The sequence below is a fragment of the Lynx rufus genome, unplaced genomic scaffold (assembly GCF_022079265.1).
Source record: "Lynx rufus isolate CCGP_SWC_20201006 ecotype Redwood Valley unplaced genomic scaffold, mLynRuf1.p SCAF_1, whole genome shotgun sequence".
NCBI classification, from domain to species: Eukaryota; Metazoa; Chordata; class Mammalia; order Carnivora; family Felidae; genus Lynx; species Lynx rufus.
This window is the reverse complement of record NW_025814823.1, coordinates 8,118,493-8,262,671: the sequence shown is the minus strand read 5'-3', so window position 1 is coordinate 8,262,671 and position 144,179 is coordinate 8,118,493. Positions and strand designations below refer to the sequence as shown.

The window sequence follows — 144,179 nt, the reverse complement described above, 5'->3', positions numbered from 1 at the left end:
AGCCGGAAGACGAGAGGCAGACTTCCCAGTCTTCTGACAGAGTGTCCCCGTACTGGCCTTAACTCGCCCACCTTCCTCTTCCTTAGCATGGCTCATTGAGCACCGGCTGCGGTTTTTAAACACCACCACCAACACCTCCCTGCAGTGTAGATCACAGAGTTGGCTGCTGTTCTTGAAACCCGCTATGATGTACACTTGGCTGCAAGGCCCAGGAGTTTAAAGACTTCGTGTTTTCTTCTAAAATTTGATTAGCGTTTACAGCAGTTGATATCCTAAAACTCAGTGACTGGGTTTTGCCCCAACTATGCACCTTCTCTTCTTGTGTTCTCCCTGAAAGTCCATTTTTCCTCGAATCCGGACTGTTCAAATGATACAAATGGTACAAAAATCGTAATTTCTGGCCCTAGACCCAAGATAAATTCCCCTGGGCAATTATATTTGAAATGGCTAAAACAGCAATAAAATATAAATGGCCATGGTTGTCTTAATGCTATTTGAATTTCTAATGCATTATGAGTCTCCTGAGGACTTGACATTCATTTAGGGTTATAACTAAAATATATCGAAAGATGTGTTTTTTGCTTCCCTTTGCTTGTTTTATGTACTTACGGTGGAATACACTTCAATTATTATGGTAAAGCCTACTGAAAAATGTATGCATAAATTTTAACACAATCTACAGCATACAAAGAATCCTTCTCAGAGATTGTTATTTTGTGCCAGAGGGTCAAAAACCCTGATCATAGAAGACCTTGCAAGAGGCATTTTTAGGAGAAGAAGAATCCAGCATTTTACATTGGATCTCAGAAAGGCATTTCTCTGGAGACCAGAAAATATTAACCAAAAAAGTCAATCGTGATTATAAAATCTGCACAATGCTGGTACACAAATCACTTATACTCCTTCAGCTCGACCAGTTTGGTCCTTGAAAGTCCTTTTCTTCTTTTATGAAGCATTAATTTCTCCACAGATGGTTACTGAGCACGTATTTTTGCCACAGCACAATGGAGGACCACACGACATGGTCTCTTCTCTCATGGAATTTACACTGTAGGAAATTAAAGATTGTGCCAGGACTGTGGAGGAAATACATAGTACGGCATGACAGAATCTCAGAGGGGGTGGGGTGTCTACTGTGGATATGAGAGTGTCCTCCACTGGTCCCTTGCCCACTGAGCCTCAAGTTACAGGTCTCAGAAGAAAGGAAAAGCGAAAGGTCCCCAGGTGTAAAAGAGGTAACTGTACCTTTGTGTTCATAATTTTTTTCTAATTTCAGGGGTTCATTTCAAGCTTTAATTTTAGGGGGGGTTAGCCTTTATTTCCCAGAACTGAATTCTTGGAGAATATTAACAAGTTTATGGCAACATATAAATAATACATAACATATACATAACATATGTATGTTATATATACACATACATATATATAACATACATTATATGTGTTATATAATCTATATAACAGATTATATATGTTATATATACATATAACATACATTATATATGTTATATATATAATCTGTTATATGTATATATAACATACATTATATATGTTATATATACAATCTGTTATATGTATATATAACATATATATACACATATACATATGTGTGCACAACATACATGGGGTATACATACATGTGTGTACATATACATATATATGTTGTGATATATACATAATTATAGAGAGAGACAGAGATACAACTAAAAAGAGTCTGTGCCAATTTATACTTCTACTCTCAATGTACAAGAAAAGCTATTTCGGGGGCGCCTGGGTGGCGCAGTCGGTTAAGCGTCCGACTTCAGCCAGGTCACGATCTCGCGGTCCGTGAGTTCGAGCCCCGCATCGGGCTCTGGGCTGATGGCTCAGAGCCTGGAGCCTGTTTCCGATTCTGTGTCTCCCTCTCTCTCTGCCCCTCCCCCGTTCATGCTCTGTCTCTCTCTGTCCCAAAAATAAATAAAAACATTGAAAAAAAAATTAAAAAAAAAAAAAAAGAAAAGCTATTTCACTTTCTTTAATCTCCTTTAGAATATTCCCAATTTTGATAAATATAAATAGTATCTAATTTATTTATTTTCTTTATCATATTTTTAAATATAACTTTGGAAAATACAAAAGAATATATGGAATATGTGCATATGTTATAAAACAAAATAGCACACATGAACCCATAACCCAGCCAATAACTTGCGTGCGTACACAAGCAACTCCACTGTCCCCTTCCCTCAGTCTCACTGCACCCCCCAGGTAAACTGTATCCTGAATTTTAGATCTATTATTCTCTTGTCTTTCTTTTAAAATAATTGTTATCAAATCAGTGTATATTCCTGAATATTGTATCAGTGAATTTGGGTTTTTAGTTTTATAAAAATAGTATCATACTTAATGGGGTTCTCCAACTTTCTATCTTCACTTAACATTATGTTCTTAAGATTCATTTATGTTATGGCACATCATTGAGTTCATTCATTTTCACTGTTAATAATATTCCATTCTTTTCGATTGGATCATTTTCAGCTTTGTTATTATGATTTCATGTGAGCATATCATAAAAATCACTTCCTATATCAAAAACCATTCAAGATAATTCCAAATATTTTTCCAACGCAACAGTGGAGATACTGGCTGTCCCAGGATACTTTTCCACCAGCATTATATAAGATACCCTATTTATCCTCATTCTAACACTTAACATGGTCAAATTTCATTGTTGGCAAGATAGTGTTTGTAAACTAGTATCTAACTGTGTTTCTACATGGTATTTCCCTGATTACTAATCAGGCAGATTATTTCTTCTTACAGTTATGTACCTTACATATTTTCTCTTCTGTGAAATATCAGTTCACATCTTTTGCCCATTTTGCAATTGTATTTAATTATCTAACATATTTGTAGAAGTTCATTGCATATTCTGGGTATGAATCCTTTGTAGATTATTTTTTGTTAATTTTTATTTTTGAGGGAGATAGGGTCAGAGCATGAGCAAGGGAAGGGCAGAGAGAGGGGGAGACACAGAATTCAGAGCAGGCTCCAGGCTCTGAGCTGTGACGCGGGGCTCAAACTCATGAACCGTGAGATCATGACCTGAGCCGAGGTCAGCCGCTTAACCGACTGAGCCCCCCAGGTATCCCAACCCCTTCTCGATTATATGTATTACAAATATATTCTCCCAGTTAATGACTTGATTTTTATTTGCTTTATGGTATTTGTCGGAGAAGTCTTAATTGTAAAGTGGTCAAATTTATCAACTCTCTTTTCATGAGTTTCTGTGTCTTGTTTTAAAAATTCCAAGGTTAGAAAGATTTTCTTCTATATCTTGTTCTAAAATATTAAAGTTCTCTGCCTTTCACATTTTAAGTACTGGGATTGATTTTTGTATGGGATGAGAATCGAGTTTCAATTTTAGCCATGTGGATACTGAGCTGTTCAACAACTATTTATTAAATAGTTCCTTCTTCCCCCAATCATCTGCAATGCCACTTCTGTTATATATCAAAGTTCCACGAGTATGTGGGCTTCTCTCTAAAGTCCCTATTTTGTTCTACTGGTCAATTTGTCTTTCCCTATACCAACAGCCAATGCATCAATGTTACGGATTTATAATAAATTTTTCTATCAGCCAGAGCAAGTCCATCTACTTTATGCTTCTTAACTATTTTTGACCCTTTTCTCTTCCATGTAAATGTTAATACCAACCTCTCAATTTCAGTGGAAATCCCATTTAGCTTTTATTTGGACTGTGGAGAGAACAAGCGACTTCATGATAGTGAGTACTCCTCTCCAAAAACATGAACATCATTCCATTTTCTTGGGTGTTAATATCCTCCAGTAAGATCTTATGATATTCTGAAGGTAGATCTTACACATCTTTTATTAGAGTTATTCCTCATATTGCAGGTTGCCAATGGCCTCCATAAAATTTCATCCTCCTCTTCCTGGGCATAGAGCAACTCAACGATTCTATTCACTCCCAGGAGTAATGGTGCAGCTTCTAGGTAACTCCTCCTTAAGGAAACATTGCTTGCCCTGAATTCAGCTTTTCCTCACTCTTGACCGCAGCATTGATGTGGGAGTGGCCCATCTTTGACCATTCCGGTGAGTACAGGGCTCTTGGAAATGACCTGGCAACAAAGTGGAAGGAACCTAGGTCTCTTGGAGACCTGTTGAAGCAGAGCTGTCTGACCAGCCTGGACGAGCCAAGCTAGAAACTTCTCTCTTATTTAAGCCATGCTTTTGGGGGGTATTTATTATGGTGTGCTATTGGTTTATACACTGTTAGACTCTGTTTAGAACATTTTATTTAGGGGGCGCCGGGGTGGCTCAGTCAGTTGAGCGCCCAACTTTAGCTCAGGTCATGATCTCGCAGTTCATGGGTTCGAGCCCTGTGTCAGGGCTGCTGATAGCTCAGAGCTGAAGCCTGCTACGGATTCTGCATCTCCCTGTCTCTACCCCTTCCTTACTCACTTGCACTCTCTCTCAAAAATAAATAAATGTTAAAAAAAATTAGGATGCTTTATTTAGGATTTTTACATCTATCCTTAGAATGAAAATGAACAATAATTTCCCTTTATTCTAATGTTCTTTTCTTGTCTTGATGCCATAAAATGCATTAAAAATACTTCCACTCTTCCCATCCTCTGGAGGAGTTTACATCAGATGGAATGATCTGTTTCTGGAAAGTTTAGTTGAACTCATCTGGATCTCCTGTTGTTCTTGTTGGGAAGAATTTTTACTATGAGTAATTGGATTTCTTTAATATTTTTCTTATTGATGGGTAATAAGTACTATTTCAATGCAGTTTTAACTTCCATTTTTTATGCTACTAAAGAGATTTGTCATCTTTCCATAGTTTATTAATTATGGGGTTCCTATTTTGTGGGCTTCCAGTTTATTTCCTTTTCCTTCTATGATCATTTAGATTAATTTTACTTCCCCTCCCACTATGGATACAATACTATCCCCTACCCCAATGATGTTGGCGCTTGGCCATATGAGTTGCTTTGCCCAAGGGACTGTTGGCAGACATGACATAAGCAAAAAGCTCTGTGGCTCAGTCAGGAGAGCATGCAACGCTTGATCTCAGGATCATAAGTTCGAGCCCTATGTTGGGTGTAGAGATTACTAAAAATAAACAAACTTTCGAAAAAATAAAAATAAAGACGGGGAGAAATGTAAAACTAAAAAAGGGGCTTGGTGTTAATACAGAAGATTTTTTTTAAGTATATTTATTTAGTTTTGAGAAAGAGAGGGCAAGAGGGAGAGCATGAGCAGGGGGGCAGGGCGGAGAGAGAAGGAGACAAAGAATCCCAAGCAGGTGCCACACTGTCAGCAGCAGAACCCAACGTGGGGCTTGAACTCACAAACCTTGAGATCATGACTTGAGCCAAGGGAAATCATTTGTCTGAGAGTGATGACAGACCTTTGGAATAGACCTGTACCCAAACTGCATCCTGGAGACAAGCCCCATGAACTTGCACCCTGAAGCAGAGTCACCTAGCCCAGTCCAACCTAAACCAGTCAAATCAGAGTTGATTTAGGTGATAATAAATGCTATCGTTAGCCACTGAGTTTTAAGGGGATTTGTTATGCAGTATGATTAGAGGAATAGCGGACTGACACATCTATTTATCTATCAGGATGTTAGATAATTTATTATCAAATTTTATGAATTTCTTATCAATTTTTCTCACCAATTTTAATGTATATAATCTTTATATATAATTATAATTAATTTTATATAATTATTAGTTTATTGCTATAACTATTCCTCCTGTGCTAGAGTTTTTCTGGCATTTTTATTTATTTAGTTTATTTATTTAATTTGAGAGAGAGAGAGAGAGAGCGAGCACTTGCAAGCAGGGGAGGAACAGAGAGAGAGGGGGAGAGAGAGAATCCCAGGCAGGCTCCTTGCTGTCAGCAGGGAACCCAACATAGGGCTCTATCACACAGACCATGAGATCATGACCTGAGCTGAAATCAAGAGTCAAACACTTAACAGACTGAGCCACCCAGGCACCCCTGGTGTTTCTTTATTTTACATCAGGAAAATCTCATGTTTAGTTAATTTCGTACACCGTGTACAATTTTGTACATTTTCCTCTGCTAGCTTATGCTACTTTTGAACCTAAACAGTCTTTCCCAATTCTGAGATTTAATAAATAATCAACTCCATTTTCTGTTTTTCTAAAATTTAAGAGATATATAATTCTGAAATCTATCTGGAATGAGAGAAGTATATTAATAATTCGTGGATCCTTTTATTTTTTCCCCTGAGTTCAATGTAATGTGTCTGGGAGCCCCCAAAATTAATCCTATTTTTAATTGGAAAAATATTTAAATTGGAAACTCATTAAGATTATATAATAGTCACCCTTTTAGCTAACATGTTTGTTTTTGCTTTAAATTTTTAATTAAATTAGCATACCGATTTAACAACTCCCAATTATTCTGTGTTTAACCAAGCTGAAATTAGGCTTTCATTTGCTGTTCAATCCCTCTAGACAATTTTTTTTTAAATTTTTTTTTTCAACGTTTTTATTTATTTTGGGGACAGAGAGAGACAGAGCATGAACGGGGGAGGGGCAGAGAGAGAGGGAGACACAGAATCGGAAACAGGCTCCAGGCTCCGAGCCATCAGCCCAGAGCCCGACGCAGGGCTCGAACTCAGGACTGCGAGATCGTGACCCGGCTGAAGTCGGACGCTTAACCGACTGCGCCACCCAGGCGCCCCTAATCCCTCTAGACAATTTAAATGCACCACAGTGTTCTAGTTAGTCCGCATCTCTGTTCCTTATTAACCAAAATAATTTAACTGCTTCCAAAAAATTTTTACTAGTTCCAGTTCCTGGATTATTGTAGGATCCTCTTGTCTGTCCAAGCTGGAAGGGAAGGGTGCCCATTTCATTGTTAGAAGGACCGGAAAAATGCTGTGTGAATAGCAGTACCATAGTGAAGGTATCCTGGTGAGTGGATGTCTGTCCCTTGGTGACCGTGATTCTCCCAGATGGGAATCACTGCTCTCCCTGCAGTCCAATAGCAACGTGTTTGGAGGATCAGCATTGCAATGTACTTTTGTTTAAATGTTTGTTCATCCCATTTGACTGTGAGACCCCCCATTGGTCGTTACTCATTTCTAGTTTTCTAGCCCCTCCCTTGGTACTTGGCTCAGAGAAGATGCTCGGTAAATGTTGATTTTTTTTTAATTTTTTTTTAATGTTTATTTATTTTTGAGACAGAGAGAGACAGAGCATGAACGGGGGAGGGTCAGAGAGAGAGGGAGACACAGAATCCGAAGCAGGCTCCAGGCTCTGAGCTGTCGGCACAGAGCCCGACGCAAGGCTCGAACTCATCAACCAAAAGATCACGACCTGAGCCGAAGTCGGACGCTTAACCGACTGAGCCACCCAGGTGCCCCAAATGTTGGTTGATTGATCAACTGACTGGAAGTTTGCACTGCGTGACACTTGCGTGACAATGAGATGCCTATTTGATTAGCTTCTTTTCTCATTCCTTTCTCAGTTAGACCATGACTAGTATTTAATGCATTTACAATCTTGTACGAGCTCATTCTTTTATATCTCTCGCTCCAGGTAGTTACCGGAGGGCCCAAATACCACCGCATAAGAGACAGAAAAGTGGAAATAAATTAGATTATCCCCAATTCCTTAACTAAGTCATTCCAGCAATGTGATATATTGGAAAGAGCACTGAACTAGGGCTAAGGTGACTTGAGGACCCAAGGCCAGGTGTTCTCCTTGTGCCCAGCTCCGGAAGGATCACTTGATTCCTCAGGGCTACAATTTTGCCACCTGCAACTTATAATGTGCCATTGTATTACACAATCTTCCTAGTAGTTCTCTAAAAAACTAATCAGGATTAGAGTCGTTCGTTAGGCGGCCACATTGCATAGTGAAGTACTCGGGGCTTTGGAGTCACACAGCTCTGGCATTGATTCCAGACTGTCAGTTACCAGATTAACAAATCTTGGGTAAGTTATTTAACCTCAGTGATGCTCAGTTTTCTGTAGGAAGTATGACATCTCTCGTGCAAAGTTGCTGTGAAATTTAAATGGGATAAGTCAGATGAAGTTTGCGCCAGTTCACCCATGGTAGAGTCTAGATGGGCCTTCAATTGTGTTAACGACACCCGTCCTTCCACACAAGACACAGAGGATGCTCATCTTTTACCTTCCACTTATGCTCCACATCTCTCTCCGCCCCCCACACCCCAAAGACAACAGAGGTCCACTGATTTTAATGATGTTCTTTCCTATGGTTTTGGGACCACCATTGCCGAAAAGAGAGTCTATCTTAGAAGCACTGATTTAATGGTTAAAGATCAATTTCTTGATGTATTACAAACGTTAAAGAAATATTCCCTAGGTCCTCCCTATGTCCAATGAAATGAAAAATTGCCAGATATGCAGAGCTGGGAAGCTGGAGCGATGAGGTTCTTTAAATTCTGAACACAGGTGCTATTGATGTGTAGGCTCATTCCAATAATTTTTTCAATGGTAAGGAATGTTTCACACACAGTACGTAAGATTACATGATGGCACAATAAAACAGAATCACAAAATCTTCAAAATGTGGTTTACATCTCGTTCCTAGACCCTAAGGTTTTATGATAGCCCGTTTCAAAACAAAACTCACCTGCCGACAAAGCAATTCACTTGGGAATTGGCTATTCGAACCTGCAACAGCCTTCAAAAGCCCAGAAGAACATCGATGATCACTTAAACTGTTTTCTCAAAGGGGTTCTGAATTTCTTGGTTTGGGAGCATTTTCTTCGGATTTTGAGGCAGAGCTAATGCCTAGGCTGTCCAGCAGAGGGCAACAGGACCCGCAGGAAAGCACCCAGATGTCTACTGTGTTTTAAAACAAGGCCCTGGCCCAGGGGGAGGACACCCTATTCCCACCAAGAAGTGCGCCAGCGGCCGTTGCAAAATGAAAATAGGGGTCCCTTGTCCAAACGCCAAGAAGAAAGCTTTTCCCGTATTCTTCGATCTCTCTACCTGTCATGCTGCGTTTTGTTATTTAATATCACCTCCTTCTGGCCGAGGGACACCGGCAGGGTGGTGCAGGCCTCGGTGCCCCGACCTGTGACAGTGTGCACAGGGTTTGGCCTTCCTGTCACCCTGACGCAGACCCCACTGGCCTGTCAGACTCCACACGAACACCACAAACACAAAGAGAACACTGTTAAGCATTTCAAGATGACTACCACGGAGACTTAAAGCCAGGTGGCAGCCCCTTCAGATTGTCAGCCCTTTGGGACTGCACTGGCCGCATACCCATCCAGTGCACTCTCTGTGCTCTGAGTCCAGCCAATGCTAACAACCAGGGACCCCTAAATCCAGACTGTGCCGTTACCTGCACACTTTCCAGCTTCTGGAAGCACAGAGGCAACAGCTCCCCCATTATCCTTCCCCCAACAGAACAGAAACCCCACCACTGTCCAATCTCTCTGCCTCCTCATTCCAGCCGCATTGGTCTCTTCGATGTTCCTTGAACACCCCCACACTTACTCTCCCCTCAGGACCTTTCCCCTTAACTTCCGCTTCCCTGGACTGCTCTTGTCCCAGACTGGGGACGCTCTCCCCCTTCATTCAGAACTCAGTTCAGATGTCACCTTATCAGGAAGGCCTTCCCCAGCTAAAAGAGTAATCCCACTTACCCCCCAACCTGAGGTGGGCCTGACCCTTTAACCAGCTTTATTTTTCCTCAGCACTATCACCTGCACCTGATGTATTATATATTATCTGACTAGCATATCCACAGGAGCGGGATTTTTGTGGGATTCTCGGTCCATGACTGTATCCCCAGCTCTCAGAACAGTGCCTCATGCGTATAAACACTCCAATATTGAAAGGAAAATAAATCTCTTGACAACCCACTGTCTGATGGCCGCAGTGCCCACTGACGAGACAAAAGTCAAGACCAAACAGCAATGTGGGCAGGGCCCACAGGGTGCACCTGTCAGATCAGCAGAGGGGATGGGAAAGGAGATCTCTTCACCTGTATACAGATTTGCTCTGAAAGAAGGATGCAGACTTTGCGTCGTACCTTTACATTTTCCCATTGCCAAACCTGTGACATATTTCCAATACCCTTGGAGAGCGACTGCTTCATTCCGCTTACAGGTAAAATAAATAAGGCCCAGAGACGTAAACAGTCTTCCTGAAAGTTACACACCTCATAGTGGCAGAGCCAGATCTACAAGACCAGAACCCGAGATTCTTGACTTTCATCCCTGGGTTCTTTTCCAAGACCATGCTGTTCTGAGCATGTGGTCCCTGACCTGAGTTTTTCATTCTATCCCAGGGTCAGGAGGCTAGCCTCTCTGCCCCTAAGAACCCTTCTTAGTGGCCCACAGCACCTCGTGACTTGTTTGCAAGCCACACTCAGCTTGTTCGCAGAGAGAAGTCAGCTTTGCCTTGGATTCAGTTCAGGATCAATATGTCAACAATTCTTTATTAATAAGCCCAAGTATATGATGTTTGTAAGCAACTGCAAATCGAATGTCCAGAGGAAACACAGGGGAATGCATGATGTGTTGTGAAATATTGCAGCAGACAGGCATAGTCTAGGTTTTGTGATTCGGAGTGTTTGCTTCCTAAAAGAGCACTGATTTCCGGCCCCTGAGGAGTTCGTTGTTTAGCCCTGAGCAAATCACTGGTTCTAGACCCATCTACTTTAGCTAATTAGCCTCAGCTACATCTCACATGGGGGTTTCCTCTGTGGCGCACTTTAATATTCAGCAGGAGAATAGACACTCTTTATTCCTTTAATTGTGTTTTCCTAATTAAATCACAAACAGTAATTGCCTCTTACTCTTGAAAGGAAGACCTTAGATTTCATTATTGAGCGCCTATGTTCACATTTTATCTAAACTATTTTTAAAACCTTGGCACAACTGAGTAACCAAATAGACCTTACGCCACAGACATATTTTCCATAAATATAAAATTTCTTCTTTGATGGCAACCCTCACAACATGGCTGTGTTTATTCTCTCTCTCTCTCTCTCTCTCTCTCTCTCTCTCCCTCTCTGCCCCTCCCTGGCTTGCGTGCATGCTCTCTCAATAAACAAACAAACATCTAATAGTGTTTGATGTGTGGTTATTGTAAAAAGGGTGAGAATAGTACCCTTTAGTCTAACTAGATAAAATGAAATGTACCGTACCCTTATCTATGAACCACTATGTTTCTTGTTTCCTAATATTTATTTTTTATTTTTTTAAAGGTCTATTCATTTATTTTGAGAGAGAGAGAGAGAAAGAGAGCATAGGAAGGGCAGAGAGAGAGAGAGAGAGAGAGAGAGAGAGAATCCTAAGCAGCCTCCACACTGTCATTTCAGAACCCGACGTGGGGCTCAATGTCACAAACCATGAGATCATGACTTGAGCCAAAATCAAGAGTTGGATGCCTAACCGACTGAGCCACCCAGGCACCCCATTTCCTAATCTTTTTAAAATAGAAGAAATTTCAACTAGTCTTCTATACTTAAAGGAAGATGATGAGGATTAATTTAACATTCTTGGAATAAACAAAAATAGTATAGAATAAACTTTGACAAGTTACAGTACCATATTAATATTACAATGTAGCTGTCTCATAACATATTGGTAAAGATGATGAGATTTGTAGAATGTAGAATTTTAAAAGTGGAGGAGACCTCAAAGGTGATCTGGTTCAAATTCATTTTATTTTTTTTAAAGGTATTTTAATTTTTTTTTTATGTTTATTCATTTTTGAGGGAGAGAGAGAGACAGGGCAAGCAGAGGAGGGGCAGAGAGAGAGGGAGACACAGAACTTGAAGCAGACTCCAGGGTAGAGCCCGATGTGGGGCTCAAACTCAGGAACCGTGAGATCATGACCTGAGCTGAAGTAGGATGCTAAACCGACTGAGCCACCCAGGCGCCCCTCAAATTCGTTTTATTTATTTTATTTTTTTTTATTATTTTTTTATTTTTTTAGCGTTTATTTATTTTTGAGACAGAGAGAGACAAAGCATGAACGGGGGAGGGTCAGAGAGAGGGAGACACAGAATCTGAAACAGGCTCCAGGCTCTGAGCTGTCAGCACAGAGTCCGACGCGGGGCTCAAACTCACGGACCGCGAGATCATGACCTGGGCCGAAGTCGGCCGCCTAACCGACTGAGCCACCCAGGCGCCCCTCAAATTCGTTTTAAAGAAGGATAAGCAAAAATGCAGAAATAGAAGATTGTACCTATTTAAAGTTTTCCTCTGATAGACTAAGATTTTTTGCTGGGTTTTTTTTGTTTTTTCTTTTTTTTTTTTAGGTTTCAAGTTTTTATTTATATGCTAATGAGTTAGCACAGTGTAATGTTAGTTTCAGGTGTAGCACTCAGTCATTCATCATTTACATATAATAGCCAGTGTTCATCAGAACAGGTGCTCTCTTTTATATCCATCACCCACTTAAACCATCCCGTCAGTTTGTTCTTTAGAGTTAAGAGTATCTCTTACAGCTTGCCTGCCTTTCCTCTTTTTTCTTCCTTCCCCTATATTAATCTGTTTTGTTTCTTAAACTCCCCATGTGCATGAGATCATATGGCATTTGTCTTTCTCTGACCGACCTACTTAACGTTATATTTCTAGCTCCATCCACATCGTTGCAAATGGCAAGATTTCATTCTTTTTTATGGCTGAGTAATATTGCCTTGTGTGTGTTTTGTGTGTGTGTGTGTGTGTGTGTGTGTGTGTAAAATAAATGGTATAAATATATATATATACATCACATCTTCTTTATCCATTCGTCAGTCGATGGACATTTGGGCTCTTTCCATAGTTTGACTATTGTTGCTAATGCTATAAACATTGGGGTGCCATGTATCCCTTCGAATCTGTTCTTTTTGGATCCTTTGGGTAAACACCTAGCAGTGCAATTGTTGGGTCATAGAGTAGTTCTATTTTTAAGTTGCTAAGAAGCCTCCATACTGTTTTCCAGAGTGGCTGCACCAGTTTGCATTCCCAAAAGACGAAGATTTTATAATAAAGTATCATTTAAAAGGAAGTGAAACTAGCTATTTACCTCATTTGGAACACAAGAGTGAGACAACCAGCGTCTCTTAGGGGCTCCAGACTATTTACAGCAGCTTCTTTAATTATCCATGAGAGATAAGGCTTTCCAGGTCCTCTGCCATCCCGACTGTCCTGGATAAATTTGTAACTGTCAGTATCCTTCTCAAAATCCTAAATCCTCTGTCCCCTTTTCACCACCGTAGGGACTGTGGGTTTGGCGCCCCCTTGAGACCTAGGTGGATTTAATTAGTGTAAACCAAAAATACATCCATTTTTTGAATGCCTGTGTAACTGAAGGCCCTAGGCCTCGCCTGTGTAAACGCCTTTACAATCAGAGACCTCTGCTCTTTTTTTCTGCTCAGTGCTCAACTCTCCTTCTTCTACAACAGCACCCCGGTTTTCCCTTGGGGAGTTAACCACTCTCTCCATTGGAGAGAACCCTGCGGACTGTCAATCCAGACAGCCAGCCCTCCACTGGCCAAGAGGCCGGGCATGTGACTCAGGCTGGACCGGCTGGCCACCTCTCTGGCATTTTGACCCAGAAGGAGACACCAGCAGGAGCTGATTGTGACAGAATGGGATGCTGAAAAGACACTTCTCGTTTCCCACATTCTCCAGGTGCCTCTGGTTTGGGAGGTCCCAAACCTTGGTTCTTCTGCCTTTCCTATTCTACGAGGACCCCTATGTCTTCCCAGTAAAATCCTTCTTTTGGTTAAAACAAAGTTTCTGTTGTGATTAACCAAAATCTCTACCTGGCCTCCGGGCTATTGGCTGTTTTGTTTCCTTATATGTTTTCTGCCCTCATTCTCTTCTATCAGAGAAGGGTTTTTTTGTCTGTCCCCTTCATCGCCGGATCTCCAGAACCGAGAATTCTGTCCGTAACATGAGAAGCTCTCAACAAATAGATCCTGGATGCCTGACTGGTACACAATTCCCTAACTAATCCGTTTGTCGAACCCAAGTATCTTGGGATGATAAACTGAAAAAACAGTATCTTTTTTTTTTAGTCTATTTCTTTATTTTAAAAAAGGGGAGCTCCACATCAGGCTCTGAGCTGACAGGGTGGAGCCTGCTTGGGATCCTCTCTCTCTCTCTCTCTCTCTCTCTCTCTGCCCCTCCCTGGCTTGCGTGCATGCTCTCTCTCTCAATAAACAAACAAACAAACAAACAAACATTTAAAAAAAGAAAGGACGGAAAAAAGAATATTTAAGGCCCGGTCCTCACTAACTAAATGCAAGTCCCATTTTCTGCCAAATTAGCCTCAGAATCGAGCAGCAGGGCAAAGTGTGGAGCGGACCTTGTGACCCGGTGAGTGGATGGTTCAGCTCTCTCTCTGCTGTGGGGGAGCTGAGCCCTGAGGCAGGCTGCAGCTGTTGTGGCCAGAAGCACCCCCGGCTCCCAGCCGGACCAGCCAGGGAGAAAGTGGCTCAGCAGAAATGATCCCTATAGAAATGGCTTCGCGTGTCTGAACTTGCTTTGTAACCCACGCTGAATTCACGGTGGGCCCTACAGCCGGTCTTGGTTTAAGACGAATGAGGAGAAACAGTAAGAAAGGAAAGAGATGGGCTCATAGGATTGGTGTGGCCGGTGTTTGCAGACGACGAGAATCAGATGGATACTGAAGACACGGGCACAGTAAGAAGCTGCTCGCGGACTTCCCACGCCCGGATGTGATGCTAAACAAAATGTGAATGGGTAGTGCGGTGGATGCCTTTATAAGAAACTATAGAGACGACCCAGGGTACAAGCCCTGTATTAGAGAACGAGTGTCATTTGGCTCTTCTCCCTCGCGGAGGCCTTTCCCAGAGATGCTCACTGATAATGGCTAATGTGAAGTGAGTCTGTTGTGTACCAGACTCGGACTGTGCTGGGTAATTGGCATGCATTTTCTTGCGTGATTGCACCATCTCCTGCCCCTACCATCTCCCATTTTACGAGTGGGGAAAGGGAGGTTTGGAGTGGTGCCCAAGGCCACACAGCTAGCAAGATTTCAACCGGAGAGCAAGAGATACTAGTTCGGAGAAAGAGATTAAGGAGAGAGGCTGGTGAGTCCATGTACCAGCCCACATTATGGGCATGACGGAGAAATTTCTGGAAAAGATCAGGCAAGGAGAAAACCAGAGTGGGGTCTAACAGGATTCAAAGTGCCCAGCTTCAGTGGGGACCCAGATGTGTCCTGAGCCCTCCCAAGGGGCTGCTCCCCATTCACCACCTGGTTCCCTCTCTCCCAGTTGCTTCCAAATCATTCCCCCTCCACCCTCACCAATAACACCTGCCGTCCCTCTGTAGCAGATTGATCTGGCTGAGAAACTCACTGCCATGGTTTCTGCGGATGTCTCACTAAAAAAGAACAAGCAGTGTTTTTTTTCACCCTGTTCTCAGAAAGTAATCATGCCTTTGAGTCTTGGAAACTTGACTTTATTCTTAAAAAGCAGGAACAGGTCTTTGTAAGAACCTAAGTTTTGAGGAAGAGGGAGTATGACCCCTCCAGCCCCAGAAGAGCTGGATCCTCTAAAGAGAGGGTCTCAAAATGCCGTCCCCTGAAGTTCCCCAAGACCCCTTTAGTGGTTCCAGGAGATCAAAACTACTTTCACGATAATACAAGATTCTTTGCCTTTTTTACTTTCCTGTTCTCCCCAGTGTACATGGAATTGTCCAGAGGCCACCCCGTGTGTGATATCACAGCAGATCAAATGCAGAAACAGATGTGAGAATCCAGATATGAAAGTGACTTACAAAAAATGTAAAAAAAAAAAATTCTCATTCATTTTTTGGTTTGGAAAAATTAATTCTACCTGAAGAACGTTACTTAGTTCAACGTATACTGGGCTTAATAATACTTTTTGATGACTTAATAAAGATTTTGAACATTTCTCAGTTTTAATTTCTGGTAAATATTGACAGCCATACCCTCCCCCCCCCAAACAAAAGCTCTTTGGAGTGCTCAATAACTTGTGAACCACATGTGATGAATTCCAGGCGTGCTGGAAGCCTGAGACCTGTTTCCACACGTCCTAGATATGGCTGGACCCGCATCAGGGTGAATGGATATCTCTAGAGGCTGGAGTCTAAATCCACAAGGCTCAGCCGCACCAGGGAGGGTCCACTGTGGTTGAGCAGCCGTCAATGGAGACGCCCATTGGGCACCACGGGCACCATTGCAGCCCACCTGGGGAGCACGGCTGGGCTGGACAACCACATTGTGCAATGGAAGCACAATGTGTGATACAATGGCAGCCACCGCCCTATGACCAGGTAAACCCTGGGATTCTGTTAAAGGATTCAGTACAGGAGGGCACTAGGAGTCCCAGTAATCACCAACATCAACTGTGCCACCAACCAGGAAGTGGGGTCTTAGAGCCGGATTTGATTTGTCATCCAACATAAAAGCCATGTTTCGTGTTCCTGAACATCATGAAACAAATTTCTATCTGCTGCACACTTCCTTTCCACATTGCTGTTATCTTCCAAACTTCCTGTCTTGCTTCATCATTTACTGAAGGCTCCACAATCTGGCTCAGTCTTCCTTTCTATTTCTGGGCTAAGGAAATGAAACATTTTTGAGAATGACCTCAAAAACCTAAGTTTTCTATCGCTGGCCTCCTCTCAGCAGCAACCTTCTCCACAGTGGCCCTTCCATTCCCTCCCTCAGCCATGACCCGGATCTACTTGTCCCCTGGAATCCTAGCTCCACACCACCCTCCTTCTCCCAGCCGGATCATCCACTTACTTCCTCTGCATCAGTTCTTTCCCTTTGTCCAGCCCTCTAGTCTCTTCACCCTTCTCCCTCACCCCTAACTACCCATCCTGTCAACATTCCCTTCCCTCCCTAGCTTCTACCCAATGTTTCACCCTGTCCAACTTCTCTTGGCATTCTCAACAAGCTCACCTCATCGTCTTTCCATCATACCCACCTGATAAAACCTAAACCCTGGATTACTCCAACTATTGGCCTTCTTGATGCTCTTAAGTGCTGAGGAAGAAATCCACACCACCTCACAGACTGTATTAGATAAACTCATGGTGTCTGACCCAAACGGGACTCACAATCTTTCCAGCCAACTCTGCCAGGTTGCTTTAATTGATTCTCCTTCCCACTCTCCACACTGGTTACTTCAAGCCCCCTCCTCTTTCTTCAAACCACTACCCCCATCGCTGTCCTCTTCACTCTTGGGTGATGACCTGGCCCTCACTTTTCAGAGAAAATAAAAGATAGTAGAAAGGAATCTCGTAAACTTTCTGCACCACTCTCACAGACTTAGCGCCAATCATATCCACCTCCTTCCCTCCGTTACAGTAGAGATCTTCTGATGTTTAAGATCCCATCTCTTTCTTCACAGACATGTTTCCATCAGTTACCCACTCTCTGTCCTATATCTTCAGCCTCTGCCTCCACCAACACATAGATCCCCTCAATATCTGAAAATAAAGAGAAAGGAAACCTCTCCTAAGCTACACCCTCCTCCAGCCATTATACCATCTTTCTCTTTGTCTGCACTCCTTTTCTTCCTATATATTATACTCTTCAATAAATCATAATCTGGCTGAAAGCCAACAGATGCCTATGTTAATTGCAAGTCTTTCTTAAGTTTATTTATTTATTTTGAGACAGAGAGAGCATGAGCAGGGGAGGGGACAGAGAGAGAGAGAGAGAGAGAGAGAGAGAGAGAGAGAATCCCAAACAGGCTCCACACTGCCAGCACAGAGCCCGATGAGGGGACTGAACTCATGAACCATGAGATCACGGCCTGAGCCGAAATCAAGAGTTGGACGCTTAACCCACTGAGCCACCCAGGCGCCCCACAGGTCTTTCTTTTCAAGTAAGAGAAAGCTAATTGCCTTAGGTAGACAAGGATTCATTGAGGTAGAAATAGAGCAGGGAATCATCAGGTACCTAGATAACCAGGGTCAGAAGAAATGCAGAAACGGGGGCAGCCTTAGGGGGTGGGTAGTAACAACTATTCAACAGCCTGGTCAGGGCCCCGCTTTGGGAGCGAATGAACTTTGGCTCTGTCTCCCATTCTTGTACCTATGCTTAAAATCTGAAGTCCCAGGAGACTACTGAGAGTGCACACGATGGGGAAGGAAGTTTCCTAAAAGGAAATGCAGGTGTTATAATCAAAAGAAAGGTGAAAGAATAACGGGTGGAAAAAAATGGAAAGCAAATGCCCACCACAACTCTTTTCAGCTTTTCTAATTGACACCTTTGCCACAATGAACAACTGCTGGTTCATTATTAGGAAACTTTTTTTTTTTCTTGCTGATAAATACATTTTATTTTTATTTTTTTATATTAAATATAATTTATCGTCAAGTTGGTTTCCATACAACACCCAGTGTTCATCCCAACGGGAAATGCTAGAATGTAAGCTCCCTGAGGACAGCATCTCCAGCATCTCGGATAGGACTTCCTACATAGGATGTACGTAATAACTATTTGTTAAATGTTGACCACTCATCCTCTTGAAATCCTTTCTCCCTTGGCTTCCATATCTTGCTTTCCTGATTTCTCTCTGAGGTAGTCTCCTAGAACCGATGTACCAAATCACCACAAACTAGGTGACTTAAAACAACAGAAATTTATTTTCTCTTAGTCTGGAAGCCAGAAATCTGACATCAAGTTGTCAACAGGGCCACGCTCCCTCTGGGCTCTAGAGGAGAATCTATTCCTGGCCTCTTACAGCTTCTGGTGGCTCCAGGAATTCCATGGCTTGTGGCCACATCACTCACCTCTGTGCCCCCATCTTCACACCATTTTCTCTGCATTCTCCAATCTCCTTCTGCCTCCTTTCTAAGGACCCTTGCAATGGCATTTGGGGTTCAAGTAGATAGTCCAGAGTAATCTCAGCGCCCTTCTACCTCCGTGGCCATTCCTTAGCTTTGTTTGAAGGCTCCTTTGCCTGAACCTGAAATTTTGATTCTCCCCAGAATTCAGTTGAGCGGTGTTTTTTTTTCTTTTCCATTCCACACATTCTCCCTGGTATTTCACCTTTCCCCCAAGATCTCAATTACCAACTGTACCTTGATGATTTTTAAATCAACATCTTTAGCCCAGAAATTTTTCCTGAAAACTGAACCCATGCAACCAACTACTAGAAAACTCTGCTTGGATCTTGGATGTTTCGCAGAAACCCCAAGTGCAAACATCCAAGAGTGAGCCCATTGTCTTCCCCCAAATTTACCCTGCTCCTGTGTGCCTGTGTCAGTTAATGGCACCAGTTACGAGCAGAAGGAGCTTTCAGCCGCCGTGCCTCCCAGAACTCCTGATTCAGAGAATCTGTGTCCATAACAAAACGGTCATTATTTTAAGCCACTAAATTGAGGGTGGTTGGTTACACAACAATAGATAACTGAGACATCCTCCACTGTCTCCAAGGTAAAATCCAAACTTATTAATCTGTCCTTCATGACTCCCCACCTTCTCCAGCTTCACCTCTTGCCATTTCCCCGCAGCACTTCATCCTCCAAGTCTACCAACCACTGTGAGTTCTCTGAACAAGACTCGTTCCCCCACCCCCAGGCTTTGTGTGCTTATGGCCACACTGACTGGCGGACACATCCCCTCTCAGCCTCCACCTCTCTTCCACTTCCACACAGAGGCCAGGGTAGAAAACACTCCCATTCCCAGCCTTCTTTGCAGCCAGGGGCGGTCATTTGTGACCTTGTCTGACTCACGGAAGATGGGCCGTAGTCTGCTGGGAGCTTCTAGGAAAGCTTTTGCTTTCCTGATTGAAAGGATAGACGTTGCTAACGACATTCCCTCACCTGTTGTGTCTTTGACACAGAAATGATGCTAATGTGGCAACAGCGATCTTGTGACCGTAAGAAAAGGCTAAGAGAATAGCAGAGACACCTACAGATCATTAAGCTGCAGAACCAATGTCAGCAGCTGCCTACTCCCACTCCTTGAGATGTGACAGAAAATAAACGCCTACTGCTTCGAGCCAGCCTTAACCAGTACCTCTTCCTTGAAACCAAAATCGTTCCTAACCAACACAATGTGACTCCTTCTGCTTGGACACTCTACCCCCTTCCCCCTTTGTCCTTTGGACGCTTCCTGTCTAAGCCTAGATTTCGGCATTTCCAGGAAGACTTCCCTGACTGTCGAGCCCAGGCCTGATCACTGTCCCAGGAATTTCCTCACAGCATCCTATGTTTCCTTTGCTCTAGCATTTATCACATTTATTACTCTTTTTTGGTGTAGCCCACATCCCACTATGTTCTGGGCTGAATTGTGTCTTCCCACCCACCCAAATTTATATGTTGAAATCTTAAGCCCTAGAACCTCCGAATGTGACTCTATTTGCAGATAGGGCCTTTAAAGAGCTAATAAGGGTTAAAGGAAGTCATGTGGATGGGCCCTGATCCAATATGACTGGTGTCCTTAGAAGAAGGAGAAATTTGAACCCAGACACAGAAAGAGAAAAGAGGTTGTGAACACACCCCAAGAAAATGGCCATCTACGAGCCAAGAAAAGAGGCTTCAGAAGAAATCAAGCCTGCTGACACCTTGATCTTGGACTTCACAATCCAGAACGGGGAGGAAATTAATCTTTGCTGTTTAAACCACCCAGTCCATGATACTTTGTTAGGGCAGCCCTAGTAAACTAATAGACTAGCCAATATGGCAGCAATGAGACATCAAGGCAGTGATGGCCAGACATCAAGACAGCCTCCTGGTCTCTAAGATGCAAACAGCCATGTTATTATCCCGCCCTGTCCATGGGTCAGGAGTCCAAGCATGGCTTAGTAGAACCTTCTGGACTGCCTCTGGAGAAATCCATGTGGTGGGAAACTGCAAGCACCTCTAGGAACTGAAGATGGCCTCCGACCAAAAGCAAAGAAGAAGCCAGGACCCTCTGGTCTGTAACCACCAGGAAGTGAATTCTACCAATAACCATGAAAGCCTGGAATAGAACTCTGAGCTCTGGATCAGAACACAGCCTGGCTGGTTCCTTGATTACAACCTTAGGGAGCAGAAGGTTCTGTTAAGCCATCCTTGGACTCCTGACCCATGGAGAAGGCAGGGTCATAAATGAGTGTTACTTTAAGCTGCTGAGTCTGTGGTAATTTGTTACACAGCACAGAAAACTAATATGTGCCTGATGGGACGAGATTTCCATTTTCTGGTAGAGGAGATGGGGAGCAGGTGATACCCATATGACTCCATGCTAGGAATGTTCATTGGAAATTCAGGAATCACGCTGAGCCTGAGAGGAGAAAGGGGAAAGAGAAATATAATGCAACTCGCTACCACCCCCAAAATATGTTTTCCTTTCAAGGTGTGATGGGGTAAATAACAACTAGTATCGTGTAATTTGAGGAACACGAACAAGCGATTCGTCCAAAAATATTTGCCCCCCACCGACCTGTCCTGACATCTAAGATGTCCATCTGCAAGGGGAGGGGATCTTTATGTAATAAGAAGCTTTCGGAGTCCTGGTTTAAAACGCACAAGGCTGAGCGCCAGCCCACCTCTAAATCTCTCAGTCTACATTTTTACCAAGAACATCATCCGACAGGACCTCTGGGAACTATCCTTTGAGGACACTGCTTTGCACACCTTGAGGAGACACGTCCTGGAATGATGCGGTCAGTCTCCTGGACATGTCATTTGCCTGAACAGTCTTGAGGAGAAAGCCACCCTCCCTCCTGTGTCTCAGGGCCCGTCCAGGAGCTGCATCTGGCTCTACGTCCCCTACCGGGACTTGTTCCCAGGTTTTCAGGCTGCTGCCCAGCCCGGGACAGGCTGCGTCCACCCGGAACTATTCTCAGCCATGGTCTTGGTCTCCACACTGGACTCCTTATGCCTGGGAGCGCCCCGCCTGACACACACAGATCAGTCCCTCCAGCTCCATGAGCAGAAGCTTTGAGCGACAGGCTGCAGTTCTCAGGGTTCTAGAACCAGAGACATTGCCCCAGAGAAGGCCTGGGTGTCTGAGCCAGTAAGGAGAGTCCGTGAATGCCAGGAACTGGGAAAAACTCTCTGACTGCTCAGTTTGCCTCTGATAGGCCTGGCCCCCCCCACTGACCTGCTTTTATCACAGCCCCTCCTAGTGATTTACAATAGCACACCCCCCGGGAGGTCCCATGCAGCTGGTGCTGCCCTGAGTGGACAACCCAGGATGCCGAGGACATCAGAGGAGTGTTAGTGACTTATCCCACCCAGACTCACCTCCTTTGTCCTCACCTTCCCTGTTGTACCTGTATTTCAGGGGTCTGTCCAGTGTTTTCTGGAGACAGAGGCATTCCAACTGACAACTGTCTTTAGTATTTCAAACTAAACACAACGGAAATACCATCCATGCCATCTGGCAAAGCAAACCAGACTGGGCTGAGGATTATATTTGGCACCTGCTCACAAGTTTGTTCTATTTTTCATCCAGAAAACTTGAAACTGCTTCCTCCAAATATCATGACTTGGGATTAATCAGCACTTTGGGGAGAGTACAAAATTCTAACTGAAAGATATTTTTTTTTCTTGCTTTGAGTTATTTTGTGGAATAATAGGCATAGAGTCCTTAGGAAAATACCATTTGAAAACAGTGGTTGTGAGATGGGGGTATAGACTTAGCTTGATCTCCCCCTGACCCCAAAGATGAAATTAACTGTGTGCTAAGAGGAGAGGAAATTTTTTGCTTCTGAAAATTAATTTACATTTTGGACAAGTATTAATTTTGCTGATGATACGACCAAACCATATGGAAAACTTTGTGGTTCTGTTACTGATTTAAGAAAAAAATAATAGGGGCACCTGGGTGGCTGAGTCTATTGAGCGTCCAACTTTGGCTCAGGTCATGACCTCATGGTTCATGGGTTAGAGCCCCACGTGGGGCTTTGTGCTGACAGTGCAGAGCCTGCTTTGGATTCTCTGTCTCCCTCTCTCTCTGGCCCTCCCCTGCTTGAACTCTCTCCCTCTCAAAAATAAGTAAACATTAAAAATTTTTTAAAAGATAAATTTTTTAAAAGATATATTTTTTAAAAAGAAAAAAAAAAACCAATAATTTAAACCTTTGCATCTTATTTCTAGACCCAGAGAGTCTTCTATAGAAAATCGCACTCAAATCGAAAACTATACGTGACAGGTATAATTCTCATTTATCGCAAAATCCAAGTCTATGGAATATTCTGTACTAACAATAAAGGAAAGGGCGTCTTACGTTTTTGTTCTACTTTACAGTTCACGGAACCATTTTATGTATCCTCATGGTAATCCAGTGAGGCAAATAGTATTTGACAAATAAGGAACCAAACAAGTGAAAAAAACGCCTCAAATTTAGACCTCTCTCCTTGTCCCACATGCTTCCACTCTTTTATATCTATTCTTGGGCTCCTGGAAATGACCCTGAGGATAGTTTCATCTGGCCCTAACTTTATTTTGTTACCAGGAAGAAATAACAATTTTGAGACAAAGCACCACATTTATCTTCAGAAGGAGAATTCTTTTCTTTCACGTCTTTTTCAAAAAAAGTCATATAATTTACGACTAAGTTACCCTGTTTGTGTTGTTGTTGCTTTGTTTTGCTTTGGTCTCTTTTCCTTCCTCCCGAGCCTCCCCAACCCCTGCAGTCCACGGTACTCTGGAACAGAATGAACCATTGACACGTAAATGTCAGGCCACTAATGAGCAGTTCTAGTCAACAATTGCCCCGAAGTCATGAAACCTATTCACTAGTAAGGTTAACAGTATGTTTTATTGTCAAGTATCTAAAATATCACTGCCCATTCACTTCATGCCTGGTGGAGATTACCTGGAGTGTGGTTAAGTTCTTCCAGATTGAGAAGAACAGCCTTTGGCCCCACAGGGCCTAGTGAAGTACCTGGCACACAGTAGACACTCAATAAATGTGTGGCAAATCTAACTGGGCTGGGTTGCAAAGTCCTAGGCCCTGCCAGTCCAGGAATAACCAAGGAGACCAGATGAGGTATGACATATTGCCAAGTCAACCAGGCATCCCCAGCTGGTACTCCAACTTCGGCTGGTGCTCCTCACAGACCCCCAGTAAATTCTTTTGCCTAGGGTACCCCCACAACTGCCCTGCCCTACCCACTTCCCTCTTCTCCTGACTAGACTACGAGAAGATGGGAGGCCAGAGAGGGGATGGGAGTACCCAAAGAGGTTTCCACCACCATTAAAACGGCTCATCCTGGCCTGTCTGTGTCCAGAACTGGCCTTCTGGTATCCAGACCTGAATATTCTTGCAGTGATTGTCTATCATTTATAAATATCAACGTGCATACAACCACTTTATAGGAAAACAACATACTCAACTAAAATATTTCTATTTCTGGGGGCGCCTGGGTGGCGCAGTCGGTTAAGCGTCCGACTTCAGCCAGGTCACGATCTCGCGGTCCGTGGGTTCGAGCCCCGCGTCAGGCTCTGGGCTGATGGCTCAGAGCCTGGAGCCTGTTTCCGATTCTGTGTCTCCCTCTCTCTCTGCCCCTTCCCCGTTCATGCTCTGTCTCTCTCTGTCCCAAAAATAAATAAACGTTGAAAAAAAAAAAAAAAAATTTAAAAAAAAAAAAAAAAAAAAAAAATAAAATAAAATATTTCTATTTCTGGTCGATATTGAAACCTGAATTTTTATAGAGCTATAATCAATGGTTTACACTATAAACTAGGCAGGGACTCATTTTTTACTGACTGTAATCTATATACTTGCAACATAAGTCATCACAGAGTTTTATTATGTCGATGTACCATTGTTTGGTTAACATTTGCTATGCATTGGTTATTTTTTTTATATGAAATTTATTGTCAGATTGGTTTCCATAAAACACCCAGTGCTCATCCCAACAGGTGCCCTCCTTGCTATGCATTGGTTAATTAGGCTGCTTCAAGTTTTTACCACCATGAATTGTGCTATTATAGACATATTTGCATAAATTGCCTTTTTGTATTTTATTATTCCTTAGAATCTTTTTCTGCAGACTATATTCCTAGTAATAAGATTAACAGGACAAAGAACAAATGGGTACGCACACACACACAGACAGCCATGTTGTTTTACAGAAGGATGAGAACAAGTTGTTGGTTTGTACTTGGCAACTTTTTTTAGGCAAGACTTTAAAATATCTTGCTTTAAAAAAGTTGAGATCTTAGAATTTAGGGACTGAAATGGAAGACTTTTTAGAGGTCATTTAGACCAACTCCTCAAAGAGCACAAAGATGCCTTCTTCATCACAATTTTTTGTTGTCACAATCTGTTGTGATATTTAGTTTTGGTTGAGGTATATGAAGAAAATCCAGACTCACACAAATATGTAGTAATAAAATGATGAGTATTTTGATCATCTTTTCAGACAGTTATTGACATTTTCTTTGACACTACAGCAAAACATGACAAAGGATTAGTTACATTGTAGAGTTTGAAACTACTCAGTGAAATTTTCATACTGTTACATTAAAATCCATTAGTCTGTCTTACACTTTGAATGGCACTTTTACTCAGGCATGATTTTATAATATCATGCATTGGTCAGTTGGAAATTTTGGGTTCACTAGTAATAGAGATCCTTCAAATGTAGACATATTTATTAAATAATTTAAAAAATCACACTGGGGGGCGCCTGGTGGCTTAGTTAGTTGAGTGATTGACTCTTGATTTCGGCTCAGGTCATGATCCCAGGGTCTTGGGATTGAGACCTCTCTGTGCTGACAGTGTGGAGCCTGCTTGGGAATCTCTATCTCCCCCTCTCTCTGCCCCTCCCTTGCTCTCTCTCTCTCTCTCTGTCTCAAAATAAAATAAACTTTTAAAAAATCTCTAAAATCACATTGGCCCAGGGCCAGATGGCTTCACTAGAGGATTCCATCAAACATTTAAAGAAAAATTAACACCAGTCCTTCTCAAAAAAAAAAAAATAATAAAAAGGAGAGAATATTTCCAAACTAATTTTACGAGGCCAGCATTACCATAACAAGATCCAACAAAGATACTACAATAAGGAAACTACAGATCAGTATCTATGATGAATATTGATGCAAAAATCTTCAACAAAATACTAGCAAAACAAATTCAACACACATTGAAAAGATAATATACCATGACCAAGTGGGATTTATTCCTGGAATGCAAAGATGGTAAAATCAATCACTGTAACACACCACATTATCAGAATGAAGAACAAAAACCACACAAACATCTCAATTGATACAGAAAAAGCATATGACAAAATCCAACAGCCTTTCATGATAAAAACACTCAACAAACTCTGAAGAGAGGAAATTACCTCCACATAATAAATAACCTCCACATAATTCCATTCCATATATGGAAATCCCACAGGTAATGTCATACTCACTGGCAAAAAACTAAAAGCTTTCTCTCTAAGATCATGAACGAGGCAAAGATGCTCATTCTTGCTGCTTCTATTCAACACAATACTAGATGTCCTTGCCAAAGCAATTAGACAAGAAAAAGAAGTAAAAATCATCCAAGTTAGAAAGGAAAAAGTAAAATCATCTGTGTTTGCAAATAATATGACCTTAATATAGGAAACCCACAACACACCTGTTAAAAGTAATAAACAGGGGCACCTGTGTGGCTCAGTCAGTTAAGCATCTGACTTTGGCTCAGCTCATAATCTCATGGCTCGTGAGTTCGAGCCCTGCGTCGGTCTCTGTGCTGACAGCTCAAAGCCTGGAGCCTGCTTCGGATTCTGTGTCTCCCTCTCTCTCTGACCCTCCCCCTCTCATGCTCTGACTCTCTCTGTGTCTCTCAAAAATAAATAAACATTTAAAAAAAACTAATAAACAGATTCAGCAAAGTTGCAGGATACAAAATCAACATGCAAAAATTCCTTGGATTTCTATACACTAACATTTCTATACATTTGTACACACTAATGAACAACTCAAACAGAAATTAAGAAAACAATCCCACTTACAATAGCATCAAAAAGAATAAAACATGTATGAGTAAATTTAAACAAGGACATAAAAGACTCGTACACTAAAAAGTGAAAACAATACTGGAAGAAATTTAAAAAGACATGAATAAATGGAAATACATTCTATGTTCCTGGATTAGATAACTTAATATTGTTAAAATGTCTGTACTACCCAAAGCAATCTACAGTTCCATGCAATCCTTATCAAAATCTAAATGGTTTTTTTTTTTTGCAGAAATAGGAAAAAAATTCCTAAAATTCATATGGAATCTCAAAGGATCCCAAATAACAAAAACAATCTTGAGGGTAAAAAAAAAAAGCAGGAGGACTCATACTTCCTGATTTAAAAATATTACAAAGATACAGTAATCAAAATAGTATGGAGTTGACATAAAGACAGACATACAGACTAATAGAATAGAATAGAGAGCCCAGAAATAAGCCCACATATATCTGATCTTCAACAGTGCAGAAAGGATAGTTTCTTCAACAAATGATGTTGAGAAAATTGGACACTCACATGCCAAAAAATTAAAATAAATAAAGCTGGATCCTTAGCTTATATCATCCACAAAAATTAACTCAAGATTGATTAAGGAACTAAATATAAAATCTGAAACTAAAAAATTCCCAGAAGAAAACATAGGGTAAAGAAAACAAATTTAAAAAGCCTCATGACATTGGACTTGGATATGAAACCAAAAGCATGAGCAATAAAAGCAAAAAACCAAAACAAAACAAAAAACCAAAGGTAAATGGAACTACATCAAACTTTAAAGCTTCTGTGTGTCAAAAGCAGCAATCAACAATCAACAGAGTGAAAAGACAACTTGTTGAATGGGAGAAAAATATTTGCAAACCATGTATCTGACAAGGGGTTAACAACCAGAACACATAAAAGAACTCCTACAATTCAACAACATAAAAACAAGAGACCAAATTTTAAAATGTGCAAAGGACTTGAGTAGACATTTCTCCAAAGATAATACACAAATGGCCAACAAGCATATGAAAAAGTATTCAACATCACTCATCATCAGGAAAAGGCAAATCAAAACCACAATGAGATACCACCTCACATCCATTAGGATGGTCACTATCAAAAAAATAAATGGAAAATACGTGTTGGCCAAGAATGTGAAGACACTGGAACACTTGTTCATGCTGGCAGGAATGCAAAATGGTGCAACCACGATGTAAAATAGTATAGTGGCTCCTCAAGAAATTAAAAACAGAATTACCATGTGATCCAGCATTCCATTTCTGGGTATACCTCCAAAAAAATTGAAAATAAGATTTTGAAAAAATATATTCATTGCAGCACTATTCACACTACAAATACTGTCCGTTGTTTGCCTTGAGATGAAAGGCTCACTATCCCTTTTCAAGCATATGAAATATTCTGGGGCGCCTGGGTGGCTCAGTTGGTTGAGCATCTGACTCTTAATTTCGGATCACGTCATGATCCCAGGGCTGTGGAATCAAGCCCGTGCTCAGCATGGAGCCTACTTAAGATTCTCTTTCTCTCTCCCTCTGTCCCTCCCCTTCTCCCTGTCTCTGCCTCTGTCTCTGTCTCTCTCAAAGAAAAAAAAGAATATGAACTATTCTGGTATTCAATTAGACTGTTAAGCGTTCTTCAAATAACACTGGTGTCCCCCAGGGAAAAAAAGTAGCTGGTTGAGCTCATATCTCAAACAACTGAAGCACTTCACCATCACACTTCAGCGCACAGTAGAAAGGCTTTAAATGTACTTCTGTTTCATCACAGGGAATATTAAACAGACAGGTAGTCAAGGGCTGATGTTTAATAAATTTAACTTTTGCTGCTCTGCTGAGGACATCCTCAAGTGAAACGGGCATTTTTTGTGTCGGAAGTATATGGTTGTGAAGAATACAATGGCTACTAGTAAGGTTGGATGCTACTGCCTCATTTCAGAGAGTGAGCTGGTTAACCATTGGTCAGTGTTCTACGATATCATAACCATAGTCCTTTAGAATTTATAAAGTCAGTTTTTCCATGATTCCCATGTCATGCTGACCATAAGTAACACTCATCATCACCCATCATTAACAGATCAGAAACTAAGGGATACAGAGCTTGAGAAACTTCCCCCAAAGCCTTCAAGGTTATCATCTGGCAGTGTCCGTTCTTCTGACATAAAATCCCACGCTTGTTTTCACTGGGAAACATCACCTCTCACTGCCCCTGACTTGACCCCTCAGACCCATATACGGTGCAGAGTTGCGAAGTAAGCTAGTCTGCCTCGGGGTCTCCTCAGTTCTTTTCCCACCTTTCTTGACAGCGGGGGTGCTCACCCATCCAGACATTTGCCCCACCCCTCAGCCCACCTTCATCCTCCTCTCCTGCAGCCTCTTTTCCTCTGCCTCCGTCAAAACCAGAACAGTTCCATGCATGTGAGTTTTATAAAGCACGGTCTCATTAACCATCTCCTTTGAATTTTTTTTAAAAATGTTAAGTTTTTTAATTCCAGTAGAGTTCATTTGTTTCTCATCTCCTTTGGATTTTGATCTTCATACTACCGGCTGAAATAGTTTCTCCTTCCCACTTTCCACAAGGAAAACGATACCCTGAGGCCCGAGGTCACGTGCATTTGCCCAAGTTCACGTGGCTCAGCTGCCTGGCGTCTCCTTTCCTTAAGATCTTTCCTATCTCTAATAGACTAATTTATAAGGAGGTTTAAATGATGGGTAACTCCTTTATATGTTCCTTCCAAGAACATGTATTCATTTTAGAAAAGAGAGTTTTGTTTTGTTTTGTTTTGTTTTTAAAAAGAAAGAAAACAACATCTGTGTCTAAGAAATAACTCCCTGATCTTAACACTCTTACACACCCTTATCCTCTGCACCTCTCCGGGAGAGTAACTGCACAGACCACTTAAGCTGAGCCGTGGAGAAACAGAACTAATGATAAGCTTGCACGCGAAGGTGAAGCGTTTTTGCAAATTTAAATAAATAAACCTAAATATTTACACTTAAAAGTGACAGCATCATGCACTGCATAGCTTTCACCTCATGGTGACATCTGAACGAGGTGTGTGTCCTCCCAGGAGGCCCCCAGCCCCAAGAACAATAGAAGGTGTATGTGTGGTCGGATAGATGCAAACGCATTAACAAGAGCTGGTTGCACAGAATTTAACGATCACGTTCCCTTAATAACCACAGACCAATCTGTAGGATAACTAAATGCCCGATTCCTAGTAAACCACGAAGAGTTCAAAGAAAAAAAGCCTATGAGCCTAAACCTGGAAGGCCAGAGCCTTTGAAGTTCTTTTACAAGGCTATGGCCAGGGGAAGGAGTACTTTAAACTGAGGAAGCAGGAAGTACCTAGATAAAAAAGTTTGTGACATTTCCTAGGGGGGTGGTCTTTCTAGAAGCACTCTTCCAGGAAACCAGTCCTTTCCCACCTAGATGTTGAGGTTTCCGGAGAAAAAATAAATAACTTCTCCCTGTCGCAGCAAGGAGGGTCAGCCAGTCAGTAAAAAGCTAAAATAGAATTTGACCCACTAGATGTTATCAGCGCAAAGGAAGGGGAGGGGCGACTTTGAAGAAAGGGCATGGGGAGAGGAGGGAGTGCAGGCCAGCCATTTGGAGACCAAGAAGCAGATGGCAGGAATGAGGCAGGTGGCCAAGGGTATTTACTCATGCCCATGCGTGTTTCACCACTGGGCTCCGCTCTCCCGCGGAAAAGCACAGCTGGGCCCTGCACACACTGCAGGAGACGCCTCCTGGGGGCACGGGAGAGGACTTCCAGTTAAGCCACTGAGCACTGTGGCCCCAGCCCTCGAAGTCAAGCCATTCTCACACGATTCCATCTAGTTCAGAGCTGCACCGGAAGGACCGTGGCCAGAGTAGAGTGGTTTTGCGTGGACCACAGTGCCCCCTGGTGGAAGTGTGCTGGAACAGCAACCCTCTGGGCAGGCCCCTGTGGGCAGCAGGCTGGGCAAGGGGGGTGGGGGGTGGGGTACAGCTCCAACGCGGCTGCAAAGAGATGTGGCTTCCTTTCCAGGCACAATGTTTCCATCTTCCCAAACACCAAATTACTCAGTTAAAATACGCTAGCTGCAACTATATATACACTATGCTTCCTTTTTAAGATTACCTCCTCCTTCCCCTCGTGTTCAGCTAAAGCGGACTTCCCATGGCATTTAAGGGGTTCCACCCTTCCCCTGGATGTAGATCACTCGGACGTCTCTCTTTCTCCATATTTTACCCGTATGCTCCTTAGATAGATATCCGTTCCCCTTGAGTCCCCAGCTTGCCCCGCCTATTCCGATCCCAATAAACCCAGCTTGTCTGGTACCTTCTCTTCCCCGGCCCCCTTCTGACGAATCCTGCCAGGCCTGCGACAGAGGCAATGTCTCGCCGGGAAACCATCAAGCTTTCTTCGTGATTTTTATATTTGTCCGAAGCTTTGAATACGTTGCTGGTATTGCAAAGGGGCCCTGTCCAGTCACTAGCGAGGTCGCCCGTGGCCAGAGGGTCCATGCTGATCTTTCGCCAGCTCGGGGCTCTCTTCTAAACTCTAGGCAAATGGGTGCAGCCAGGCAATGGCTCAGCTCTTCCTCGAAAGTGAGAAGAACGAGTAAACGCCTTCCCACGTAGGAGTGTTGGTTTCTGAATATACCTGAGATTCAGCATTCTTCCTGAATAGACTTAGCGCTAGTATTTTGAGAGAAGTAAAATTAGTACTCACCTTCAACCAAGAAATTTGATTTTATGTTTGTGATAGTTAAGAGATAAAAAAAAATGCTATTTTCCTCCTAATAATTTTATTTCCATACCTGTAGATAGTTTTAGAGACCTTTTCCATAGAAGAAGTGAGACAAAGGTGGAGTTTCTCAGAGGTGTGAAGGAATGGTTAATAATGCCTGCCAAATTCGGAAACATTTGGAGGTTTCACAAAAGAAACCTTGCAATGTTCTTTTGATAACTGTAAAATAAAGTAGGAAACAGACCTTTATAAATACATAGGATAGAAAAACAAGCCACTGTAGTCTAAATACAAGATACAAGATAATTTTTTTAAACTTCCAGTGTAAAATATACCTCGGAACAACAACAACAAAAAATGTACTGAATTAACCCAAACAATTCTCGTCTTAGATGTCAGAGCCCTGCGACTTCTGGCAGAGGGTCAGGGCGTGCAGGAAAATGTTAGCATCTGCGAGATGGGTTATAAGGTGTGTGAGAGGACCAATGGCCGCCTCAAATGTATTTTGCCCCGAAAAATGTTTGTTTTTTGGAGAATTTCTGGAAACTACATTAGATCATTCTAAAAAATAATTCCTGGGCGTTGCCCTGTTGACAGCCAGCATAAACACTGCACCCCCTGCATCAAAGAAACTACCCCATCAAAGAAAAACTAGGCAATACCAGGAATTCAATCTTCTCAGGCTATTAAATAAATGCCACCAAAAGAAGAGGGAAGCGTAGAATGTTTGGGAAGGAGGTGGCAAATTTGTTTTTAATGCTGAGAATTAGAAAGAATTTTTAAAAATAACAATCATAGTAGTCAACTAACTAGTATTTATTGTGCATTTTGGATGTCCCAGAACCATTGGCAAGGACCTTTACCTGTACTGTTTCATTTTAGTCTCACAAAAGTGCTCTATGGTAGGTGCTACTTTTTTTTTATGTGTAATTTTTATTTCTTCTGAGAGAGAGAGAGAGAGAGAGAGAGAGCAAGCGGGAGAGGGGCAGAGAGAGACAGGGAGAAAGAACCCCCAGCAGCAGGGCTCGAACTCATGAACCATGAGAGCATGGCCTGAGCTGAAGTCAAGAGTCAGACACTTAACCAACTGTGCCACCCAGGTGCCCCTACGGTTGGTCCTACGATAGCCCCACTTGACAGCTGAGAAAACTGAAGCACAGAGAGGTCACTACCTTGTCTAAGACCACAGAGGTGGTCTCCACCACGGCCTGCACTCAGCTGGGCCACGTTACCTCCTTTCCGGGCCGTCGAGGGTGCTGGCGCTTGTAAGCACTTGCTAAGAAGCACTCTTAAGGTGTTAACTCATTTAATGCTCACAACACTAGCCAATGAAAGCTGCAAGGTTGTAATCCCATATTACAGATGGGGCACTAGGGCACAGAGAGGCCCAGTAAGCTGCCCAAGGCCACCCAGCTAGTTGAGGGCCACAGTGGAATTGAGACCCAGGCAATCTGAGCTCAGAAGCCCAAATCGTAATCACTTCCTAACACGACCTCTCGTGTAGAAAAAGAAATCGTGTTCAAAGAATTGCGTTTCGGAATTGCACCCCGTAGAAATCAGTCAACGACTGAAAGCACAGGAAGAATGCTTTCTTCGTTCACATTCATTTCAAACTCAGGAAGGACTGAAGAAAAATGTGGCCGGGAATGCCCACAAGATGACAAGGTTTTGCATTATCAGGTGAAAGATTCGGGGTGGGGGGGAGGCGGTCATGAAGTCGAAGAAGCACCAGGCCGTTGGTAAGAGAGAAACAAAGCAGGACCTGAGCTTCTGTGCCGACCGGCGCCCCCAAATTAATCACTGAGTGGAATAGAAACAGTAAAATAATCAGGTGGTAATACCTAATTCCTCCCACCACAAAAGAAAAAAAAAAAGAAATTTACTCCAGGGCACTTGGCTTCATCTTCCTTCGAGAGAAGAGTGTATCTGACCCTATGATTTACTACATGTGTCTGTCCCCCAACTAGCTGCATCCATTACAGATGTGACCTTGAGAGAGGTGTTGGAAGAATGAACAGGAGTGCATTGTAGACAGTGAAAGCTAATTTTTTTGAGAAACGAATATTCATGAAGTCCTGACAAGTCATCCCGGCTCTTGGCTGAACTGGGAGCCAGCTGTTGGTGCCAGCGATCGGAGCCAGTGATTCCGGGTGGCGGTTGTGAGAACGGTTTCCTTCAACTTGAAGGAACTGGCCCCTCCTTCCCACCTCCTATCTTACAACAGAAAATGAAGACCATCCCCAGAAGTTGCTTTGCTACAGTTGTGCACTTGTGGGTGATGTATTACACTATCAGCCGAATGCCAGTGGATCAATCAGGATAGAATGGGTTAGGCTACTGGAGCAATCACGTTCCCCCCTCCCAAATACACACAGACAGACAGACAGACACACACACACACACACACACACACACCCCTCAATGGCTTAGCACAGCAAAGGTCTATTTGTAGCTCATACTACATGTGCAGTATGGATTACAGGATGTGGTGATGGGGGTGTTCTTCTTAGTGTAACCATCCAGGGGCCCAGCCTGCTGGGTTGCTGGAGGATCCCTCCAGGGAAATGCTTCCGTGATACTAGCAGAATGGGAACAGAATTGTGCACAAACTCTTAATGTCGCCTCCTGGGAGTGGCATACAACCTCCACCCACATTTCACTGGCCAGCACAGGTCACGCGATGTGCCTAACTTTAAAAGAGATAACCAACTTACCACGGGCCCAGAAAGGGAGAGGACTGGACTGTTTATTTAGGTCTGGCCCACATGACCACCAGGTCCAGGTCAGAATCAGCACCTCGTGACTACCAAAAAGGGTCCCCTTGAACTTTGAGACCTCAGACTAAAGGCCTGTGATAGGTTCAATGGGTTGGTGCCTACACGGAACAGACTGGTAGTCGCCAATGAAGAGAGAGAGAGAGAGAGAGAGAGAGAGAGAGAGACAAGGACAACGGAAACATACTGTGCAGCTCTAGGTTGAAGAACTTGCAACTGAATCCTGGGGGTGCCGGAAGTTTGTGGGCCCTGAGGTCTCAGAGGGAGTGGCCGAGAGGGACTTCAGGCTGAGGAGAAAGTTGAATCTATTTTGCAAACAACCCTGTGACACTTAATAAAACATGATTCTTAATAATAATAGCAATAATAATAATAATAATAATAAAACGTGGTCCTTTATGAAAATAATCAGGTGAAAGGCAAAAACTAAGCCCTGGCAGAAGTTAGCATTTGGCTAACGAGGACTTAATGACTTTGGCGTCCATCTTTGACTTACTGAATTTCCCGCAGTCCTGGTGTTCTCTGTTCCAGAACGCTGGGGCAAAATGAACTTTCACTCCTGATAAAGTTTAACTAGCACTTTTTGTGAAATTAAACACCCGGCAGGCCCGGGAAGATGGGGAGAAAAATGAGAGCTCGTCACGAGAGGGACATACTCGTGACACCGTCCATCCCCGAAAGGAGGAAGTCGTCCGTCGGGCCTGGATTTCTGTCAACTGGGAACACGGTTGTCTCCGACGAGACTCTTGAGTTATGCACTATCTATGCCAATCTCTTTTGCCTTCTATAACCCCAGAGAAAGGATAAAGCACACTTTTAGACCTCAAAACGAGGATTCAGTCTGACTGGTGACAATGCCAAACAGGCTGACGGCTCAAAGGGTAAGGTGATTAGCTCCGGCCGACTTCCTGTGGCTCAGGGCTCTCTGCTCTGCGGCCAGGAGGAGTGCATGTTTGCTTCTCTCCTCGCTCTAATCTCTCTCACCACTCCCGTGCTCCTCAGACCTGCACTGTCAGCATCACCTCTGACCTTCTTCGAAATAGAGCCTCAGGACACCCTAAACCACAATCTGCATTTTAACAGTCCCCAGAGGAGACGTAGGCGCTTTGAAGTTTGAGAAGCTTTGTTCTGCAGAGTTTTAAACCATTCCTGAAAGAAGCCTTTGCTACTTACTGTTCTCGGTTGGTGGAACAGAAGAAAGAGGAGGGGCCGACTTTCCCCAGCCTGCCTTCTTTCCCATCTTGTTGTCAAATGGCCAAATTAACCCCGAACACTCAGTTAAGGATTCTCCTGCCTCAGAGCCTTTAAAAACCCGTGAAAGGCAAATACCATGGGAATTCACTTATATGCGGAGTCTTAAAAACAAAACAAGTGTATAAATAAGCAAACAAAAAGCAGAATCAGACCCATGAATACAGAGAACAAACGGATGGTTGCCAGAGGGAGACCGGGATGGGCAAAACCAGTGGGGAGGGGGGGTACAGGCTTCCACTTATGGAGTGAATAAGTCACGAGGATAAAGGCACAGCATAGAGAATATAGTTACTGAAGGCACAGCATAGAGAATATAGTTACTGATATTGTAATAACGTTACATGGTGACGGATGCTAGCTACGTTTGCAAGCACGGCATAATGTATACAGTTGTTCAATCGCTATGTTGTACAGCTGAAACCAATGTAACGTTGTGCATCAACTGTACTCAAATTAAAAGTATAGTTGTATTTGCGTGAGTAGAACAGCATGAACAGAACTGCCCTTAACTGTAGACAACTTCACCTCAGTATGCCCCCGTAGAAACGAAGAGTATAATTTTTCCCTTTAAATATTTGCCTCCATAAACAGCGTGCTTACTTCTCCCATTAGGCGCACACATCTGGCCATCTTATTTGGAACTTTATTCTCTCCCTCCACCAACATTTGCCAAGTACAAACAAGCATAAGTGACAGTTTACATAACACGTATTTCTATCTACAGGGATTCAATGGAATGTTGTCTTTTTTTTTTTTTTTATTGCATTGTTTGTTTTGCCTGAGACTAGCTGGGCAGTCTGGACTATGTCCTGCTTCACTGTTATACCCATCTGGTCTGGTCTCGTATCCATGTCTGAATGCTGAGAGACACCACCGGGAAAGAAAGCTCAAGTGGCCCATTCTCCACTTTTAAAAAAGTTATGAACTGCCACGCTTCACTTTAAAATATTAATGCTCGGTGCCAGCGCAGTTTAAATTGAAAATAAGGTTTTAGCGTGCTAAGGAAAATGTTGGCATGCGGTGCGTGTCCGTTACATCTCCACCTGCTTTGGGACTTTAAATGAAGCAAGAAAATAGATGCTGTGCTCAAACTCAAGAAGCCTGCATTTAAAAAGGTGTTTTGCCTGTCTTTGCCATTTGCTTCCAAAAGCAAGACTCCATTTTCTGCCCTCAAGAGACGAAGTTGGTCCGGTCGATGCACACGTGTATTTCAACATTATCGGTGGCGACCCAGAAACTGTGTTGCCTGGTGGATTTCCATGACATACTGTTCTCGAAAGCCTTTAAATAATCCCTAGTAAAACTGAGAGACTACTTGCGGGTGACAATAGGGCTGGAAGTGATATGACGTTTGTACGTGATGAGCCACTCATTTTTGTGAAATAAAGAATCTTGTGAAAAGAGGAATTATGACTCGTATTTACAACAACTTTTCGTAAACATCCCCAAATTCCAGGCACAAGACAAAAGGCATGACTCATAGCACAGTAGGCATTACACCCAGGGAAGTGGCCCTTGTGAAGATTGCTTCCCTAATGCCTGAGAATGGCTCTGAGGAGATCTGTAGGAAGCTGATAATAGGTACTTCGTCGAGCATCACCAGTCAAAATCTGCTTTTTGATCAAGAGCATTTCCTTAGCTAAAAATGTCCTGTTTCCAGACCTTAATGTGATTTTTTTTTTTAGTGGATTACCATTGAAAAGCCTGAAAACTGGAAAAAAAAAAACACCAATATGAATGATTATCATTCTTCCACTTGTGCCGTCACTGGAATCCCGGCGATGAGACGATCCCGATGGAGTTCTCCTGCATGCTGTGGTTTTCAGGGGGCTGGAGGGTGCTCTCCCTCTAAATCTCGCCTCAAGGGCTCGTCAGCTGGCCAAGACCTCACCTGCCGGAGGCGTTCCTGTGAATAAAGGCGACAGGTGCACACAGCACTTGGCCTCAGAAGTCACGTTCAGAGGCCCTACTCGGTGGAGGGGACGAGGAATGTGCATTTTTACAAGTGTTCCAGATGGTTCTGGGGAGGTGATCCTCCTATAAGTTTAGAGAAACACTGGATAAAACCTAGATAATTCTTCATCTTAAAAAAAATGTGTATCAAACCCCAGAATATAAGTGGTGATGAGAATGGGGAGAAACTGGAACCCTTGTTCACTGTGGGTGAAAATGTAAAATAGGACAATGGCTATGGAAAGCGGGAGGGTGGTTCCTCAAAAAGTTGAACGCAAAATTACCGTATGATCCAGCAATCCCACTTCTGGGTATAGACCCAAAGAATCGAAAGCAGGGTCTCAAAGAGATATTTGTATGCTCACGTTCATAGTGTTATTTGCAATAGCCAAGAGGTGGAATCAACCCAACTGTCCGCTGACGGGATGAACGGATAAACAAAAGATCACACACACACACAGACACACCAGAATTTTATTCAGCTTTAAAAAGTTTGGAAATTCTGACTCGTGTGACAACGTAGGGCATTGTGTTAAATGAAATAAGCCAGACACAAAAGGATAAATATTATAAGATGCTACTTTTATATAGGTACCTAGAGGAGTCGCAATCAGAGACAGGAAGTAGAACGGTGGTTGCCAGGAGCTAGAGGGGAGGGGGAAATCGGGAATCACTGTTTTCAGTTCTGCAGAACGGATGGTGGTGGTGATCGCACCACAATGTGGGTGTACTTATTACCACAACTGCACACTTACAAATGCTAAAGATGATAAGCTTAATGGTGTGTGTATTTTACCACAATTAAGTATTATAATTAAAAATATTCCAAGCCTCTGAGAGAGAAAGAACATTACGCAAATAATAAATCACTGGCTCTGTGAGTTTGTATTTCGGGTGGGTCAAAATGCACTTAAGGACTCCAGGATTTAGAGAGCATCAAGAAATTAGTACACGGCACAGCCAGGATCTGAATCCAGAGTCCCCTGGCCCCGAAACCCCCACGCCCATCCCCTCCGCCCCCTCTGGCTCATTTCTGTTTAGATGTAGAGGAGGATGAGAGTCATCTTTGGGGCCCAGGTCTGAGGCCTATGTTCGGATCACTGAAACACAGGGCAGAGGCTGCAAAAGTGGGGAATTGGGAGGAGAATATTATGGAGAAGAGGATTTGTTGGAAATGTTGGCCTGGCACTGGAGAGGGTGGGTTTGAGAACTGTTTTTGGGCTAATTAAAAGTAGAAACAGAAAGTAGATGAGCTCAGCAGAGATGAGGGGGGAAAAAAGCAGCACTGGGGAGAGAGAAGCCAAGAGTCAGAGCCAGAACCTGCAGAAATGACAGCACTGTGTTTAGGAAGCAGACCAGGAAGCAGGGTCCAGTGATGGGGAGAGAAAAGAGGTAGGGGGAGCCTCACGGCCAGATTCTTCCACGGCAAACCACAACTCCAGGGGCTAGTTGTGCAAACTGGTATTTGTGTACAGATATTACAGGCTCCACATGTATGGAATCTTCACGACGGCTATGCGAGGTCACATAGAGAAGTGCTGTTATTTTAATGTTATTTATTTATTTATTTATGAAATGTTTATTTTTGAGAGATAGTGAGAGAGACTGAGTGTGAGCGGGGGAGGGGCAGAGCGAGAGGGAGACCCAGAATCCGAAGCAGGCTCCAGGCTCCGAGCTGTCGGCACAGAGCCTGACGCGGGGCTCGAACTCACGGACCGCGAGATCATGACCTGAGCCGAAGTCAGACGCTTAACCAACTGAGCCACCCAGGTGCCCCCAGATTGTGCATTTTTTTTTTAATTTTTTTTTTCAACGTTTATTTATTTTTGGGACAGAGACAGACACAGCATGAACGGGGGAGGGGCAGAGAGAGAGGGAGACCCAGAATCCGAAGCAGGCTCCAGGCTCCGAGCTGTCGGCACAGAGCCTGACGCGGGGCTCGAACTCACGGACTGCGAGATCACGACCTGAGCCGAAGTCGGACGCTCAACCGACCGAGCCGCCCAGGTGCACCTGTTCTTTTCATTGTATAGACAAGCAAAGTGAACCACGACAACATTGGCCAGTTTCTCAAGGTCATAGGCCAACACCCAAGGCCAAATCTTCTAAGTTCAGAAGCCCTTTTCTTTGCATTATGAAGAGGCCGGGGCGCAACAGCCAGGTGCTGGTAATAATGGGGTGTGTCACTGGCAGGAACAAAAATGTTGATAAGGAAAACAAACTGGGGGCTCCTGGGTGGCTCAGTCCGTTAAGCATCCGACTTTGGCTCAGGTCATGATCTTGCGGTCCATGAGTTCGAGCCCCGCGTCGGGCTCTGTGCTGACGGCTCAGAGCCTGGAGCCTGCCTCAGATTCTGTGTCTCCCTCTGTCTCTGACCCTCCCCTGCTCGCGCTCTGTCTCTCTCTGTCTCTCAAAAATAAATAAACGTTGGGGCGCCTGGGTGGCGCAGTCAGTTAAGCATCCAACTTCAGCCAGGTCACGATCTCGCGGTCCGTGAGTTCGAGCCCCGCGTCGGGCTCTGGGCTGATGGCTCAGAGCCTGGAGCCTGTTTCCGATTCTGTGTCTCCCTCTCTCTCTGCCCCTCCCCCGTTCATGCTCTGTCTCTCTCTGTCCCAAAAATAAATAAACGTCGAAAAAAAAATTTTTTTTTTAAATAAATAAACGTTAAAAAAAGATTTTTTTTAAAAGAAAACAAACTGTAAGTCAATCTCCTTTGCACATCAACACACACCAACAATTCGCATTATGCACCTCTGCAAAAAATCTTTTTGTACGACAGGCTATAAACAGCTGCCACCGGTGTTGGTGACTTTTACTAATTCAGGTGAGCTGCACATGAGCACACTTGAATTACTTATCCTTCCACAATCACTGTATTCTCTATGGAAGTTAATTTGGAGGATCCCCAGTTATTCCGACTTACATGGACTCATCAACACGCAGTCATTCTGACGATAAACTGGTAACAGCACGGCCTCACTCAAGTTCGCTTTGGGCCAGTTTTTGTCTCCAGCCCTGTAACATGGCACGCGGCTGTGTTTCAACAGCAGACTCAAAATAAACGACGACAGGACAATGACTGTGAAGACGAAAAGCCAGAACTTGCGTCCCTTCAATTTCATTATTTTATATGACCACGCGGAAGTTTTCTTTGTGCTTAAAACGTGGAAGAGTGGGGCGCCTGGGTGGCGCAGTCGGTTAAGCGTCCGACGTCAGCCAGGTCACGATCTCGCGGTCCGTGAGTTCGAGCCCCACGTCGGGCTCTGGGCTGATGGCTCGGAGCCTGGAGCCTGTTTCCGATTCTGTGTCTCCCTCTCTCTCTGCCCCTCCCCCGTTCATGCTCTGTCTCTCTCTGTCCCCCCAAAAATAAATAAACGTTGAAAAAAAAAACGTGGAAGAGTGAAAAAGTGCAGTGCACTATTTTTGTCTGATACATGCACATTTTAGTTCAGAACGCAAAGAGTTTACTACAGTTGGGTATCTTTGAAATTAAAATATATTATTTTTAATAGAGAAGAACGATTGCTACTTATTATTGACCACTAGAGGAAGTAATTTTGTCCGGTAGAGAACACCAATGTTGGTGTCAAATGCTCCAAACCACCGCACTGCCCAAGCTAGACCGCAGCACCACCCTCCCACCCTCCCCATGCCTCCATGCCCAGGCCCCGAGGTGGAGGATGGTGGGGATGCCTGGCTGCACTGAAAGGTGGGGGCCGCGGTCAGGCTCCGCTTTTTTCCCCTCTGCTCCTCTATTCAGTCTGCAGAGACCCCCAGCAAGGAGGCCCTCTAGCTGTCGGGGCTCCCAGGCATCTGCCCCTGATACATCACCAGCCGCCTTTTACCAGAAGGACAGAGTGCAAAAGGCTTTGGGAAGTGAAAAATAGCTGCTTCTCTCAAACAGCCCAGAGATCCATATTCTGGGATGGTTAAAAATAACCCCAAGGTCCAGGGGGAGACGTGGATCTCAGAGAAGCATTTGTCCCAGGGAGCACACACAGACAGCAGTCCATTTCCTCAGATGTAGCTTAAAATAGTAATGGAACAAGCCAGCAGTTTTAAATTCATCACTGAAAATTTTCCATATGCGGGCCGCCTGGGTGGCTCAGTCAGTTAAGCATCCGACTTCAGCTCAGGTCATGATCTCGCAGTCCGTGAGTTCGAGCCCTGCATCGGGCTCATGCCCACAGCTCAGAGCCTGAAGCCTGCTTCGGATTCTGTGTCTCCTCCTCTCTCTGCCCCTCCCCCACTCACGCTCTGTCTCTCTCTCTCTCTCTCTCTCTTAAAAAATGAATAAATATTAAAAAAAAATTTTCATATGCTGTCACAAACACCTTTTTTGGTCTTAGACAAAATTGACACTTATGTTCCCATACTATACTTTGCTTAAGTTTTATAATTACCTATAACACACACACACACACACACACATAATGCACATACGCAAATACCCTTATATATACCCACTGATGTACATACATACATCCACATACACAATATTAATACTACATTGTTCAGATGTATATAAACACATATTTAATAACTATATATTTATATGTGCATATTAATCTGGTCTCGTGTATATCTACATACGTGTCTATTTATATCTATAAAATCAAGCAGATGATGGTTGGGAATAGTCTTTGGAAGAAAATCCGATATGTAAACGCAATGTATTTTTATTACACATCATTGGGTGAATATGCAGAAATGCAGAAAAGGATCCACTTTCTCCTAGAAGTTAAAAAGAGGTTTTTTAAAAAGTTCATTTTTAAATGGTTCATTTTTAAAAGGTTCATTTTCAAAAAAAATTAGAAGAAAATACTTCCTAGTAACAGAGGACATACAGACGAATATAAGTCATGAAAAAGAATGTATTTTGACATTATCATCAACTGAGTATTAAACTGTCAAAGGTATGGGGTAAATATAGACCAAGTAAAGATGCAAACACTGCCTAGTGACCACCGAGGGAATGTTCTAGGAGTGCACGTGGATCAGAAGTTTCTAGATAAGTTCCGCATCCCCAAGGACGGTTCTGAACCTGGTAATCCCTGACCAGTCAGCCAGTCGTGGGTTTGCAGGACAAATCTAGTTCAGACTTTGAATCCCAAAACAGGATTGGAGTTGCTTTAGGGGATCCTAGAGAGAGGGCAATTTAGTCTCTGTAGAATCTCTTTAGGTTTTTAAACTGATTTCATACCATAAATCCTAATTCAGCCCAAATCTGTGCTGGCTCCCATAAGATGCCCCCCAGTGGGCTTCTAGAACCTCCCCGATGCGCCAAAGCCTTGAACCTTGATCAAAGAAAACGGTAGTCGGTTCAGGCAGCCTGGTCTTGCCTAGTGAAAGTTCCAGAGTGTTGGCTTCAGAGCTATCTCACAATTCAGGTCAAGCCTCCCTGTGGTCTTTCATTGGACTTAGTACCAACCTCAGGATGCTTAATTCCTTCATGACATCTCATTGCAGATAATAGTCCCAGAGAGGGTAGGGAAAAGGCACACTGCTCTGCCAGCTCTCCACTGTGAGGCGACAGAAGCCAGGAGGTGGATCTGACAGTGGAATTCTGCTGCTCTCTCCCTAACTCTGGAAAGGTTTTCTTCCAAATCTTTGAGAGTTTCCTGTGCCTGTTAGGTAGGTTACGTATTTGGCTCAATGTGACTTTTTTCTTAGGCACATATACAGGACTCCTAGAGGAAGCGGTACAGACATAAATATACTAACTTCTTGTTGAGGCTATAGGTTCTGTGAACAATAACAGCTGCCAGTACGAACAGCACAACTGAGACAAGTTACCCTTTTTGTATTAATATTACAAACATAATCATTATGTTTACTCCGTATCTGCTTCCAAGGCGTTCAAAAGACTTTTCAGATGATTTGTAAGAGGTTCTCAACCCGCTGGCTCTACCAAGATTGTTTTGGGGGAACTTGGTCCAAGGCAGCTGGAGATTGAGTCTCCTTTCTACATCTTCCTCCAAAGTCACCGTCTTGCAAAACCAGGACCAATAAGCGGAAATCTTTAACTGGTGCCTGTCAGAGGCCACGTTGCCTTTAATGAACAGACAAAGAGAGATAAAGAGATTCCCACAGCTGGGGTTGCCCTTGGTAGCTGGGCCTACATTTTGCTTTGATTTCCAGAAGCAAGGCCTCCATCATCTGGTCCTCCCTAATGTGACTGATGGTCTCCTTTCTGGATATATCTCCCACGATAATGACAAGTTTTAGTCTGAATATAACTCATCTCTCCATCTGCCTTGTCATGGCTTTAGAGCCAGATTTTCTTCCCCTTTACTTCTTTCCTATTCCCCATGGTAGAGTGCTCTGCTGAGAACAGATGCTCAATAAAGAGTAAATTCTCAAATTCACCCCACTGTAATTGTTCATTTCTGTGATTTTGATGACCTGAAATCCTTTCTTGGTTTGTACAAGAAGGGTAGGCAGAGAGAAAGTGAAACTGTTTCAGGTCTCTGGGAGCTGGGGCAAAGAGCTAAGTTGGGCCTAAGAACAGCAAAATCAGGTACATGATGTGTAACTTTCACTTTTATTTGAGCCCCTGCACCCTTTGACTATTTAAGGAAGAGCTGTCAGGTGACAATGAATTAGTACAGGCAAGTCCTATAAAAGGAACCTTAGAGACCACCTAGTCATGCCATTTACCTCCACTGAATATCCTCCAGTGGTAGTCACTGTTAATTGTAGAAATCTATGCATTTTGAGGAAGCTTTACTTAAAGACTACATGTTCGGCCACAAAATAGGTCTCAATCAATTCAAGATTAAAATCATACCAAGCATCTTTTCTGACCACAATGGCTAAAACTAGAAATTAATTATAAGAAGAAAACTGAAAAAAAACACAAACATGCAGGGACAAACAACATGCTACTAAACAATCAATGAGTACATGAAGAAATCAAAGAGGAAATCAAAATATAATTCGAGACAAATGAAAATGGAAACACAACTTTCCAAAATCTGTGGGACACGACAAAGGCAGTTCTAAGAAGAAAGTTCAAAGTGGCACAGGCCTACCTCAAAAAAACAAGAAAAATCCAAATAAACAATTTAACCTTGCACCTAAAGGAACTACAAAAAGAACAAATAAAACCTAAAGTTAGTAGAAGGAAGGAAATAATAAAGATAAGAGCGGAAGTAAATGAAATAGAAACCAAAAACAAAACAAAAAAAAACAACAATAGAAAAGATCAATGAATCTAAAAGCTGGCTTTTTAAAAAGATAACCAAAATTGATAAACCTCTTGCCAGACTCATAAAGAGAGAGAGAGAGAGAGAGAGAACCCAAATAAATAAGATCAGAAATGAAAGGAAGAAGTTACCCACAGAAATACAAAGTATCTTAAGAGACTATGAATATTATGAATAATGTGTGCTAAAAAATTAGAAAACATAGAAGAAAGGGATAACTTCCTAAAAAATACCTTCTGACACTGAATCACAAAGAAACAGAAAATCTGAATAGATTGATTATATGTAACAAAATTGAACCTATTTTAATTTTTAAACTCTCCAAAAAGAAAAGTCCAGGACCAGAGAGCATCACAGGCAAGTTCTACCAAGTTTTTAAGAAGAGCTAACACCTATCTTTCTCAAGTTATTGCAAAAAATTGAAGAGGGAGGAACACTTTGAAACTCATTTTACAAGGCCAGCATTACCCTGATACTGAACCCAGACAGACACCACACAGAAGAAAATTATAGGCCAATATCCTTAATGAACACAGATGCAAAAATCCTCAACAAAATATTAGTGAAACAAATTCAACAATATATTAAAAGTATCATACACTATGATCTAGTGGGATCTATTCCAGGGAAGCAAGAATCTTGGTTCAACATCTGCAAATCAATCAACATGATATACCACATTAACAAAATAAAGACTAAAAATAATATGATCACTTCAATACATGCAGAAAAAGCATTTGACAAAATTTAACATCCATTTATGATAAAAACTCTCATCAAGGTAAATATAGAAGCAACATACCTCAACATAAGAAAGGCCAGATGTGACAAACCCACAGCTAACATCATACTCAACAGTGAAAAGTTGAAGTCTTTCCCTCTAAAATCAGTAACAACACAAGGACGTCCACTCTCACCACTTTCATTTAACATAGTATTGAAAGTCCTAGCCACAGCAATTAGGCAAGAAAAGGAAATACAAGTCATTGGAAAAGAAAAATTGGAAATTGGAAAAGAAAAAGTAAAATTGTCACTATTTGCAGATGGCATAATATTATATATAGAAAACCATAAGGATTTCACTTCAAAACTGTTAGAACTAATAAATAAATTCAATAAAATCACAAGATACAAAATTAATACACAGAAAGAGTAATTTTTCTATATGCTTATAATGAGCTATCAGAAAGAAAAATCAAGGCTATAATCCCATTTACAATTGCATCAAAAAGAATAAAACACCTAGGAATAAAGTTAATCAAGATGAAAGACCTGTACTCTAAAAACCATGAGACATTGATTAAAGAAATGGAAGATGACACAAATGAATGGAAAGACATTCCATGCTCATAGACTGGATGAATTAATATTATTAGAATGTCCATACTACCCAAAGAAATATACAGATTCAATGCAATCCCAATCAAAATTCCACTGGCATTTTTCATAGAACTAGAACAAAGAGTCCTAAAGTTTATGTAGAAACACAAAAGATCCCAAAAAACCAAAGTAATCTTGGGAAAGAAAAACAAAGCTGGAGGTATCATGCTCCCTGATTTAAAACTATACTTCAGAGTTATAGTCATCAAAACAGTATGGTACTGGCATGAAAATATACATATAGATCAATGGAACAGAATAGAGAGCCCTGACATAAACCCACATATATATGTCAGTTAATCTATAACAAGCTGCAAGAATATACAATGGGGAAAAGACGGCCCCTTCAATAAATGATGTTGGGAAAATAGGACGGCTACATGCAAAAGAACGAACCTGGACCAATATCTTACACAATATACAAAAATAAATTCAATGTGGATTAAAGACTCGATGTAAAACCTGAAACCATAAAACTCCTAGAAGAAACATAGGCAGTAAGCTCTTTGACATCAGTCTTAGCCATATTTTCAGGGGTCAGTCTCCTCAGGCAAGGGCAACAAAAGCTAAAATAAACAAATATTACATCAAACTACAAAGTTTTGCACAGCAGAGGAAACCATCAACAAAGTGAAAAGGCACACTACTAAATGGAAGAAGATATTTGCAAATTATACATCCAACAAGGGGCTCATGTTTAGAATATATTTTAAAACTTACACAACTCTTATCACAATGAGCACTAAATAATCTACAGATTATTGCTGAATCACTAGATTCTACACCTGAAGCTAATATAACACTGTATGTTAACTATACTGGAATTAAAATTTAAAACTTAATAAAAAAAAAAAAAACTAAGATGAGAAATCCATGGCCAATTATTGTGACATTTCTCCTCAGCCAAGTAACCGAGTAATAACAGAATGATGAACACCTACAGGGAAAGATGTCTCATAATTAACAAGCCACTCTGCCATATTAAAATAACAAAAGTATTTGGGATTTTCTAAATTGCCATAAAATAAACAGAAATAATTCTGACCAAAAAAAAAAAAAAAGGATACAACTTAATATCAAAAAAGCAAACAACCTGATTATTAGATGGGCAGCAGATATGAATAGACATGTTTTGCAAAGAAGATACAGATGGCCAACAGACACATGGAAAGATGCTCAACGTTACTAATAGTCAAGGAAATGCACATGGAAACCACAATGAGGTGTCACACCTGTCAGATTAGCTAGAACCAAAAAGACAAAAAATAACAAATATTGGTGAGCATGAGGAGAAAAGGGAACTCTTATGCACAGTTGGTGGGAAAATAAATTGGTGAGCCACTGTGGAAAACAGTATGGAGGTTCCTCAAAAAATTAAAAATAGACTACCAGCAATTCCACTCCTGGGTATTTATCCAAAGAAAACATAAACATCAATTTGAAGAGATCTATACACACCTGAGTTCACTTAAGATTTATGGCCAAGATTTGGAAGCAACCTAAGTGTCTGTCAACAGATGAATAGATAGGGGCACCTGGGTGGCTCAGTCAGTTATGCATCTGACTCTTGATTTCTGCTCAGGTCATGATCTCACAGTTTATGGGATAGAGACCCACGTCAGGCCCTGTGTTGACAGCATGGAGACTGCTTAGGATTCTTTCTCCTTCTCTCTCTGCCCCACCCCCACTTTCTTTCTTTCTTCCTTTCTTTTTTTCTTTCTTTCTTCCTTTCTTTCTATCTCTCTCTCTCCTTCTTTCTCTCTTTGTCTTCTTCTTTCTCAAAATAAATAAACTTTAAAAAATAGATGAATGAGGGGTGCCTGGGGGCTCAGTTGGTTGAGTGTCCAGCTTTGGCTCAGGTCATGATCTCACGGCTGGTGAGTTCAAGTCCCGCATCGGGCTCTGTGCTGACAGCTCAGAGCCTGGAGCCTGCTTCCGATTCTGTGTCTCCCTCTCTCTCTGACCCTCCCCCGTTCATGCTCTGTCTCTTCTCTGTCTCAAAAATAAATAAACGTTAAAAAAAATTTTTTTTAAATCTTGACAAAACTGGAAGAGGACTTCAACTCTCTCCATTTTGACGTCCATCTGTACCTTCTTTATTTTTTTTAAGTTTATTTATTTATTTTGAGAGAGACAGAGACAGAGTGAGCGGGGTAGGGGCAGAGAGAGACTCCCAAGCAGGATCATGCTGCCAGCCCAGAGCCCAACGTGCGGCTCGAATACACAAAATCGTGAGATCGTGACCTGAGCCAAAACCAAGAGTTGGATGTTTAACTGACTGAGCCACCCAGGCAACCCTGCACTTTGTGATTGATTAAGTTCTTTCCAGCTTCTCTCTTAACTCAGGAAATAGACCCTGGGAGCAAAGCATCCACGATGGGAACTGAAAATGCCCCCTCGAGCAATATGACTGCCCCCATGTGACTGACCCCAGGACAAGGACTAACCTGCCCTTCACTGCCCACCTACATGTACCCACTGTCCCACATTCTTCTTACATAAACCTGGAAGGATTTTCAGCACTTTGGAGACGTCTTCGAGACGTCAATGCACTGTCTTCCTGGTGTTGGCCTCACTGAAATAAATTCCTTTCTTGTTTCACCACCACTCATCTCTCTGCTTTTGGATTTTGTCAGTGGTGAGTGGCTGAACCTGGTCTGTTTGGGCCCCCCCCGAGCCAGGTGCTCTTCACCCCTGCACCCTGTTTGTAAGACAACAACAACTAGAACAGAAGCTCTAGGAGAGCCGGGCCCTTGTCTGTCCATCCTCCACACTGCTGCGTCCCTAAGTCCTGGCACAGTGTTTGTGCCCACTATATAGTAGGAGCTCAATAAATACTGGGGAGAAAAAAAGAAAATAAAAAGGTAGATAGAGAAAGAGACGCCAGGGATGGGCAATTAGAAAAAAGGCCACGTGAGAACACAGCAAGAAGACATCCATCCGTAAGCCATAAAAATGGGTCTCAGAAGAAACCAACGACCCCACTGGCACCCTGATCTTGGACTTCCAGCCTCCAGATAAGAAAAGAAATGTCCGTTGCTTAAGCCCCCCAGTTTGTTGTATTCTGTTAGGGCCGCCTAGACCCACTAGGCCAGCGTTGGGACTTGAGTTGTCCCCTAGGAAGGAACATCCTGTTGGGTGAGGCAGCTCCCTTCACTTGAGGCACTGATTTCCCAGGCAGGGTCTGAGCAGGCCGCCCAGCGGCCAGGGCTGGGTCCTGCAGGGTCTGAGCTGTACCCCACGGCATCCTCCACAGCGAAGCCCCGTGACAGTGCAACGACCCACGAGGGCCGGGATGGCTCTAAGGGAAATAGAGCAAGGCGGAGGACAGTATTAAATCAACTTGGTGACTTGCCATCAGATACAGGCTTTAAAATCTTAAATAAATCTGGATTGATAGAGCAGCGTGTCAGAATCTGAATCTTAAAGATCATCGTGCCGAACCACTTATCTAAACGATAGGGGCCAAGAGGCTCAGAGAAGTCGAGATTCTCTCAAGATCTAGAGGCAACGTGAAAACCAAGGTGGACCCAAGATCCCGGCTTCCTGATGTTTTCTAAGATATCCTGTCTAGCTAAAATTGGTTTTATAGCCACTACACCTACGTGGCTCTAAATATAATTTAAAGCTTCCAGCTTGAAAACAAAGCCAAACGTAAACCATACTGTGTGTAAACTTGGCAGGGTCACGGCTATGACTGTGTCCCAGTGAGGAAGCCTCCCAAGACCTCAGGACTCACGGCACAGTATGATCTGACCGACCCAAAACAGCAGAAAACATGGGGGTGAACCATTTTTTTGCTTCCAGGTGGGAACAGGATAGAACACATCTCTCTCCCCTTATTTCCTCCCCTCCCTCCTCCTCTCACTCCCCCCTCCTCCCCTCCTCCTTCCCTTTGTTCTCCCTCTCAATTCTGTCACGTTATCTGCACATCTTAAGTAATAGAATCTCATTGTTTAATCTAAGGGACCAGAGTTTTAGTCCAGAGATGATAAAGCTCAAGAGTTGAATGGCTATCAGCCCTCCATAATAAATGTTACTCTTCTTTTGTGCTGTCGTATTTGTGCCACATCTCCTTTACAAGTCAATTTTTTTTCTCCTATACAGCTTTTCCCAGAACAACTAAGAAATCCTTATTGAGGCAGTGCATCCCAAATCCTACTATTAAAGGCTTTGGGTTTCTTTTAGACGTCCTGACAGAATTTTCTCCAGAATGCCGTTAAGGTGTCCAGAGTGGGCTCAGTTGCCTGAAAGCAACAGAAACTCCTGACCCAAGTGACTGAAACAGTAATGAATGAATGTTCTCACACAAAACTAATGACAGGGGGGGAGTAACTCTCTCAATGAAAAGGGTATGTTGCTAGATGAGATACGAAGAGCAATGCTGGAAAAAAATGAAAGAACTGATAAGTTGGGGGCAAATGCTTGGGCCAACGTGGGGGCAAATGCTTGGGCCAACGTTGAGGCAAAGCCTGAATCCAGAGAAGGAATGCTCAGCCACTTTGCTCCAGGGCACAAGAACTTGGGTTCTGAGGCCTCCCCGAGGGAGAGGGAGAAATCAACGCCCAGGCAGGGGTCTTACTGGGGTGCTTCCTACGGCTGATACCCCCAAAAGTCCCCTGTCAAGGAAAGTGTGAACCAGAAACAAACTTTCCCATCCCCTACGATCCTAGGGGATCTCGGAGAAGGTTGCTGGGCACTGACTACAGAAAAGGAAAGAAAAAGAAGAAAGAGAAAGAAACTGTCCTGGAGGGGTCTTGACTGCAGCCCCATCCTTGCTGCCTGGGGCAGATTTGCAGGCCTAGTTCCCTTCTGGAATCTCAAGCCAGGAATTGGGTTTAAGGTGTCACTGACCAGTAGAGCCCCCGGGTATCTGGCAGAAGCAAATATAAATCCTCTATGGAGGAAGCACCTCTATCCCAACCTCCCAGAAGCCCTGGATACCATTTTTCTAAGGCCCACGGCCCCGGCACAGAGATAAATGGCAAATCGGCAAATAAGGTTCCGGGAGAAAAGGCCAGCAGAAGCAAGGAAGAGCAGACACAGACCTGCACAAACTTTTAGAAATCTATCAGATACAAATTGTAAACCAACTATACTGCTGAGTTTCAAGACATAAGCCAAGTCCACAGGAAAGGCTGTTCCACTGTTGCAGCTGAACTCCACAGTTGAGCACCTCAACAATTGTGTCAGGCGTCTTAATACTTCCTGTCTTTCTACCTTGGCCTCCAACCTGAGCAACCTGTTTGTCCTCCACCAGCTCTCCTCATGATCACAAGATGGCTGCAGCTGCTCCCGGTTTCACAACCACACAACTTCCAGAGGCAAAAAAGAGAGGGTATGTTTCCATGTACCTCTTTTTAAGACTGAATCTTCGCAGCTGGCTTCAAACACTTCATGGGCCAGGATTTCATCACACACGCATGACTAAGGGAATTACAGGAGAATTAACTGAATTAGATCAATAATGAGTCAGTTGCTGGGACGAGGGATGGTGGGTGGTTTTTGTCACCCTTGGGCTGATCATTAACATTTAATATGAGGGGCTCTTGGCTGGCTCAGTAAGTGAAGCACATGACTCTTGATCTCAGGGTCGTGAGTTCGAGACTCACACCGGATGCACAGATTACTTTTAAAAAAGTTGTGAAACATTTAAGATGATACTCTACTAGTTCTGTTTTCCAGATTCTGTGTTATGTTTTGTGAGGAAATGACACTTTGCATAATCTACTGCCAAGGCACGGAATTTGGTGACACGTTTCAATTCTGTATGAATCCACAGTAAGAAGGTATTGTCGGGTATTGAGTTTTGACAATTGAAAGGTTAAAACGTACATCTGAAAGCTGAGAAAGAGTTAAAAATCAACGTGCGGAAGTTAAAGAAAGGGAATGGGCACTTCGTGGCCTTTCTGGGGTTGCCAGGGTAGTACAGAGATTGACGTTTCAAAGGTGTAGCTCGTTAACCTTCTTGGGCCCCAGCTTGGCCAAAGGGAACAGTTACGGAGTTTCATGCAGAATGTCACTTCTCAGATGTCCGGGAGGATCACACGTCCCCAGGGCCCGCATCCACACTGACCCACTGAGCCTCCCCTGGCAACAGTCCTGTAAATATTAGAGTGACCACACATCCGGGTTCTTGCTGTGCACCTGTCGTCTGGCGTCCCTGTCACTCTAAGCAATGCCCGTGTTTGGAAGAGAAAATATATGGTCATCTTCCCCAGAATCATGACATTTTCTGCATCCTATAACTCTGTTTGCACATTATTCCTGATCCCCATCTCCACACAACTTCCTGCAGGCGGTGGGCACCTCCTTGGGGAAGCCAGGGTATGGAGATTAGACAGCCCCCGGGATCCTTGCCCCAAACTCAGCGCTACACTTACTTTTCTGGGCCCTGCTTTTAAAGTGTTATCATTTCTACTTTCGTTATCATTGCTTCCTCCGACAGACCCCTTTTATTACTACGGATAAATCTGCCTTGGAATTCAAAATGCCTGCCTGCACACCTCCCCCACACTCCTCTCCCTTTACTTCTATCTGCTATACATTATTAACCTATATATCAGACGTGCCAACCAGAAAAGTTCAGCTCCCCAGTGAAATAATAACTATTTTCCAGGGATTCTGACTTTGCGGGAAAGTTAAACTTGAACACTTCTAGTAACCCTTTCAACTCCAAAATGTTCTGGCCCTAAATGCCTAAAAGAACACAGGGCACTACCCCACAAGGTACCATATACAGCTACGGACTGAAGTGTGTTCCCCTCAAATTCGTACGTGAAGCCCTAACCCCCAATGTCACGAGTTGCGGATAGGGTCTTTAGGGGAGTAATTACAGTTAAAGTCATAGGGATGAGACCCTAATCCAATATGACTGGTGTCCTTGTAAAAAAGAGGAAGAAACATGAGCAATGTTGCCACTCAGGGGAAAGACCATGTGAGGACAGGGTGAGAACAGGGTGTCTACAAGCCACGCACAGGGGTCTCAGCAGAAACCAAACCTGCTGATACTTTGACCTTGACCTTGCAGCCTTCAGAACTGCGAGAAAACAGATGTCTGCCGTGCAAGCCTCCCAGTCTGTGGGATTTTGTTACAGCAGCCTGAGCAGACTGATATACACACAAAAGAAGGGTGAGATCTATTTCTTTCTTACTTACAGCTTACTATCCAGTCACGGTTCTCAGACATAGAAAAAAAAAAAAAAGTACAGCAAATACTTCAAGTGTTTTGTAATTTCCCTGGTGGATGACTTTCATCTCCTTTAAAGTATTCTTTAGCCCCTATCTTGGTCTGATCTATGCAAAACTGCTGTATGTCAATTTTGTGTCTTTGCATGCCGTCACTGTCAGTCAACTAAGTGCCTTGGGATTACATGGATAGCTCCCACTATGCTAACCTCGGACTCCCCCTGACTTTGGTTGTTTTCAACCCAAGTTAGTTAAAATATAGTGTAGTATTGGTTTCAGGAGTAGAATTTAGTGATTCATCACTTACATATAACACCCAGCCCTCGGCAATCAAAAAGAATGAAATCTTGCCATTTGCAACTACGTGGATGGAACGAGAAGGTATTATGCTAAGCGAAATTGGTCAGTCAGAGAAAGACAAATATATGACTTCACTCATATGAGGACTTTAAGACACAGAACAGAGGAACACAGGGAAGGGAAGCAAAAATCATGTAAAAACAGGAAGGGGCACAAAACATAAGAGACTCTTAAACATGGAGAACAAACAGAGGGTCACTGGAGGGGTTGTGGGAGGGGGGATGGGCTCAATGGGGAAGGGGCACTAAGGAATCTATTCCTGAAATCATTGTTGCACTATATGCTAACTAATTTGGATGTAAATTAAAAAAATAAAATTAAAATAAAAAAAATAACACCCAGTGCTCATCACAACAAACGCCCTCCTTAATGCCCATCATACATTTATCCCATCCCCGCTACCACCTCCCCTCCAGAAACTCTCAATTTGTTCTCTGTATTTAAGAGTCTCTTACGGTTTGTCTTCCTCTGTTTTTTTTTTTATCTTATTTTTCCTTCCCTTCCCTATTTTCATCTGTTTTGTCTTTTAAATTCCACATCATAAGTGAAATCCTATGATATTTGTCTTTCTCTAACTTATTTTGCTTAGCATCATATATAGATCACATCTTCTTTCTCCATTCATCAGTTGATGGGCATTTGGGCTCTTTCCATACTTTGGCTATTGTTGATATTGCTGCTATAAACATTGGGGTACTTGTGCCCCTTCAAATCAGCATTTTTTTTATCCTTTGGATAAACGCCTAGTAATGCAATTGCTGGGCCATAGGGTAGTTCTATTTTTTTTATTTTTTGAGGACCCTGCATACTGTTTCCCAGAGTGGCTATACCAGTTTGCCTTCCCACCAAGAGTGCAAAAGTGTTCCCCTTTCTCTGCATTCTTGCCAACATCTGTTGTTGCCTGAGTTGTTGATTTTAGCCATTCTGACTGGTGTGAGGTGGTATCTCATCGTGGATTTGATTTGTATTTCCCTGATGATGAGTGATGTTGAGCATCTTTTCATGTGTCTGTTAGCCATATGGATGTCTTCTTTGGAAAAGTGGGTCCATTCATGTCTTCTGCCCATTTCTTCACTGTATTATTTGTTTTTTGGGTGTTGAGTTTGGTAAGTTTTGTATAGATTTTGGATACTAGCCTTTTATCTGATATGTCATTTGCAAATATCTTTTCCCATTCCGTTGGTTGCCTTTTAGTTTTGTTGATTGTTTCCTTCGTCATGCAGAAGTTTTTATCTTAATGAGGTCCCAATAGTTCATTTTTGCTTTTGTTTCCATTGCCTCTGGAGACATGTCTAGTAAGAAGTTGCTGCAGCCAAGGTCAAAGAAGTTGCTGCCTGTTTTCACCTCTAGGATTTTGATGGCTTCCTGTCTTACATTTAAGTCTTTCCTCCATTTTGAATCTATTTTGTGTATGTTGCTGTCCAGTTCCCCCAGCACCATTTGCTGAAGAGATGGTCTTTTTTCCATTGCATACTCTTTCCTGCTTTGTTGAAGATTGGTTGGCCATATATTTTTAGGTCCATTTCTTGGTTCTGTTCCATTGATCTATGTGTCTTTTTTTGTGTTGGTACCATACTGTCTTGATGACTACAGCTTTGTAATACAGCTTAAAGTCTGGGATTGTGATGCCTCCAGCTTTGGTTTTCTTTTTCAAGATTTCTTTGGCTATTCAGGGTCTTTTGTGGCTCCATACGAATTTTAGAATTATTTGTTCTAGCTTGTGAAGAATATTGGTGTTATTTTGATAGGAACTGCATCAAATGTGTAGGTTGTTTGGGGTAGTATATTTATTTTAACAATATTTGTGCTTCCAATCCATGAACATGAAATGTTTTCCCATATCTTTGTGTCTTCTTCAATTTCTTTCACAAGCTTCCTATAGTTTTCAGTGTACAGACCTTTTGCTTCTTTGGTTAGGTTTATTCTGAGGTTTCTTATGGTTTGGGGTACGATTGCAAATGGGATCAATTCCTTGAGTTCTCTGTCTGCTGCTTCATTATTGGTGTATAGAAATGCAACTGATTTCTGTACATTGATCTTATATCCTGCAACTTTGCTGAATTCATGTATCAATTCAAGCAGTGTTTCAGTGGAGTCTCTTGGGTTTTCCACAGAGAATATAGGATTCCCCCTTAAAACCCTGTCCACATGAAATGACTCAATCCCTGTAAATCCTGCTCTGTGGGGGCTGCTAGGAGTCCTGCCCAGACCTCCTTCAAGTGTGAAGCCCTTGTTCCCCAGCTGCTGGCATGTTGGCAGTTCAGGCTTTCTCCTTCAGAAGAGAGCTTCCTCACTCAAGGTACATCCCACCCCAGGGGCAGCCTCAGCTCCCTTCTCCCTCTACTCCCATGGCCTTCCAATAGGCTAGGTACACATCCACGCAGACCCTTGCCTTAGATGGTCCCTTTGTGGGAATGTTCTCCAGCTACCCACATGCCAAACTTCCTCCCTTCCTCCAAGTCTCTGGTCCTATGTCTCTTCTCAGTGAGGCCTGCCCCCATCCACCTGCACAATCCTACAATCTGCCCCGCTCCACTCCACCCCAGTAGGCCCAGCTCTCCTTCCTGGCCTATTGTTTCCCCCCACTTCTAACCTACTATATATATTTCATGTTTGCTGTTCCCTCCAGTCGCAAGGCAAGGGTCTATTTTGTTCACAGATGTATTCCAAGCACATAGTGGGTACACAGGAAACCTTTGTCAAATTTGTTTGATAAACTTTTCATCAGCCTAAGTAGGGATATGACTTCACTCTTCATAGGATCCAACTCCCTGACATCAAAAAAAGCCATAATGAAGAAAATGCAGTCTTCTTTACACAATGGAGAACTTATGCTGCCTCAGACAATTCTGAGTCTCAGGGTCAAATGCCATAAAAGCAGTACCATAATACCTAGCATATTTGACAACTATGACAAGTCATTTTTTCATATTTTCTTAACTGTAAACAAAATTATTTTCAGTAATTACCAAAACTAATTTTATTTTTATACTTAATTATATTTTTTTTGCTTGATTCCTTTAGTTTTACAACAACTAGCTAAAGGTTTTTAAAGGAGTCAACATGGCAGAGAAGTAGGGGGACCCAAAGTTCCCTTATCCCTCAAACACAGCAGTACTGAGGCCAGAAGACTTGGAATTCCAGGAATCCGGGCTACAGAGTGACAGAAATGTCTCCAGGGGCCCACAGGGACAATGTGGCAAAGCCATAGGTGCATGATTGCAAACTGTGAGAGATAAAACAGACAGTGTAAGAATGGAGATGAGGGATCCCCTTCTTTGAAGAGACAAAAGGAAGAGAAAGAGAGGTTGTGAAAGCGAGGATTGTATTTGGACAAGAGAAAAACCACAGACCAGGGATCGAAAAAAAAATGGAAGAAGATCCAATCTCTCTCTGTGAGCCTTTCTCTGGACTGGGGCCATTACACTGTTCACGCACCTGGGGAGGAGGGGAGCCAGCACCTGGCTTGGCAGTTAGCTTCCAGGCGCAGTTGGAGAGAGCAATTCTCTCCCTTGAGTGCTGTGGGAAGAAGGCAAATTTCCTTAGTGGGACAAAGACCCCACTAAAAAGGAGAACTATAGACCAATTTCCCTGATGAACATGGATGCAAAAATTCTCAATGAGATACTAGCAAATCGAATTCAACAGTATATCAAAAGAATTATTCACCACGATCAAGTGGGATTCATTCCTGGGCTGCAGAGCTGGTTCAATATTCGCAAACCAGTCGATGTGATACATCACATTAAGAGAAGAAAGGTTAGGGGCGCCTGGGTGGCGCAGTCGGTTGAGCGTCCGACTTCAGCCAGGTCACGATCTCGCGGTCCGCGAGTTCGGGCCCCACGTCAGGCTCTGGGCTGATGGCTCAGAGCCTGGAGCCTGTTTCCGATTCTGTGTCTCCCTCTCTCTCTGCCCCTCCCCCATTCATGCTCTGTCTCTCTCTGTCCCAAAAATAAATAAACGTTGAAAAAAAAAATTAAAAAAAAAAAAAAAAAAGAGAAGAAAGGTTAAATACCATATTTATCTATTGACCATCCTGTCAATAGATGCAGAAAAAGCATTTAACAAAATACGGAATCCTTTCTTAATAAAAACCCTCAAGAAAGTCGGGATAGAAGGATCATACTTAAACATCATAAAAGCCATTTATGAAAAGCCCACAGCTAATATCATTCTCAATGGGGAAAAACTGAAAACCTTCCCCTGAGATCAGGAACACGACAGGGATTTCCATTCTCACCACTGTTGTTTAACATAGTGTTGGAAGTCCTAGCCTCAGCAATCAGACAACAAAATGAAATGAAAGGCATCCAAACTGGCAAAGAAGAAATCAAACTTTCACTTTTCGCAGATGACATGATACTCTACGTGAAAAACCCAAAAGACTCCTCCAAAAAACTGCTAGAACTGATACATGAATTCAGCAAAGTTGCAGGATACAAAATCAACGTACAGAAATCGGTTGCATTTCCATATACCAATAATGAAGCAGCAGGAAGAGAAACCAAGAAATCAATCCCATTTATAATTGCACCAAGAACCATAAAATACCTAGGAATAAGCTTAGCCAAAGATGTACAAGATCCGGATGCTGAAAACTATGGAAAACTTATGAAGGAAACTGAAGAAGACACAAAGAAATGGAAAAACATTCCATGCTCATGGATTGGAAGAAGAAACATTGTTAAAATGTCAATATTACCCAAAGCAATCCCAATCAAAATTTCACCAGCATTCTTCTCAAATCTAGAATAAACAATCCTAAAATTTGTATAGAACCACAAAAGACCCCGAATAGCCAAATATATGTTGAACAAGAAAACCAAAGCAGGCAGCATCACAATCCTGGACTTCAGCCTCTACTACAAAGCTGTAATCATTAAGACAGTATGGTACCTGCACAAGAACAGGCATATAGACCAATGGAATAGAATAGAGAACCCGGAACTGGACCCACAAATGTATAGCCTACTAATCTTTGACAAAGCAGGAAAGAGCATCCAATGGAAAAAAAGACAGTCTCTTTAGCAAATGGTGCTGGGATAACTGGATGGCAACATGCAGAAGAATAAAACTGAACCACTTTCTTATACCATTCACAAAAATAAACTCAAAATGGATGAAAGACTTAAATGTGAGACAGGAAACCATCAAAACCCTAGAGGAGAAAACAGGCAACAACCTCTTTGACCTCAGCCGCAGCAATTTCTTGCTCAACACATCTCTGAAGGCAAGAGAAATAAAAGCAAAAATGAACTATTGGGAACCTCATCAAGATAAAAAGCTTCTGCACTGCAAAGGAAAAAAATCAACAAAACTAAAAGGCAACTGATGGAATGGGAGAATATATTTGCAAATGACATATCGGATAAAGGATTAGCATCCAAAATCTATAAAGAACTTACCAAACCCAACACCCAAAAAACAAATAATCCAGTGAAGAAATGGGCAGAAAACATGAATAGACACTTTTCCAAAGAAAACATCCAGATGGCCAACAGACACATGAAAAGATGCTCAACGTCCCTCATCATCAGGGAAATACAAATCAAAACCACGTTGAGATACCACCTCACACTGGTAAGAGGGGCTAAAATTAACAACTCAGGAAAGAACAGATGCTGGCATCGATGTGGAGAAACGGGAACCTCTTGCACTGTTGGGGGGAATGCAAACTGGTGCAGCTGCTCTGGAAAACAGTGTTGAGGTTCCTCAAAAAATTAAAAATAGAACTACCTTATGACCCAGAAATTGCACTGCTAGGAATTTATCCAAAGGATACAGGAGTGCTGATTCACAGGGGCACATGTACCCCAATGTTTATAGCAGTGCTTTCAACAATAGCCAAATTATGGGAAGAGCCTAAATGTCCATCAACTGATGAATGGATAAACAAGATGTGGTTTATATATACAATGGAATACTACTTGACAATGAGAAAGAATGAAATCCTGCCATTTGCAATAACATGGATGGAACTGGAGGGTATTATGCTAAGTGAAATAAGTCAGTCAGAGAAAAACAGACATCATATGTTTTCACTCATATATGGAACTTGAGAAACTTAACAGAAGACCATGGGGAAAAGTAGTTTCAAACAGAGAGGGAGGCAAACCATAAGAGACTCTTAAATACTGAGAACAAACTGAGGGTTGATGGGGAAGAGGGGCAAGGGAGAGAGGAGATGGGTGTTGGGCATTGAGGAGGGCATTTGTTGGGATGACACTGGGTGTTGAGTGTGAGTGATCAATCATGGGAATCTACCCCCAAAACCAAGAGCACACTGTATACACTGTATGTTAGCTAACTTGACAATAAATTATGTATAAAAAAATAAAAAAATAAAAAATAAAACTAGCAAAAAAAAAAAAAAGGAATAAATTTCCATTTAAAGATAGATTTCAAACTCTGTAAATACACCATGGATGAACCAAACAAAAATATTAAGTCCAGCCCACATTCAGGAGAGAAGAAGTGGGCTCCACATGTCAAAGGGAGGCATATTGAAGAATTTGTGGACATAGTTTTACCACATACTGAAATTATTTAGAACTAACACACAGATTTGGGAGAGAAAAGTATTTTATCACTGATGTTGTTTAGAACCCCTGGCCCAAGTCGAGAACAAAAAGCAACCATCTTTTAGTCATTTTTATTATATCTTTACATCCTTCACATTGTACCCCCTGTCTACACTTGGGGCAGAAGACTCCCCCTTCACTGCTCTTGGGAAACCATGGGATAGAAGGAAAACATTGATGTAGAAGGTGTAGGACGTTATGGTTGAACCGCGTCCTCCAAAAAGGCATGTTGAAGTCCTAACTCCCAGTACCTCAGAATGTAACCTTATTTGGAAATAGGGTCACCGCGGAGGTCATGTTGGAGTAGGTGCCCCCCTAATCCAATACGGCTGGTGTCCTTATAAGAAGAAGAGGCACAGAAACACAGACACACAGGGAAAACACCCCTTGATGTTCTTGTAGTGATACGTCTGGAAGCCACAATGCCAAGGATTTCCAGTAAGCACCAGAAGCTAAGACAAAGGCACTCTCTGGAAGGAATCAACCCTGCTGACACCTTGATTTCAGACTTCTAGCTTCTAGAATTGTGAGGAAATAAATTTTTGTTGTTGTAAGTCATCCAGTTTGTAGTCCTTTGTTATGACAGCCCTAGGAAATTGACACATAGCTCTTCGGGAAAATCTGCACGGTCGCCATTTTGTCCCTTTGGCTACTTAGCATGTGAACACCATTCCTCTGAAACTGAAGAGAAGCTATTCCCTTTTCCCACCCCCAGCAATTACATCACAGACACCTCACCCAAGCACGGCAAGTCAGAGTCTCCCTGTGGAGATTTTGAATCTTGAAAGAGGGACTAGGCAACCAAATTGTGACTCTCGGCAGTGGCTCTGGCAGGTAGAGAAGTCCTGTAGCAAATGTGCCAAGACAGCTACACCAGCCTCAGTTCTCAGCAGGCCATTCCTATGCCAAGTTCTTGGTTATGTCTTTTCCATGACTCTCCAGCCTTTCTATTGATTCCATGAGCTACCTGATACCCCTCTAGAAAATTCCAACTCTGCTTAAGTGAACCCAGAGTCAACTTTGTAACCACAAACGCTAACTATTACACCCTAGAAGTTAGCTTTTAAGCCAGATGCCTGTTATCGTTTCGTTTCTTATATTTACCTATTTCTCTCCTACTGTAAACCTTCTGCATTCATCTATACATGCATTTACCCATCAAACATGTACTGGTTGCCTTTAATTGTCAGAGTACTAGGTGTCTGGAAAACATTGCCTATTAAGGATGACACATACCCTTAAAGAACCACAGCCTAGTCCAGGACAGAACAGTCAAGAAAACAGATGGTTATGACACAGAGTGGTAACTGCTATAATAAACAGAAAATGTACCTAACTGATATGCTATGGGAGAAGGGAAGGAAGGCTTCCTGTGGCCACTGATTCCAAAACTGTGTCCTGAAGGATACATTAGATGCCTAGGCAAGGTAGAACAGGGAAGGGGACAGACATTCCACTAGTGGAAGAAATTTAGCAGGTCAGAATATTAAGTTACTGAACCAGAGTTCGGTGTGTCTGTGCATAAAATTCTAGGTAGGGGTTGGTAAAAGTTGAAGCTATAAAAGAAGGAGGTCGAAGTCAATGCTGCATGTCTCACTTAGGGATTCAGACTTTATCCGGACAGCAACCTATAACCACCAAAGCAGGGAGAAAGCAGCCCGTTTTATGTCTGAGATTGATTTTTCCAGCAACAGTGCCAAGAATTAATTGGAATGGGGCAGGTACTGGAAGGTATGAAGACCAGATGTGAAAGTGTTAAGAGTCATCTGGGAGGTTTCAAAGAGGCAAAGGTCAGGACGGGGATGGTAGTAGATAGCAAAGATGGGAAGGATAGGACAGATGGGAGATGGATGGATGTATTCTGAATTCTCCGCTTGCAGGAAGGCGCTTCTAGAAGGACACAGGCCATCTGCCTTGTTCACTATGGTCCAACACAGTGTCTGGCACACAGAGGCACTGAGGACATTTTTATCTGTCTTTGAGCACAATGGTTCTTTTCTTGGCCACGTCCAGTCTACTGCAGGTCCCATCAGAGGCACTCTGTTTCTGTTACAGTGTTTTTTACCTCTAGCATTTCCTTTCACCGCTTTCTTAAAGTTTCCATCTTGCTGCTTACCTGACTCAACTGTTCTTGCAAGTTGTCTGTCCACTTTTCCCAAAATAGCCCTTAAAATATTTATCATAGCTATTTTAGTTGCTTGCCCCCTAATTCCCAAGTCTCTGCCATATCAGCACCTGGTGCTGATGCTACTCGGATTGTGGTTTTGCTTGCCTGTTACCTTGCGTTGCAATTTTTTGCTGGAAGCCAGACATGACATGTCAGGTAATAGGACCTGAGGTATGCGGCCCCTTAGTCTCAGCTTCTATTCTAATGTAACCAGGGTGTTGACCTGTCTTTAATCTCTGAAGGTGCAGGTGCCAGAGGCCTCAAGTAACTAGGGCCTGTGCCTTTCAGTTACAACCCGCTGCTATTTCACCGAGGTTTGCAGGTACTGCTAAAGTGTGGGCAAGGGGAAGTGTTCTGATGTGATCTTATCATTAAATATGTCTTTAAGTGGGCTTGTCTTCCTGGGCTATGACTTTCACAAGTGTTTATTAGCTCTTTTTCCCCCCTTCCCTCAGGTGAGACAGGAAGGCTGGAGGGGGCTGGAGGCAGGGAAATGCGCTTCCCCAGGTAGGACAGTCCTTTCCCTTAGCAAGTAGGCCTTTGTTACAAGAATGCTCCAGGCATATTTTTGAACGGTAAATATTCCCCTTCCTGTGCCAGAGCCACATGGGGATCACTCTGGGCTCTTCATCGTGAAAACCCTGGTGAGGTTCCTGGAGGTAAGACCCCAAAAAAGAAGGCAGACTCCAGGAGTTTCTTACCCTCAGGCTGGTCCACACTCAGCCTCCAGCGATTTATCAAAACTGTCATCTAAGTGTTCCCACCAGCGTGGGGCTGCAGCACCTTCTGGACAGGTAAGGAGATCTTGGCTGTGACTCTGGTCTGGCCTCTCTCTCCAGATCATGGGATGCAGCTCTGCCCTGGGACCTCAGTCTCTGATGGGTTCAAGGGAATGTATTGATTTTCAGCTTGTTCAGCTTTTTTTGCTCTGAGGACGGGATTAATGACCTGCAAGTTCTTTACACAGTGGAACCGAGATCAGAACTGCCTCAGTACATTCCTGTTGAATGAATAAAGCACAGTAAGCAGGTCTGAATGAACACTTCTGGAGAGAAGGTATCAGAGAGGAGTCAGGGAGGACACCAGGGTCTGGCTGGGGTGAGAAGTAAGATAGGGAACACAGTGGGATAGCAGATATTTGGGGAAGGACAATTAAAAAGAAAAAAAAATATTAATGGAGAGATCTGCTTAGTTATGTTTTGCATACTTGCAAATTTTGCTCTGATGACCTGAAGGTTTTCTTTATGGAGGGGCGGGGGGCGGGGGGAGGGGGATAGAAATAAAATAAACCATAATCCAATGGTTCAGGATTGCTGTGAACGTGGCGACACAAGTTATGTCTCCTTTCATTTAGTATATGTGCTGCCGAAGCGAGCACTCCTTTCATTTAAAGATACGCAGGGGTGCGGCTCCCATCAGTGTCAGCCACGGTGGTGTGAGTGCCCTGTTTTCATAACCTCAGGGAGTGCAAGGACCTGGAGGTCACAGTAGCAGCGACTGAGTGACATGGGAGCCACCTAGGAGTGGCAAGATAAGAGAGTACACTTTACCTTCCTGGGGCACCGGGATGGGTAAGAGACTCTCCTGCTTAAAACCCCTTCTTAAACCTCTTAACTGCCTTCTTACACTTCTCCTTAAAAACTCCATTCATTTTCTGTTACAAATAGTAATAATAATAATAATAATAATAATAATAATAATAATAATGGAAGAATTGACAGCCGGCATTACAAGGAGTATCCTTTCCCTATCTTTGTGAGCACAGCGCTATCAAAGAGCAAACACAGAAAGTGAAGAATAACACAATGATTCCTTCCTGCTTCTTTCGAAACTAGAGGGTTTGTATGTTCTTTGAGTCTCCACTGTTGTGTGACCCTGGTTTCAAAGAGGCTGGGCCACACAATCCAAAAGTTCATACTGGCTCCTCTGTTCATTTCAGAACAGTCATTTCTCCATTGTCAAGGCACCTGTCTAGAGAAAGAACTCTTGCTTGTCAGGAGTTGGCTTCCGTCCTGTCTTATCTTGGGCCACCTGGGACAGGCCACGGATGTCAGTTTGTCATGTGGTTGCTGACTCAACTTTGAAGCTTGTAGTGCCACTTGGAAAAGAATCAACCTTTGAGAAGTTCCAAGGGTTTCTTTCTTTTTTTTTTTTTTTACTCAAGCTTTGTAACAAATATAGATGATTTTGCATGTATTTTTTTATCATTTCCCTCTCCCATTTCTTTTTAGATAAGCACTTTTTCTGATTATAAATTAACATATGTTCATTGCTAAAAATATGGAGAATACAGAAAATTATACTGTCTATGGTATTCAATACTCAATAAAAATTCTTAGTAGTCCCATCACTCAAAGATAATTGCTATCAACATTTGTTATTTGGGGGGGGGGGGCTTTTTTCTCTGCATTCATACGTATACTCATACTTTTTTAAGAAAATTGCAATATACTTTTCATTCGCTCTTTGTCTCACTTAATGCCACAGTATGAAAAATTTTCCATGTAACTAAATATTCTGTGAAAACACAGTATAATAGCCTTTTATGTAATTAAATATTCTGTGAAAACACAGTACAATAGCCTTTCTCAATATGCAATTATATATGCACTATTCCTCTATTATTTTACTCATACAACAGTTATAGTTACATAGTGTTGTATATTGAGGACTTTTCAAATTATAAACAACCTTGTAAAAAATCCAAGTAGCTAAAGTTTTCTATTATTATTTTACCAATAGGACTTGTTGGGAAGACAATGTGGATCGAAAACATTAATGACTTTAGTGCATATTGTTAAATTACTTTTCTGAAAAAACTTTTGCCGGCTGACTTTTCACCGGCAGTATACTACAGCGTGTTCATTCCAAATAAATTTTATCTTAAAAACAAAACCTTTGCCTATTTTGAATGTGGAAGATGACACCTAAATCATTATCCGAATGCACGTTTATTTGATTACTAGTGAGACTGAACGTTTTTCCCTCTTTTTCTGGTAAAGAGTAACATTTCAGATAAAATTATAATTAGTTTTGAAGTTACACATTTTAGACTGGTGTTATGAATACAACCTTTTCATTTCTGCCATTATCACATAGTATGTTAGAAAACTGTTGGTAACCATTGTTTGCTAAATACTCTGGTACGTACATCTTTTAAGGGATTCAGCGAGAATGCACGTAGTCATAAACTTAGTCCCTTATAGGGACTATATATATATATATATATATATATATATATATATATATAGTTATTGTCTGTGGTTCACAAGGGCAGATTTTGTACACAATTCTATAACTTGGGAGCACTGGACAAAATCATCTCCTTTCATCCATTTAACAAAGATTTATTGAGTTCCAACCACTACTGTAGACATGGACAGTCTTGCTCGAGTCAGCCATGGTTTTGTGCTTACAATTCTAGTGCAGGGAAAAGATGACCCAAAAAAAGGGGGGGGGAACATACAAATAAATAAAATAATATAGAATGTGAAGTCTTAAACAAGAAGCTGTTGAGCTACAGAACAGCAGAAGAGAACACATTTGCTAGTTTGGCAAGATGCTCAGAAAAGATTTCTCTAAGGTGACGTTCAAGTTGACACCTAAAGGAAGCTAACACTAAAAGGAGAAGTGTGGCAACCCTGATGGTGGGAGGGAGTTCAGGGGTGAGTGGTGGATAGTAGCCGGGTTGTTTAGGGTCTTTCAGGCCACAGCAAGGAGGTTGACCTTTATTCAGAATACAATGGGGAAGCCACAGAAGGGTTTCAGGCAAGAGAATGACGTGATCCTACATCTATATGAAGATGATCATGCTTTGCTGTTGTTGGAGAATAAAGAGTAGAAGCAGAGCACCCAAGTAAGAAACTGTGGCAGGACTGCAGACAAGAGACTATGGTGGCCTGGGGTAAGGAACTGCACACGGAAGGAGGGGGACTAATCCTATAAACACGGTCTATATTGTGGAATCACATGTGCATGCATTTAACTGACTCTGCTTACTCCAAATCCTTCCGCTAACCAACCTCACTGTAAATGGGACGGAATCCTCTTAAGAAAGGAAGATGACTATTGTTCTCTGGAGTCACAAAAGGAAATGCCAACTTGAAGCCACGACCAGGTTCTTCTCTGTAATTTCTCAAACACAGTAGTATGTATGTCTTATTAAACAAGATTTCGATTCAAATCCAAACATCACTGAATACCCACCAAGTGTCAGACCCTGTTCTGGGAGCTTTCACATACATCCTATCTCACTTGCTGTGGTCGAAAATAAAGCCATACTTAAGTTACCACACAAATAGAGCAAATTTATGCTTCTATCCTGATTATGAGAGGTCCATTCACCATTCCCTGAGCCCTCCCTTCCTCGGAAAGTAAGACCCCTTCAGTGCTCACCTTACCCAAATGAGTCAATCTTGTTTATTTCTGTTATTCAGAAAAGAAATTGAGAAGTCTGATCTGACTGCCTAAGGTTCTCACTTCTGCTTTTGTGAGGCTCGTTCAGAAAACAGGAAGTCCAGCTCCCATGTCTAAAGGTTGGAGGCTTACCCCACTGCAGATAGTGGTGCACAGACTGGAGGGAGAGAGGTTACTGATGGTTACTCCACACTATAGGAGACTGGGTTCCCAATTACAACTCTAGTGACAAATATTTTCACGTACAGATAATCAACTATTTCTCTTAAGGAACCCCAAGGTCCAAGATGGTGGGTCAGGACAGGATGTAACATCATCACTTTGTGAGCAACTGACCTTCCCCTTAAGACCAGACGGGCCCTGGTGTTGACCTGGCTTACCAGCCCAGCCCTTTCACTCCACCACCACCATCACCACCACTGCCGTCATGATGGTGGATTTCTTCTTGAGGGCCATTATTGTATATTCCTGGCCACTTAACTTAGGTAGGACCATCCCAGCACACCAGAAGGGTTATAACCCATCAGAAGGGTTATAACCTTCCCTTTGGTTTGAAACCCTAAAGGGAAAGAGCCAGGATTTCTGATTTGCTAGGGAAATCCTTGGTCCCTTTGCAAGATTTACAAGAAGAGAATATCTGTTTGGGACATTTAAAACTATGCAGTGGCTTTTTTAAATACTCAGGTGGAAGTTCTGGGTGTCAAGTTCAAGAGTAGCAGGTGAGTTGAGATTTGGAAGTGATGGCTGCATTGGTAGTTGAATCACAGCGAGGATGTGATTGACTCCAGAGAGGAAGACAGCTGAGAAGGAACCTGAGGAATAGTACCATTTGGGAAGCAAGCCCACCGAGGAAGCGAAGGAGCTCTTCAAGTAGGAGAAAGATAGAGACATGTCATGGACCCCAAAGGGAGAAAACATTTCAAGGAGAAGGAATTTGTTCAACAGCGTTCAAGGTAACAGAGGTCAAGAAAGCCAGGGACTGAAGTCAGGTTATGAATTTCTCACACAGATAAAGGTCTGTTTTGGCATATTATTGATTAAGGTCATATGATCAGATTAACATTCCCTTTCAACAATTTGTGCTTGGAGTTGTATAATTAGACTCTTATCAGCACACTATTGACCATCACTTGCTAAGTAGTAATTGCTATAAGTAAGGTCTTTTCATCACATCTTACTCTGCTGATTTTATCAGAAGCAAAAAAGCCACTTTCCTCTTGACATCAATGAAATCTAGTAACTACTATATGGTGCTTTGTCTTTGCCACTTGACTATGGCACTGCCCCTGTACAGCATGGGTTCTTTTGAGTTCGGTATGTCTATTCACATGTCAGGTAATGATTCAGTTCCCTACACTTTTTCCTGGAATGCTCTGGAAACATTTTGAACACCATGATAGGATACTGTCTTCACTTAGCTTGGGCATCTCATTTATATATCTAGTCCACTTCGTTTCTTTTTAGTCTCATATATTAAAGTATTTCTACTCAGCACCAATGTGCCATAAACAGAAATACAAATACAGGTGATATCAAGTGGCAGTACAATTTCAGGATATGCTTACATGAGAATTTCTGGATCCTGAACTGAAACCATGAAAATTCAAAGTCCTCCTGGGGACCTGTTGACTCATGTTTCAGAAACACTGCCAGGGAGACTATGCCCAGTGGATGGGCACTCCTCTCTCATGCCTACCCTTTATTTTTGATTTCTGTCTTTAAGGGAAGAGGGTTTGAATTAGAACCTGTGAGGAGTAACAATAGCAGTGGGTGAATGACAATCTCTGGCCTGCGATGACATCCAGAGACTTCGGCTTAGAATCATTTTTACTCCTTTCATATATTTTTATCTTTTCCTAAAAAAAAAAAAAATGGATGTTTCTTTGCTAATTAACTGTGGCGTGTTAACTTTCTTTGTTGCATCGACAGCCCCTAGTACAGTGACAGATTCCAATTGATAGTTGGTTAAGGCCTCTTTAATACATACTCAAGCATTTAATATTATTTGGCAAGGGGAAGGTTGCATAATGAGTATTATCACATAGAGATACACAGCAGAGAGTAAATTAAAAAGGCCTGGCTTTCTCCAAGTGGAAGAGTAGGAACACCAAAGCATGCAAGTATATTGGATACTAACTGTTCTGCCCATAAGAAAGAGCATCTCTTAAATGCCTTTTCCTTTCTCTTGATCTTTGTGAGAAACCATGGCCTTGGCGACACGGAGGTCATTAGAGCTATTTGCTGAGATTTCTTCCTCTTTCTGAGCACATGAAATTTTTCATTTTCAATTTTTTCAATTTTTCATGTGGCCCTGTGGCTTGTTTTGGCCCGTCAAATGTGAGCAGAAGTGGTATGTATCATTTCTATGGGGGAACCTTTAAAAGCTGGTGTCAAATTCAGCACATTCTGTTTTCTCTGCTTTGATGCCAGTGATAGTAGTCAGATGATGGCTCCATTCGTCTGTGTCTGTGAGTGAAAATGATAGAGAGTAAAGCTCTCCAGTGACGCGATGGACAGGTAGATCAAGAGGTAAATAAACCTTTGCTGTTTTAAGATACTGAGATTTGGGGCATGACCTTGGCCTTCTTGATTTTACAGGGGCCAAGCACCTGAAGTGATCATTTTACTCCTATCTCAACAAGAGGGTCTAAGCCGGCTAAAACATTTAGAAAGTGGATGTACCTAGCACAAAAATAAATGTTATTGCGGCCCCTGGGTGGCTCAGTCAGTTGAGCATCCAACTCTTGATTTTGACTCAGGTCATGATCTCGCCACTTGTGGGAATGAGCCCTGCATCGGGTTCGGCGCTGACAGTGAGGAGCCTGCTTGGGATTCTCTGTCTTCCTCTCTCTATCTGCCCTTCCCCCATGCACATGCACACATTCTCTGTCTCAAAATAAATAAACTTAAAAAAATAGATGTTATTTTAGTGAGAATAAGATTATGCCATGCTTTACAATTCTCAAAAGCATTCTTCGTTAATTATTTCATTTCTTTTCCCTTGTGGTCTTGGGAAGTGGTCAGATCTCTCTACCTCTCCCTTCCAGACCAACACTCGTTGGTCAGTCGACTGCTCTCACTGCCCATCCCACTTCTAATGTGCCCCTAATTCAGCACTTGGTACAGTGTCCTGCCGTTTTAAAATAAGATCCGTCTTCCTAGGAAACTGTGTCCTGTTCATTTTTGTATACCTTCTTTCCAACCGACAGCCAAGCTCTACTGTTTCAGACGCATAACAAGTGCTTTAAAAATGCTCATTTGAAGAAGTTGAGAAGTAAGGTAAGTGGCAAGTCCAAAGTTATAAGTAGCACTCCAGTAGCAAAGTTATAAGTAGGATTCTAAGACTTCTGACTCAACATTCCATGATTTCACTATCATTTATTGAGCACTGAGGAAGAGAAAGCAGCTCAGACATCTGGGTACTGACCTTGATGTTGCTATGAGCTCCTCTGGACCATGGTCTGTGGAATAAAAACAATTTCACAGGATAACATCAGACAAGGCCATTCTTTGACCATGGTCGAGACAAAAACCAGACCGCTCCACAGTCTTGTTGGAACACAGAACATGAACATGGTCTAAACCACAAAAATGACAAAAAATGTCTACCGTAAGCTACTTCTTTATCAGTTATGGCTTTAACCTTCACTTATGTTCACTCCTTCTTACTAAGAATTAAGACACCCAATCATAGAATCACCCCTACTTCCTGACAGCATCCAATACAGTGGTGGGGGAGGGGGGCTTGCTTTCTTGAACCCTTCCCACACATCACTTATGCCCAAATCCCATGACAAATTCTAACACTTCTACTGAAATACCCCATTGCTCCCCATTTATGTATTCCTCCTCCTTACAAGAAGTCATAAACCTAACTTCAGGTGTGGTCCTGGCGGGCTTGTTGTAAGGCACTGGTACAGTCCCTCCTTTGTCCCAAGGCTATGCTGTATATACGTGTTGAGGGTTCATTAGAACAATCCTGTAGGGCTGTTATGCCCACTTGACAAAGAAAGGAGGTTCATAGGGATTAAATAATTTGCCCAAGGTCACACCGCCAGGAAGAGCCAGAGACCACATTTCAGACCCTTTGCCAGGAGCACCCTCTTTCCCTGCACGGGCGCCCCCTACCCCGTCCCCCTTTTCTGCGTTTCTTAGGGCACTTGCCCTGCCGACCCGGATGCTACAGGGAACTGCATCCCACACACGTTACTTTTGCAACAGATCTCCGTGTGCTTCTGCGAAAAACGATGTTCAGACCCAGAAATATTCTTCCACTGCAGAGCCCGAAAGCGAGGCCTCTGCGCTGCCCTACAAACAGCTCGGGCTGGCGGACGGCTGCGCGGCGCCAGGTTTAGCCTGGGGCCTCTGGGGGCGGGCTCACGGGAGCGACGTCGAGCGGACCAATCCCCGCGAGGGAGCCAGACACCGGGCCCAATCGCAGAAGAGCCAGGCAGGACAGGGATGGCCACGCCGGCGGCGACCCCGGCAGCCAGCGGCCCCGCCCTTTCGGCCAGCGGCGGGGCTCCGCGGGCGGGGGCTAAGCCTCTGTCTGGAGCCAACCGGCAGCGGGCCCGCAGACCCGCCCACCGACCCGCGGACAGGCTGCCGACCGCGCAGGGAGCAGCCGCCCGTGCTCCCTGGGGCCGAGTCCGCAGGGCCACCGAGGAGCCGAGCGGGGGCTGCGCAGTGACCTGTCGCCGTCGTCACTCTGGACGCCGGAGTGCGCTCGGTTGGTTTGCTTTAAAACGAGAGCTTGAGTTTCCCCGACAGGTGCATTTGGTCAAATTCAACGGAAATTCCCCTCCCCGTCCCAGCGCGGCGGCCGGCGCAGACCCGGCCCCCGACCCAGGCGGCGGTCAGTGTCCCCGGCGCGTCCCGGGCCGCCCCAGCCTCGGGAGCACTTGCTGCTCGGCAGGCGCCCGGAGAGCGCAGGGCACCCCCCCCCCCAAGAAGACAGCCCCCGGGGATTCCGGCCCCGAAAATGATCAGACCTGCGCCTAGCCTGGCAGGAAGACTGTAACCGTGGGGTGAGTTTAAACGAGAAAAAAAATCCCTTTACGATCGGGAGCTGCTTTTTAAAGGCCCCCTTCCTGTCCTTGTTAACGAGCAGCAAAATAACAATAACAAACAGTTGCGCAATTATCGCGTTCCCGGAGGAACCTCATTGTTTCCCTTTTGAAAACCGGTTGGCAGTATATACAATGTGGGGACTGTGGTGAGATGATTCCAAACGAAAATGGGTGACAACTTACTAAGATTATTTTAAGGCGGTTTGAGCCCTGAAAGGTCATACTTACTCTTAAAAATAGTTAAGTACGATAGTCACCGGTTTACTGCGTACCCTATTCCAAAGTGAAAATTAATCTCTTACGAACTGCTTACTGCTTTCTGTTCCCCAGTTACTCCACAAGACTCCTCTAACTTCCCCGTTCTTTTTAACAGAATTCAACTACCTACCCAGGCAATATGAAGATTTTCTTTGTAGAACCTGCCATTTGCCTGAGTGCATTTGCTATGACTTTGACTGCCCCACTGACAACACAGTATGTGTATAGGAGAATATGGGAAGAAACCAGCAACTACAGTTTTGTGTCGGATAGCAATATTTCTGAGTGTGGAAAAAATACAAGCAGCCCAATCTTTGCATTGCAGGAGGTAAGACATTAAAATATCCCTAAAATGTAATAAAAGGGGAATGTGTAAAGGCGTTTTTGATGAAAGAGGGCATTGCACTCTCTCAAGGGTCTCCCTGGATCTCTCAAGGGTCACCTTAAACGCTCTGAAATCCCAGGTCAAGAGCCTTTATTTAGTTCTCCTGTTTGAAGTTTCCTGACACCTTTAATCTGCCTCTTCTTCTTTTTTTTTTTTTAATTTTTTAATGTTTATTTTTGAGAGAGAGACACAGAGTATGAGCAGGGAAGGGCAGAGATACAGGGAGACACAGAATCCCAAGCAGGCTCCAGGCTCTGAACTGTCAGCACAGAGCTTGACCCCGGGCTGGAACCCATGATCTGTGAGATCATGACCTGAGCTGAAGTCAGTTACCCCAAACGACTGAGCCACCCAGGTGTCCCTAATCTGCCTCTTCTAAGTAAAAGCCCCTTCTTCTTCTGTGACATTGGTGCTTCTCCTTTCTTAGAAAATTTCAGCCTAGTCTCACCTCCCCAGGGGCTCTTTCCTCCTCCTCCCCCACCCCCATCCCAAAGCCTGAAAGTTGGACCACAGCCAACTGGAATGAGTACTCGATGGTCCCAGCGGCCGGGGGAAACAGTGTTTCTGCCTTTCCCTGGCTTGCTTCCTTCCACCACCCCTCCTTCCGCCTGTACATGACCCAGTTTTCAGTGACCCCATAAGTAGCCCATCACTGAAGACTGTGGACCTTGGGGCCAGTGTCCTTCATGGACTTGTAGGGGGCAGGGGGCAGCATTTGTCATTCATCATTTGGTGTTAGCAGATCAGCTTTGACTCCCAAGTGCCCAGGAGCAGCTGTGGGAGGCTATCTGCGGAGGGGAGCACTCACTTTGGTTCTGAGGACACTGAAAATGTTGAGGCAGATATTACAGAGCCTTACCTTCTCCCTCTCTGGCCTCCTCCCCCAATTTTTTATTTGTTTCAAACAGGAGGTACATCACCATCCTCCGGCTCCCTCAGTTTTTAGCAAAGTCTACCAATGTCCAGATGCGAAGGAGATAGCATTTAGATCTGGAATTGTTCCCCTCAGAAAGCCTCAAAAACAGACCGCAGTTCTACACCTTGAACTCTTCCCCTAGGGGATATTTTGTGATGGCAAAGAGTGGCACCGCCTCACCTCTCAAAGGATAAGAAGAGTTTGGAGGAATTCAAGTCACTTGCCTAGCCGGCTCTCAGATTTTCTCCTCAGGAGAAGGGGATTCAGGTGTGACTGGGAGAGGAGTCTGAGGCCTAGAAGAAATGGCCAAGGGCCCAGAAGGAAGGCTGTAGCGCTTCTGGAGGTGGCTCCCCAGGTGTCAGGTATAACCTTGCTGGGCTGAGGCCTGGCCTTTGGACACAGCTTCTGCCGTTCCTCATTTCCATGGGAGAAACTTTCTTGGAACTGATAATTGCTGGGAAGCCATGCAGACATCAGGGTTCTGGCCTAGAGTGGGGTCATAAAAATAGAAGGGCCAAGGGTCTCACCTGGTGGTTTTGTCTCCTGACTTTAAGAATGTTCCTATATATATATTATATATTTTATATATAATACATATAATAAATATATTATATAAATAAATATATATAAATACTTTATAAATGTTATAAATATATATTTATATTAATAAATATATGAATATATAATTATATATTTATATATTATATATATAAACTCCCAGGGAGTGAAAAGGTTCAGCAGGCTCATCAGTTTCTATATTGGATTCCATGCTTTCCTACAGCAGACACCTGGGAGCAGTGGGAGGGACAGAGGGGGAGAGGACTTGAATGTGTGGAAAAGTCTGCTGCCCTTGCCCTCCCAGAGTGAGGGGAGACAGGCCATGGTTCAGTCATCTTGGTGGCCTCTGTGACTGTGCAGGTGATGAGTACTGGCCGCCTCTGGCCTTACCCAGCTGCTGAGAGGCCCCCACTGCCCAGAGCAGTGGTCTCATTTTGAAAATTTCTGCCCAGTGTTTAATTGTTGTTTCATTAATTGTTTTTTAATTAGATTAATATTCAAGAAAACATAGTGCCCTAGATCCCTTCTCTTAAACTTGGTGCTCTAGAGCTACAGATGCTTTTTCTCAGATTGGGGAACTAGAAAGCATGACTGTCCCCACCCACAATTGGGACAGGGCAGGCAGGCCACTCGCTTTTTGCTCCTTAGGTCACAGGAGCATTTTTGCTTCCCAGGAGGCACCCCCATCTCCTTCAGCATTTCCCTCTGGCCCCTTTTCTGGATACTGTTCCTGCTCAATATAAGAATATTCTCTTACCTTTATTTTTATTTTTTTAATGTTTCTTTATTTTTGAGAGACACACGCAAAGTGCAAGTGAGGGAGGGGCAGAGAGAGGGAAACAGAGAATCCGAAGCAGGCTCCAGGCTCCAAGCTATTGGCACAGAGCCTGACGTGGGGCTCGAATTCACAAACGGTGAGATCGTGATCTGAGCTGAAGGCAGACACTTAACTGACTGAGCCACCCAAGCGCCCCTCTCTTACCTTTAAATCCAAGGACAAATGTTCCCTGTTTTAGGACCTTCCTTCTCAATTCCCAGCTCTGCTGGGGGTGGGTGCTGGGCACTTGCTGACTTAAAGAAATTTAGGGGTTTGAGAACTGTTCTTGTAACCGTAAAAATAAAATGTCATAGGACACACAGAGTCAGTCCTGAATAAAACAAAGGATTTTTTTCAGTTCAAATTTTTCTTTGCCACTCCCCCAAAAGACCAATTATTTGTAAGAAGAGTGCATAATACAATAGTGTATTGAACTTCTTACTGTGACACTATATTTATTTATCCTTCTAGGGGCGCCTGGGTGGCGCAGTCGGTTAAGCGTCCGACTTCAGCCAGGTCACGATCTCGCGGTCCGTGAGTTCGAGCCCCGCGTCAGGCTCTGGGCTGATGGCTCGGAGCCTGGAGCCTGTTTCTGATTCTGTGTCTCCCTCTCTCTCTGCCCCTCCCCCGTTCATGCTCTGTCTCTCTCTGTCCCAAAAATAAATAAAACGTTGAAAAAAAAAAAAATATTTATCCTTCTATATAACAAATACACAGACACAGACACATGTATTGGAATGCAAGATAATAATATGAATTTCAGGGTATAGATATAAGAATAAACTAAGCTATTTCACTTATGCTTAACATTTTGAAAGTCTATATGAATGAAAAGTCTTATTTTTCAACCTAGTAGGGTCAAATATATATAGACATATAAATATAAATACATATAAATATTCATCTAACCTATTTCCGAATCTTTGAGTTTTCTGAGTCTTGTGACTATAAGATGCACCTACATACTTCTCTTGAGCAAGATTAGTCTCTAAAGGGCCTCTTAAAATGGCAAGGCTGTGGGAAGGACACTCTTGGCTGAAGCAGAAGAGGTAGGGAATTCTAAGCATGTTTGTCGACTTGTGTGGAGGAAGGAATTTTGAAGCCCCTTGCCATCCTCTCCTTCCCAGGTTAAACGACTGGTTTTGAGGTGCTAAACTGGCCACTTTGGTCTCTTCTCTTCAAGTGCTGTCAAGACAGGGACCCTGCTAGTTGAGGGGGCAAGTTGGTGTCAACCAGATCGTGAAATTGTTCTTATTCAGTAATTTACTTATAACCCTTTTAATAACTAACACCGTCCCTTATTACCAGCAGATAGAGAATGTTTTCTACTCAATTGTAATTACTATATATACAACAGCCTATGGAATCGTGACTTTTTGAAAATTGATATTCCTTTCCTTAATGTAACTTACACTTGTCTCAGTACATTGTCCTTCTGTTCGGTCTTTTTTTTTTTTTTTTTTTTTTTTAGTTTTATTTCAAAGTTTATCCTGAGAGAGAGTGTGCGAGTGTGCGTGCACGAGTGAATGGGTGGGAGAGAGAGAGGACCCCAAGCAGGCTCCACGCTGTCGGTGCAGAGTCAGGCGCAGGGCTCGAACTCATGAACTGAACCGTGAGATCATAACCTGAGCTGAAGTCAAGAGTCGGATGCTTGAGCAGCCTGTTCAGTCTTGTATAAGACATAGCACTTTTTACTCTGATTTCTTCCATTTGCCCTTATCTAATTATGATTCTCCAGAGTTTAAAAGGAATAGATTGCAGATGAGGAGAGAAGTCTGCGTAAGAGGTTGGGTTAGAAAGAAGATCAGATATGGGGGAGGGGTGGGAATGGGAAGAGGAATCCCAAACTGGAATATCTTGTTGAGAAGCTGATTAAAAAATGATTGTTTGATTTACTTCTTTATTCGGTAAATATTTACTTGATGGCTTTTATAACCGTAGAGCCACAACGATGTGCGCAAGAAGCCTGCCCTAATAAAAATGAAACTACCAGAGTTGACTAAGCGTGAACGTATAATAGGGTCTCTCAGGTGTGCCTTATGTTGACATGCTGACTTTAAATCTCACACTCACAACAGCCTGCAAGATAGGGACTCTTCATACCCCCCTCTTGTCAGATGAAGCTATAGGGATAAATAATTTGGTCGGCATCACACGCAGCTAGCGCATCGCCTATTTTATCTGCTTATTCACTGGTACAACCAGTGTCTGTGGGGCACCCTGTGAAGCACTTGGTTGGAATCCATGATGATGTGGTAAAGAAGACCGCGTGCCCGCCCTCCCAGAGCTTAGTGGTAGTGGAGAGGGCACACGGTGAGCAGCTCCATTAAAGTAACCCACCCTGTGGGGGTGGGGCAAGTCTCTAAAGAAAACTATAGCCAGATAAGGGCATGGAGCCCTGGGTGGGGGTTGATGGGGTTGCTCTGGATGGCTCACAGAAGGCTTCTGAGGAAGTGACTTTTGAATTGAGGAAGTGAGCCGTGTGGTCATCGCAAAAGGAACAGCAGGTACAAAACAAGTGAATGAGCCTGGAGTGTCTGAGGAATGCATGTGGCTGAGGGGAGCCAAGAGGCAGACCTGAAATCAGAGAAGTCATGATATCACCGCCCACACCGTGGCAAGGAATTCGGATTTATTCCACTGTCAGGAAAGCCACCGAGGGATTTTGGGTAGAGGAGTAACGTGAGCTGGTTGGTGTGTTTTTAAAAATCACTCTAGGGGCGCCTGGGTGGCTCAGTTGGTTAAGTGACCGACTTCAGCTCAGGTCATGATCTTGCAGTTTGTGAGTTCGAGCCCCGCGTCGGGCTCTGTGCTGACAGCTCAGAGCCTGGAGCCTGTTTCAGATTCTGTGTCTCCCCCTATCTCTACCCCTCTCATGCTCTGTGTCTCTCTGTCTCTCAATAATAAATAAACGTTTAAAAAAAAAAAATCACTCTAATTGCTACGTAAAGAACAGGCTCCTTCTGAATCTAGATCGATCTGACTCTAGAGCTCTTAATCGCTACACAAAAAAGTGCAACTGAAGAATGATAATGGCCAGATGAGAAGGTTCAGCAGGAGAGATTACATCTGTTTGGGCATTTCAGGCAAATCCAAGTTGGACTTGACCAAGGCCTGTGCCTGTAACATGGCGTATTAGGGAAGGGGGTGGAGATCATGCTGAAGAGTGGGGCTGGACCACATCTGGGTGGCCTAACATAACAGACATGGAAAGCGTGAGCTTTCTCTAGCAGGCAGAGGGCTAATAAGCAGGTGAGAGACGTGCCACCAGTGTGTTTTGGCAAGCCGCTCCCACCATTAGGGTGTGTGATCCACAAAGTGACGAGGCTGGCTCATAGACCAAATTGAAGAGAGGGAAAGCAAGGTGCCCGGGGAGTCCTGGGGAGCACTAGGAGCCCTGTGCTCCCAGTGGCAGTGATGGGACCGGAAAGAGGCAGAGGTCACGAGAAGCACTGGGTGTTGGCAGGCATGGGTGAAGGGAAAGGCCAGAAACAAAGATGACTGGAGTTTTGAGTCTTAGTGACGACAACACTTCCTGGTAACGGGAAGTTGCTTGCATTATATGGATATATAAAAATAAACACAGGCTCACTCTTTTAAAAAATCATTAATTTCAGTACTTAATTCTTCTGTGTGGTTCATCAGTTGTTCTAGGGTGCTTTCTAAATATTACATGAATCCGTCTGTTTTTAAAAATGAGTTTAGTAATCCCTGTTATAAAAATGGCACATACTCTACATAAAACTTGGAAAATACAGAGAGAGGTGGCAAACAGAAATCACCCCAAATGCTCTCCATCAAACAACCAGTGCAGCGACTGTAACATCTTCCAGCATGTGTGTGCCCCCGGTTGTGTTGGCTTGGAGAAGCTGGATTTACCTTCCTCCTCAGTTCATGGCGTGCTACCATCCGTCTTCGTCAGTGCAAAGCTTCTCTTGGGGTTTTATCTTATTTTTTAGTAAGGAAAGAAAGAAACTGGAAGAAACTTATTTGTGGAGACACATGTGAAAAAAGCAACTGAGTGCCTCCTAAATAAAGGTCTATCGAGTATGACATTTACACGTGATATTCATTCCCTTTTAAGTAGACAGAAGGATCTGTCACGGGAAAGGGTGTTGCTCTTGCTTGACAACAGTGGTCATGATCTCCGTGCTAGCTGTTCACAGAAGAAAGAAATATCCTTATATGGCCAGTCCCAGATGTCTTGGGGTCTGTGGAGCCCCTATATAAGACAGACACGCCGCAATACCCAATTTTCTTTTTATGAGTGAAAGTCCCCACCACGGTACTTGAATATTATGACTGAGCTTTGATTCCTGTGTCACCTCTTGATATTTGCTTTGTGAACTGGATGAAGATTCAGGCTGTATCAAACCCATGCCGCAGAGATTCCTTATTGGCGACGTACTGGAAAAAAGAAAAGCACGCGCTGTGATATTTTCATGCATGTTGTCTATATCTCTGTAAACACATCCTCTTCTTTTTGTTTCTTTGCAGGAAGTTCAGAAGAAGGTGTCTCTCTTTAATCTGCAGATGGACATAAGTGGGCTAGTTCCTGGTCTAGTGTCCACGTTCATACTTCTGTCTCATAGTGACCATCGAGGACGGAAATTCCCTTTGATTTTGTCTTCCGCTGGTGCCCTTGCAACCAGTGTTTGGCTCTGTGTGCTCTCCTACTTTGCTTTTCCAGTCCAGCTTCTGATTGCATCCACCTTTATCGGTGCACTGTGTGGCAATTCTACCACATTTTTAGGGGCCTGTTTTGCCTACGTAGTTGATCAATGTGTAGAACAGAAACAAAGAACAATTCGAATAGCTATAATTGACTTCATACTTGGACTTGTCACTGGGTTAACGGGACTGTCTTCTGGCTATTTTATCAGAGAACTAGGTTTTGTGTGGTCCTTTTTCATTATTAGTATGGCTTTTGCTGTTAACTTGATTTATATTTTATTTTTTCTTGGCGATTCATTGAAAGAATCTTCATCTCCGAATGTTGCCATGTCATGTAGTGAAGGCTTTAAAAACCTATTTTACCGAACTTACATGCTTTTTAAAAATGCTTCTGGTAAGCGACGGTATTTTCTCTGTTTGTTACTTTTTACAATGATCACTTATTTTTTCGTGACAATTGGCATTTCCCCCATTTTTATCCTTTATGAATTGGATTCCCCACTCTGCTGGAATGAAGTCTTTATAGGTTATGGATCGGCTCTGGGTAGCATTACCTTTTTCAGCAGTTTCCTAGGAATATGGCTTTTTTCTTACTGTATGGAAGACATTCACATGGCCTTCATTGGAATCTTTACCACCATGGCAGGAATGGTTATGACTGCTTTTGCCAGAACGACATTAATGATGTTTTTAGGTAAGATACAAAATGTAGCCTTAGAACTAACCATGTATTTGATGTTTATATAAAATGAATTTAGTCTGCTGGGTGAGAAACTTTAAGTTTAACATTCTCTATTTAACGCATTCTAGTTCAATTAAGGCACTTTGCCAGGAAGTGAAAGCCAATTGGTTTAAAGAACACTAATGATTAACCACAATTTTCTAAATTTGCATACTTGCCAAAAAATTGTTTTGAGAAGCATTCTTCTTGTGAGTCAATTCTTCAATAGAGCTTTTTGCCAACTTGAATATTTCTTAAAGTGCTGCTAAGAAGACTACTTTCCATAAAACTTTTTAAAAATTATTTTTTAAGGTTTTATTTTTAAGTAATCTCCACATCCAACGTGGGGCTCACTCACAACCCCAAGATCAAGAGTCATACGCTCCACTGGCTGAGCCACCAGGCGCCCCATAAGAATTAAAGATCATTACATAAAATAAACTCAAAAGATTTATAAAGTTCACATTTGTTGAATATATTCAAGAAGAAAATTCTTTAAGACAAGGTTTTGCAAATTGGTCATTCCGTCAATTGGCTTTTGATAAATCATTTTTTGGCAAACTGGACTACTTCCTCGACTACCTACCCCACAGGTGGTTTCTGTAGGGCTTGAGTGAGATGCCGCCTTTGAAAGAGCTAAGGGATCTGTCAAGTGGGACCTTAGGAAAGGTCCGACTTCATCTTTTTCTACAAAGCCACTGCCAACCTCTTGCTACCTTGCAGGGAAGCAGGGTGACCAAAGAGAATCAGGTTTAATGTCCATCTGTATGGCACCAGGTGATCTTAAGCAAGTTACTTAAGTACTCAGGGCCTTCATTTATTCAAATGTAAAATGGGCACAGTAGCGCCTAATTCAGAGGGTTACAAGAATATTAGAAGAGATCACTGTAAAGCACTTAGCACAAGGCCTTGTATTCAGTAAATGTCGGTTCTCCCTGTCTCCCTTAGAATTGCCAAGGTCAAGTAAGTTGATATGTGTGTGAAAACTTTAACATCATCTGCAAAAATAATCTATTACTGTTTTGTCAAAGAACTAGAAATGCTACTATTAGGGGTCATAATTTAAGAGGAGAGGTGATCTGGGCTCATAAAATGATTCAACACAAAGATGAACAAGCAGAAAGATAACCAATTTCTCGATAAGTGAGTCAATATACTAAAAGCATGCTAACACTAAGAATGTCAAGTCTAAGGAAGCAAAACCAGAAAATACATGAAGAAAGCTAAGTCACAACTTGCTGAACGAGAGGTCACTGTAATAATCAGGGAAATAGCACATCAGTCCCAATCGCAGTTCTAATCCCAAGGACCTAAAACCTCCATGAACTCTTATTCTTACTCCCAGAATAACAAAGTAAAGTAACCTTTAGCTGACCCATCTATAGTGTATCTTAAGTCATGAGACAGAAGTCTACAACTAATTAATTCAGTCCTTAGGTGCAATGAGGTAGGATGCTTATAGAAAAGGACATAGTCAGAAAGAATTTCACATTTAAAACTGGCCATTCGTTTTCTGACTTGGCCAGTGATTTCCCACCATTTCTCTTACAGTCAGGTTGCCATTCCTTTTCACGATCGTGCCGCTCTCTGTTCTACGGTCCATGATATCAAAAGTGGTTCGTTCTACTGAACAAGGTGAGTTTAATTTGCTTAATGAATATAATGAGTTTACAATCTGTATCAACTGAAATCTATGGACAACCAATGTTTGATTCTTCCGAATATTCTACAACACTTTTTTTGTTCAGAACGCCTTTTGAATTAAGTGGTAAGTAAATTCTGTGTTCGGTAGAGGCTTATGTCCAGGCAGGGGTGCCCTGCCCAGGGTCTCCCGCTTTAGAAGGCTTGCATCTAGCCAGGCCTTGCCTCAAGAGCAGAGGAGTGCTCAGGGCCAGGCAGATGCCCACCCGGGAGCTCACAACACCTCCCCCTTCTAGACTATACTCTGTGTATCTGGGACCCATAATTCCCAGCCAAACAGTTTTGGGTTCATGTCTTTCAGTGCCTGGGTGGTCCTCTTCCTCAGACCCTTTCTCCTGAGGGTAGACCGTGTGTTCCCCTCTAGACCAAAGGGGTAGCCAAGCCATCACTCTTCATAGAACTAGCCCAACCTTGGCATTGCAGAGTGGGGTGTGTACAGCCATGTGTAAATGATCCTTTCTGAGCAGGATGGAGCAAGAGACAGAACACAACGTGGGAGGACTGCACCCTGCAGCTGGGGACTGAGGGCCAAGGGCCAGCTAGCTCGGCCAGTGCTGCCATGTTCCTCCACAGAACTCCAAAGAGTCTGAGAATTCGGAGTCTGTGTCTGACCTTCCAAATCATCGTGAAGGTATAGAAGGCATATTTCTCAGAGCGGGGAGTTGAAACATAGCTTACTGAACAGTCTGTTCATTAGAACTGTAACTCACAAATACTTACAATATAACATATAGGCTTCTAAGTGTATTCTTACACTGGACCCCACAAATGTTAGGGCTGGGCCTGAATTAGAATCCTAGCAAAAACAGGATCCCACTCAGCTGGTTCCATAGCGACTTTCATGAAGTCCAAGCAGTATGGCGGAGTGGGCAGTGGAGAAGGCACCCAGAGAAGGTGGCCGAAATAGGGAGCAGAGACAAGACACTACAAGCTTTCTCTCCACCTTCATCTCGTTGACCAAGTGCAACAGAAAGTCAGATTAGCAAGGAAATCCAAGTCATTCGATAGGAGTAAATCTATCAGCCTCCCAAGCACAGAGCAGGACACAGGAGATCAAACAGCTGAAGTGGGAGGGCAGAGAATAACCAATACAAAAGGACAAAAAAATTAAATTTCTAGTTAGAACTAGTTACTAGTTAGATATTAGGCATATCTGTACCATGTGAATATTATTAGATTTCGGAGATTTCTTTTGTTTCATGCCTCAGCCTGGTGCAGATATTCATATTAATTGTTGATGGACCATTCATATCTAGGCTACTGTATTTATGGCAGTTTAATCAACACTGGGGAAGACTGCTAATTCAGTGCCTTTAAAAATATATTTCTTGATTCTCTTCCACCCATGTCACTGTATATGCACACAGCTGTTTATAGATTATGTAATGATGATTGACTGGAAAACCACTTAGGAATATACAAATTTGTAACTGTAATATGTAAAAATATACCTGCTTCTTTGGGTTACAATGGTTTCTTAGGTATGACACCAAAAGCACAACAACAAAAGAAAAATAGACAAATTAGACTTTATCCAAATTAAGAGCTTTTGCACTTTAAAGGACACCATCCAGAGAGTGAAAAGACAAGCTACAGAGTGTGAGAATATATGAGTAAATCACATGTCTAATAAGGAACTTGGGAGGTGGGGGAGGAGAATGGATGAAATAGGTAAGGAGGATTAAGAATACACTTATCTGGATGGGCACTGAGTAGTATATGGAACCTACTGGATCACTGTATTGTACACCTGGGACTATTATAACACTGTGTGTTAACTACACTGGAATTAAAAAAAAAAAAACAACAACCAAAAGACAACCCAACTATATAGGCAACAGATTTGAATAGACATCTCTCCAAAAAGCTGTACAAATGGCCAAGAATTATATGAATAAATGCTCAACATCATTAGCCTTCAGGGAAATGCAAACCAAAACCACAGTGAGACCCACCGGGATGGCTGAAATGGAAAGATCACAACAAGAGATGGTCAGGATGTGGAGAACCTGGAACCCTCCTACACTGCTGGTGGGAACATAAAATGATGCACCCGTTTTGCCAAAACAGTTCGGTAGCTCCTCAGAAAGTTAAATAAAATTCCCTTAGAATTCCTAGAAATAGAATGGAATTGAAATCCCAAAAGAAATGAAAACATATGCCCACAAAAAATCCTGCACACAAATGTTCACAGCAGCATTATTTATAGTAGCCAAAAAGTAAAGACAAATGTAAACGTCCATGAACTGATGAATGGATAGATGCCATGTGGTATATCAGCCCATGTGGTATATCAGCCCAATGAAATATTATTTGGCAATAAAAATAAAGTACTGATGATACCCACTACCCCATGGATGAACCTTGAAATCATTATGGAAAATGAAGAAGCCCGACACAAAAGGTCACACATTGTCGTATAAATACTCCATTTATATGAAACGTTCAGAAAAGGCAAACCCATGGAGACAGAAATCAGGTAAGTGCTGTCCAGGGCTGGAGAGAAAGGGAGAGATTGCTAATGGGTACAGTTTCTTCTGGGGTGAGGCTGCACAGCTCTGTTAACTGTGCAGTTTAAAGGGGTGGGTTCTAGGGCGTATGAATTATACCTCGGTAGAGCTGTTCAGAAGAAAAAGAAACATCTACCTGCTTCACAACTTGGAGCTAAAAGAGACTTCTCAGGGTGTCTGGTTTGTTTTGGTTTTTATTTGGTGTAGTCTACTTTACAAAGGCTATTTAAAGTGACACTTTAAAATGTTTTGTCTTTTGGATTTTCACTAAGAAAGCCTTTTGCTGATGTCAGAGCTTCCCTACTGAGTATATTCTGGTCCTGCATTACTTTTTTAAAAACGGGATATTTTCGTGAAAATGTTAGGTGCTTTAAGGTAATCAGAGGAGAAAGGAAGTGCCACAGAGGTTTTCATGAGTCTCTCAGTATCCCCAGCATCTTGAATGAGAAAGGAGAGGAAACTGGATTGTTTCGGAATCTCTGTGCTCCATACAGCTGTGAAACTCCCAGCTAAAGCCACCCCGGACTACCTCTTGCCTTGCTGCTCCCTGCGCACTCTTTGTGATTACTTGGAACACCGGAAAAACACACTCGACTTTTGAAACCTACCGGATTAAGAAAAAGTATAGATACGAAACAATGGGCTGATTACTTAATCCAGTTTATCTCTGGTGACTGTGACACAAGTTGAACCGCTCGAGAAAGTTGAGCGACAGGTGAACCCTACTGTGTCACAGGATGGCTGTTTATGCCAGACACACGTACCACCTGGCCAGCTTTCTGTCAAGAATCGAGTTAGGTCATTGCAAAATAGGACTACATCTGTCCAGTCTGTCCTCCATGGCACTGTGTCTGGCTGTGGCAAGGGATCAGAAATATAAGAAGATAATCGCATAGACAGGTAGGAGACCTTCCTCCCAACTGAACTGACTCCGTGTTTTATCATAAGTCATGGAGGCAACAGGTCTGTGTACTACTTGCTGATTGGTAACTGGGCTCTTGAATGAAGCTTTTTTTCATTCATTCGACAAATACGGGTTAAACATCTTCCACGTGCCAGGACAGACAGGCCCTGGGACACAGCAGTAAACAGAGTAGATGTGCACTTGGCATGAACAGAGCTTTCGTTTTAGTCAAAAGAAGACATGTACGTGAAAACACAGTATTCTTCAGAGATATGTTTATGTTTTATGAACATGTGACCTGTCATTCGGTGAAGAATTAGAAGCAACGTACGAGAAGATGTATACCAGGGTAAAAAGTCTCAGTAGATAAAAACCCATACGCCACACGGTCTACAAGACCAAGACCACGGGGAAAATTAAAACATGGACAGTGTAAGCCATAATCTGGTTATGAAAGGTGACCCTCATGCTTGCCTTTTCCTTCTCACCAGTCCAATCAAATACAGTTATTTACATGATTTGCATTGTTTGTAGAAAAAATACATCACAACTTCTCATGGAAAAGTAAACTTGGCAAAGCAGGGAACAAGCACAACGGCTTAATGATAGAGTCTGCCAAAGCCACGCAGGGACTTCTACCGGGGACATCAAGAAGAGCGGAAAACCAGGACCAAGTTTTTCATCTGGTGATGCAAAATAGGGCAAAGAGGAAGACAAGTACATCGAGATGACCCGCCTGTCCTTTAGACGTTTAACTGCTCAGTCAGCGTGGTCTTGGATTGCAGACAGAACGAAACATTGGTAGAATGTGTGCCCCCTTTTCTTGGATTATGAACTTGGACTGACCACGCAGCCACCCCTACGCTCCTCGAACGATGCTCCAGGGCCTGCCCTAGACCAACCGTGGTAGGCGGGCAGGGGTGCCGGGCAGTGGCGGGATCCCCGCTCACTCAGTCTCGTGAGCCACCTCAGCGTGGAAGCCGTTTCAGGCAGGGAAGGCAGAAAAGACTCACTTCGCATCAAACCGTGGCCTAACTAGAGCACAGACAGTTACTTGAAGAGTCACACAAAGGAACCTTGTGGCTGCTCAGTTTGCCGGCACTTTGGAGGGAGGGATCCAGTCCACGCTGCAGAAAGCGTGTGCCATCATCTGTCTTTGTCTGCAGCTGTCACTTTTGCCAGATCTGAGAAGCAGATGAAAAGGATTGCTTTAACTCAAAAGGCTCCTCGGGTGGGACCTTTGCTGGTAGGAGCCACCTGCACATAGGAGGTGTGTCACAGATGTCCCCAGCTTGGGGACTGAGAGTGGGAAATAAGCTTGAACGTCAGGGCTATGTAGTTGTGGCTCTGCCTGCGGCTGTTCAGGGACAGGAGACTGTGGGTTTCAAATGTGTCAGATGTCGTTGCCTTTTACCTTTGCCCTACCGACATCGAACTATTGTGTTTTCACCTTCCGTCACATCAAGTCCAAGCGGACCTCATGATCTCAGTTTCTCCACCTGCAAAAATGGGTTACTGACTTCTCAAGGATTTGGAGGAAATAGCTTTCATTCGCCAAGCAGTGCCCCGTGTTTGTTTTTTCCAGTGAGTAAGTCTTCTCCCTTTGTTCTGTTCGTTGTTTTGTCACGAAGCCATTTCTTTTTCTCCTTCCACACCCTGACCCCAAACAGGTACCCTGTTTGCTTGCATTGCCTTCTTAGAAACGCTTGGTGGTGTCACTGCAGTTTCTACTTTTAATGGAATTTATTCAGCCACTGTCGCCTGGTACCCAGGCTTCACCTTTCTGCTGTCTGCCGTTCTATTACTAATTCCAGCCATCAGTCTATGGTAGGTAATTATTTTCAACCATTCTGTCAGAGGATAGCTGGATTAAATGAATTCCCTAACCTCACTAGTAAAATTACATAGATCTGTTAAAGTTGTTTAAAAAAAAAAATTCAACTGGGTAACTTTTAAAGATCTAATTGGCTCCACTGGTTGATTCACGAACCAGGCGGCATCCCATCTAACAAGTAGAGCGGGGCTCTGAGGAGCTGTGCTAACTGGAAGGTTTCATAGGAAAGAGGGTGGGTCGTGACATTATTAGCAGAGGAGAAGAAATAATTATTTCAGGCAGAGTCTCCTTCCCTTAGGGAGAAGGGCAGGGGTCTTATTAGGGTGGATGACCTCATCTTTCTCTGGGGGATAGAAAGGGCCCAAGTAGCAGGCTCACCGGTGCCGATCAGAGAACTCCTGGCTTGACTGGTGAAGACGAGCCTCTGGGGGAGGCTGGGAGTGTGGGTAAGTTACATGTGAAGTCCAGGTTTGATGAGCTGGCCTAATGGAAACCACGTGGGGCCTGTGGTTTTCTTTTGAACGAAGTTTTGCCTCAGAATGTACTTTTCTCAGTAACTTTTAGACATGAGGACATCTATTGATAATGTTGAAGACTTAAGAAGAAAGAGACAATGACAAGGCTCACCATTACTAAGAGAAAGAAAGATTGGGTCAGACTCTGAATAGCCACCCCCTGTCTCTTTAGATATGAACCGATTAAATCAGCATCCAAGAATATGCATGTGTATGCATATGTGTGTATGTATATATATTCATATTCAACTATGATTTCCTAGAGTATAATATCCCCTGGGGGGTCAAAGATTCCTACAAGAAGACAGACTTTAATATGGAGTCTTGGGCTGATGACAAGAGCAAATAGTGTGCACTGAATATCAAGAATTTTCTTTGAAGAATGTTGGCTTATTTAGTGACTCCCTTTTAAAAAAAACTGGTTTTTTTCAACGTTTATTTATTATTGAGAGACAGACACAGAGCGTGAGCAGGGGAGGGGCTGGGAGAGGGGGAGACACAGAATCCGAAGCAGGCTCCAGACTCCATGCTGTCAGCACAGAGCCCGACGCGGGGCTCGAACCCGACGGACTGTGAGATCATGACCTGAGCCGAAGTCAGTTGCCCAACCAGCTGAGCCACCCAGGCGCCCCTAATGACTCCCTTTTTAAATGTAAATATCCAAATACATACAAAGTACCAAATTCTATTTATGAATAGTACATAGAATAAAAAGACCAGAGTCATACACATAACAAGTATTTCTTTCTTCCTTTGCCTTTCAGTTAACAAAAAGTGTAATCTAACTAGACAAGCAGTTGCCGAAATGGCCAAGCAAAGAGAGTGAACACGTTCTATGGGGCCAGCGCACTGGGCCGAGAGCTCTTTGCCCTTTCCTTGCTGGGCTTTGCCCAGTCTACACAGCTGAGAGCACAGTGCAGTGACAGTGCAGTGACAGGGGTCAGTAGGAGGTGGAGCACAGCACATCTCTGCTTTCTCCTGAGCACTGGGGGGGGGGGGGGGGGGGGGCAGGAAAGTACCTACGTGCACAGGCCTTACCCATTCTACCAAGACTGTGACCTCCTTGAAGGGCTGCCCTACGTCTTAATCATAGTAGGACCTCATTACATAATGTCTCTCTATGTAATTTTCATACCTAGATCTGTGTAAGACAGACTACAGTACTATTTACAGTTCCTCTGTGATTCTGATGAAAAGTGATTTTTACTAGATATCTTTTTAAAAAGAGACTCCACCTGTTGAACCAGCAAAATTAAAAATACATGCTGTGCTATATAGTAAATGATGAGACAGTCTTACACATTGCTTGTAGGAGTGTTATTTGGCAGTATCATCTTTGGAAAGCAATTCATAAACATGTATCAAAATCTTTTTTAAGAAGTTTGTAGTATTTGACCCAGTGATTCCTTTTAGAAGCACATGCTAAGGAAATGATCAGTAATATCAAAAATTTAGGTACAGTTAACTCTGAACAGCACAGGTCTGAACTGCATGGATTCACTTACATGCAGATTTTTTTTCTATATATGCAGTACTATAATATACTTTCTCTTATGATTTTAATGCCATTTTCTTTTCTCTGGCTTTATTATAAAAATACAGCATATAATCCTTATGACATGCCAAATATGTGTTGATAGACTGTTTTATGTTACTGGTAAAGCTTCTGGTCAATGGTAGACTATTAGTAGTTAAGTTTTTAGGGAGTCAAAAGTTATATGCGCATTTCCAACTACATGGGACGTTCAAAGGTCAACTGATATAAAGTTTATTAAGACAAAAACATTTTTTAAATGACCAAACGAGAATGATTAAATAAATGATCGTGCATCCATACCATATCACGAAAAATAAAAAGAATTAGGGAGTAGAAAATGGGTAATTTGTATTCTTCATATATTCATACATATCTGTTAATGAACATATACACAGCTAGATAAAAGATAGTTATGCTTTCAATAATGCTTCTAATGTAAATGTAGATGGTCTCCTGAGATTTTTTAACCCTATACCGTTCAATATTTTTAAAAAGTTAAATGCTTATTTTTTATTAAAGTTTATTTATTTGAGAGAGGCAGAGACAGTGCAAGTGGGGGAGAGGCAGAGAGAGGGGGAGAGAATCCCAAGCAGGGTCTGCACTGCCAGCACCTGAGCCGAAACCAAGAGTCGGACTGAGCTACCCCAAGCACCCCCAAATTACATGTTTTTTAAGTTCCAGGTGTCTTCTTGTCCCAGCTTCAGTTATAGGTATTGGACATGAACTTCAGCCACACCTACAGTTATAACTACTTTTCTGTGGGCTATAGAAACTAAACAATGGGATGGATGGACATTTCAGGGATCTGGAAGAGAAAAGAACTGTAGATTGTTTATTATTTTCAGAATGCTATGCCTAGCAAGTCAGCTGGACTCAAAGTGCCAGTATGTTCCTTCTGTGTATAATTTGCACAATTTTTTGCAAGCCATATAACCAGGGGGAAGTTGGAATATAGATTATTTATTTATGTATTGCTTTGGTCACAATTGCAGAATGTCTTGTTTGCTTTTGCAGCATCGTCAAGTGCACCAGCTGGAACGAGGGAAGCTATGTACTTCTTACACAAGAGGAACCCAGTGAAGACACTTCAGACAGCTGATCGTGATTTAAAAAAAATAATTGGACACACACATTATATACTCAGACTTCCGAGGACTGTAAACTAGTTCCATAATCAATAGTTCATAAATAATCAATGCTACATGCCCTTTCTTCTCAACTGAACAGTGAGAGAAACGGCCCCTGGCTCTAGCTTCTTACAGTACCATGCACTTTGAGCACTTTATGAATATTCTGCAATGGAGTCCCATAGATAGAACAAATCTCAGAACACTTCCCACTTCTGGATTTGGGAAAGAAACGGAAACTTCACAGTCTAAAGGGATTAAGAAACTTAACACAATCAAAAGCAATAATCTCCCTGACATACTCCAGCCTCTCACCCTGGGACCAAGGAGAACTCTATACCTCAGTTTCTTCATCTGCAAAATGGGTTTCTGACCTCTCAAGGATTTTGAAGGCATCACTGTTCAAAATTATGATGAATCATTCTCTGATAGGAAAATAACGGTAGAAGTTTCAAACAATTCTAGTACAGTCACACCTCTGCTTGGATAATGCTTTGTTTTACAGAGCCCATCAAGGTGCTAGGGACCGTGAAAGTTTCTAAGAGATGCAAAAACCTTAAAATGGAAGCACTTTAGAGGAGACATATTTTCACTTTTCCTAATACGTGTCATCAGTGAGAGGTATGATAGTGTTTATATAGGTGACACAGGGGTGACTGGAAAAATACTGTAAATAAAATTTTTTATAAAGAAACGTAAACACTGAGCAAGCAGCCAATCATGAAGTAATGTTATAGAGCCAATATTCATTCCTTATTTTTATCCAGGGATATCCATATCTTACTGCCTTAAACTTATCCTGAGACCCACCCCGGTCCCTGAGAACACATTCTCTCATGCCTCCTATCTTTCTATACACTGTTCCATTTGCCTTTCCTCCTTTGAGACATTGGAACTTTCAACTGTCAGCCAAATCCTGTTTCCTCTGTGTAGCCTTCTTGACATTTCTTCCCTACTCCTATGCTCCCCCCGCCCCTGCAGGGCACCCACAGCACTGGGTGCATACTTCCATCCTCGCATTTTCCACCGTCTCCTAATGTTTGTTTTCCTTACTTGACAATGAGCACGTTGAGGACAGGGACAGTCTTTGATTCCTCATTATATCCTCAATAAATGTTTGTTGAACTAAATACAAAATTTTGCTTTTCCTTGTAAAAACAATTTGAAGTTACATATTTAAGTAGCCACTGATAGCATGCCACAGCCATTAAGCCAACCTTGCAAGTCAATTGAAAAAATATGCCAGCACTTTTTAAATTGGTTTATGGTATTTTCACTGGTCCTTCAATATCTCTGGGTTTTTTTTCATTGTTTTAAATGTTTATTTATTATTGAGAGAGAGAGAGAGAGCTCGCTCAAGCAGGGGAGGGGCAAAATCCGAAGCAGGCTCCAGGCTCCGAGCTGTCAGCACAGAGCCCGACACACAAGGATCAAACCCACGAACCGTGAGATCATGACCCGAGCCGAAGTCGGATGCCTAACCAACTCAGACACCCAGATGCCCCAGTATCTCTGATTTTCTAAGTTACAATACGTAATATCGCAAATGCCTTCAAGTACAACTAGATGATTGACTTCTCTGTGATCTCTTGAACACAGTCAGTTTTCCATTTGACAGCACTGCTTACAGCTTCTCCCTGTAGGGTAATCAACGACCGCTGGACTAGCGAATAGCACTCAGTGTAAAATATTAGAAATTTTTATTTCCAAGACCATTCGTTTTAAGTCTACCGAATGCCTTCTGGGCCAGAAGCCCACGTAAAAACTGGGAGATTTCCATAGTTACTTAGTTTTGTTTTTCTTCCTGTTCAATAATTTTCCCAAACCAAAAAGGACTTCATGGTTTACAAAGGGATCTTCTATATCAACTTACTGTATACTCCCTTAATAACCCTGCAAAATAGATACTCATTTTCCTCAGTACACTCAAGGAGGGTAAGTCTCGGAGAGACCTGACCATGGTTATTCGGCTCCCTCCAGGCATCAGCGTCACACACAGATGGACTTGGTGTGGTTCAGATTCTTCATGGCTAAGGTGCCCATGTTACAGACTGTAAACCCAGTATCAACACTTGTACAAGGTAGAGTATGAAGTACCTCCCAACTGTACCCGCCTAGACTGCCTACAGTACTGCCCTTTTTAATGGTAGACATAATGGCCTCTAAAGACCCTTGCAGCTCAGCTTTCCATGCTTTTACGATTTTCATCCAAAGTGAAGAGAGCACAAATGGTATTGTTTCGTACAGTTAAGACACGAAAAGATGGGTTTCATCTTTGAGCAAAAACTATTGGAGATCCAGTAAGTACATCAGGGCACTGGATTGAGATGGCTCAGGGTAAAAACAGCATGAAGGAGTTTAGCCATCTTTAAAGTATCTATCCTAAGATACAATTAGTAAATGTGATACGGAAGAGACTAGAAAAATGCACAAGCTGATGGGGTTACACAGTCGAGACAGAAGTGAGGGAAAAAATGTTACCGCTTAATCTCCCATAATGTGACCTAATTATCTGATTATCTGAAGAAAGAATATTGGTGGAATGATTTGTCTCTGTGGAGTCCATATAAAAGGAACAAAGAGGAAAGACATGTTCCTTTTTATCCAGCACGGTACAAGAGGGGCTAGATATACCCAGATCTAGAAGAAATGGATACTCTTATCGCTACACAGCGGGTATTTCTATGAGGCTGGACTATTCAATAAGATCATTTACATCCTGCATCGCAGAGCCTCAAGAAACCCCTTTTCTCCACTCCTACACTCACCAAATAATCCCTCAATGTCCAAAAATCCTGCTGACAAGAATAAGGTGTCCTAGGTTCAGTTCTCTTTTAATGAAATGCCTGCATATCAGAACCACCCAAGGAATTTTTTTTTTTAATCCCTGGAGATTCTGATCCAGTCAGTCTGGAGTGAGGTCTCAGAATCTGTTTTTTCTTTTTATAAATTGGTTCCCTATCATCCTCTGAAGGTGACCAATTCTTTTTTTTTAATTCTTTTTTTAATGTTTGTTTATTTTTGAGAGAGAGAGAGAGAAATAGAGTGTGAGTGGGGGAGAGGCAGAGAGAGAGGGAGGGAGACACAGAATCGGAAGCAGGCTCCAGGCTCTGAGCTGTCAGCACAGAGCCCGATGTGGGGCTCGAACTCACGAACCGTGAGATCGTGACCTGAGCCGAAGTCAGACGCTTAACCGGCTGAGCCACCCAGGCGCCCCTCAATCTGTTTTTAAAACTTTCCACGTGACTGATACACATCCAGATCTGGAAACTACTGGCCAAGTGAATTCTTCTCAGCCCTCTCCTAAATGCACATTAGAATAATCAGTGTGGGATGGGCAGTAAAATAAATACAAGTAAGCCTTTTCATGGGCCAGTGGTTTTCAGTCTTAGCTGCCATGGAGAATCACCTAGGGGGCTTTCAACATTGCCAATCTCCAGGCCAACTAAATCGGAAAATTTCTAGGAGGGGAGGGCGGACATTAGTATTTTTTCAAATCACCTAATGTTATCCAGGTGATTCCAGTATGTCTCGTATGTGGCCAAGGTTGAGAATCACTGCTTTCGATGAAGGGTCAGCAAACTCTTTTTATCAATGGCCAGAGAATAAGTATTTTAGGCTTTGTGGGTTATACAGTCTGTCACAATTACTCACCTGCCATCGAAGCACAAAGCAACCGTAGACCATATACTAACGAATGTGCACAGCGGTCCTCCAAAAAACAAAACAAGCAGCCAGCTGAATTTGGCAGGACTTTGCTGAAGCCCTGCTCTAGACAGAGAACACACACATTGTGGTTACTGGAGAGCTATGTCCTTCACTGTAAATATTGGCATTTTAAATCACAGAATGCATAAAATAATGTAAATATATAACTCTTGGTACAGTTCCTGACTCAGTGGGGGCTTGAAAAAGCAGTCTCATTTGATTAGCTCAACATAGTCCCGGGAGCCAGAATGATCTGGTTGTGCTCACAGGAATAAGTTTCTGGACCTACATGCCTTCAGATGGTTACTTAGGGACCGCTTTCTTGGGGATGATATACAGCTAGAATACGATCAAGATGGGACCTAGCCCAAATGGTTTCACTGCCAAATACTTAAGGAACAAATAAATCAACTCTGTACAAGTGTTTCCAGAAGACAGAAGCAAGGAACACTTCCCAACTCATTTTATGAAGTCAGCATTATCCTGATGCAAAACCAGACCAAGAAATTACAGATCTTCCTTGAGTTATACCCCAAGAAAGCCATCGTAAGTTGAAAGTATCCTAAGTCGAAAATCCTAACCTACCAAACATCACAGCTTACTTAGCCCAGCCCACTTAACTGGTCTCAGGGCTCTTATATTAACCTACAGTTGGACGAAGTCATCTAACACAAGGCCTGTTTTATAATAAAGTGTTGAATATCTCATGTAATGTACTGAATACTATACTGAAAGTGGAAAACAGAATGGTTGTCAGTGTGTCGGCTGTTTACTCTCACGGTCGCACAGCTACCTGGGGGCTGCCAATGCCCAGCATCGCGAGAGGATCCTACTACATATCGCAGCCTAGGGAAAGGTCAAAATTCCAAGTGCAGTTTCTATGGAACGTGTATCCCTTTCACACCATCATAAAGTCAAAAAATCAGAAGTCTAATATCCTAAGGTGGGGACTGTCTGTGCATGAAAAGTGAACTACTGTTAAATAAAGAAGACAAGTTAGGGGACACTCTTTATTTAACACTTCATGAAAATAGGACTCCATCTGGAGAATACCAAACTGGGCCAGAAGGCAGGAAGCTTTTACCAGAAAAAAGAGTAAGGAACACGGAAGTAAGTAGAAAGCTCAGAGATGGCTTGGCATTTGGGGACGGGTTGACTGGATATGCTGCATTTCTGGTCAAATGGGGCATTTACAGAGACACACTGCAACACTACAGACTAATATCTCTCATGAACATAACAAAGTCACAATAAAATATTAACAAATCAAGCAATATATGAAAAAGATAATACATCTGTCCAAGTGGAATTTATCTAGAGAACGCAAGTCTGGCTCAGCATCTGAAAATTACTTAATGCACGATACTAACAGATTAAGGGGGGGTGGGGGGGTGGGGAACACATGACTATCTCAATAGATACAAAAGAAAATTGTAACTAAATTCAAAATTCCGTTCATGATAAAAATTCTCAAAAAACTAGAATCAAGCTGATAAAGGGCATCTACCTACCAAAGAAACACACACACACACACACACACACAAAACTGTACAGCTAACACAATACATACCTAACAGTAAAAAGACTGGACACTTGTCCCATAAGATTGGGAATAGGGCAAGGATATCCATCAACTTTATGTACATTTTGCCTCAATAACCTTCAATTAAAAAGCCTATATTGATGCTGTGAAGCCAGCACTAATATATGCTTGAAGCCCTTGATAAAGGTATAATAGTTAGCTAGCTTATCTTGGGAAAGCCAGTTAGGTGGACCGTGAACAGATTTATACAAGCCAACCAAAAATCCCAAGGCTCCTGTCTCTCAAAAGTATTTGACTTCCTCCTTCTACACCTGCTGTGCTCAGAAGTGTGATCCCTGGATTACCATCATCACCTCAGAATTTGTGGGAAATGCAAATTCTCAGGCTTCAACTCAAACCTCCAGAATCACAAACTCTGGGGGGGTTGGGGGAGGCGTTGCAGTCTGTGTTTCTAAAAGCCCTCCCATGAGCCCCATGCACGAAAAAGTTTAAGAACCACTGCTGTATATAATACTAACAACCTCTGGCCTCTCGGCTTCATTTAGTGCGGGCCTGTGTTAAATGCAATTTTGCAAACAATTAAAACCACATCCATCTTCTTGAGTTAAATGTATCTAGAAGTATCTTGTATAAGGGGATCATACTAAGATTCGAAAAGCACATTCAACCTCTATTCTTTTGCACGTTCCTGAAATTCTTGGCATATAAAAATTAGCAGTCCTCAAATTCCTCCTCCACGCTAGATTTCTTTGGATTTGGCCTCCAGGGGGCATGCTAGGCTCTTAACACTAGCTCCGGGTTTGGGAATAGAGCACAGTGACAAGACAGTAAGGAATTGGTTTTCTCTGGTAAACTGACCCCCTCAGGTGAAAATGTCTTAAGAAAGAAACACCCTCTGTCTAAGTGAAGAAATTGCTTCCTTGCTAAATCACATTCCTACTTAATTCTTAGGGCTCTAATCAGTGCTCCGATTTTCATACATTAGATCTGGTAAGGCAGTGACTTCAACAACTGGGCCAATTCTGGAGCCTCACACTGGTTTTGCTACAGTACTATGCCTGTAAGACTACATTCTTTAGGCTTCGATAGGTTGGCTTGTGGATTTGAACTTGGTATTTACCTACTTTAAACTTTCCAGTACAGCCAGAAGCAGCCACTCCACCATCCTGACTTTTCCACATTCTGGTTGCCCAGAGCTTTGCTATGAATTGGGCATATGATTTCATGTGACCAGAGAACCACTGGAAAGACAGCTAGACTTCCTACCCAGATTCACTGCCTAACCTATCCCAGTCAGATAACTAACCCCTGCTTCCCACAAGTCTCTGGGGATGTGCTCCCCATAACACCAACTATCTGATGCCAATTTCCACAGCATTCAGAGATCCTGACCGGAAACAACAAAATGTACTGTTTATCTTAAGCACAGTGAATTTACTGGAATGATAGCGATGTGGGGAACAAAGGTAAAAGATAAAAATTAAGTTTCCTTACAACTTACAGCCCGTTGACAAGTCCTTGAGACCCAGAGTGACATTCCTCTGGGAGCTCAGTTGCCTCCTTGATGACACTTTGCTAAGGACAAAAGGCAATCTTAGCTTCACGTTATCCCAACCTCCAGGATCCTGTTACGTCTACTTTAACACATAAAAATTCCTTTGGAAACTTCCTTTCTCTCTACCCCCTCCACCCCCCCCGCAAATGTAAACAATCATCCTCCAAGCATATAGCCCACTGATACACATCTGAAGGGTGTCATGACTGAGTTTTTACTAAACAGTAATAAATTGCCTTTTCCTGACAAAAGCTAGTCTCCTCAGGATCCTGGAAACCTTGTTTCCAAAATACCTTGGAGACTTGTGCTATCCCTAACCCCATCCCAATCTGAAGGTATATAATCAGTCACTCTTCACAACCCCAGCGCAGCTTTCTGCCCACGGTCCTGTCCCCATGCTTTAATAAAACCACCTTTTTGCACCGAAGACATCTCAAGAATTCTTTCTTGGCCATTGGCTCCGAACCCCAACATTTTCTACATCAGTAGTAGCTTCAATAAAAAGCCAAAGAACAGGTAAGAAAATAATAGGGAGCCAATGGAGCTCCAGAGATAAAGCAGCAGGGACACAGCAATAATCATGCGGCACCAAAGGGCGTTATTTCTGCCAGTGATGAGCCACCTCACTGTCTTCCTCACGCCCTTGTTCTCTGGAGTCCAAGTCCAGGCAAGAGATTTGATTGGTTGACTCAGGTCACAGACCTGCCCCACGAGGCACCAGGAGCAGAGAGGCACGCCTTTACAGAATTCTACAGAGGCAGGTATGCATGATCTTCCCCCAAGGAAACACGTAATAGAGGAAAGGTGATTTGCCTAAAGAATTCTGAATGTTCAGAAAGTGAGAGTGGATCCCAGACAGCCAAAGTAAGACAAATGAATTCTACAAAGTGGAAGGTGAAATAAAGGGTATGGTGGGATAAAGCTAGTCTTGCCTGTCTTTGCCCAAAGCTAAACCCTGTTATAGAATATTTAAAAAACAAAAAAATCACCTTATTTTGAAAATGGCTAAAAGCAAAGTAAAGAAGAAAGCATATTTTCCCTGTCTTTTCTATATCAACTCTACACTCAGGTAACTAAATGGTAGATCACAGTAAGTTTCCTTCCAAGGGAGTAGTGCGGATAAAAAAGTGAAGAGGGAATGAATGACAGATTTAGAATTTTGCAACCCCTAATAAATAAATGAGCGCATGCATTGGGCGTCGGTGGCCACCAATAACACAAAATGAGAGCCCACTGGGCATTAGGTGTCTTTTTATGTCTTTTTATGGAACACTATTAATCGATCTCTTCCAAAATAATAGGCCTGAATGTGAGTAAATCTGTAGTTTCAACTAGCAATTTATAGGAAATGCAGAGGTGAGAAGAACATGTGAAACTGTATCACAAGGACACAAACAACAAAAGCTAGACTGTGAGAAGTTCTACAGAACAACTTGGTCTCTTTAACAAATAGCAAGTGAAAGAAAAGAGAAATAGATGGAGGTTGAACCCATGAATCAAAAGACAACTGCCACAAAACCAATCACAATGTGAGTTACTTGGATCCTGATTCAAACAAAACAGTTGCAAAAAAAGAAGTTTATAACACTTATTGGACTATCAGAAATCTGAATACTGACTAGACACTGAATTATAAGGAATTATTGTCCACTTAGGTATAATACTGCGGTTATGGTTAGCTTTATATAATGAAATAGTTCAGCATGGAATTGATGAACGAAATTTCTTTCCAAAAATATTGAGGGGGATAGTGGATAAAAAAATGTCAATGAAATAAGGCTGGTCATGAGTATATTATGGAACATGAGATTGTATGGTCTTTTTCTACCTACGTTCGGATGTCTGAAATTTTCAAGAAAAAAAGTTTAAAAAGAAGAACAATACAGCATTTCTTGTGCCTTATCAGTTCCTTTTATCTTCTCAAATTTTCCTAATGTACTGCCTACTTGGAAGCCACAGCGTATAATGGACCAAGACTATGGCTGCCCTTACTTGTCTTGATCTCATGACTTTCTCATGTGATCAGGCAAAACATCAAAACATCAGTAGTATTAAGTTCAGCAGTGTTTTCCCCTATGACTGACACAATATTTCTTTGGTCATAACTTCTCTAATAACTATGATTATGATAACTATGGTAACTAAAGTATCTCAAGTATATTCAAAATTCTGTGAAATAACATTAAATTAGGAATGCTAAAAATTAAATCCAGTACTTGAACCCCCATGGAATTTTCTTTTCAAATTAAAGGTCTATGTATTCACTAGAATGGTTAGGTTTAGGGCATCAGAGAGTGATGACAGAAAGGGATTATAAAATATAATACAATATAATCATATAAAATATAATACAGAAAACAAATAAAAAGAGTGGTCTAAGTCTTGGGTTAAAATCAATCCATCTCACCAAAAGTAAAACAGCCTAGGTGAAGTTGAAGCAGAATTTCACCTGGTCCTTCACTGACCCAAAGCCATACCCTCTGCGACCTCTATTCTGTCACAGAGATGAACAACATAGACTCTTCCTGTCTCCACTAGTTCAAGACGCTAAAGAAAAGCATAAAGACAAAGTACGACTGGCAAAGCAGGTCTACTGGCTCCAGAAATAAACTCGAGATCTGAAAGCAAACTGTAAGTTTTCTAAACTTGATTTATCTTTAAAAGAGGGGCGCCGGTTGGTTAAGCATCAGACTTCAGCTCAGGTCATGATCTCATGGTTCCTGAGTTCAAGCCCCGCATCGGGCCCTGTGCTGACAGCTCGGAGCCAGGATCCTGCTTCAGATTCTGTCTCTATCTCTCTGCCCCTCCCCTGCTCGTGCTCTCTTGCTCTCTCTCTAATATAAAACATTATATATATATATATATATATATATATATATATATACACACACACACACACACACATATACATATTATATACGTATATATGTATATATATGTATACATGTATATATATATGTACATATACGTATATATAAAGTCCCTTTTACTTTTTTCAATCAAAAAAATAACTGCTGAAATTCGATTCAAAAACTAACAGTATATTCTTATTCTTTAACATAAGGATCTATAATAAAACAAACTAAATATATACATTCTTAAACATTCATTGTACATGAAGGAATCTAAATTTGTTTTGAAATCATGAGCTAAACAGGTCCAAAAAGTGTCACAACATTCTTAGTTTTGCTTTATTCAAATATCAAGTCAAAATTTAGTTAATATATAGATTTTAGGTGCTTGATAAAAAAAATTTAATCGATGGTAAATTTCAGCGGAAGAGGATACACAACACAGTTTTTCAAAACTTCATCATCTATTTGTTCAGATCACCTTTTACATTCTTGCATGTCTGCGTTTGAAGGAGTAACGAAACACAGGCGAGCAATGGGTTGTACAGTGGTTATGTGTACTCCTGAAAGAGGGATAACACTGCAAAGGGCACAATTAAGGAAACATGGTACACCTATCAGCTGTATTTTGCACAGAGGGTAGGAAAGAGCCATCCCATGGCGTGTATGCCAAATAGTGCTTAATTTTTTGCCAACCGCCCCCAACATTTCCAGACAATAAAACCCACAAATCCCTTTATCCTCATATATATTGAGAGGCTTAAGAAAGAATTAGATTGCACCTTGTTAGGCATGCTTCCATCTTTTATTGTGAATTTTATCATTTTAATGTGAATAAAATGAATTTCAATTAGCCACCAACCTATGAAGTTCCCCTTGAACCCAAAGATAGTTCACAAGCAAAAAAAAAAAAAAAAAAAAAGACCAGGAAAATACTAAACTAATTCTTCAATAAAGTCACAGCCTCTGAAAGAAAAAATGCCTAATTAGAGTTGGACACCTAGACAGGTAACTCAGACAGCCCTGCAATGGACTCTAATGCAGGAACCCAAATAATTCAACTCCAAGCACATAGTAAAGACTGCAGGAATTAAGAAATGGCAAGCTTTTCAGCAGTGAGGTAGGCCAGAAGAATTAACTAATTAATGCCAATGACTCTTGCTAATACAAAGGCAAAAGTGAGCATAGAGGAAAGCAAGCATACACATCAAAGGTTCTCAAGCCTGGAGAGCTTTTCAAAAGTACACTTCCTAGGATCCATTCTGGTCTTATTGGAATTTCTGAGATTCAGACCCAGTACCAAAATTCCTTCACAAGATCCCCAGGGGATTTTTTGTGTATCCAGCAATCAGGATCACTGGTATTCTTTACAAAGAAGGTAAAAGAGGAAAAGGAGAGAGAGGGGAAGTGAAAAGACCTTCAGAAAGTATTCCCATTTGTTTAAAGCATCAGCTTTCCATTTAAACTATGCTCATTAATTTCATAGTACCCTCTCCTGGTCAGGAAGGTTATGTAGTATTCTTAGAACTATGGTAAAGAAGAAATTTCCCATTTTCTTAGTTGAAAGAATATATCTAGAAACACTCAGTGAACCTTCATTAATTCTGTGTTTTCTCATAATTTAAGTGTAAAATGGTTTGGCAAATATTGTGGTAGCAAAGGTGTTTCTAAACCTAACCTCAACAGTCAGGAGTAATTTTAGAGGTTTGTTGTTGTTGTTGTTGTTTAATGTTTATTTATTATATTTGAGAAAGAGCACGCAAGCAGGGGAGGGGCAGAGTGAGAGGGGGAGAGAGGATCTAAAGTGGGTTCCGCGTTGACAGCAGCCAGCCCAATGTGGGGCTCAAACTCATGAACCGTGAGATTATGACCTAAGCTGAAGTCAGACACTCAACTGACTAAGCCACCCAGACACCCCAAGAGCAATTTTTAAAAATGTGTCATCTGCTTTATTTCAAGGTTTGTCATCCCTGACACTACTGACATGTTGAACCAAATGATTTGGGATTGCAGGGAGCAAACTCTGAATATAAGCAGTTTTACAATATTCAGTAATAACTTTTTTTATGACATAGAAGGCTACTGTTTCAATATAGAGTTTTTAAAATCATCTTCATTTGGTACTTTTATTATCAAAATATATTTCTTATTAGTGAAAGATGACCCATTTACTAATTAAATCTAAAATTCTTTAATTTTTGTATACCAGGTGCATAAAGAATATAAGAAAGAACAACCATAGCAAAGGTTTATTTTTAAATAAATTATTATGGGATTTGTTCATGGATACATAGTATGTGTGTACATGAATATTCTGATTATTTTTCAATTTAAGCATCTTGTGATATATAAATCTATGTGGTACAACAGTTTAATCAGCATATCCTGGTTGCTTTATTTAATTTTTCACGTTAAAGACAAGACCGAAATCAAGACCTTTGAACTTATACTTTTCAACCTCAAAGAATAGCTATAATTCTAAAATAGCATCAATACAGCCAATATTATTCTTCTGAATATTAATGAGCTATACTGAAACAAGGTAAAATATAAATACCTTGCTTTGTACTTAATTTGAAGTGTTGCCGCTAAAATCAATTACAGATGTTTATTCTGAAAGACATTACTATGAAGGTTGCAGACTCAAATGCTGATAATGGTTTCAGAACTAAATTTATAGAATACCCAAACAACAGGTTGCACTGTAGACCTGTAGACAGTTTTAAAATACTCATTAGCAACAATTTTTTAAAGATACAGAAGGCTACTGTTTTCATATAAATTGGGAGTTTTAAAAGCATCTCCCTTTAGTGCTTTCAATAAACCAAAGACCCAAATGATTTCAAATGATCACAGATGCTATTTAGGCAAGAATTCTCAGATGTCAGTACTTTTAATGTTGTGTACATCAAATTATAGTAAAAAGAGGACTATAAACAAGATGCAGCCCCTCTATTTTCATGAACAGCACAAGAGATTACAGTAAACCCAGTTTATATTCCACCATCAAGTGTGGCTCTCCCATTAGTTCACTTTGTGACGGGTCTGAAAACAAACAAAAACAAACATATTAAAGATTCTCAAAAAAAGATAAATTCCATGATTCCACTCACATGAAAATCTAGAACAGGCAAAACTAACATGAAAGAAGACAGACCAGCAGTTGCCTGGGGCCAAAGGTGAGGGACTGACTGCAAAAGGAGCAAGCAAACTTTCTGGGGTGATAAACATTTTATATCTTGACTGGGGGGACACTTACACAGCAGTACACATTTGCTAAAATTCACAGAATATACACTTAAAATGAGAGCATTCTATTGTATGTCAATTATACCTCAATACAGTTGACTGTAAAACAAACAAAAACAATAGATTGAAAACGTTCTTCTTTTTCAAAGCTCTGAAGTTTTCCAGAGGCTTCCCAGAAACAATCTCTAATCAAGAAATTGAGCAGTCTCTTAATCTAGTTTGCAAAAACGTTTTATTTCTATTGTTTTGTACTCTCTTCCATACACAAACATATATCAGAATCCTAGACCAAGAAAATTTTAAAAATCTTCACTCATTTTTAGAGATGAGTCAGACAAAAGACTTATTTTAACCATACAATACACCTAGAAGAGCTTTTAAAATTAATACTAACAGTAAGTTGCAAAATAACAAAGCCTTTTTCCATTTCTGTCCCCTACTCCACAAACAGGATAAAAAAACCCCGATGAACTAGACTGTAAAATCAGTTTGTAAAAATAAATAACCACCCACATTAAAATAATGATTACAGATCTGGATGTTTCCTCGCTGATCTCCTAAGAGACTAGAGATTACTGTGTCACATCAGTTCAGTCATCTATATACTCTCTGCACTCATCGCACCATAAAGCAGCCTTAACAACAACTGATGCTGCTGTAATTATTAATAACAGAGTAAACTGCTATGTATGTAACAGGCATTCAAAATCTAAACTTAAAAAAATGCCTGCACATGAGTACAAAGGATAGGCAAAGATGTTTGCCTACAGCACTGTTTCATGTGAATAACTGAAAAAGATAACCAAGCATCAATAAATGCACTGAGGTATCACGCATACCGTTAAGATAGACCCAGTATACCTATTGTGTTAAAAAAACAAAAACAAAACACTAAGCAATGCCAAATACTTCTGGTTACATATATTTGTATGAAGACATATAGGAAAAAGTCTGGAAGGAAATACACTAAATATAAATAGCAAGTAAATGAAGAATAAAAGAGAAATGGGTTTGGGGGTAATCGTGGAGGACTTGAGTTTCAGCTGTAATGTTTTAAATTGTTAAAGAATACGTTAATTTGTATAATGACGACTTTCTTTTAAACCGTTTTAAACTTTGAGTTTAATAAAGTACATGCTTATTAAATAAGTCACTTCCACCAGAAAACAGCACGTCACATAAGCAGGGCGATGGCCTATGACTCCACCGCCTGCTGTGAGACCATGAGGGAGGACTGAGCCTCTCCATCAGGCTGTTTAACCACCATCAAGTGAGGGAACTAGAGTAAACAGAAATCCCCTTTCAGCATTAAAAGTCTTGTTTTGACTTTACTATTGCCCTCCTCATATTCCCTTCCCTTCCTCGTAAAATGTGCAGAATTTTCTTGGCCAAGTACTCCCTGATGAGCAAGCAAAACTTCATCACCTCCAACACTGAACTCAAAACCGTCCAGTCACATAGGTCTTCTTAACACACTCTTACGTGTGTTGACACAATTCTCCATGCGTCTCTCACGCTTCTGTAAGCCTTGGATACACAGCCTGCCTTTGTTCTAGGCTCTCTGTCCAAAGTTGTTACTAAAGTGAACAGACTAAGAAGACAAAGATCGTGTCTCCTCTGGAGCACAGAACAGGAAGCCTTACTGCCTATTGTAAAAGATTCAGATGCCCTTACCTGGGGGTTCCTCTCCCTGTAACAAAATACATAACATATGCAGCATCACCTGACCTTCTTCTAGCTGCTCCGTGGGAGCTGGGGCTCAGGGAACCAACCAGAAAGCTGACACTCCAGCTACTACTACTGCTCTTAGTAATAAACTGTTGTCTCTAGGAATCTTGTCTTCTGCCTGGATTCATGAAACCATGGCAGGCTAACCTGTTAGCTTCTAGATAGGACAACATCAGAGTTCTTCAGCTGTTCTCTCAGGTTACAGACCCTGAACACACTGCTTCTACCTCTACTTTATCAACTAACTCATTCATCTTCTAGGAATCAGGTTATGTGTCATATTCCCAAAAGTGCCTCTCTCTCCTACTCAACAACAAACTATACCCCTATCCCTTTTTATTCCTAGAATTTATCACAATTTGCAATTATATGTCTGTGTTTAACTGTTTAACGTTTACCTCCTGCTTTAGAAAGCACAGTTTGTTTTTTTTTAATTTTTTTTTTAATGTTTATTTATTTTTGAGACAGAGAAAGACAGAGCATGAACGGGGGAGGGTCAGAGAGAGCGGGAGACACAGGATCGGAAGCAGGCTCCAGGCTCTGAGCTGTCAGCACAGAGCCCGACGCGGGGCTCGAACTCACGGACCGCGAGATCATGACCTGAGCCGAAGTCGGAAGCTCAACCGACTGAGCCACCCAGGCGCCCCAGCACAGTTTGTTTTTTTACCATTGTATATTCAGAGCCTAGCTCAGTGCCTGATACATAGTAAATATATAACTGAGTACATGCTCAACAAGCATCTCTCACTTTCTTTACACAAACTTACAGGAGGTGATTTTTAAGTAAATGTGTTCTTATAACTAATTTAAAATGCAAGATAGAAACATGCAGACATGAACTATCACCTTGCTAACTTAAAATGAGGTGTAGTTCAATGTAAAAAGCTTAGGGATTCCAGGTTTTCCTGCATTCAAGATTCTCGAAGGGCAGGCTCACTAGACTTCTGTTGTGTCCACAGCATTTCCTCACCGGATGTCAGCAGCCAAGCAAAACTAGTATAATTTAATCCTGTTGGGTTTTTCTGTTTCTCCTGAACCGCCAGGGCAAAATGAGCAGAAACAACACTAGACAGAATTATATTTGTTTATCTTCCTCAGGAGCAAAAAAATAGGGGATGCTGCATGTATGGTTCTTACTTAAAAGTCATTTATCTCTTGGGGCGCCTGGGTGGCGCAGTCGGTTAAGCGTCCGACTTCAGCCAGGTCACGATCTCGCGGTCCGTGAGTTCGAGCCCCGCGTCGGGCTCTGGGCTGATGATGGCCCAGAGCCTGGAGCCTACTTCCGATTCTGTGTCTCCCTCTCTCTCTGCCCCTCCCCCGTTCATGCTCTGTCTCTCTCTGTCCCAAAAATTAAAAAAAAAAAAAAAAAAAAAAGTCATTTATCTCATACACGATACAACTATCCAAGGAATTTTGTTAAAAATGATAGATTCTTGGGGCGCCTGGGTGGCGCAGTCGGTTAAGTGTCCGACTTCAGCCAGGTCACCATCTCGCGGTCCGTGAGTTCGAGCCCCGCGTCGGGCTCTGGGCTGATGGCTCAGAGCCTGGAGCCTGTTTCCGATTCTGTGTCTCCCTCTCTCTCTGCCCCTCCCCTGTTCATGCTCTGTCTCTCTCTGTCCCAAAAATAAATAAACGTTGAAAAAAAAAAAAAAATTTAAAAAAAAAAAAAAATGATAGATTCTTCTTTCCTATTCACCACCTACAGTAGCACAAAAATTCTTTGGGGGTGGGAGGCAATTTTTAAGGAAAAATTTTCTTATTTTTTCTAGTTCTTTTAAAAACTAGTCGTGTCCCACAAATATTTTAAATACTGAAACAACAATCATTGTTCAAGCTACCCTAACAATACTATGTTAGACTCACACATTAGTCTATGTCTGCAGGACATGAAATGAAAGACTATCATTAGTTGATTCATAGTAACTATAACCTTGAAACTCCACAAAGAACTTTCACCTTTAAAAACCAGTTAAAGAACAGTTATTACCATTAAATTTTGTCTCATTGCAATGCATAAACACAAGTGAATCCAATGAGCTGTAAGGGCCACATGGATGAGGACAGGACGCTGGGGTTTTGTTTGCTACCATTGCCTTGTACATTATTAGGGCTCCATAAAAAGGTGCTGAATGACACTTACCATTAAGAATATCTTCAAATCCAATAGTCTCATCATTACCCCTCAAAATATCCAGTGAAAGGTTTGAGCTTGGAAGAAATGGAAGACGCTGAGCCTTCAGGAAAAATATGAAAGGGCAAGATTAGAGAAAACCAAAGGGGGGGGGAACAATAAATAATCTAACTTCTTGCTCTTCATTCTTTATTTGTAAAATTCACAAAACTAAATAAACCGTTTAACCAGTGGGGGGGAAAAAAAACAAATAGTAGTTCATATTTTAGACCCAAACCAAATTTTTTAAAATTTCCTCAAAACTTTACTCAAAGTACGTAAAGACCCTGAAAATTAGAGTTTTTATTAACACTTAATAATCCCATCAGGTTTGCACATATTTTGGGGATTTGCTTCTGTCATACACATGACGACGTGCAAAAATCCCAGAGCCTAACGCCATAATCTAGTTCCAAATAAAGGTGGGATGATCAAATTCCTGAAGAAATTCCACCTTAGTAAGAGTACTACTCTACTTAGCAAACTGATGACTTCACTCTGTATGTTGTTTCATATTGCTCATAGTAAAAATGTAAGTTATGGCCCTTTAAAACAGTACTGGTAACCAGAAAGGAAGGTCAAAGTCACTTGTGAGGCCTTTGAAAAACACAGTAACATCAGGCACTGGGGTGGCTGAGTTGGCTAAGCCCCCGGCTCTTGATTTTGGCTCAGATCATAATCTCCTGGTTCATGAGTTCGAGCCCCACATTGGGCTCTGTGCTGGCAGTGCAGAGCCTGCTTGGATTCTCCCTCCCTCCCTCTCCCACTCTCGCTCTCAAAATAAATGAATGAACTTTAAAACAAAACAAAACAAAAAAAAACACGATACCATTCTGAACTAGGAGTATCTACTTTTTTCAAGTACCGTATTTTTTTTAACTTTTTTTTTTTATTTTTTTTAACATTTATTTATTTTTGAGACAGAGAGAGACAGAGCATGACCAGGGGAGGGGCAGAGAGAGAGGGGGACACAGAATCCAAAGCAGGCTCCAGGCTCTGAGCTGTCAGCACAGAGCCCGACGCGGGGCTCTAACTCCCGGACCGTGAGATCGTGACCTGAGCCAAAGTCGGACGCTTAGCCAACTGAGCCACCCAGGCGCCCCCAACTTTTTTTTTTTTTAATGTTTATTTATTTTGAGACCGAGAGAGAGCAGGAGAAGGGCAGAGAGAGAGCGAGAGACAGAGAAACCCAAGCAGGCTCCGTGCTGTCAGCACAGAGCCTGACACAGGGCTTGCACTCACAAACCGTGAAATCGTGACCTGAGCTGAAATCAAGAGTCGAATGCTTAACCGACTGAGCCACCCAGGCGCCCCTTCAAGTAAAGTATCAAGCATAGTACCTGCACCCTGGTTTGTAAGCGTAGCAGAGAAAGCACGGGTTGTAGAGCCAGTGGTCTCTGGATCCAGACTGTTTTAGGACTCGCCATTACTTTGGCTTCGTAGAAGTACCTGATCTGTCTCACTCTTGGTTTCCTCATCTGGGAAACAGGATACTATCACCTTCTTCTCAAACTGGCGGAATGGTGTGGTGTAAAGTATGTATATAGTATAGTCGTTGGCACATACTTGGTATTCGATGAACTTTTATATAAGCAAACCAAATTTTCAAGTTTTGTGTTCTCTGTTAGTCGTAAGGTTAGTTTGGATAGTAACAAAAGAATACCAAGAGTGATGGTCCGTGACCATATGATACCAGTATTTTAAAGTAACCATGACTTTGAAATCTCAGGGCGTTAAGATTATCTCCCCCAAGAAAATATAACCAGACTAAAACTATTTTTAATTACTAATGGCTTATAGAATTTAGGATGAAAAAATCTCTAGGTTGACAAATGTATGTATGTATGTATGTATGTATGTATTTTTGTTTGTTTTTGTTTTTTAAAGGAAAGTAGGGAAGACAGAGGAAGAGACAAAAATGGAGCTTTGAGTTAAATCAGAGAGTGAGGGGCCTGGTAGGTACAGTTTGATCAGACACGGTCCTGGAAAGCACCAAAAGCAGGAAGGAGCAGGCAGTTGTTATACATCCCAACAAGCAAGAACCACAAGAGCACAAGGATAAGGGAAAAAGGCGGGGCGGGGGACAGAATTCTGGATGGGGATTTTTGGATTAAAAATCCAAAAATGGATTTTAAAGTTTAAATCCAAAAATGGAGTTAAAAGTTTAGGCCCAAAATATGAGCAATATGTAACTGGAATCTGAGTAGCAGGAAAATAAAAGGGAAACGAACAATTCGGTGCCAAACATATGTTGTATTTAATCTTCAGAGTTACCCTAATAACCCGACAGTGTTGTTCCTGTTAACTCCATTTCACATTAAAAACAAACACAAGATCTGGGGCTCAGAAAGGTCTCTAACTCGTTTAAGTTCTTAAGACTGGTAGGCAGTGGAGCCAAGATTCACATCCAGGTTACTGTTAGAGCCACACATGCTCTTTCGGAGCTTGATCCTTGGAAAAAAGTTCTAAAACAGCTTCCAGGACGACTCAGCCAACACAGTTGCTGGCATTAATAGAATTTGTTGAAAAAGACACAGTAGTAGGAAGAACACGTGCAAAAGCCAAAAGGCCAGAAAAAAAAACTAGGACGCTGAAAGTAGTTTCAGGAGGCTACGAAGTACACTGGAGAACAAGGAGAGGCCACTTCAGGAGCACAGCCACGTTACAGGGTCAGAGTATTATTCTGAGGGCAAAGTGAGGGGAGTGCCACGATCAACTCTGTATTTTACAAAAACTACGTGGCTACAGCATGTACAATGGACTGGAGGGCAGCAGGGGTGGGTGTCGTCGCACTGATCCAGACGAAGCACAGTAGGGGATCAAAACCAATGCAGAAGCGATGGTGTCAACATGTAATTGACTGGACGGGGGGAGGCAGGGTGGCGGGTGGGGACAGGTGCCGCTTGAGATAACCAAGGCTAATGCTGCAATCTCTGCCTTAGGTAGCAACCTAGTCACACTTGACACAGAGTATGTGCGGCATAAGGAGTTCTTCTGTACTCACACATGTGAAACGTGAAGTGCCCGTGGGACTTACAACTGGAGAAGCCTACAGGTTTACAGCTCATGAGAATTAAAACTTGGGAGTCATCAACATATACATGATACCTAAAGTCACAGGAATAGGTAGGAAATAATAGGATGAGAAGAGGACTGGAGACGGGAACTAACAAACCTGGAATTGCAAGATGCAGAAGAAAAAAGCAAAAGGAACCTATGCAGAAATACCTGAGAAGGCGATTTCAGACAGGAAGGAGTATCAGGAAAAGTGTGGTGTCCTAAAAGCCCGGGGAAGAAGGAAGGAGTCATTGGTATTACACACCACAGGGAGACCAGACGTCCACACTGTTCAGGAGCAGTTTCACTGGTGATGGAAGCCAGGAAACAGTGGGTTGGGTGGACAGGAGGCAAAGGCACATACGCAGCAAACAGAGGCAAGTCTAAGACACTAACTTGGCAAAAGTACATTTAGTGAGCGAGAAGCTGCTATAAAGGGACTGATACATTTGGGTTGTTTTAAAAGACAGAAAAGGTCGGGATGCACATAAACACTGCTGAGGAGTCTGAGCAAGTAGACGGAGAGGATGAAGACATCAGCTACAGAAAGGATCCACGGAAAGGGGATTCTCTGACGTGGTGTGAGAGGGCAGAACCTAGAACACAGGTCGAGAACAGTTCTTACACCTGGAAGGACATTTCTGAAGATCTTATTCTTTAGCAACAGGCGTACCCAGCTATACGCAAACTGCCTGCTACGCACCACACGTGGATATTTCTAGAGGCATTTCAAATTCAATGTAACCCTCCAAAAAGAAAAACATGAAAGCAGATGCAGGTAAGTTTTGGCACTGAGCTCTTAATTTGAAGTCTTCCACTTAATGTCTTCTTTTTTTTCTGTATAAAGTAGGACTCGGAGTCCTATCCTAAAAGGGGACAAAGTAGAATAGGCTGCAGAGAAGAGAAGGTAAGGTTTATAGGGCTACGACTAGGGAAGAGTCCTTCCAGGCCATAGCAACACACAGGTGGAATGTATCATAGCTGACATGCACAAACTCACCTGCTGCACTGCCTTGAATTCCATTTGTAATTTGAGTGGAGCAAACAGACCCTGGATGTTTCTCAGTGTGGAAAAATTCATTTTATCTTGGTTGAGCTGGAACTACACAGGACAACAACGGAAGTCGAAAGGTTACACTCAACACTCTGCTTTCAAAACTTCATTGATACATGTGTAACACAACACTTAGACAAAGCATTTTACTATCCATAACTGAAATAAAAACAAAACACTTTTGTTAATAAAGTTTAGAGTACGTACGTCTGTTTTATCCAGCATGCAGGTATAGGGTACTTCACTAACGTAAAATTACCCCTAAAACTTGGATTTACAAAACTTTAGATAAAGAATGTTTTTCACATTGCAAAAATACACTTACAAAACATTTCAGTGCTTTTGATTAGAATTCCCGCAGAACTGGTAAAACACAGAAAGGTATAAATAACCTGAGATCCAGAAACAGTTACATACAAGTGACAAAAATGGTGAATTTCTCAGTATGAAAATATACAATTCAAAGGATTTCACAAAAGAAATAATCACACCCATTATACCACCCTGTTAACTAGGCTATAATGTTTAAACTCCACTCTTTGGAGTAGTAGATTCCTGGGGGGTAGGGATCCGAAACTCTAAAGTCTGTCCAGTTTGCATTGGGTGCTAATAAGGAATTTTTTTTTTCTGGAATCATATTTTTACTAAACATTGATATTACTTGTAAAAAACTTTGACAATTTAATGTACTTCAGGCAAAATGAATCAACTCCATTCATGGATTCTAATCATACAGTTTCCTAAAATGGCTCTTAGGGGTAGCGGATATGATTTGCAGACAGACTGCTACAAAGGTCTGTGTAAGTTAACTACAGTAAGGTAAAGTGACCTGTGTGATCATTTTTTATTATACTACATTCTCTTGGTAAGATTTTAAGTCATGGCAGGGGCAGGGTAAGAAATTTTAATCAAATACCTACTGAGAGATTAGTGCCCACTGAGACACAACCTGGGGCCATATACGTGAAGTCTAAAGAATATTAAGCAATATGGTTTTTAACTACTGTAGCTGGAGTGCAAAATTTTAACAGATGGTCCTTAGAGAAAATATGCAATATTTCATTATGGGTATATAATCTGAAGTTCTCACTGAAGGGTTTCCTTTAAATATTGAATTAAGTAAATACAGTTTTATGTAAAAGATTCAATTTTACAAACTTTGATGAATGTATCCACCTTATAATATGCTGTCAAACTGCAATTATCAGTCAACATATACTTAATCACTAACAACCACATGCAAAATTAGAGTTAGGCTCTGTGGCAATGTACGACAACCAGTCTACCACGGAGAAGGTTGTATGATCGAACTGGGAAAACATTACATACAGATCAGGACTTCTCAACCCCTGGCGCTACTGACATCTTGGGCTACATAATTATCTGTCGTGGTGCACGGGGACAGTCCTGTACACTGTAAGATGTTTAGCAGCACCCCTGGCCTCCGTCCAACTGATGCCACTACCAAAGATCCTTCTTCCCCAACCACTTGTGACAATTAGACCTTTTCAGATGTCCCCTGGAGGAGGCAAAATCATTCCTAGTTGACAACCACTGGTATGAATAACGATGGCCATCTTCCCTATCGTTACTATAGCTCCCAATCATGGAGAGCTACTTTAAGTCAGCAGGTGCCAAGTCATGGGCTATTACTAACTCCATTATACAGATGAAGAAACTAAGACTTAAAGAAAAATTAAGAAACTTGCCAAGTTCACTTAGTTGCTAAGTATGGTACCAAGAATTCAAACCTAGATAGTTCAATTACACAACCTGTGCTGAAGGATTTATAACAGAAAGTGCCAGACAATTTCAAGAGACTCCCACTACCTGGTTAAGTGATTAAGGAGACTACACAGAGGTGGCAGATAGAAGCTGCGTCTCAAAACAACTATATGATTTTTTAACTCTTCATCTGGGCCAGTCTCACTCAGATTTGTCCAAGTTTCTCTTAACATGTATTGCCCAGAAGTGAACCAATATTCCAAATAATACTTGGGAAAGTGAGACTGTCTCCTCCCTTGATTTGAGTGAGCCCCATCTTATTAATAATAACATTGCACCATCTTCCTGAAGTAATAAGACACCTCTTTATTCTTGCTCTGAACGTGTATTTAGAAACCCTGTAAGCTGCCTTACAACATCCATCCAGGCTATACCCCCTTTGGGAGTGACTGATCTAAAACTATTCATATGTCTGCTCTCTAAAGCCTTCCACTAGCCATATGCACAAGTGGTTGCTCCGTCTTCGTCCTCTATAGCATTTTATATAGCCCCTCTCCACTGCCTGTCCTCCCGTTAAATTCTCAGCCCCTCCAGGATGGGGATTATGTCATATTCCTCTGTGTACCTACTATACCACATAAGAGGATATGTCCCTCAGTACCTTGGAGGTGCAGGGCTTGAGAAAGAGGTCAAGGCTAGAGATAAGGATTTGGAGATCAATACCAAAAATGGCAGAGGAAAAATATGAAAGAAAACAGGATCATCAAATGGGGAAATATTAGGAGAGGAATGGTGGATTGGCTTTCAGAAATGTCCATAAAGGGGCACCTGGCTCAGCTGGTAGAGCATGGGACTCTTAATCTCAGGGTCATGAGTTCAAGCCCCATGCTGGGCGTGGAGCCTAGTTAAAATTTAAAAAAGAAAAAAAAAAGAAACATCCATAAAAAAGACAAAAGAAGGAATGTGTAGAGCTTTAGTGAAGCAGTATAATGATAATTTGAAGCCTACTCTACAAGGATACTGAAAATAAGTCCTCATATTCTTCATGGTCAAATGCTCAAAATCAAAAATGTCTTAATAAATGAAACCACGTAAGTATTACTAAAACTATTCTACTAGAGAAAAAAGTAAAAATACAAGTAACATACTTACATTTTTTTCTGATAATTCAAGAGGATGACTAGGCAAAAGTTCATTTTTCACACAAGGAAGGCTGAAAATAAACATTTAAAAGGTAGATGATAAATCACTCAATCCCTAAAGCTCAAAATCACATCTATCAATACGTTTACCTATAACAGAATGCCACAAGGGACTTTTGGGGGACGATGACACTCTGCATCCTGACTGTGACAGTGGTTACAGAAACTGATACGTGTGTTAAAATTCATATAACTATGAATTGTAACATAATGAATTATAACGAGTTATATAACATTAAGAGAAAAAAAGTCAAATCTACTATATAACTGTTTTAAAATGTACCAATTATAGATACTAGTAGTCAATTAACTAGGGAGAGCCCTTCAAAAAAGTGTTTAAACGATGCCCTATTATCTAGAAGAAATTTAATAAAGTATGTTTAAAACTACTATTATTTGATGACGTGCTTCCTTTACTATACAAAATATCTACACCCCTTCTGTTTAGGTCCAATACATATTCAATATTTAACGTATCTTTAATAAACACATGTTGAACAATGTGTTTCACATTTACTGAACACCTAGTATGTAAGGTCACATGCTGCTAGAACCAGACCACTGGTCTTTATCACTCTAGATATATAAAGATAACTATTCTTATTGCCAAAACAGGATTTGAAAGCTGAAAGAAACCACAGAAATCCTGCAACAACCATTTACTGAATACTGTCTTTGTACAGAAGTATCCTACAAGTGGAATTTGAAAATGGTTCTGTTCACAGCAATCTTATAGTCTAACCAGGAAGAAAAAGGAGCATTTTATGTGAAAATAAATAAATAACAAATCATCAGAACTTGGTTACTGACTAACTCGTGAACTTGATTACATTATGCCATAAATCAAATTATATTCTCTAATTCCAAAGACTATAAACTGCATCTTTCACTATAAAATGGAAAGACAATAACAACAAGGCATCATATCTGTCCCCAGACACCAGTATTAGAACAACATTCTATTATAGCAGGACCTAAATATCTTAAAGTTACATATAGAATTCAAAATTCAGATGCTACTCTTATTGGATTAAGCAGAAAGGCAACCTGCCAAGAAGTACTAGAAATCGAGACCTAAACATATAGAAACATGGAAGAAATCAAGGATACAACTGTCCACTGAGGGTAGAGAAGAAAAATAACAATGGCTAACACTTACTGGGAACTTACTAATGTCAGGGACTGTTCTATTTTTCATGTACTAACTCATTTATTCCTCAAAATAAGATTTATATTATTAACAGCCCTATTTCACATATAAAGACTCTGAGAAATAGAGCAATTAAGTAACCTGCTCAAAGTCATACATCTAGTAAAGAGCGGATCAAAACCCAGGCGGCCTAGTCCAGAGTTAATGCTGTATCTGCTGTGTTCTAGTGTCTCCCAGAGAATTACTCCAGTAGGAAATAAGATAAGGACACAATGGCTTTCCAAGTCAGCAGTAGCAAAAAGGAGAATCCTAGCAAATCATGCTCCTGGGTGACAGCTCCTAGAAGGAGGCCCTAATCTGGGAACCCACTACCGTTAAAACATTTCTTCATTACAGAAAACATCCACTGAATGGATAAAGAAGATGTGGTACACAAACACACAATACTCACACACACACTGGAGTATTACTCGGCAATCAAAAAGAATGAAATCTGGCCATTTGCAACTACGTGATGGAACTAGAGGGTATTACAGTAAGCGAAGTCAGTCAGAGAGAGATAAATATCACAGGACTTCACTTATATGAGGACTCTAAGATACAAAACAGATGAACACAAGGGAAGGGAAGCAAAAATAATATAAAAACAGGGAGGGGGACAAAACATAAGAGACTCTTTTTTTTTTTTAACGTTTATTTATTTTTGAGACAGAGAGAGACAGAGCATGAACGGGGGAGGGTCAGAGAGAGAGGAAGACACGTAATCTGAAACAGGCCCCAGGCTCTGAGCTGTCAGCACAGGGCCCGACGCGGGGCTCGAACTCATGAACTGCAAGATCGTGACCTGAGCTGAAGTCGGACGCTTAGCCGACTGAGCCACCCAGGCGCCCCAAGAGACTCTTAAATGTGGAGAACAAACAGAGGGTTACTGGAGAGGTTGTGGGAGGGGGATGGGCTAAATGGGAAGGGGCATTAAGGAATCTACTCCTGAAATCACTGTTGCACTATATGCTAGCTAACTTGGATATAAATTAAAGAAGTAAATTAAATAAAAATTAAAGAAAAACAAAAACAAAAAACATCCACGCCCACACTCACCCAGTCTAAGGTATATTACTTGCTATGTCCCCAATTAAATATATATTTATGGCCTATCAAGATATTTAAAGAATACTGTGAAAAAGAATTCACAGAAACATTTTATTACAACAAAGTCAAAGTCACGATTCCGCCCCTCCCCCCCACCCATATACCCTTTTCGAAGAAGATCGTGACTTTCAAAAGGTCCACTTGCTGAAAGTTCAGTAACTGGAATGCTGTCCTTTAGCTGAGATCCAAGGCCTCTGGCATTCTACAACACAACCAAAAACACCATTAAATACAAAAAACTTTTTAAAACTTACACTCAACATCTATGTAAAAAACTGTTTAAGCATTAGACAAAAAAATAAAGTCTCTGCCCTCAAAGAGCCCACAGTCTAGACAACTGTGATGAGACTTAGCATTATGGTAGGGTGATTATACATGGTACACTAAATAATATCAAACTTGGGAGTAGGTAGGATCCCTGAGTTGATCTCTGAATACTGTCATATTGAAAGGCATTCTAGGAAAAAAGAACACAGGTAAAAGAAAGAGACATAAATGAATACGCTACAAGTAGTTTGAGATAACTCCATGTCTCAGTGAGGCAGAGGTAAAGGCAGACTGGCAAAATGAAAAAAAGGCTCGAACGTGCGAAGAAATTCAGGTTTTATTCTGAAATTGAGAGAGCCTCTGAAGGTTCTGGCATGATCAGAATTACTTTCATCGCAAAGATTCTTCCCCTAGGTTGGAATGATTAGCACAGAACGAAAAAAAGTCGAGGGCAGAATCCTGGAAACCACTATTCCTTAAAAAATAAAAAAGCACAAGGAAATGGGGTTAAGAATGAATAGAATGGCTAGAAGAATGAGGTCACAGAAGCTAAGAAAAAAAGGGACGTTCAGAAAGTATTTGGTTTCCGAAAGAGGGTACACCCTATGAAAAATAAATCTAATCAGCATAATGTAAACAAAACCAAAGACTCACAGTACATTGGGCACTACTGTATTATCACCCTCCACATCTATGCTATAAAACATTTAATCAAAAAAATTCAATAATTATATTTAAATATAAAAACCATTTAATAATCAGCAGGTGATTTATTAAACACCCATTATGTGTCAGGTATTCTGGTAGATGCTGAATGTACACCTTCCCCAGGGTTGAGTCTAATGAAGATAAATTAAACAAGCAAATAAAATGCAATAAATGTTACAACAGGGAACACACAAGAGCTAACTTTTAATCACGTGTTGCTCACATACAATAACCCTGTAATTCTGCAGAAAAATGTACAACAGCTACAGGTAGTTTGGTGAGCAGCCTTACACTACTCTAGGAGAAACTACTCTGAGAAACCAGTGTTTTATGTTGACTGTTGGATTTACCCGTGTATTTTATTTGGTCAGGTACTTTATCCTGTCCAGGGTTTCTTCAATCTACCGCCCTACTTCAAGACCTCACACCTGGGTAACCTTAACAGCACTCTGCTGGGTACTGCTGTCTCTAGACTCTTCCACTTTCCAATTCTGCATCTCAAGGTTTTCCTAAAACATATAATCTTCCCCACCAACCTGTAAAAAAAAAAAAAAAAAAAAAAACCACCTTTCACCGATTCACCAATGTCCAGTCTGAAAAACAAAGCCCAATATCCTTATCCTGGAACTCAAGAACCTACACAACAGGTTCCCCAACACAGAAGTCAAGGTTGATCAGGAAATAGAATCTGGAATCTATGTAGTGTGGCCTGTCTCTAACCTACTACGTGACTATGATCAAGGCATACAATGTCTCTGGCCCCATTTACTTATCCTCCCAGGCACCTGAACTCTTGCCAGGACCAGAGTGGTATGATTCTACCCTACCAAATGTATCTCCTGGTACTTTCCCACCAGGAAAGGAACACTCTCCTCCTCCCAGATTGCTTTATTGTAAAGTAACAGAACGAAAGTTTCTTCTATGCACAAAGAAAAGGAGAATTCTGATCTCTGGGTTCTACTATTATCATTTCCCCCCATTTCCTTCTGTACAACATCAGGATAGGCGCCCGATGTTTCTACTAAAGCAGCAGAGAAAACCAAATCTATGAAAAGTATCACTAGTTACACCTCAGAGAGTTTATACAACATCTTCATAATAATCAGCAATATTACCAACACAAGCTTTCTAGATTTAGATGGCCTAGTATCAGAATCAGGGGCCAGGGCGGTTCAGGAGTCTTTCCCAAGCATCACTACTTTTACGTTACAAGGAGAGAAAGGGAGTGGAGGGGGGAGGGGATGCACTAAAGACACAGACACACGGGGAGTAACAACTGCCTTGATTTTTACCCCCTCCAACGTCTGGCATACTACAAGCTCCCAGAAATGTCTATAAAGGTAAGAGATGAAAAGGAGACTTTCAGCTGTGGGTCTGTTCGCAAAGCAGTTCCGAGGTCGGGGGTGGGCGAGGAGTTCGAGGGCTCTGGGCCCCCAAGGTTCGCCCCTCTGGGGCAGGGTAGTCTGCAGCGCCGCATCACAGGCTGCACTCTCGGATGTGCCAGCTCGGCGCCAACCACGAGGAAGGAGCCGGGGGGGTACTGGGGACTTGGGGACGAGGGGGCGCAGACCGAGAGAAGAGAACCAAGCGAAGGGGATGAAGCCGAAGCGCTACGCGCGGGACCCGCGCCGAGCCCAGCCCGGACGACAGCCACGAAACCCCCAACCCCGTGACTCGACAGATCATGGCGCCCGAGGCCGGCCTCATCCTCCCGCCGCCGCCGCCGCCACCCCGGGACGAGCCAGGGGGAGGCGGCCTGTTCCTGCCGGGCCAGGGTCCCGAACCCGCCGGGAACTCAGGTCGCCCGGGGGCTCACTCACCATCTTCAACTTGCTCAGTGAACAGCCTCTCGGCCCCGTTACCGTCAGCCGGCCCCACTGCTCACTTCCGTTTCCGGGGTTGCCCCCCCACATCCGCCGGAAGTGCGTCCGTCCGGGCGAGGAAGGAAGGAGGGCGCGGGGCGCCGGGAGGGAGCCGCGCGGGGCCGGGGCTCCCACGCCTGAAGTCCCGAGGGACCCGGGGCCAAGGGCGCAGTAAGGGTGTGGGCTGGGGGGAGGGTGGGGTCGGGACGAGATGTGCCGGAGGGGAGGGAAGACGCGGACCTCCGCTTAATGATAAACATCCACCGTTGGTACAGTATTTGAAGATGTGCAATGCGCTTTGGCAGATGCATCCCCTTAGTGAATACAAAACCTCGTCGAAGTGGAGACTACATTTTTCGTGAGGGCAAACGAGGCACAGGTGCAATGAATAATTTGCAGCGTTTCAGCTAGAAAAAGGCAAAAAGTAGAACACGAGGCTTTGCCAGTTTATTCTTTAAAACCATAGAACGAAGGTCTGCTATGTTCAGAACCCTGTGCGGAGGCTAAGAATATAGAAATGAATCGGGCTGATGTGGTTCCTAGGCAAGAGGAGCGGCGGAACTGCTGGGGGTGGGGCGGGTGACATGGAGCGAAGTACGGATGATAATTACCAACATATATTGGGGCTCTTCTCGCGATAGAATTCTAAGCCCTTTACGTGAATTATCCCCTTTAATCTCTTCAATAATCTTATGGAGTAGGCTCTATTGTTATCTCAACTTTATAGGCAAGGAAAGCAAGACAAAAGAGTTTAAATATGCCCAAGGACCCAATCATCCGTTTTCAAAGCATTACACTGTGTTGCCTTCCAAATATAACGCGATAAAATGGACTCCTACTCTGTTACCATATAATGGGGATAACTTAAAAAATCCTTGGGCTGATACTGAAAGGTAGGAGAGTATGGGAAAGAACATTACTGGCAAATTTGCTTGCGCAAAAACCGAACTGGGAAAGGAGGTCTGTGTGGCTAAAGTTCAGAGAGTATGGAGAGAGTAGTGGGAGATGAGGCTGTAAATAGATGGAGGCAAGTTTATTTTGGAGGCCTCTGTGCCAATTAAGGGTGAGGCTTTATCTTTAAAAACCATTGGAGGATTTCTGGGCGCCTGGGTGGCTCAGACGGTTAAGCGTCCGGCGGATCTCACAGTCCGTGAGTTCAAGCCCCGCGTGGGGCTCTGTGCTGACAGCTCAGAGCCTGGAGCCTGCTTCCAATTCTGCGTCTCCCTCTCTCTGCCCCTCCCCTGCTCATGCTCTGTCTCTCTCTGTCTCAAAAATAAATAAAAACATTAAAAAAAATTTTTTTAAACCATCGGAGGACTTCTTTCACCTCTCAGGGAGGTGATAAAGTCATATATGTTATGTATATCCACTTGCCATGGTCCTACAACCTTGAAGTTCCAGGTTTTGAATATTCTGCACTGCTGCCTTTATGTGTCTTCTTCTGGCTCTTTCATGTTTTCCTTGAGATTTGAGTTTGAATGTTTCATTTGCATTTTTTCCTTTCACTCAGTTCCACCTAAGGAGAAATGTTAAAACTGCAGCTCTTAAAAAGAAATTATTTTAATGTTGTTGATTGCTCACAGTTCAGTCATTACATTTTCCTTGAGCATTTGATTCTGGAGCCAAAGAGAAGAGCCATGTCCCTATACTTGAGATACTTTTATTTTACTGGGGGGTATAAGTATGGTAAATAAATGTAAATGTGTGGTAGAGAAAGGAGCCGGATCAGAAAGTGGCTGGGAACAGGGAAAACCGGCTTTTGAGGAAGAGGAAATGTGGAAAGGCAGAGATTTGCAAAAGGGCATGTTATAATAAGAACAATGAGGAATATTCCCATGCCGTTGGGAGTTCAGGGGGAGCAGGTGGAACAGCATGAAATGAAATTGGAGGGATTGGTTGAGGATAAAATAAAGGGCCCTGCATGGCATCCTGGGGTTTTAGGCTTTGTCTTGCAGGGAATAGGCCATAATGGAGGTCTTTTCACAAGACACTTGACACTAAAAACAATTATTCTGGGGCGCCTGGGTGGCGCAGTCGGTTAAGCGTCCGACTTCAGCCGGGTCCCGATCTCGCGGTCCGTGAGTTCGAGCCCCGCGTCAGGCTCTGGGCTGACGGCTCGGAGCCTGGAGCCTGTTTCCGATTCTGTGTCTCCCTCTCTCTCTGCCCCTCCCCCGTTCATGCTCTGTCTCTCTCTGTCCCAAAATAAATAAAAAACGTTGAAAAAAAATTTAGAATTAAAAAAAAAAAAAACCCAATTATTCTGGTGGCAGCCTGAGGACTGTACTGCAATTAGGAGAAACTAGGAACCAAGGTACCGTTTGGAGTGTTGCAGTAGTTAGAGTCCACAGGGGAAGGAAGGGACGAGAGATTGAAAAGGAGTTAAGGTTTAAAAGTAGCTTTAAAATTGCTTTAAAAAGATGATGAAGTGTCAAAAATAAGTCTCCGGTGACTGATAGGATACTATCAGGAGGGCAGCAAGGAGAAAAATCGCCTTCCTTTGAGCCATACACACACCTATATTTATATCCTTTTAAAAGGTTTGTTACAGCATTACCTAATACAAGTCAGTGTTAAGTATGCTCAAGTAGCTTGAAGAATTCAATTAGACTTGACATTAGAATGGTTTAATGTTTACTTAGACTTTATGTAATATCGTTTGGAGGGCAGACTATTAGTAATTGTTAACGTCTGCTGAGTAGCTGGCTGCGTTCTTAGTTCTTTACATACATTGTTTCAGTTAATCCTCAATTACTCTGTGAGGTAGGTACTACTATTATCCCCATTTTCCATAAGAAACAGGCTCACTGTGTACATTGTAAGAGAACAAGTACTCTGTTTCACATTTTGTTGTCTTCCCTGACTTTACTCTTCAGGCTCTCTGGCAAAAATATTTGTTTAGTGCGCATTGTTGGACGTAGCAGAAGAAACCCATCTAGAGTGCAGCAGCGTGCTGAACGTGGGTGAGCACAGGTGAATGGATACAGCTCGGGTTGGTGTAAAAGCACGCTAAGTTGAAATGTGCCCTTGGCTTTGGTTGAGTCCTCGTCCCTTCAAAAGAAAGGATGGTATAAAGCAAGCACATGCATTTCAAAGAAGAGGTAGTCAGTTGAGTGATAAAGTCAATGATCGAGCAGTAAAGTGGGGAGCAGGAGGCCGTGCTGACATTTTTCTTACCCTGTGAGTTAGGGAAAGTGGGAGAAAGATGAGACTCCACGGGATAGACTTGAGGAAAGTGGCATCACTTATGAGAAAGCTAGGTTTTAGTTGGGGCTAAGATGTGGGAAGAGAACTTGTGGCCAAGTAAACAATACTGGGAAATGTAGTCACAATAAACCAGGGAAGTCTAATTGTATGTTCCAAGGGACATGGTGGCAGGGGTTTATGAAGGAAAGACCAGTGAGTAGCAGGTTCAGGGGCCGAACAGGTGATGGTACCAGAGGAATACATGGGGTAGAGAAGTCAAGGTCCTTTCCCTTATGACCTGATACCACCTATACACCCTTGGCCGTAACCTTTAGCTGTTAATCTATTAATTGTGTTCATCTATTTTCAGATCTCTCTGTTCCTTCTCTCTGACAGGCTTCTGCAGTCAGGGGCTATGCCTTACACATTATTGTATCTGTATCTGGCACACAGCACCAGTAAATGCTTATTGAATGAAAAGTGTAGGAAAGAACAGATGAATGGATCGTTGTGCCTAGTAGGCAAGACTAGACTAACATGGTTGGGAAATAGGTGGGGGTAGACAAGGGTGGTCCAAGATAACTTATTTGGAGAAGTTTCCAGAAGCATCTTCTTGGGCCTGAAACCCAACCTTAAAGCTCAGCACTATAAGCCAAGGCCCTTAATCCTTGCCTGGCTCCAATGATCCCCTTTCCCCCAGGGCTAGACTCAACAAAATCCGGCACCTCACCAAAAAGTCAACGGTTTTGACATCCGCTGACATTAAGAGCCACGGATGTGTGTGTGTGTGTGTGTGTGATATGCCCACCTTTCCCCCTCCCGCTTCCAGCTACAAATTCTGGCCAGTCCTGGTTGGTCTTTTGTCCTCCCAGTCTCTGACAGTTCTTAGCCACATGGATTCTTTTGAGCTCTGAAAGCAGAGTGGGGGGATTGGCAATGAGGGTTGGTGACAGTGACTTTTCCCTCAGAGTTTAGAGTAGGAGAAGCACAAGAGCTCCATTGTTTGAGAGACACAGGAAGGAAAAATAGTGTAAAAATTTTGTAAAACATGTACTCCGGCTGCGTCAGTTTCAGCAATGGTGCTCCCCTATGAGGTTGGGGAGGGAGTTTTTGTGAAGGGGTGGTCCAAATCTCAATGGTAAGAAAGTTACGATGCTTCAGAGGACCTGAAAAGAATCTATATAAATCATAAATAGTACACCCAACTCTTCCTTTAAATGATCTAAGTTCTTGCAGTGGTGGGGAAGATTCAGTGTGCTTAATTTCAGACAAATTACACTGACACATCTCTCTTTGCAAGTCCCTTCATAAGTGTTACGGGACGGAGAAATACTTCACACCAAGTGTATCTGACAGACCATTTTCTTTAACCCTAAGAGATGAATGTTTCATATTTCTTCTGAAATACTTGCTGACTCTGATTTCAGATGGAGGTGCTCTTAGAAGAGTGTCCTCTGAATATGAAAGGCTGGGTTTTGAGAGTCAGTACTAGTGTGGACTCTGGAATCCAGGTGTCTCGTTTTACTATTTTCCATCTGCGTTGCATCAGACAGCAGAGGTTAGCATTTCATTTTTCATGCTCTCATAGCCCTATTTCGGGTCTGTGCTTTTGAAAAAGTGGTTTATATTTTTATCATAGAGAGTCTTTATTTGTCTGTGGAGCATACAGTGTGTAGGTTATATGCAACGGAGTTTAAATTCTAGACTTGTTTCTGTTACCCTTCATTTGCCAGCCCACACGTAGAAGCACAGAGTTGTGTTAATATCAGCTAAAGAAAAATTTAATTTGGAAGGCATATCTGCCAAAAGCATTATACAGCTGCAGATAGACCCTCATAGGATATACATGTACAATGGTATTTTCAATTCGGATGATAGTTTTGGATACTAGGGTCCGTATTCTCCACTGGTATGAATACTTGAGGGGAAGTTTTTGTATTTTTGAAAATCAAAATTTTGCTCCTTGAAGCCCATTAAAAACTGGAGGAGAGAAAATTTGCCTATATTCATTCCAAACATAGTAGAAGGCTACCTCAAAAACCGCTTACACTCATCTTTTTCAGAATCAGAAAGCTGATTTCGAATTTAAAAGCTGAGACAGCAGCCTAAGTCATTCTGATCGTATGATTGGTCTGTCTGAGGTTTTTCGTTTTTAATTATGGAAGCAATGCACGGTCATTGTAGAAAATCAGAAAACGCCAAAGGACAAAAAGAAGGGAATGGAGAGCAGAAATGACCACCGGGAACATACTGGCTTGCAGATATTCTTTTATATGACAGAATATATCTATCTATCTTTTTTACAAAAATAGATTGACCCCGTGTTCTAAGTGAGTTGGGAAGTTTTCTCTTGGCTTTTGTCATGACCATGTTTTTATTTTACAAAAGATGTCATTCTGAAGCTTTAGAAAACATCCTTTCTTTACTTAAAGAATGGTGAACTACACGTAGGCTATTTACTCAGTATTTTTCATTCTGTCAGCATGGTTGGATGCCAAACGGCTGTTCTGAATAATTTTCAAAGGTATGTTTTTTTGATACTTTGCCAGGGAAATCATAACTCTTAAAGTGCTCCATAACCCTAACCATACAATTGGAGTTATGGATAGATATTACGTTCCATGTTTTGTTGTTTTCTCACTGTTTTAGTATCTGGGATTGATGCCAAAGGCTATTCAGCCTCACTCTATTTATTAAATCAGAGTGTGCAACTAAGTTTACACAATAGAGTCTAGAAGAAAAAAAAAAAGACTTTTTTTTTTTTTATCGTTGTAGTTAGAGGTGTTTACATCAGTGAGGAAGGAAAGCATTATTTCTCAGATACCTCAGTGAAATTGCCTGACAAATAGGGTATTATGGTTAACAGAATTAATTGCCCGATGCCTGGGTCAGAAGAAGAGCTCCTGCCTTGTTCCAAACCGTCCTCCATGGTGCTGCTAAAGATGTTTTGTGCCCTCAAATTCAAACCTATTACTTCCCTCCTGAAAGCCCTTCAATAGCTCCCTGTTGCCTGCCCTCCAGGACTAATTCCAGACTCTTCAGAATGGCAGACAGGCCTTCTGTGATCTGACTGCCAACCTCATTCTTAAATCCTTTACTCTGGTCATATTAAATTACTTGGAATTCTCTGAAAATGTCACACGTTTCATGCCCCTGTACTTTTACTCCTGTCCTCCCCTTTTTGTGGAAGACTCTGTTGCATGGTCTCAAGGGCAAGCAGCACTTCCTCTCTGAAGCCTTTCCTGGCTTGTGCTGTCCTGCTTTCCCCCTTCCAAAGAGAATAGATTTGTGCCCCGTTGCATGTACTTACAGGAGTGGTATCACAGCATCGGTAACACAAAGTTCCACTTCTTGTTTTCAAATGTGCCTCTACTTGTTACACTGCAAGTTCCATTCCCATCCTTTCGGAGCTGACGGTATCCTTTGGTAGCCCTTTCATTAGGGCACATCCTAATAGCCTTTCAGCTGGCCTGCCTGCCTCTCTCCTCACCTGTTCCCCAGTGCATTCTCCACACCATCACCACAGTGAGTAGACTTAAGAAACAATGGCTGCGGGTTTCAAAGGTCTGGTGAAATTAGCCCCAGGACACAGTTAGCACTGAGTCTGATTTATTTCCTTCAGTAAATATTAAGACCGCCTTGACCCTAGCACCCTGCTGAGAGATTCCAGCAAACTGTGGGAGAGGAGTGAGGAGTTCAGTAGAAAAAGTAAGGGCTGTGAGAAACTAGGTGAAGAATCAGGTGTGGACAGCCATACAAAGCACAGATCTAAAAAGGTATAGGTAGCCAGAGTTCAGAACTTGCACAGGTAGGGCTCTCGGGAGTACTAGGACTAGGTCCTGGGTCAGAAAGGTAATGAAGTAAAAAACGAACGAAAAAAAAACTGTGGGGAGGAGGGGGAATGGGTTAAATAGGTGATGGGGATTAAGGAGTGCACTTGTCATGACGAGCACAGGGTTTGGTATAGAAGTGTTAAATTATGATATTGTACATCTGAAATTAATATAACACTGTATGTTAAGCAACTGGAATTAAAATGTAAAAATTAAAAAACAAAGCAAGACAACAAAACAACACTGTCCAGTGACCATAAGTAATTGCAAAATTCTTTGCAGCTGAGAGGGATCTTACAGGGTGGGGAAAATAATGAAGAGCGACATAAGTCAACGTCTTGTCAAAATATATTCCAAGATAACCTGAAGTTTCAAAATAGTGTAGTTTCTGTATGACTGATTGCAATACAAAATAATTTCTTCCTTTACCATTATATTTATTAAAGGATTGTTCTGAGACATCCTTTTTTTAAATAGATGCACAAAGTGATTCAGAATGTGTAAGTGCACATTGCTGTCAACAAATTTCTGTTGATCTGATGAATGAGAAGTCATGGCTTATTGTTACTTCAGTTTGATTCTTCCTGATTGCTAGTAAGATAAAGCATTTTTTTTCACATTTATTTATTGTTTAAATATGCTTTCCTGGAAATGCCTATTCACTCATCCTTTGCTCATTTTTCTATGGAATTTTTCATCTTCCTATAAATTTGTGGGTGCTCATATATTATAGACGTTGACCTTTGTCTCATCACAAATATTTCTCATAATCTGTAATATTTTTCTTCTGTTTTGGTATCTTTGACCTATACATTTTTAATAAACGTTTCTTTTCCTTTGCAACTTCCTGGCTGTTTCAGTTGACAATATTTCCCTAGCCCCTAGTTCATGAATTTATTCTCAAATTTTATTCTAAAATGCTATTTTTCATACTTTGTTTCTAAATCATATGGAATTTATTTTTAAATACGGAGTAAGCGAGGGGTTTAAGTTTATTTTCCTCTAGAGGCTATATTAAAATCCCATTTACACTAAGATACATTTTGAGACTCTCCATTCTAATGATCTCATTAGTTTTCCAAACAGAAAAACTAGCTAACATTTTTTTATGCCTGTATTTTAGCCCATTTAATCCTGGCCGCAACATTATAGGTCAGTTCTAGTATTCCCCATGAACTTTAAAATGCTTTTATCTAATTAAAAAGAAACCATTAGGATTATGGTTGGAATTACATTAAATTTGTACGTGATTATGGGAAAACTTTACATGCCGTATATCCTTCAATGATATTTTACGATTTTCCTCATATGCCTTAAGCCTGTCGTGTTGAATTTAGCCTTAGTATTCTGTACTTTTATCACTGTTACAAATGGAATATGTTTTTCCATTTTTATTTCTATCTGGCTGTTCCCATCAGCATTCTTACCAGTAACATAAGGATGGTGTGCGTATTAGTCGGGTTAGGGTAAATTATGCCGCAGGGACAACCCGGAGTTCTCAGTGGTTTGTAACAACTTCCTGCTCTTACTACATGGTGGTCACAAGATGGCAGTGGCTCAGGTTCATCTCGTCTTTACTCTGGGACCCAGGCTAACAGAGTAGCTGCTAAGCACACTGCAGCCTTGGAGTGGCGGGAGGGAAATCAAGGTAAAGCATCTCCCGGCTCATCAAGCTTCTACAAAGAAGTGTCCCACATCCCCAGCCTCACATTTTATAAGCCAGAGCAGGACATATACTCATCCCTGGCATTAAAGTATCAGAGATCCATCCATAATCCTTTTATAGGAAAGGGCCCTCTGAGTCACAGTGCCACTGGGATGGAAATTAATATTCCAACATGAAGGACAGCGAATATTTTGATCAGTAATAACAGTCTGTCACAGTGTTATGTGTTTAAGTGAGCAAGATTGAGAAGTCTTAGAAAACGCTACGTGCGTGATAGACATCACTGTTCAACAACATCCGGTTCCTCTCTACTGCTAAGTACGCAAGAAGATAATACTTTCTTATCTCTTAAAGTTAGATATGGCTGTGTGACAAATCCTGGCCATGGCAATGTGAGTGGTAATGATATTTTTCACTTCTGGAAGGAAGCATTGAGGAGTCGTAGCATGATTCTCCATAATATCTTCCCTGTCTTGATGATTATGGAAGTGTCTGTTGATATGGAAGTACCAAAAGGCTTCAAAGTAGCTAGACTGCTGGGCAATAATGTAGAAGATGGTTGCCCTGGATGCTATCCAAGTGAAGGGTCTTTGTGGTTTTAAATCACTGAGACTTAAGGAGTTTGGGGGTTTTCTTTTTGGTTTTACTACAGCATAACCTAGCCTATTCTGACTAATGCAATACATATTTTAACCAAAAAAAAAAAAAAAAACGCCATATGCATGTGTGTATGTATGTACATACATATGTTCATTTATGCCTATTGTTACATAGGACAAAGTCTTTTTCTTTAAGTATGGGTCCACTGATTTGCAGCATCATGATATTTTTCTTGCATCCACCTCGTTCATTACGCATCCTATACGGTTTGCATTTTTGATTTCTCTACTGTGGGTCAAGAGCTACACTTGTAGAAAAATGTAAATATAGAATCTTAAAACTTCCCTCCTTCCCTCTCATGTTTTATAACTGTCACACCAAAACCAACAGCATTGTTTGTAAGTTGCCTTTATTGAATCTTTCTAAAGCAGACAACTTAGTTTTCATAAAACAGTTAATTCTTGGGGTGCCTGGGTGGCGCAGTCGGTTAAGCGTCCGACTTCAGCCAGGTCACGATCTCGCGGTCCGTGAGTTCGAGTCCCGCATCAGGCTCTGGGCTGATGGCTCAGAGCCTGGAGCCTGTTTCCGATTCTGTGTCTCCCTCTCTCTCTGCCCCTCCCCTGTTCATGCTTTGTCTCTCTCTGTCCCCCCAAAAAATAAATAAACGTTGAAAAAAAAAATTTAAAAAAAAACCAGTTAATTCTTTTCACATGATTATGAGATTCAGTAATATTTATTTAAATCACTTAGTTTTAATAACAGTACAACTGTCATAAAAAAGTTTAGGAGGAAGCACAACTGGATAATAGTAAGCATGCAACTCAACTGGTGAATGTGGAATACGTGGTTATCTCACGAGGTGAGGGCATTTATCCTTCCATACATAATAGTCTGTACATCTTGACAATTGTCAATGACTATAGTCATATTGACTACTGTGCAGTTGAGAACTTGTGTAGATCCCACATTTATATAGAAGTGCATCGGGAGACCTTCTACCATATAGAGAACAATGTGCACACACACATACATTTGTATTTCTATCTACGTATGTATAGGTCTCTGTGTTATATTTATCTTGTGTCCAGCCACATTGCCAATTATCTTGTTAATTCTAGTAGTTCCTTTTTAAAAGCATATCTTGGGGGCTATAAATATGCAATCCTATTATCATGAAAACAATAATTTCTCCTTTTCCAAATTTATATTATTTCCTTTCCTTATCTTACTGCACTTGCTACAACCTCCAAAATAATGTTGAATAAATAATGATGATAGTGGGTATTCCTGTCTTTTTCTTGATTCAGTAAATTTTATAGTATTCTACATGAAGTTTCTTAAGTATTTTTGTTAGATTTATTACTAGATATTTTATTTTTGAGCTATTATAAATGGTATCTTTTCAAATTAAAATTTCTAGCCACTTTTTGCTGGTATAAAGAAATGCAATTAGCTTTCATTTATTGATCCTATTTCTAGAAATCTTGATAAAAATTTTTTATTATAGGGGCGCCTGGGTGGCGCAGTCGGTTAAGCGTCCGACTTCAGCCAGGTCACGATCTCACGGTCCGTGAGTTCGAGCCCCTCGTCGGGCTCTGGGCTGATGGCTCAGAGCCTGGAGCCTGTTTCCGATTCTGTGTCTCCCTCTCTCTCTGCCCCTCCCCCGTTCATGCTCTGTCTCTCTCTGTCCCAAAAAAAATAAATAAACGTTGGAAAAAAAATTAAAAAAAAAAAATTTTTATTATAATTTGTGGTAGATTCTATGAGTGTTTTACATAGACAATTATTTAATTTGTAAATAGTGACAGTTTAGTCTCTTTCTCTCCCATCCTTGTACTCCTTTGCTAATTTTCTTGATGCTCTGTGATGGCTAAAACATAAAGTAACTAGGAATGATAATAGTTTGTCTCTTTGTATTAGTTTGTGGGGTTTTTTGTTGTTTTTATTTTTTTTAAGAGAGAGAGAGTGTGTGTGTGTGCATGAGCAGGAGAGAGGGGCAGGAGAGAGAGAGGGAATCTTAAGTGCAGAGCCCTGCAGGGCTTGATCCCAGGACTCTGGGATCATGACCTGAGCAGAAATCAAGAGTTGGTTGCTCACCACCCAGGTGCCCCTTAGTCTTTATTTTGAAAGGAAATGCTTTTAACTTTTTTTTTAGTGGAGTATTATGTTTGTTGGAGGTGTTTTTGCAGATACCCTTTATTAGGTAGGCTAAGGATGTTCTTTTCCTTTTTGACTACAAGTTTTTTATTCGTTTTTATTGTAAATGGCTTGTGACATTTTTTGGAATGTTTTTCTACCTCTTTTGAAATGACCATACGATTTTTCTCTTTTAATCTGTTAATGGGGTAAATTGCATTAGTAAATCTCTAATGGTGTAACAACCTTCTACTCCTGGAGTAGACTCAGTTGGTCATTATCTTTGTATATATATCACTTGATACAGTGGCTAAAATTATAGATTTTTGCATCCATGATGAAGAGTGAAGTTGGAGTATAGTTTTTTCTTGTCCAGTTTTTGTATAAAGTTATAGTAGCCCCATAAAATCAGTTAGAGGACGTTCTTCCTTTTATACTCCCTAAAAGAGTTAATGATTGGAATTATCTCTTCCTTGAATCTTGGTAAACTTGCCTATAAAACTTCCTGGACCTGGTGTTTTCTTTGTGGGAAAATTTTTATTAATGGTTATAGGCTGGGTGGTAATCAAATTGTTTAACAACCAATTAGAATGGTCATATCAATGAATCAGAACTGACCCTGGCCCTAGGCAAACAGAATGGCTGTGCAATTGCAGTAAAACTAAATATCAAGCCTGATATTTTAAATGTAAGATTTTAAATTTCTTAAGCCAGTTTTGTAAATTTATGTTTTCAGAACTTTGCCTATTGTACTTGTTTTAAATTTATTGAGAAGTTGCTTGTACTAGTTTAACTGTGTAATTGCTGTTGTATTTATTATTTCCTTTTCCATTCTTAAAATTGTGTCTGTTCTCTCTCTCCATCAGTTGCTAAAGTTTTGTCAATTTTCTTATTTTCTTCTCATTGAATCAACATTTTCTTTGTTCATCCTTTCTACTGAATGTTTGTTTCATTAATTTTTGCTTTTTATTATTTTCTACATTCTATTTAGATTTTTTGTTCTTTTTGTAATCTGAACTTTTCTTTTTTTATTAATGTAAATATTATAAGGTGACTCACTTCCTCCATCTACCACTTTAGGTGTATCTCACAAGCTGTCCTACAGAATTGTTACTGTTGGTTCTAATTTTCTTATTTCTTTTTGCTTTCTTTTTTGACCCATGAACAATTTAGAATTATGCTTAAATTTCCAAGGTTTTTTGGTTATTTTTTGTTATTAATTGCACTGTGATCAGAGAATGTGTTCTACATGATAGTGATTCTTTAACATTTGTTGACACTTACTTTATAGGCTAGTAAATTGTCAATTTTTAGAACTGTTCCTATTGTGTTATTGTGCATGGACATTATTGTGTTATTGTGTATGGGCATCTGTATATGTTTATTAGACCTGGTTTGTTTATTGTGATGGTCCAATCATTCATATTATTACTGATTTTTTTTTCTTGTCAATTTCTGGCCAAGAGTCGTTAAAGTCTACCTCAATTATAGTGTATTTGTCAATTTCTTTTTCTTGTTTTGTCATTTTTTGCTTGACATTTTTGAAGCTATCTTGTTAGAATTGCTTATGTTTTTTACTGATTTGGACCTTCCTTAGTAGGTAATAAACCCCTGTCTCTAGTAATGTCGTTTGATTTTACTTGTAACTCTTCATGAACTTGTTTTACATATGTCTCATGTAAGAACATGTAGCAAGATTTTGCTTTTTATCTAATCTGATAAAAAGTTTGGCTTACTTACCCTTATTTTAATTATTTGAATTTCATTTCTACCACTTTATATTATGCATTTTATTGTTCTGCCTTCTCTATATTCTTTTCTTCTTTAATTTTTTTATTGTTTTGTGTTTTTCTTAATCTGTTCTTACCTTTAGTAGTTTGGAGCTTATACTTTGTTTTTTTAATATTGTACGTGGTGTCCTATAATTTTAATAATTTTTTAAAAGTTTATTTATTTTGAGAGAGAGAAAGAGGGAGGGGCAGAGAGAGAGAGAGAGGGAGAGAGAATCCCAAGCAGGCTCCACACTGTCAGCACAGAGCCTGATGTGGGGTTCATACCCATTAACTGTGAGATCATGACCTGAGTCAAAATCAAGAGTCAGATGCTTAACTGACTGAGGCACCCAGGCACCCTTGTGGTGTCCTATAATTTTAGCATACATATGTGTATGCATAATTTAATAAAGTATGGAACTAATAATGTGTGTCATTTAATAAGCCTTGAGGTTAGTGTTTTACTCCCTGAACAAAGTACAGACCTTTGAATGCCTTATTCCTTTTTTCTAGGTTTATTTATTTATTTTGAGAGAGAGACTGGGGAAGGGGCAGAGAGAACGGGAGAGAGAGAATCCCAAGCATGCTCTGTGCTGTGAGGCAGAGCCTGATGTGGGACTTGATGTCTTGAACCATGATATCATGACTTGAGCCAAAAGCCAGAATCAGATGCTTAATTGACTGAGCCACCCAGGTGCCTCCTGAATGCCTTATTCCTGATTATCTCCTCTCAATTTACATGCCATTTTTACCAGCATTTTAGTTCTATATAACTTTATGACCTTATAATTAAAACATTAGTATTGTTGTTTACCACAGTGATTGTTTAGATTTACCCATGTGTTTATTATTTTCTTTGCTATCTGCTTTGGATCTGAGACCTTCTTTCTGGGATGAGTTTTCTTCATCCTGGAGTATGTCCTATAGAAATGCCTCTAGTGAGTAATAGTAAATTTTCACATTGTGTTTGTTGGAAAATATTTTCATTTTGCCCTCATAAAGATAGTTTTTCTGGGCAGAGAATCTAGGCTGTCAATTATTTTCTCTCTGCATTTTGAAGATATTATTCCACTGCCTTCTAGCATCAACTATTGCTGTTGATAAGTATACCATAAGTCTATTTTTTTTCTTGTGGGTAATCTGTATTTTTCTCCCTGACTGCTTTAAGACTTTTTCTTTGTCTGCATTTGACTACAGTGTGTCTTGATGTGAATGCCTTTTTATTTCTCCTACCTTGAATTTTTGGGGTATATGGATTCTTTCATGATAAAACGCTTTTTAGAGGACCACTTAAAAAGGTCACCTTTTACTTTTGCCTGTCCTTACCCTTTTCCACCACCACCTCCTTTGAACGCAGTCATGGGATTATGAAGTGACATAAACAAGAATCGAGAAATGGAACCCATGTCCTTGATAACCTCACTGAGCACTAGATTGCCTACCTCTAGACTTCATGCTATAGGAGAAAAAGAATTACCCTTTTAGCTTAATGTATCCTCTTTAGTCAGATATTCTGGGGCCCCAAAATAATCTTAAAACAAAATACTTTATTTTTTCATGTGAAATGCAACAGAACATTGTAACAGAATAAGTGCCCAATGGTTTTCAAATGACTACTGATCATTTTGTATCATATACATGAAGAAATCTGTTTTGTTTTTGCACATATGCCTAAATTAATGACTAGTAAGAAAAGATTAATCACTTATTAAAGGCAACTTATAGGATTTCTCCTTCCCCTGAAAATTTATTTGGAAATCTGTATATATTGAGATTACTTGTTAAACTTAGTGTTGTGACTCATATTGTCATTTAAACAGAAGTCTTAAGTCTTACAAGTAAAAGGAGTATCATTATAAAGTTATTTCTGTTGCTGGCATTCCCATGTCATGCCATTAATTCTTAAGGAGATTTGTTTTAGTGGGGAACACTGTGAAAATGAGTTTGTCTCATTAGGACAAAAGTCATGCAAATGCAGGAAAGTAATTTTACAGTTAAGAGATATGGAGAGCCTGGTTTATAGATATGTACAAAAACTGCTCCTTTGTTTGAATGCCCTAGTGTAGCAACCATTGAAAGATTGGAAATACTGTTACAAGATCTAAGTACCTGACTCCAAATGCTTATTTACATTTTGTCTTTATAAATCTGCACACTATATTTCAAGTGATCCACACTTAATGTTTGAAAAATAACATGCCAACTACTCCCTCCAAACAGAATTTAATAATTGAACAGTTTAGACTCACATAATTCTTCTGTGTGTATTAACTCATCGTTATTGATGACATTTATCAATACTTCCCATTCCTTTGTTAACAAATAGCTATTTTATTCCTTCATTCACCGAATATTTACCTATTACAGTGTCTACGATGTGGGCTTGTGAGGTCACAATGCCTGTCAGATACGGTTCCTGTCCTTAAGGAGTTCCAGTCCTGGGGGGAAGCACCTATCTGTGAAATAACCAAAGAAACAAAAACTTGTAGCTTCAGCGAGCGCCACAAAAAGACAAATAAGTGGTCCTAATAAAGGAGATTTGAACTCGTCAGCAAGGTCAGAAAAGGCTTTTCGGTTGTGATAAGTAGAAATTAGCTGAGGACTAAAGGATGAGTTAACTGAGTAAAGAAGGGAGGAAGTGGGGCGCCTGGGTGGCGCAGTCGGTTAAGCGTCTGACTTCAGCCAGGTCACGATCTCGCGGTCCGTGAGTTCGAGCCCCGCGTCGGGCTCTGGGCTGATGGCTCAGAGCCTGGAGCCTGTTTCCGATTCTGTGTCTCCCTCTCTCTCTGCCCCTCCCCCGTTCATGCTCTGTCTCTCTCTGTCTCAAAAATAAATAAACGTTGAAAAAAAAAAAAAAAAGAAGGGAGGAAGTAAGAATAAACATAGGCGAGGTACTATGATAAGAGGTAGCCTGGTATATATGAGGGAATAAAAGAAGGCCAGTGTGGCTGGAGCAGGAAATGAGGATATTAGAAATGGGTACAGGCGGGAACACGCGGGGTCTTACACATGGAGGGGCCACAATAGGATGTGGCATAGAACAGTAAGGAGGCTAAAACAAGGGATGAGAGTAGTTTGAAAATGGAGGGAAGGCGGGTTAGAGAGCTATTTTAGAAGTCGGTGATTACCAGTTTGATTGACTGGCTGTAGGGAATAAGGCAGCAGAAGGTGTCAAGAATGCCACAAGTTTCTAACTTGTGCAATTTAATGAATGTAGTGGCATTTACTTAGGTTTGGAACATTTAAGGGCACCAGATTTGGCGGTGGGGGCAGGGCGTGCAGAATCGTGCATCCTGCATTAGACATGTTGGGTGTGAGATATCCAGAAAGAAATCCCAAGTAGACAACTGGCTATACAGGCTTTTGGTGGCCAGAGGAGATCTCTAAATGAGAGATATAGTGGTAGTCTAAGTGCAGGGCACAGGGGAGATCCTTCCAAGAGACAGAAGAAGAAACAGGACCTAAAAGGGAGAATACCTGTCCCCTGATAGTACTTCTCAGAGTTCTCCACTGAAGAACTTCTAAAAGCAGAGGAAAGTGTGTATGAGTAAGAGGCAATCTGGTCAAGACCCAAAGCTTCTGGCTACAGGCATGAAATTTGGGCACACTTTACATTTCGGGAGTACCTAATATACCCTTGTTGGATTTCTTAGAATAACAGAAAACAAAACTTTCAGGTATTTACCCTTAAGTGAAATTGCTACCTTTCTGAAGGTATTTCTCTTCTGGCCATGTACATCCTGTGATATAACCCTAAACTCTTCTGTCCGGGAACATGGTTGCCCCATTTCAAGAACCATGAAAGGACAGTTCCTTCTTAGGAAGCCAGCAAGTTGTAAACCCAGAGAGGATGAGGGGCTGTCAGAGTGTATATCAGAATAGTAGCACAATGCTGACAGCACCTGGCTCTCATGATTCCTAACCAGTGCTCAGCCCATCAACAAACATCAAATATCAAACAAGAGTTAATAGTTACCAAATACCTATCAAGATACCAGGTGGTGTTGCCTTCCACTACACCATACCCATGTCAGACTTAGCTAGAGTTTTTGGGACCCAGCAATGCAGTTTAAGGCATGTGAAATACACAAGTGTTGTGTCATTAGGTTCGGTCTGTACTCACTGAGACAAATCATTGATTCTTAGGGAGAAGAAGACGAATCAAGATTAATCGGAGGATCTAGCTCAAGAGAGTTGCAGGTGTAAGTGGGAAGGAGAAGGGGAGAGCAGGGTAGAGAGAGATACAAAAAAGGAGAAACGGTAGAATGGGAAGGAAATGTAAATAGTCCCCACTGGGGTGCCTGAGTGGCTCACCAGTCAATTAAGCGGGCCGGCTCTTGATTTCAGCTCCGGTAACGACCTCACGGTTTGTGAGATTCAGCCCAGCATCAGGAGCCTGTTTGGGATTCTCTTTCTCTCCCAGCCCCCCCCCGCCCCATGTGCGCGTGCGTGCACATGCTCTCTCTTGCTCTCTCAAATAAACTAAAAAGAGAGAAGAAAAGGAAGGCAGTCTGGCAAAGACTTCCAAATTCTCCCTCCCAACCAGCTCAGATGTCTTTTTGAAAGTAGGCACGTCTTTTCAAGAAGGTACAATCCGCAAGTGAGCTTGGAAACAGACGTGCCATTGGGCGATCTGTGGAAAGCTCTCATGATCATCTACTGCTAACTGCATTCTGGGAATACCAAACGCAGTTATTAAGGTGAGTTTGCTGAGACAGAATGCGATTGTGTCCTGCAGTGGGACCCGTACTGCCAGTGTGCCAGGGAAGCTTGGAAAGCATAGGTTAACCTCCTCCTTTGCATAGCACAAAGACACGCTCTCAGAGAATTTAAGGAGCTGGATTACTGCAGAAGTTTGTTTCTCTAGTTGAACACTGCTGGATTTTCCCCTCGTTCAGTGTAGGAAATCCCACTTCCAGTTCTGCATAAAAAGAAGAGTTCCAACGGCCAGGACAGTCACTGTGGACTCCATAGTGTTTCTATAACAGAGATACGGAGATAGAGAAACCCGCAGTTTGCTTGGGGTTTGCAAGCTGATTCTACAGTTGACCAGACTTCCCTGCAATCCCCATGACAGACGCATGAGTAAGAGGATTCCACCGGTCCGTCTACCTCACGATCCTTGATTGATGTAGTCCAGCCTTCTTAATGGGTCAAAATGTCACACCCACTTTGGAACAATTAAAGCAGTCATATCTTAAGACAGGAGAAACAGGAGCCCAGTTGAACATTCCCCCTCGCAGCCATTTCTGTCGTGCAGAAGATTGCAGCTTGACCTGCCGGTGAGGAGAGCGGCCGCAGTGCGGGGTTTGGATTTCCTTCTATTTCCACTATGGCCCTGATCATTAAAATGGGGGATCTCCGCAGAGTTAAAGGTTATTTTACACAGGAAGCACATTCAGTATTAGCACAATAAATGTTTTCCTTTCTCCAGCTATGGAAGAACTCTACTCACAGAGAGTCGTGATAAAGCAGAGTATCAGCCCTTTCCGCTCGGATACCAATAAGTCTTGCCCTTCAAAATTGCTGACCTAAAAAGGATACTTGAGAAGGAGCAGATCTTTTTTTTTTTCTCTCTCTCTCTTAAAGAAAGCAACACCAGACGCAGCCCGATTTCCTCGTACACTTAGATGCACACAAAAAAGAAAAGTGAGTCACTCTGAGTTTCTAACTTTAGTTTATAGAAACAAAGCACTGAATCATGTAACTTGTCAGTTAGGACAGAGACATAGTTTTATCTAGATAACGTTCATATTAAAGGAACCTGAGATTCTATTTTTGTGGTAGAGTGATAGGACGGGAGCTACAACTGTCTACTCGCCAATGACTTTGTGGGTGAGGATATGTTACTCTAAAGAGTTTTCCAGTAGAGATAGCGTAGGACCAGCTCATAGCACAGTCTACCTTCATTCAGAATCAGCCATCCTCAGGTCAAAGCTTCTTCACATCCAGAACTGAACACAAGTATGCAGCTAACATTGGGAAAAGCACTGTAGACTCAGTCCAGATACTAATGTTAATCACCTGTGGATGGAGTGAAGGGTTTTAAAAAATCACTTATTCAGTCAGCTGGAGAGCGAATAAAAATGTGTACGTAGAACATATTGAGCAGATGTGATCGGAACTCAAGTCTTCCTGCAAATTGAAACAACACTCTTAGAAACCTGAAATAATGGAATGAGTCTACCTAAAATAATTAGTCCTATTTCCCGAATCCTTCCTTCTAAAACAAGCCCCCCCCACCATGTCTCTGATACTTTTAAACTCACCATTATTATCTCTAATACATGCAAAGTACCTTCTCAGCTCTTCTATTGGGTATGTAATTATAAAACGTCAATCAACCATGACAAGCAATTATTGATAACACTACTATGAAATAATTTTTAAAACAGTAATAACACTCAAGCTGCCACATTTCACCACTCTACCTCGGGTCCCTACCACTGCCCATTAAAGTAAATCAAGCAAAACAAAGTAATTTGCTGATTCAATGCATTCCAAAGCCATGAGTTGGGGAGGATCTGGTGTTTGGAATATTTGCACTACTGTTCTCCCAACCATAAGAGGTCTTATTGTTTGTTTGTTTTCTGTGAGATTTCCTGAAGTCATGGTATATCATTTATCACACACTGCAATTAAATCCAGTCCCACGTAGAGTTTTCAAGAATGATTGATTCAACAAAACCCTGTCAGCATGAATTCTGTCATGGCTATATTTATCAGGGTCACTCTCTTTGCTTCATGACCTTCCTCACAGCATGAGCCTGTAGACTGCTTGCAGATGAGCATTCTGCTAAGAACTTCCACATCATTCCATGAGACTATCACAGAAAGGAACCAAGTTCAAAAGAGAGGTAGTGTTAGACTTCCCTCAACAACTGCCTAACTAACATCCTTAGGTTAATTGATTTAAGGTGTTGGATGCGTACCCTTACGTATAAGAACAGTTGTCGCTTCATGCCAAGTCCTGTGCTGAGCTGCTCACATGTGTTCAATTCTCACAACCACCTTTCAAGGTAAATACCATTACTACTTGCCCTTTTACAAATGAGCAAATCTGGTCCCCATGGACTTGCACAGATCTCACAAGTAAGTGACACAATCAGCCAAACTCTAGCGCTCAAGCTCTTAGCCATTTACTATATGAACTGGGTAGAAAACTCAGCAACGATGCCATAAATACACAGAAATCACTATCTGGCCATAGGCAAAACAAATATTTGTTGAAAGCTCTCAGGGGCGTCTGGGTGGCTCAGTCGGTTAAGCGTCCAACTTCAGCTCAGGTCACGATCCCGCAGTCCATGAGTTCGAGCCCCGCGTCGGGCTCTGGGCTGATGGCTTAGAGCCTGGAGCCTGCTTCCGATTCTGTCTCCCTCTCTCTCTGCCCCTCCCCCGTTCATGCTCTGTCTCTCTCTGTCTCAAAAATAAATAAACGTTAAAATATATATATATATATATATATATATATATATATAAAGAAAGCTCTCATAAAAATTAAGCATATTTTGAAGCTGTTTGCAGGCAACACGTACAAGATAAATAAAAAGAGCCGTTGTTTCTCTTTCAATAGTGTTTTGGTAGGACTTGATAGGGCTCCTGAGATAGCTGTAGAATGCAGAGGACCAGAAATTACACCAGCCAAAGCTGTTCTGGGTGATTACAATGGTCGCATAAAGAGGGGAACCACCACTACTCAAACTCATGTCTTACAGGCCACCATTAACTAAACTGAGGATGTATTTCCATCTTGTCCTATTCTGATGTGTTAGCCCATAACTGACTTAACTAACCACTGACTTCAAGAAAACCCAAATCGGTGGGTACTTAGGGGAAAAAAGACTTTCAGTCTCGAAAAGCCCGTTTCTTCCCTTCTTTATGAAAAGTAGCATTGGAATCAGCTCAACATGAAGAGTGGATGGAGCTCAGAAACATTTACATTTAATGATATGGCAGCCGGCATAGCCAGCCCCCACTCAGTGTTGCGCTGATCAGTTACTGCCCATTCACAAAATAAGGCTAGGCCCAAGGTGTCGTCTCTTCCTCCTGCAATTTTAAATATAATCGAAAGACATCCTCAGAAAAGCCATTGGCTTGAGTCCCGTGCTGTCTTCAATCAAATCTCAGCATCCTTTTCGAAACACAAAGTATATCTTTTTAGTGTCAATAACTAAATTTTCCAGCTCTGTGAATATGAGGGGTAGGAAGCCTTTGTCTTGATGGGGGAGGGGAATACAAGCTTCTCCTTCCATAGCCATCAGAATCCCTTAAAGTGAAAGTACTTGTTATTTGTCCTCAGCAAATAAAACAAACAAGGATCCTTTGATTCTTAGGAAGCCCTTTCTTGTTAAGGTAACATTCTGTCTGACTTTTATGTTTCAGCGTTCATTGTATATTTAAGTATTTTAAAAAGTTTTGTTTCAAACCATTACACTTTTTCATAACTGAAGATAAACATGGGCAGGCTTTGTTAAAGATTAAAAATAAATTTCACACAAAACTGCAAAATGTGACAAAGATAATACCACGTGGGGTCAGTATGTTCCAAAACACGATTCTCAGGGGGCCCCTCTAAACACACTGCATCATTAGAATTCTTGTTCTGAAAAGTTTCAGGAAGCCCCTGACTCCAACCCACCCTTTCCTGAAACTGGTGAAAGTATTAAAAAAAAAAAAAAATTTACCACTGAAGTGAAAAACAAAAAAAAAAAAAAAAAAAAAAAAAAAAAGAATTTCACCGCATCAGGCAGGCATGTTTTGTCTCTTTTTAGACTGTTAACCATGTTCAAAAATGATGGATGCTAACTCTGTGATAGCCTTCAAACAGAGAACACACTGGGATAATATTATAAAAAGAAATGTATTTACATCTCTCAATAGAAATGTTATCAAATGACCACCATTAAGTCAACTTGAGAATAATTAAGTAGATCTTATTACTAAATGGAAAACATCATTTCTCTGGGCGCCTGGGTGACTCAGTCTGTTGAGCATCCTACTCTTGACTTCGGCTCAGGTCACGATCCCAGAGTCGTGGGATCGAGCCCAGTGTTGGGCCCCATGCTGAGCATGGAGCCTGCTTAAGATTCTCTCTCTCTCTTTCTCTCTCCCTCTCTCTCTTGAAAAAAGAAAAAAGAAGAAAAAGAAAACATAATTTCTCTTTAAGCTATTACAGCCTCTTTAAGATTATAGTTAATCTCTTATATAAATAAGTGTTCCCTTTTGGAAATACAAAACAGAGATAGATACAGGTTTCCCTTTGTGCCTGATTTTTCAAGCTTATTCCACCAAATCTTTGCATGTTTACTTGCTCTTCCATTTTATCCTTTCTTCCTATTCCAATACATTTCCTCCTTCCGCCTTTGGGAGAGCCCTCTCCCCTCTTGGATTTGGGACTGGGATGTCTGAAATACTAATGCAGTTCTTGGAACAGACAGTAGGTGGAGTTGAAAAGCCATGCCTCTGAGCCAGCCATCATTTCTGGAAGTCCCAAGTCGAAGTGCGGCAAACTCTGATATAATGGGATAGGGGAGAGGAGGCTGCCTGGGAGAGAGGTGGGAGCAGACCGGAATCAGAACACATGGGTGTCTACCCCTCCCTGAGATACCCATGCTTATGAATAGGACCCAGCCTCCTTCCTTTCGAATGAAAACGATTCCACCCCAACTTAGGAATTCTACCCCAGTTGAAGAAAGTCAGTATTTCAGACCCAACTGACACTTTGCACAAGGATTATACATATTCGAGGCCAATGATATTACATCTAATATGCCGGCGCCATTTGCTAAAGCTATGCAAAGATGTACACATGCGAATTCAATAAAGTATAAAAAGTTTAGAATTATAAGAGTCCTTTTACAGATTCTATCCTAGCCTCGGGTTCTTGGAAGGAAATATTTTCCATAAGGAATAATGAAATACAAAGGTTTTCTAGGGTTTCTCTAAGTGAAAGGCTAGAAAATGGATCACCCAGGGATGTAAAACGCAGCTGAAACTATTATGGTACTTTGCTCAGAATGGAGTGTGATAGGCTATCGGGAAGGAATGCAATTTGTTCTCCCTGGAATGAAGTGGGGTTTATTAGTTATTCTTTCCCAGGACCAGAAATTGACAACTGGTTGGCCTAGATGAAATTGTTGCTATTTGGACAGGGTTGTGGGAATTTGCAAAAAGACCTAGAAAGTTGCAAGTTTAAGTACATAGTGGTTCTGGCATCAGGCCACTGCAGTCTGTGAAAAGTAGGACCAAAAACAAATTAATTCAGGGTGAAATCCTCATAAAAACTGGAATTATATAATCTTGGAATTACAGATCATGTGTTCTGCCTTCTCTTTAAAAGCAAAATTCCGGGGCGCCTGGGTGGCTCAGTCGGTTGAGCGGCCGACTTCAGCTCGGGTCATGATCTCACAGTCTGTGAGTTCGAGTCCCGTGTCGGGCTCTGTGCTGACGGCTCAGAGCCTGGAGCCTGTTTCAGATTCTGTGTCTCCCTCTCTCTCTCTCTGACCCTCCCCTGTTCATGCTGTCTCTCCCTGTCTCAAAAATAAATAAAACGTTGGGGCGCCTGGGTGGCTCAGTCGGTTGAGCGGCCGACTTCAGCTCGGGTCATGATCTCACAGTCTGTGAGTTCGAGTCCCGTGTCGGGCTCTGCGCTGACAGCTCAGAGCCTGGAGCCTGTTTCAGATTCTGTGTCTTCCTCTCTCTCTGACCCTCCCCCACTCATGCCTTGTCTCTCTCTCTCTGTCAAAAATAAATAAACATTAAAAAAATTTTTTTAAATAAATAAATAAATAAATAAATAAATAAAAGCAAAATTCCCCAGAAAAACATCTCTGAAGGATGACCTTCCAGACATTTCTGGAACACTTTGAGGAAAGGGTGCTAACAGCTTTTCAGAATGCCCCCATTCCGTTCTTGAACCCTTGATTTCAGCATTTCTTAAACTGTGGTGGGGAACCTGGAATACACAGACATACTCTTAGAGGTCTAGCAGTTGTATACAAGACCGATAAATTTTGTCTCTTCATTTGGACAATGAGCTAGAAAGAACTAATATGTAAGCATGTTATGGTAACCACTTTTTACAAATTAGACTTTTTGATTTTTGACCGGTTTCAGGTTTACAGTGAAATTGAGCAAAAAATATTATAGAGTTCCCACATGCCCCCTGACCTCTGTACCTCCAATTTCCCCCATTATTAATGTCTTGTATTAGTGTGGTGCTTTTGCTGAAATTGAGGAACCAATATCAATGCATTATTTTTTTAAGGTTATTTATTTAAGTAATCTCTACACGCAGTGTGGGGCTCGAACTCACAATCCCCAAGATCAAGAGTTGCATGCTCTTTTGACTGAGCCAGCCAGGCACCCCTCGTTACCGTAATTTTTAAACTCTATGCCCAATGTGGGGCTCGAACTCACGACCCTGAGATCAAGAGTCACATGCTCTACCAGCTCACTATTCATTGAAGTTCATACTTTATATTAGAGTTCATGCTTTGTGTTGTACATTCTATGAACTTTGATAAATGTAGTGACAT

At 41.9% G+C, this 144,179-nt stretch overlaps 2 protein-coding genes and 1 long non-coding RNA gene across 5 annotated transcripts; 1 reads left to right on the top strand and 2 right to left on the bottom strand.

Moving 5' to 3' along the window:
* Nucleotides 1-42,310: 42,310 nt before the first annotated feature.
* On the bottom strand, nucleotides 42,311-52,589 carry LOC124511232 (uncharacterized). The gene is made up of 2 exons (XR_006961844.1): nucleotides 51,590-52,589; nucleotides 42,311-42,381 (listed from the first exon to the last, which is right to left on the bottom strand). It is a non-coding gene; the product is annotated as an uncharacterized LOC124511232 (long non-coding RNA).
* An 18,882-nt stretch (nucleotides 52,590-71,471) lies between these two features.
* On the top strand, nucleotides 71,472-91,603 carry SLC46A3 (solute carrier family 46 member 3). Of its 3 annotated transcripts, none has more exons than XM_047078241.1 (6): nucleotides 71,472-71,974; nucleotides 72,390-72,602; nucleotides 79,448-80,318; nucleotides 81,897-81,980; nucleotides 82,514-82,677; nucleotides 87,131-87,217. In XM_047078241.1, the coding sequence occupies exons 2-6, from the start codon at nucleotides 72,414-72,416 to the stop codon at nucleotides 87,158-87,160; spliced, it is 1,338 nt and encodes a 445-aa protein (XP_046934197.1). In that variant the 5' UTR covers nucleotides 71,472-71,974; nucleotides 72,390-72,413; the 3' UTR covers nucleotides 87,161-87,217. The 3 variants fall into 3 exon arrangements, with proteins under 3 accessions (XP_046934197.1, XP_046934189.1, XP_046934181.1); XM_047078233.1 differs by lacking the exon at nucleotides 82,514-82,677 and adding an exon at nucleotides 90,361-91,603 and having other exon boundaries at nucleotides 71,486-71,676; nucleotides 87,131-87,287; XM_047078225.1 differs by lacking the exon at nucleotides 82,514-82,677 and adding an exon at nucleotides 90,361-91,603 and having other exon boundaries at nucleotides 71,486-71,974; nucleotides 87,131-87,287.
* An 11,402-nt stretch (nucleotides 91,604-103,005) lies between these two features.
* On the bottom strand, nucleotides 103,006-119,520 carry POMP (proteasome maturation protein). The gene is made up of 6 exons (XM_047078213.1): nucleotides 119,411-119,520; nucleotides 116,720-116,817; nucleotides 114,267-114,327; nucleotides 111,336-111,437; nucleotides 107,249-107,342; nucleotides 103,006-103,176 (listed from the first exon to the last, which is right to left on the bottom strand). The coding sequence occupies exons 1-6, from the start codon at nucleotides 119,501-119,503 to the stop codon at nucleotides 103,109-103,111; spliced, it is 516 nt and encodes a 171-aa protein (XP_046934169.1). The 5' UTR covers nucleotides 119,504-119,520; the 3' UTR covers nucleotides 103,006-103,108.
* Nucleotides 119,521-144,179: the final 24,659 nt, after the last annotated feature.

Excerpts from the sequence above, each read along its gene's own strand:
- SLC46A3 (XM_047078233.1), top strand. The coding sequence starts at position 72,414 with ATGAAGATTTTCTTTGTAGAACCTGCCATTTGCCTGAGTGCATTTGCT. Across the intron at positions 80,319-81,896 it reads GACATTAATGATGTTTTTAG|TCAGGTTGCCATTCCTTTTC; the intron begins GTAAGATACAAA and ends TTTCTCTTACAG. Across the intron at positions 87,288-90,360 it reads ATTCCAGCCATCAGTCTATG|CATCGTCAAGTGCACCAGCT; the intron begins GTAGGTAATTAT and ends TTGCTTTTGCAG.
- POMP (XM_047078213.1), bottom strand. The coding sequence starts at position 119,503 with ATGTGGGGGGGCAACCCCGGAAACGGAAGTGAGCAGTGGGGCCGGCTG. Across the intron at positions 116,818-119,410 it reads CACTGAGCAAGTTGAAGATG|AATGCCAGAGGCCTTGGATC; the intron begins GTGAGTGAGCCC and ends GTTGTGTTGTAG. Across the intron at positions 103,177-107,248 it reads ATTTGAAGATATTCTTAATG|ACCCGTCACAAAGTGAACTA; the intron begins GTAAGTGTCATT and ends GTTTGTTTTCAG.